We start from the raw sequence: 144,179 nt of genomic DNA on the forward strand, positions 1-144,179 counted from the left end.
ATATAAAAGTGCACCAAATGGATACGAACGTGCAAAGGGGTGTTAAGACTACATGTATGTGCTTCCATGAGATTTATTTTTCAGCAGAGCAATGTGTTACTTAAACTACTTTCAGATATCAGCTTTAAACAATGATCCAGGGCCATTCCAGGGAATCTGTTTGTCCTCAACCATCGATTCAAACGATGGGCAAGATCTTGGGTTCTCGGGTGGAAGCGACGGCAAGACGTATTGCACCATTCTCCAGTCCATTCCATTCCGCAGGTGAGGGAGGATATCGATCAGAACCTCGCTCAAAGGGAAGGCGATGCAATGCATGACCAGAGAAGGAACAGACATTGCTGGGCTGGACAAACAACGAGCCATCTCAAGCAAGGTGATGGATCGTTCATGGTAACACTGAAAACTGGCTCAATTTGGCAAATTCTTTAAATATGTAAAATAAGTAGCAATAAACAATTCCCATTCCAATTCCTCCAATAATTTAATTTATTATACTTTGTCCATTATTATGTAAACAGTATGAAAGCAACAATCCCTATGTATTCTGCCCTTCCTCCATATGTGGCATGTGATTGGGGGGATGGTGGCACCTCTGATGCAGTTGCCCTCTTTATTTTCGGGCAGGAACTTGTAATTTGTCCTCTCTCCTACTCTGCGCGAAAGACACAACGGTGAGATGTTTAACGTCCATCAACTAATGTTGGCAGACTGGATGCCCACTTTAACATCCATCCTATGGACAGTACACACATTGATGGATTGCCCTGCAGATGAAAGACCAGGATGGAAGTTTATAGTAGGCCTTCCAGGAACTTGTTTTGTGCATAGGACACAACTTTGATAACAGTAAATAACCATGATAGATCAATAGGGCATGGGATTCCAAACATGGGATGTTTATAGGGCTCTGGATTTGATGTTGAAGGTCCCTTTCTGGATTGAAAGGGTCAAATGAGGTCAGGTTTGTTTGGGCTTTTAATGGAAGTCAGTGATATTAATGGGGTAGTGGGTAGCAGTGTGGGTAGTGGGTAGCAGTGTGGGTAGTGGGTAGCAGTGTGGGTAGTGGGTGGCAGTGTGGGTAGTGGGTAGCAGTGTGGGTAGTGGGTAGCAGTGTGGATCGTGGGTAGCAGTGTGGGTAGTAGGTAGCAGTGTGGGTAGTGGGTGGCAGTGTGGGTAGTGAGTGGCAGTGTGGGTAGTGGGTAGAAGTGTGGGTAGTGGGTAGCAGTGTGAGTAGTGGGTATCAGTGTGGGTAGTGGGTAGCAGTGTGGGTAGTGGGTAGCAGTGTGGGTAGTGGGTAGCAGTGTGGGTAATGGGTAGCCGTGTGGGTAGTGGGTAGCAGTGTGGGTAGTGGGTAGCAGTGTGGGTAGTGGGTAGCAGTGTGGGTAGTGGGTGGCAGTGTGGGTAGTGGGTAGCAGTGTGGGTAGTGGGTAGCAGTGTGGATCGTGGGTAGCAGTGTGGGTAGTAGGTAGCAGTGTGGGTAGTGGGTGGCAGTGTGGGTAGTGAGTGGCAGTGTGGGTAGTGGGTAGAAGTGTGGGTAGTGGGTAGCAGTGTGAGTAGTGGGTATCAGTGTGGGTAGTGGGTAGCAGTGTGGGTAGTGGGTAGCAGTGTGGGTAGTGGGTAGCAGTGTGGGTAGTAGGTAGCAGTGTGGGTAGTGGGTGGCAGTGTGGGTAGTGAGTGGCAGTGTGGGTAGTGGGTAGCAGTGTGGGTAGTGGGTAGCAGTGTGGGTAGTGGGTAGCAGTGTGGGTAATGGGTAGCAGTGTGGGTAGTGGGTAGGTAGTGGGTAGCAGTGTGGGTAGTGGGTAGCCGTGTGGGTAGTGGGTAGCAGTGTGGGTAGTGGGTAGCGGGTAGCAGTGTGGGTAGTGGGTAGAGATGTGGGTAGTGGGTAGCAGTGTGGGTAATGGGTAGCAGTGTGGGTAGTGGGTGGCAGTGTGGGTAGTGGGTAGCAGTGTGGGTAGTGGGTAACAGTGTGGATCGTGGGTAGCAGTGTGGGTAGTGGGTAGCAGTGTGGGTAGTGGGTGGCCGTGTGGGTAGTGAGTGGCAGTGTGGGTAGTGGGTAGCAGTGTGGGTAGTGGGTAGCAGTGTGGATCGTGGGTAGCAGTGTGGGTAGTGGGGGGCAGTGTGGGTAGTGGGTGGCAGTGTGGGTAGTGGGAAGCAGTGTGGGTAGTGGGTAGCAGTGTCGATCGTGGGTAGCAGTGTGGGTAGTGGGTAGCAGTGTGGGTAGTGGATAGCAGTGTGGGTAGTGGGTAGCAATGTGGGTAGTGGGTAGCAATGTGGGTAGTGGGTAGCAGTGTGGGTAGTGGGTAGCAGTGTGGGTAGTGGGTAGCAGTGTGGGTAGTGGGTAGCAGTGTGGGTAGTGGGTAGCAGTGTGGGTAGTGGATAGCAGTGTGGGTAGTGGGTAGCAGTGTGGGTAGTGGATAGCAGTATGGGTAGTGGATAGCAGTGTGGGTAGTGGATAGCAGTGTGGGTAGTGGGTAGCAATGTGGGTAGTGGGTAGCAATGTGGGTAGTGGGTAGCAGTGTGGGTAGTGGGTAGCAGTGTGGGTAGTGGGTAGCAGTGTGGGTAGTGGGTAGCAGTGTGGGTAGTGGGTAGCAGTGTGGGTAGCGGATAGCAGTGTGGGTAGTGGGTAGCAATGTGGGTAGTGGGTAGCAATGTGGGTAGTGGGTAGCAGTGTGGGTAGTGGGTAGCAGTGTGGGTAGTGGGTAGCAGTGTGGGTAGTGGATAGCAGTGTGGGTAGTACGTAGCAGTGTGGATAGTGGGTGGCAGTGTGGGTAGTGGGTAGCAGTGTGGGTAGTGGGTAGCAGTGTGGGTAGTGGATAGCAGTGTGGGTAGTGGATAGCAGTGTGGGTAGTGGGTAGCAGTGTGGGTAGTGGATAGCAGTGTGGGTAGTGGGTAGCAATGTGGGTAGTGGGTAGCAGTGTGGGTAGCGGATAGCAGTGTGGGTAGTGGGTAGCAATGTGGGTAGTGGGTAGCAATGTGGGTAGTGGGTAGCAGTGTGGGTAGTGGGTAGCAGTGTGGGTAGTGGGTAGCAGTGTGGGTAGTGGATAGCAGTGTGGGTAGTACGTAGCAGTGTGGATAGTGGGTGGCAGTGTGGGTAGTGGGTAGCAGTGTGGGTAGTGGGTAGCAGTGTGGGTAGTGGATAGCAGTGTGGGTAGTGGATAGCAGTGTGGGTAGTGGGTAGCAGTGTGGGTAGTGGATAGCAGTGTGGGTAGTGGGTAGCAATGTGGGTAGTGGGTAGCAATGTGGGTAGTGGGTAGCAGTGTGGGTAGTGGGTAGCAGTGTGGGTAGTGGGTAGCAGTGTGGGTAGTGGGTAGCAGTGTGGGTAGTGGGTAGCAGTGTGGGTAGTGGATAGCAGTGTGGGTAGTGGGTAGCAATGTGGGTAGTGGGTAGCAATGTGGGTAGTGGGTAGCAGTGTGGGTAGTGGGTAGCAGTGTGGGTAGTGGGTAGCAGTGTGGGTAGTGGATAGCAGTGTGGGTAGTACGTAGCAGTGTGGATAGTGGGTGGCAGTGTGGGTAGTGGGTAGCAGTGTGGGTAGTGGGTAGCAGTGTGGATCGTGGGTAGCAGTGTGGGTAGTGGGTAGCAGTGTGGGTAGTGGGTAGCAGTGTGGACTCTGCAGTTGTCTGCTGAGTTGCTCTCTTTGTTTAACCTTGAAAGTTTGATAGGGGTTTGTTGTTGAACTTTGGTTATTGTTTTGTCATCATTTATCATGACGTGAGCTTTATTTATGATTCATTCTTGTTTGACAGTGCAATTTTCAATTTTCTGTGGATAATAAACATATTATTATTAAATTTGACATTTTATCAAATATGCATTGACAGACACATAAGATATGATATTGTTACAGATACGACTTTGATGGTATGGTGGGCCGAGCGGGATGGCCGCCGTATCCGTACAAGTTACCCGATTGTACTCGAACGTCGACGAAGCCGCGCTATGCTGGCTCAATAAGGAAAAGAAGACACCCGGCTGGATTATAATCACACAATACGACACCAGGGGTTCAGTTCTCAAGACCTCCGGAGGAGGTTATATTAAGGCGGAAAAGGTTAGATTACAGGGACAAGAGGGAAACATAGGAAGGTGGGCACTTAGACACAACCTTATATTAACCCTAGACAGACCACAGAGAAACAGGACAAAACTGACTCACACGGGATTTGATGGCAAGGAAAGCGGCAGTCGATGGCTCAGGTGCACCTGGCTCAGGGACAGAATCACGTACGGTGGTGTCCAGCAGATGCGGGGAGGTCGCTCAGCGCTCGTGGGTCGCGACTTTGGTGGAGATGCCGGGGAGGTCGCTCAGCGCTCGGGAGGGTGGCGTCTTGTCCTTCCAAGCTCGGGGCGCATCTTACGTCACGTCCGGCGCGGGGCCGCGTATATCCGGCGGGGAGTCACGCCCTCGCTCGTTAGCTCCGCCCCATATGGCATCGGCCCATGGCTTCTCATTGGGTGCGGGGGTTACCGGCTCCGCCCTTGACGAGGGGCCGACAGGGAGCCCCCTTCTGGGTAACCCCGTCGAGCACATGTTCAATGGCGGCCAACCGAGCCGGAGTGAGGACGCAAAGCCGCTGTTGTTGTGGTTGTTGTTGGAGCTTCTTCATGGGGAAGAGATGCGGAGAGGTATGGGGAGGTCCTAAACTTCCTAACAGGTGCCATATAATCACATTCTGGTGCAACGAAGAGTCATAATTAATGGAAACAAGTCCTTAACTGACATAGATTAAGAATAACTAGCAAGATGTCCTATAATTGTCTACGTGTGGTGCGGGGGACCTGGGCACGACATTTAATGGGGGGATGAAGGGGAAGATCGGCTCTAATGGGTGTTGTTTACAGACAATGGGACTAGGGAATGGGGTAAGGGAGAGTTGGGGAGTATCGGAGAAAATAGGGGAATATTTACAAGCGGATATGGAGGCCAAATTCCATATTCGCAACAATATTTTAAATAAAAAGTTCTTGGAATATGAGCATCTAAGGGCCTAAGCATTAATAAAGTTATTACACACATGGTGAAAATCCAACAAATTCCTGAAAATAAATAAAAAATGACGTCATCACAAGTCAAACTAGAACGGTACTCCGTGTAGCGCACACCTCCGCCAGGCTGAACAGGTCACATTTTGTATCCCACTGAGAGGCCGGATCTGCATCCGGACCAAAACCAAAATGTATTCGGCTTGTTCTCGTCACCTACCCAACTCATCCACCAAATTCTGTCATAATCTGTCCACAACTTTTTGACATTGTGACATACTGCGTTGGGCTTCGATTGTAACGCCCGAGCCTGTCGAGGGTACAACAACAGCCTCAATCCACTTTGAGTGAGCACCAACGACGACAAGGAACAACTTACCGAAGAAAGGTCCAGCATGATCAATATGTAACCTCGACCAAGGTTTACCTGGCCATGACCACATTTCAAGTGGTGCTCCCGGTGGTGACTTAGCATTAACCTGACATGTGAGACAATGACGTACGCAGGTTTCTATGTCATCATCTAACTTTGGCCACCACCGTGAGCTCTGGCTACAGTTTTCATGATGTCCATCCCAGAGTGAGCATCATGTAGTTCTGACAATATTGTCTCACGTAGTTTAGGTGGGATGATGATACACTCCCCCAAAGGAGGCAATCCATGTCAACTGACAACTCGTCCTTCCTGTTTAGATACGGTTTACCTTCACCTGTACAAGATGACCAATCACCCGACAGGACACAGCGTCTGACATGCGACAATGTAGGATCGTCGCTCGTACCTCTTGCAATTTGCTTTGCAGTGACAGGTGCTTCCTCATGAACAACGGGAGACAGTAGAATGAGTAGATGAACAACATTACCGGGTATAGGTGGTTCCTCAATGGTTTGCGGAAGCGGTAGACGACTCGATGCGTCTGCACAATACATTTCATGTCCTGGCCTGTACACAAGCTTGTAGTCATAACCAGCAATGGTTAGAGCCCAACGTTGCACACGACCATATGAAGTCGGTGATACTACCTTATCCTCCTCCAACAGACCGAGGAGGGATTTGTGGTCAGTTTCTAATATGAAATGTCGGCCATAAAGGTACCGGTGCATTTTACCTACTCCAAAAATGCAAGAAAGTGCCTCGCGGTCAACCTGCCCGTACCGACGTTCCGTACTTGAGTTTCCTCGATGCATGTGCAACAGGTTGCAAAAGACCAGCATCGTTTGTTTGCAATATTACACAACCTATTCCGCAATATGAACTGTCACAGCTCAACGTGAGCTCTTTCGTAGGGTCGTAATGTACAAGCAATGGTGACGTACATAACAGGGTTTGTGCATCCCTGAAAGCCTTTCCTTGAGCAGAACCCCATTTCCAATGAACACCTTTGCGCAACAAAATGTTCAACGGTTCCAAGACAGTACTCAGGTTTTGTAGGAAATTACCAAAGTAGGTTAACATTCCGAGAAAAACCCGAAGCTCAGACACCTTGGTGGGAGTGGGAGCTCTCTTGAGAACTTCCACTTTAGCCGGTGAGGGCAAAATGCCTTTCCGCGTAATGCGATGACCCAAGTACTCAACCTCAGGGGCCATGAAGACACATTTCTCACGACGGAGACGAAGACCTGCACTGGAGAGACGGCTTAGCACTTCATTCAGGTTCTGGAGGTGTTCCTGGGCTGACCAACCGGTCACCAATACATGCTCCTGAAACACAACCGTGCGGGGTACAGTTCTTCATAAGCTTCTCCATTTTTTGCTGGAAAATGGGCGCGGTGGACTGAATGCCAAAAGGGCATCGATTGTACACGAACAGTCCACGGTGTGTATTGGTACAGGTGAAAGTTTGAGATTCGTCTGAAAGTTCCATTTGTGCATAAGCATTAGTCAGGTCTAACCTTGTGAATGTCTCACCTCCCATGAGAGACGTGAACAGGTCCTCAGCTTTGGGCAGAGGATATCCATCCAGTTTTGAATGATGATTTATGGTAGTCTTGTAGTCCCCACAGATACGTAAGCTCCCATCAGCTTTCAGCACCGGTACAATTGGAGCAGCCCAGTCGGAGTATTGAACTGGGGCGATGATTCCTTCATCGAGAAGATGATCGAGCTCCTGCTCAATCTTTGCTCGCATCATGTACGGTACAGGTCTTGCCCTTTGGAAAATAGGCCTAGCCTCGGCATCCACATGAATCTTAACCTTGGTGCCTTAAAAAGTGCTCACACCATCACAAAATAGATCAGGATACTTGTCGACAATCGATGCGCATCCAGCACTGGTGGACACACGGTTCACATTATGCCAGTTGAGTCTTTTGACCTTTAACCAGTCTCTGCCTAACAAAGCCGGACCCTTGCCCTTTGTGACAAGTCACCGTAAATCGTAATCGACGGACACAATGGCTGAGCCAATCAGAGGCACAATTTCGCTGGTATACGTCTTCAGTTTAGTCGACACAGGTGTGATCTCCGGAACCCCACCCTGTGGATACAGCGAGGTGAACATGCCTTCACACATGATTGATCTTGAAGCACCAGTATCGATCTTCATTTCCACAGGGGAATGATCTATTGTCACCGCCACAACAAACGGAGGTTCAGTATTCCTGGTGTCCACAGAGAAAACGGAATAATTCTCACCTTCGACTATGGCAGCGCCTGATGTGCTGTTGTTACGTGAAGCATGCGATCAGTTGGCTTTGCGTTGTCAGTGTCGACATTGACATGGTGAGTGAAAGAGGTGGGTCTGGGACATCGGGCTTACAGATGCCTCCTCTTCCCACAGCCATGGCACATGAATTGTTTATAACGACCTTGGAATGCACCATGTCCACCACCTCAACGCCAGCAGGTCATGCCGCCAGTCTTCTTGGGATGGTACATCTCGTGAGCAGATGGAGGTGGAGAAATCCGACTTTCTTGCTCTTGCTCATGCTCCTGCTCAAGCTCTTTCTCTTGCTCTTGCTCTTTCTCTTTCTCTTGCTCTTGCTCTTGCTCTTTCTCTTGCTCTTGCTCTTGCTCTTTCTCTTGCTCTTTCTCTTGCTCTTGCTCTTTCTCTTGCTCTCTCTTGCTCTTTCTCTTGCTCTTTCTCTTGCTCTTTCTCTTGCCCTTTCTCTTCATCTTTCTCTCTCTTTCTCTCTCTCTCTCTGTCTCTGTGTTCTATGCACAGCCACATCTTTTAAGTTACAAACTCCAAACTCGGGGTAAAAATACAACTTTGTGGGGTAAGGGGGTGGTGGGTAACTATACTATAACATAGGCTATATGGCTGCAGCCTCACATGGTATGTGGGGGAGGGTGGGAGTGGCATAAATTATCTAGGTAAATATACACCGTGTGGTGCCACCCGGTGGTGTATGTATACCAACAACACAATGTATTGTATTTTAAAAAATAAAACGTGCATGTAATATGATCACTTTAGGGTTTGCAAAGATGCGATAACAAATGCCTGAAAATTCAAAAATGACATCATCATAAGTCAAAAATGTTGCTGACTTGCTTATTATTCAATCATGTGACCTTGCATATGAACATTCACCACTTTTGAAGGTCTTGGGCCCACGTGCCGATTTTATTCTAGATGTCCCTTCATTCCTTTCATTTCCTTCTCGAGGTCTCTGTTGGTCGTCCAACCCTTGACATCCCATCAGGTGCCCAGCATATTGCTCTTTTCGGATGTTTGGCAAATGTAGGGAAAAAACGATTTTTCCTCCATTTGACAAACATCGTGTTCCACATCCCATGCGATTATCGCACTCTATTAACATGGAAAAGGTATCCTCACTTTTCTGGAGCATTTCTGAAAATCTGCTCATTGTAGAGCATTGCAAGATCTTCCATCACAGCATGGTTGAGATTGGCACCCAGGCGAGACAGCTAAGAGGCGAATGCACATATGTCTACGGTACCATGCCAGCCCTAGTCTTTCACTGCATCCTTTTCATTGCTATTTTGCAATCTCGCTCTGATTCGTAAATCATTCTTATTAAAACCGTCATATGTGGATTATCTTGATGTAGTCAATGCTATATCCCATCGAGAACATTGGAAAATATCTCATCATGTCATACGAGAACATCATGTTAAGTGGATGACATAAAAAAGGAAGGATATGGATTATTGATGTCTGATGTTATAAAAAATAAAAGCCTCATTATTTATATCTATTGGATACCCTGTAGTTATTAGATTTCTGTCTGCGACTCATTTGTTGACTTACATTCATGTCTAATATTACATCAAATATTGTTATTACCTTCGCTGATACTTCGTTGTTGAGACACTTGCAAATCATATGAAATGCAAAGGGATTTTTCAAAGCTTTTCATTTGCATTTTAACATAGTCTCACAGTTGGTCAATTTTTTTTCCAGGTTATCAAGGAAAGCCTCTCCCAAGACTGTTTGTGAGTGATGACATAATCGATGCCCGAATTCAACCATGACCGATGGAGAATATTGGTTGAATGAATAGGTTGAACTTCCAATGTTTGGTTTTGTATTTTTAAAATAATATTTAGGAAAACGTTCCACATTGTACGAGCATTTAAACTGATTACAAAATAGCACCTCTAGCTTCACTTTCTTCTGTTGTTACTTTGCTGCTATGTATGTGTATGTACACTACATGACCAAAAGTATGAGGACACCCGAACATCGAACATCTCTTTCCAAAATCATGGGCATTAATATGGAGTTAGTCCCCCCCCCCCCCCTCTTTGCTGCTATAACAGCCTCCAATCTTCTGGGAAGGCTTCCACTAGATGTTGGAACATTGCTGCGGGGATTTGCTTCCATTCAGCCACAAGAGCATTAGTGAGACCGGGCACTGATGTTGGGCGATTAGGCCTGGCTCACAGTCGGCGTTCCAATTCATCCCAAAGGTGTTCGATGGGGTTGAGGTCAGGCCTCTGTGCAGGCCAGTCAAGTTCTTCCACACTGATCTCGACAAACCATTTCTGTATGGACCTCGCTTTGTGCACGGTGCCATTGTCATGCTGAAACAGGAAAGGGCTTTCCCCCAAACTGTTGCCACAAAGTTGGAAGCACACAATCGTCTGGAATGCAATTGTATGCTGTAGCGTTAAGATTTCCCTTCACTGGAACGAAGGGGTCTGGCCTGAACCATGAAAAACAGCCACAGACCATTATTTTTCCTCCACCAAACTTTACAATTGGCACTATGCATTCAGGTAGGTAGCGTTCCCCTAGCATCCGCCATACCCAGATTAGTCCGTGAGACTGCCAGATGGTGAAGCATGATTCATCACTCCAGAGAACGTGTTTCCACTGCTCCAGAGTCCAATGGTGGTGAGCTTTACACCACTCCAGCCAACGCTTGGCATTGAGCATGGTGATCTTAGGCTTGTGTGTGGTTGCTTGGCCAATGGCCATGGAAACCCATTTCATGAATATCCCGACGAACAATTGTTGTGCTGACGTTGCTTCCAGAGGCAGTTTGGAACTCAGTAGTGAGTGTTGCAACCAAGGACAGACGATTTTTACGTGCTTCGGCGGTCCTGTGTGTGGCTGCATTCTGTGAGCTTGTGTCGCCTAACACTTCGCGGCTGAGCTGTTGTTGCTCCTAGACGTTTCTTGGTGGTTGAATTCAGTGCCCTGGTATGCAAATCCTGCTAAAATTGAAAGTCAATCAAATGAAAATTGAGGATTTTAGAAATCTGGCCTATGTTGACCTTTTGGCCTATGTTGACCTCAAAAATACTTGGTTGAATTTATTGACCAGATATGCAAATCATCTTAAAATTTCAAGTCAATCGGATGAAAATTCAGGCTTTTAGAAATCTGGCCTATGTTGACCTTTTTTGCCTATGTTGACTTCAAAAATACTTGGTTGAATTTATTGACCAGATATGCAAATCCTCTTAAAATTTCAAGTCAATCAGATGAAAATTGAGGATTTTAGAAACATGGCCTATGTTGACCTTTTGGCCTATGTTGACCTCAAAAATACTTGATGGTTGAATTCAATGGCCAGATATGGAAATCTTCTTCAAATTTCAAGTTAATTGGACGAAAATTGAGGAATTTTAGAAACTTGGCCTATGTTAACCTTTTGGCCTATGTTGACCTTTTAGTCTGTTAACCTCAAAAATACTTGGTGGTTGAATTCAGTGACTATATATGCAAATCCTCTTAAAATTTCAAATCAATCGGATGAAAATTGAGGATTTTAGAAATCTGGCCTATGTTGACCTTTTGGCCTATGTTGACCTCAAAAATACTTGGTTGAATTTATTGACCAGATATGCAAATCATCTTAAAATTTCAAGTCAATCGGATGAAAATTCAGGCTTTTAGAAATCTGGCCTATGTTGACCTTTTTTGCCTATGTTGACTTCAAAAATACTTGGTTGAATTTATTGACCAGATATGCAAATCCTCTTAAAATTTCAAGTCAATCAGATGAAAATTGAGGATTTTAGAAACATGGCCTATGTTGACCTTTTGGCCTATGTTGACCTCAAAAATACTTGATGGTTGAATTCAATGGCCAGATATGGAAATCTTCTTCAAATTTCAAGTTCATTGGACGAAAATTGAGGAATTTTAGAAACTTGGCCTATGTTAACCTTTTGGCCTATGTTGACCTTTTAGTCTGTTAACCTCAAAAATACTTGGTGGTTGAATTCAGTGACTATATATGCAAATCCTCTTAAAATTTCAAATCAATCGGATGAAAATTGAGGATTTTAGAAATTTGGCCTATGTTGACCTTTAGGCCTATGTTGACCCCAAAAATAGCTGGTGGTTGAATTCAGTGTCCTGATATGAAAATCCTCTTAAAATTTCAAGTTAATTGGATGAAAATTAAGGATTTTAAAAATTTGACAATGTTGGTGACCTTTGTCCTATATTGACCTTTTGACCCCAAAAACAATAGGCTTCTTGCTTATGACCAACTCCACCATTTGGTGAAGTTTGGTGAAGTCCGATGAAAATTGTGACCTGTAGGCGACTGACATACAGACAGACAAACAGGTAGAATAACGCAAAAGACCAACCAATATACTTGAAAAATCTTCGATTTTCGCAAGTACTAAATACAACAGTATTAAGGATTTGAAAGTGGAGTGAAGAATGTTGAGGAAGCATACAGAAGAGGGCAACAACAAAACATGGTCAAAAAGAAAGTTGGGAGGGTCTGGGGGAGGCCGGAACCTGAAGATTGATTGCATGTTCAATGTATAGGTTATGTCCAAAAAATAAAATGATTTTTCTGATCATCCCTACGTTTGTTAAGTGACATATAATCAATATTTTCTGTTTTATAGCAGCTTGCATATTTATTGGCGCTGAGGAAGCGCCTCTAGCGATTGACTTCCAGCCAGTGTAACGCTAATTCCTGTCACAGGAATTCTGAGATCATATAAGTGGGCGTGGCAGTTCCTGATTGGTTCGTGTTGGGGGACTTCTGGGAGAGGCTTCATAAACAAATATCCACCATTTTATTAACTCGCATAGCTTTGAGGCCTGCTTAGTTAGGCCCGTGCTGTCTTTCTCCCTCACACAGGTTTATTTCAATTCTAATTCGATATATCATTTCATTTTTAACAGCCGCTAACATAGTTTTAGACTCGGTTGAAAAAATTGCCAAGATATATTTTTTTTAAATCGCTGCACGGTCGGTCATACACCGCCTAAAATAACAGACGGGAAAATGGCGAGATATATTAAAAATTCGTGGCGGACTTTCCAATTCCTTTGCATTAATTAAATAAAATAATTCTGTATACTGATTTTTATTGTCATATTCTTCATTATGCCTATGTACTCTGAAATAATGAGGAATCGGGAATAACAAAAGTGGATATGTCAAATCTTACTCGATCCCATATTACATGTACTTTCATTGCATACAAATTATACTTCCTCCTAGAAATTCCATGCCCGAACCTCAGCGCAATCCAAGAGGATTCACTTGTTACTTCAACAAAACGAAAAGGCAATGGGAACGAAAGAAGAAGAAGAAGAAGAAGAAGAAGAAGCAGAAGAAGAAGAAAGAAAAAAAAAAAGTACAATGCATTCCCCGTATCGTGGTTTCATTGCATACTTAACGCTGTGGCTTTGTTTTGCAAATAATGCCATTTTGTGAGGTCGCTTTGATGTTTGTCAAATGCTTTGAAGCAAATTTCATCCAAGCAAAGTTTTTCATGATCTGGATAATTTCAGAACTCAAAGTGAGGCTTTTCAAGTTTGAATTGTCGGTGTTGGTAATGGTGAAGACAAAATGATGCATTTAACATTTCACAAAAGGCAAGTGGTATGATTAATACAAGGCTAAATCAAAGTTATCTTCTTCCCACAGCTGTTACCATCTATTTTACTCCCGTGCTTTCACAAGAGCAATGCTGTCATTACATTAAAATATACAACGGAACTGTTTTAAAAACAGCCAATTACTAAGCTGCTTGCACTTCATGAAAGTGACTTTTAAACAGGGAGCTATGGAAGCACAATTCCCTGCGTCTCCCCTGTGCAACTGCTACTTCAGCTCATTACTACAATGTCATAAATCATAATAATATACAAATTATATGTCGCAAAGATTTGCGATCCCAAAAGTGCTCTTGTTCGGATTGAAAAAAAAATGGTCATACTGTACACAGTAAGAACGGAGATGTGGAGTGCCAGTACTTTGGGCCTACAAATCGGTATAAATGCTTTTGATTTTTTTCAGCAATTAGATTATATATATTAGCAACGGTACCCTAACCCTACGGGCGGGGCTCCAATTGGGAAGCCCAAATTAAAAGGTAAAATATCAGAAATTTAAGGCTTTTTTATTTTAAACGATTTATATAAACATCCGTTAAATCATATCACACGCAAAACATCAAAATCTAAACAGTATTTGAAGAATTTCAATAAAAGCCACATCACTGTTCACATCGGTAAATATTGTTACGCAACTGTGATTAACACCACAGTTACGGATGGCCGATTTGCGAGACTTTAACTCCCGAGGCGAAAACTCAATTGCGGATTCAAGTTCAACACAAACGCGCGGAATGGCGGGACACAGCGAAGGCTCCGCAACCTTACCTATTAAAATCAAACACCCAGGAAAACTGCGTTCAGATATATATACAGAAAATAATATAAGGATTTATTATCGAATAGTAATACAGTGAAAAAGCCGCGCCGGTAAATCTAATAACTCTAAATCGGGACGTCCCCACACGACTGACAGCAAACACGATACGAGGGAGATTATGAATACAAAAATAACACGTCACGTCGTTCAAATGTACGCGGATGCGGCTTATCTGTCTTTCGTCGTCTTGATGGCGGCCGTCCACACCGCTCCTTTTGGCCCGATCGCACACCACCAGGTCCTTCGCTCCAAGCTCCACGAGGCCCCGCTCCAAGCACCACGCGTCCGACGCGTGGCCAGCAGCTTCACACGAGGACGATCTCCACAAGGCCCGTGCACCAATGGTTCAACGGAGGGCTCGACTTGCAACGAACTGCTGCGAACTGCCGCGTGCTCTGTGGGCTTGGTGTGTGAACGAACTCTCCACCAACTGCCTTCGGGGAGCTTTTCCACCAACTGCCTTCGGGGAGCTTTTCCACCAACTGTGTCTCTGCGTCGACTGTGTGCTCCAACCAACTCCTACGAACTCTCTGGTGTCTGCCTGCGTCTGCCACGAAATGGCGATGGCGTCCGACCGTCGCATATATTGGTGGCCGATGACGTCACATTGGCGCACTCCTCAGCCAATCACAGCCTCCCAACTCGCCCAGGTCACGCCCTCTGCGGCATGCGACTCCTGACATCTCCCGTCCGCGACCCCCCCCCCGCGGTCGTTTTGTAACACGTAACACGCGAGGTTGGTAGGCCTTTGAGGTGCGAACGGCGGCGGCCAACCGTGGCGGTGTTTTTGGCCTGGTTTCCTGTCTATTTATTACGAAGTCAATGTCAGGGAAAGGGAATTATTTAATGTTGCGCTAAGGACCTAACTAATGTTTATGTGGTTTGCAGTGCCATAATGGACAAAGGTTTGACTACCAGGTGAGACTCACAGGGGCGTTACCTTTAATCCCTCACTATTTAACACTCGGACCTCCAGGTAGATCCACAATCATACATCTTACCCCGACAAACGCCTAAACATCAAGAACTTATTACATGTAGAGTCCCTGTCACGACAGCCGAATACCTACCTATTCAGATCTACCTAGCTCTAGATATTGCTCTACCAAATTCATAACAATATTATTCCATCGTGTTTGGAAAAACTGGAAAATTGGAAAAATTGGAAATTGGAAAAATTGGAAAAACAATATAGCCTATTTTACTCAAGGGGTCCCAGGATTATCCACACAAAATTTCGTTGCGATCGGTTCAGCCGTTTTTGCGGTACCTGGGAACAGACAGACAGACAGGCATTTGGTGAATTATAGCAAGATATATACTAGCAGAAGTACCCGGTGTTGCCGGGCAGGCAATGGGGAGGAAAGGGGGGGGGGAGGCAGGAGAGGGAGGGGTGAGGAAGGGAGTGGGGGGAGGGGGAGGGATGTGAGGGGAGAGGGAGTGGAAATATATACTACATTACTACATATACATATTTGGGGGGGGGGGGGGCTTTGGCAGGCTCCTCCGTTTTGGGGGAGGGAGGATGAGAAGGAGAAATAAATTACCCGTGCAAAGAGTGCTTTAACCTCAGTGTTGCCCAGGTAAAAATAGGAAATTGTAATACCCTCTGCCACCATCACCAGGTGGCGCTATACGGTACACATTTACATAGAGAATTTACGCCCCTCTAGTGGTCCCCCACACCCCCGAATGAGGCCACGGCCACATAGCCTATGTTACCCCCCCCCCCCTCCCAGACAAAGTTGTATTTGTATTTGCGAATGTGTACTTGTATATAACTGTCATTAATTTAAAAAGGCTTAGGCACAATCAAGCGATTTTATTTTTAAAACTCCAAAAAAACGAATTTTTTTGGGGCCTAAAACACTCGCAGGCACTCACTGATGAACCTCTGAAAGTTTGAGGAAGATCCGTTCAGCCAACTCTGAGAAAAATGGCGACACACAGACCAACATCTCTCTTATATACTGTAGTAAGAAGACTAGCAGAAGTACGCGGCGTTGCCGGGCGGGGGGGGGGGGGGGGGGGAGGGGAAAGGGGAAGGGGGGAAGGGGGAGGGGGAAAGGGAGGGAGGGGGAAAGGGAGGGGGGTAGGAGGGGATTGGGGGGAAGGGGAGGGGATGGAGGAGGAAGGGGAGAAGAGGGGGGAAGGGGAAGGGAGGGGGGAAGCAGGAGAGGTCGGGGGTTCATATATATGCTGGTGGGTGATGCCAATCAGGAAGGAGAAGAAGCCATACTACCAACATCGTACACTTCCGGAATAGTTTGATTTATTTGTATTCAAATGTCTGGTGATTGTTTTGTATTTATTTATGCGAATGTGTACTTGTATATAACTGTCATTAATTAAAAAGGTGTAGGCACTATTGAGCGATTTTTATTTTAAAACTCAAAAAAACCAATCTTTTTTTTTTTCATAATTTTTTTTTGTCTTAAAACACTCCCATGCACTCACTGAAGAACTTCTGAAAGTTTGACGAAGATCCGTTTTGCCATCTCTGAGAAAAATGGCAAAACACATGCAGACAGACAGACAGACATCTCTATTAGGCAAGATAAAAAAAAAGAGTTGGTGATCGTCCCCGCCCGACCCTACGAAACACACCCGACCCGAAACTTTTTTTATTTTTTATTTTGAAAAAAATCATTCAAAAACGATCTTTTCACAGTCAAATTTGGCGCCGTCTGCACCGCATGCTGCGCAGTGCGTGCTGCGCAGAGCGTCGCAAGTGCCTCAGGCAACTTCACCCATTTTACGTTTGCCATTCATGGCGGCTATTGTGTGAGCTTTTTCCCGCTGAAATCTGTATCGATTCGTGCTAGAATCGGCTTGAAATGCCTATTGTGATCGCATCAATAGCCCGTGAGGGCTCTTCCAAGACGGTGAAGGACTGGTTTTTTTTTTTGTATACAAGATCGAGGCTCGTGAAAGAGCGAACATTAATCACACAGAAAGACAGACACATAAAACAAATAACATCGGGAGCGGTAGACAAGATGGGGAGAGAGGGGGAAGGACACAAACACAACATTTGAGAGCAGGGACCGAGAGACATGGAGACATCGAGAGATCTGAGAGAGGGCGAGGGCTTTGGGGGGGGGGGGCATGGGAAGGGGGCGGTGGGAGAGGTATAAAACATATGGACACTGCCAGGACTTCCAGGAAAGAAGTTGGAATTTCAAACAAGGTGGATCTGGGGTGAATTAGCGGGGGTAGAAAAGATCAAGGTTTTGGATGGGGGAAGATAAGAGATGGTGGTGAACAGCTGTTTTAAAGACCTGGAGGGAGGAGTGGGATTGAAGGGAGTGAGGGAGTTTGTTCCAGAGGCGGGAGAAAAGAGGAATGAAAGAGTGAAGGTGAACGGAGAGCCGAGATTTCGGCAGTTTAACCATCAGAGGGTTGCTGGCAGATCTTGTGCGACCTGTAGGAATATTTGGGGGACAGAGCACAGAGAGAGCTGGGGGTGCAAGGCCGGAGAGGAGTCGGTAGAAGACAGAAAGACCACCTACCTGCCTGCGGTGAGTGAGTGAAAGGCCCTCAGAGATAGCTTCATCGCGGGAGATTCCAATAATTCTGAAAGCTTTGGTTTCAACAGCGTGAAGCCGAGCTAGGTGTGAGGCAGGAGCACCGGCCCATAGGGGAGAACAGTATTCCATTGAGCTGCGGATGAAAGCCTTGTATGTGGTGAGGAGCTCAGGTGTGCCGAGGAAGGACTTCGCACGACGGAGGATGCCCAGTCGGCGACTGGCTTTGGAGGCCAGATTTGAAATGTGGTTTTCCCAGGAAAGATCATGGCAGATAGTGAGACCCAAAAGCTTGAGTGACAGAACTTCTTGGAGAGGATTGTTGAGAAAGTAGATGGGAGGGTTGTCCAGTCGATCTTTTCGGAGAGACATAGTAAGAGTGTGAGATCCATTTAATTAAGACAAAAACTGATGAGCTTAATCAAAGCTCGTCAATCGGATGAAAATTGATTATTTTAAGAGTTTGACCTTGAGTTGACCTTTTGACCACGAAAATAGTTGGATTCCCAATTCAGTGAGACACTGTGCAATTGCTGTTTAATTTTCAAGTCAATCAGATGAAAACACGAAAAGTCAATCAGATGAGAACACGATTTTTCAGATAAAAATAATTGATGATTTTAGAAGTTTGACCTTGAATTGACCTTTGACCTTTTGACCTCAAAAATAGTTGTTTTCCCAATGTCCTGACTCAATATGCAAATGCTGTTCAACTTTCAGGTCAATCAGATGAAAAATGACAATTTTAGAAATTTGACCTCAAGATGACCTTTACCTCAAAATCAATAGGCTTCTTCCAAATGACCAACTCTACCATGTGGTGAAGTTACGTGAAGATCAGTTTAAAATTGTGACCTGTAGGCGACTGACAGACAAACAGACAGAATGACACACAAGATCAACCAATTTCCTTGGAAAATCTTAGATTGTTGTTTTGCTTCAGGGTGCAAGTGCAGCAAAGTCATAGGTCAGTCTATAGATAGTCGTAGATCATAGATCCTCCCTCCAGGTCTTTAAAACAGATGTTCACCACCATCTCTTATCTTCCCCCATCCAAAACCTTGATCTTTTCAACCCCGTTAATACACCCCAAATCCACTTTTTTTTGAAATACCGACTTCTTTCCTGGAAGTTCTCACAGTGTCCATGTGTTTTATATACCTCTCCACCGCCCCCCCCCCCCCCCACACCCCGCATTCCAATGCCCCTCTCCCCAAGCCCTCTCCCTCCCACAGATCTCCCGATGTCCATGTTCTCTGCTGTTGTACGTGTGTGCTTCCCTCTCTCTCCCCATCTTGTCTCCCGCTCCCTTTATTGTACGTTTTGTGTCCGTTTGTTGTCCCCCCGTCGCACCACGGAGCGAAAGGGGGACTATGGTTTTCCCCCTCCGTCCGTGTGTGCGCCCGTCCGTGCGTAAGTGCGTGCGTCCGTCCGTGCGTGCGTGCGTCCGTTCGTCCATGCGTGCGTGCGTGTGGGGCGTGCGTACGTGCGTGCGTAAGCAAAGGACCGAATTCTAATTTGGTGTGGGTGCAACCCACGTCAAAATCCAAGATGGCCGCCGCCATGTATGTCTGAACCTTGTGAGCGGAATATCTTGAAAAATAAGCGAAGTACCAACTACTAATCTGGTGTGTGGGTGTATCGAGACATAAGGGAGAACGCTATTGAAAATTGGATCGCCACGTCAAAATCCAAGATGGCCGCCTTATGTCTTCCACTTTGTCAACTCACATCACTTCACCGACGGTAGGACCTAGGTGTAACGCTTGTTTTATTTGTCATTGATGTTAGCTCTTACACGAGCCTCGATCTTGTATACAAAAATATTAAAAAGGAAATATTCTGATTTTGTTTCTGAGTACCTTACTCTTACAGAGTGGCTGTGCTGACGAAGCAGTTTCTTGGCAAGGGGTTTACTGGGTGGTTTGCCATTGCCTTCCAAGCAGTAGTCAGGGCAGGAATTTGGTCTTTTCAATAAATCACCGACTCTATGCGAAGGACACTGTGGATCTTTAACGTCCATCAACTAATGCCGACAGATGGGACACGCAGTTGAACATCTGTGGAACACCGGGATGACCGTTTATGGCTCGGTCGGGATTCAAACCCAGGCTAGACAGCTTATAGGAAAGTGTGTGTACCTCTCGGCCATCCTGCCCGCCCAAGGAGATAGTAGAATGAGGAATTAAGGAGATAACCAATATACAGCAAGATAGTAAAACTGTCACCCTGGATTGTATTGTCGTGGAACTGATAATGAGCTGCTTTGCAGAATTACAAAGAGTGTACTGAATTGTGCAGATAGTGAAGCAATGACAAGGTGTAAATTAGAGCAGTTGGAATAAATAATCTCACTCTGTGTTTACACTTCCAAACAACAATCAATTCCTTTACAAGGGATGTCATGGAATGCCAGAGCAGAGTGCTGCATTAGCATACACGTGATATGTTGTTTACAGGAGGAAACTGCACTTACATGGATAATGAGGGAGTCAAATGATTTATCTTCTTCTTTTCTTTTTTTTACTGTCAAGTGTGCGAGGCTCCTTTGATACACGTACTGAAAATCGCCCTGAAAATTGCCCGACACGTCAAAGTGCGCTTCGTACAAACAAAGCCGTCGCCATTTCCCACCCAACTGGAGGGATTTCATCGCAAAAACGACATTGACATGTTGCACAAATACAGGCCGCTCCTAACAAATGCAAACAGCCAATCACCAGGCAGCTCCAAAGCTGTGCCACCGCTGACCAATCACAGTCGAGGATGCGTCATTAAAAACGATATGAAGCCGTGAGGCTTCAAAAGTAACCGGGTGGATGGAACGGCGAAGTGTTGCCCTGACGAGCCCCAATAAGAGCGAAACTGGTCGGTCGGCAGCTCCGCTTTTCATCTGCTTGGTGACAGCATTTGACTTTGCCATTCTTGCACGACTACAGGCCCTTCTGGGTTTGTAGTTGTGATGTCGTTGTGATGGTATCACCACGGCATTTTTCCAGGTCGGAGAATAATAGTACTAAAGCGCGGTGTTACGCGCGCTGTTTGTAAACAAGGAGGAAGCGGACAACGCGGTAATTTGTAAGAGTCTTTATTCAAGAGCTCACTGTAACACTGAACTCTCAGGGCTGCGCGCCCCATGTATATCGTGAGGCCACGCCTCTCTCCCGGGCGTGGCCCACCCCCACTTGGTGTGCGGGGTGATGTCACCACGTCAGTGCTTTCGTGTCCGCCACACGTGCCCCCCCAGAATCCCCGTGCACCTGAAGGGCCAGTTTGCGGGGCAAACGGATGACCCGGCCGAAGCGCCCCCTGGCGACTGGGATGCAGGGATGCCATCTGGGATGCCTCCGGCTGCCCCTGGGATGGGTGCAGGACTGGGGGGCGGCGTGGCGGCGGGGCTGGGTGGTGCCGGGGGTCCGCCCGCAAGGGGGCGGCCCCGACGTGGGGGTCGGGCCACTGGCGGTGGATGGTCCACGTCGAGGTGGGCCGGCTTGAGGCGGTCCACAGAAACGCGGTCAGGAGTACCGCCGATGTCCAGGGTGAAGTGCTTCACCCCGGTCTCCAGCACGCGGAAAGGCCCGTCGTACGGGGGCCGCAGTGGTGTCCGGTGGGCATCGTGGCGGACGAAGACGTACTCCGCCGTGCGAAGCTCCGGGGCGACGTGCGTCGGTGGGTGCCCGTGGCATGCCGTTGGCACCGGGGCGAACCTCTGGGCGGTCTCCTGCAGAGCGGAGCGCTGCTGTGCCGCGGACCATGGTGCCATGGAGTCGGGGAGGAACTCGCCCGGCACCCGCAGCGGTTGCCCAAAGACCAACTCCGCCGCGGATGCGCGCAGGTCCTCCTTGGGCGCCGTCCGGAGGCCCGGCAGGACCCAGGGGAGCCTGTCGATCCAGCCGCCGTCACGGAAGGTGGCCCGGAGCGCGGCCTTCAATGAGCGGTGAAATCGCTCACACAGGCCATTAGCCTGGGGGTGGTAGGCCGTGGTTCGGTGCAGCCGGACCCCGAGCCCCTGCGCGACCACCCCCCAGAGCTCCGAGGTGAACTGGGGGCCGCGGTCGGACGAGATGTCTGAGGGGGCGCCGAACCGGGCGACCCAGGTGGCGATGAAAGCCTGCGCGACGTCCGCCGCCGTCGTCGACGGCAAGGGCACGGCCTCCGGCCACCGGGTGGTGCGGTCCACCATGGTGAGGACGTGGGTGAAACCCCGCGAGAGGGGCAGAGGTCCCACCAGGTCCACGTGGACGTGGTCAAACCGGCGTTCCGGCACCGTAAACGGGGCCAACGGGGCCTGGGTGTGCCGGTGCACCTTGGCGCGCTGGCACGCGAGGCACGTCCTGGCCCAGCCGCGGACGGCCTTCCGGAGGCCATGCCAGACGAATTTGTCGGCGATCAACCTTTGGGAGGCCCTCACGCCCGGGTGGGACAGGCCGTGGATGGCGTCAAACACCTGGCGCTGCCAGTCCGCAGGCACGATGGGGCGAGGCCGCCCTAGGAAGACGTCGCACAAGAGGGCCGCGCCCGTGCCGTCGAACGGCACCTCAGTGACGCGGAGGCCCATGACGGCGATCCGCAAGGCCTGGACGTCGGGGTCAGCGGCCTGGTCCGCTGCCATCCGGGCATAGTCGATGCCGAGGTGGACTGCGTGGGCGACAGCCCGGGTAAGGCAATCCGCCACCGGGTTGTCCTTCCCCGCGACGTGCCGGATGTCCGTCGTGTACTCGGATACGGCCGAGAGGTGACGCTGCTGCCGGGCCGACCACGGCTCGGTGACCTTGCCCATCGCGAAGACCAGCGGCTTGTGGTCGACGAAGGCCGTGAATTCACGGCCCTCAAGCAGATGGCGGAAGTGCCTGACCGCCAAGTGAAGCCCGAGCAACTCGCGGTCGAAGGTACTGTAATGGCGTTCGGGCGGGCAAAGCTGCCGGCTAAAGAACGCCAGCGGTTGCCAAGCTCCACGCACCCATTGCTCGTGCACCACGCCCACCGCGTAGTCCGAGGCGTCGGTGGTGAGGGCGATCGGCGCATCGGGCGCCGGGTGCGCGAGCATGGTGGTGTTAGCCAAGGCGAGCTTCGCGCCCGTGAACGCCGCGTCCATCTGCTCGGTGCAGGTGACGTCGCCTTTGCCCGGCTTACCTCGGAGAGCTTCGTGCAGGGGGCGCAGGAGCTGGGCGATACGGGGCAGGAACCGATGGTAAAAGTTCACCATGCCCAGGAACTCCTGCAGCCCCCTGATCGTGCGGGGGCGCAGAAACCCCTTCACCGCCTCCACCTTGGCCGGCAGGGGGACGGCTCCGTGCCTGGTGACGCGGTGCCCCAGAAAATCGAGTTTGGCGACGCCGAACCGGCACGTTGCGGGGTTCACAATCAGGCCATGCTGGCCCAGGCGTTCAAAGAGCGTGCGGGGGCGGTGTAGGTGCTCTTCGCGGGATGCGCTGGCGACGAGGATATCGTCCAGGTAGACGTATACAAAATCCAAGTCGCGCAGGACGCTGTCCATCAGCCGCTGGAACGCCTGAGCCGCATTCTTCAGACCGAAGGGCATCCGCAGGAATTCGAAGAGTCCGAACGGCGTGATGACCGCCATCTTCGGGACGTCCTCCGGCCTGACGGGGACCTGATGGTAACCACGTATGAGGTCCACCTTCGAGAAGAAGGACATGCCCGCCAAACAGGCGGAAAAGTCCTGAATGTGGGGGACAGGGTAGCGGTCGGGGGTGGTGGCGTCATTGAGACGGCGATAGTCCCCGCACGGTCGCCATCCCCCGCCGGGCTTCGGCACGATGTGCAGCGGCGACGCCCAAGCACTCTCCGAGCGCCGAACGATTCCGAGTCGCTCCAGGGTAGCGAACTCCACTTTTTCTACCGCCAGCTTCGTCGGCTCGAGGTGGTGTGCCCGGGCGTAGACCGGTGGCCCGACGGTGGGGATGTGATGGGCCACCCCGTGCTTGACGGCCCCCGCCGAGAAGGTGGGCTGCGTGAGGGCCGGGAAGCCGGCGAGGAGGCGGGTGAATTCGTCCGCTGCCGGAAGCGTTCAGATCAACGTGACCGGAACCGAACCGTTCAGCAAGCCACTTGGCAAGCCGCTCGGTGAGCCGCTCAGTGGGCTGCTCGACGAGCTGGGTAGCGCACAAGCGAGCGAGCTGAACGTCTCGGCCTGGACAAGACGTCTGTGCTTTACGTCGACCAGGAGCCCATTTGTGCACAGGAAGTCCGCGCCAAGCAATGCCATGGGCACGTCGGCGGTGACGAACGACCATCGGAAAACATGCCCTCCGAACCGCAGAGAGAGGCAGCGTTTTCCGTACGTACGGATGGGCGTCCCGTTTGCGGCAAGCAGCACGGGGCCCCCGCCCGCGGCGTGCTTGTCCGACGTACCGGCAGGAACGACACTCACCTGCACTCCTGTGTCGCACAGGTAACGGCGCCCGGATAAGGTGTCCATGATGAACAGCAGGCTGTTCGAACGGCCGGCGCTCATTGCCACTATCGAGCGCCGGCCCGGGCGTTTCCCGACCTGTTGAAGGAGCATGGCGGATGACACTGTCGAGCCTCGTGGCCGAACTTGGCGTGGAACCAGCACCAGGTGGTGGAGCTGGAGGAGTGCGGCTGGCTCCGCCAGGCCGGCGGAGTTGGTGGTGTTCCCCGCGGTGGCGGTTTTCACCGCGGCGATGGGCGGAGCGTGGCAGCGGCCACGAGGTGCGTATCAGCATGCTGCGTATGCTGTGTAAGCTGATGCTGTGGATCAGCATCATCAGCAGCATCAGCCTCGAGGTCCGTGACGGCCGCACCGACTCTCGCCCGCGTGTCCGAAGCCGCGAAGTACCTGTCCGCCGCAGCGGCCAATGCTCGGGGTTCCGTTAGCACGGTCCCGGCCAACGCGAGGCGTACCTGTGCTGGAAGTTGGCGACGGAAAAGCACCCGGAATAGAGAACCAGGGGCTTCATTGCCCAACAGTGACAGCATATGGTCCATTTGGACCGACGGGCGTGTGTCGCCGAGCTCGGGGAGATCCAGGAGGCAGTCGGCCCGTGCGTCCTCCGTGAGGCCGAACGTGGCTAGGAGCAGCCGCTTGAGTGCCTCGTACTTGTGGCCGTCCGGTGGGTGGCGAAGGACGGACACAACTCGAGCGGCCGTGCCGGGCCCGAGGGAGGCGACAACGTGGCAGTAGCGCGTGTCGTTGTGGGTGAGGCGCCGAAGCTGAAACTGGGCTTCGGCTTGGACGAACCAAACTTCGGCCTGGGCCTCCCAAAATTCGGGAAGTTTAATCGACATCGCGTTGTTGGCCATGGCAATGGCGTCGTGTTTGGAAGGATCGCTACGGCAGATCCAACGTCGAGGGTCACCAGTAAAGCGCGGTGTTACGCGCGCCGTTTGTAAACAAGGAGGAAGCGGACAACGCGGTAATTTGTAAGAGTCTTTATTCAAGAGCTCACTGTAACACTGAACTCTCAGGGCTGCGCGCCCCGTGTATATCGTGAGGCCACGCCTCTCTCCCGGGCGTGGCCCACCCCCACTCGGTGTGCGGGGTGATGTCACCACGTCAGTGCTTTCGTATCCGCCACAGTACCATATATATAGATATATATATAAAGTGTAAATATTTTCAAGTGTTTGTGTGTTTCTACGTTATTCTTTCACGGTCGAACCGTAGCACCCAGAGGCTCCAAATTTTATGTGTCGGTACTTCAGACTGTGGGCAAGGTTTTCAGCTACCAGGCGTTGGTGCTGACGTCCGTTTTGAGGCCACGATAACGTGTATATTGGGATGTGGGGACCGTGTTTTTCGTTTTTTTCAACACAACAAAATGTGAAAAAGTCAAGGGGTGTGAATACTTTCTGAAAGCACTGTATGCGCACTACCGAGTGCTGTTGTATTTTTCACATTGTTTCGCAGAGATTTTTGAAACAACACACTGACACAAATCATCATCTAAGTTTTCAGGCTAATATACACTTTAATCACTTTAAGCCTGGTGTTGGCTTAGCGGTTAGGGTGCCGACTTGGGATGCTGAGTTTGAATCTCGGTCGATCGCTGAATTAACACCAGGGGGGTTGACTCAACCTGTCATCCTTCCGAGGTCGGCAAATTGAGTACCAGCTCACTGGTAATTCCCTGTGTGTCGCAAGGCGATTAACATGGTTGGCGGCAGGAAGGGCATCCGGCCATAAAACATTGCTTCAAAAGGGGACCACGGGGCCCGAAAAAGGCCAACCCCTGCTCTGAGGGGGAAAATGGCCTCTAAAGGTGGTTCTATACACTTTAATCTCTTTCCATATTGACTTGCAGATATGCCGAGAACATCAGGTATGCCCATATCTTGGGTGAAGCCATTTTTTTTTTTTTTTTTTTTTCTATACTGAATCGAGGCTCGTGAAAGAGCTAACATTTACTTCACAAACAAATCAACCAGACAAACAAAATATATAAAAAGAGGGAGCGGAAAACAAGATGGGGAGAGAAGGGGAAGCACACAAACACAACATTTGAGAGCAGGGAGATGTGTGGAAGGGAGAGGGCTTGGGGGGAGGAGGTGTGGGAAGGGGGGGGGGGGGGAGGGAGAAGTATAAAACACAAGGACACCAAGGACTTCCAGGACAGAAGTTGGTATTCCAAAAAAGTGGATTTGGGGTGAAATTAGCGGGGGTAGAAAAGATCAAGGTTTTGGATGGGGGAAGATAAGAGATGGTGGTGAACAGCTGTTTTAAAGACCTGGAGGGTGGAGTGGGATTGAAGAGAGTGAGGGAGTTTGTTCCACACGTGGGAGAAAAGAGGAATGAAGGAGTGAAGGTGAGCAGAGAGTCTTGATTTTGGCAGTTTGACCATAAGAGGGTTGCAGGCAGATCTTGTGCGACCTGTAGGAATATTTGCGGGACAGAGCCCAGAGAGAGCTGGGGGGGCAAGGCCAGAGAGGAGTCGGTAGAAGACGGAAAGACCACCAACCTGCCTGCGGTGAGTGAGTGAGAGGCCCTTGGAGTTAGCTTCATCGCGGGAGATTCCAATGATTCTGAATGCTTTGGTTTCAACAGCGTGAAGATGAGCTAGGTGTGAGGCAGGAGCACCAGCCCAGAGGGGAGAGCACTATTCCATTGAGCTGCGGATGAAAGCCTTGTATGTCGTGAGGAGCTCAGGTGTGCCAAGGAAGGACTTCGCACGACGGAGGATGCCCATACCAGTCGGCGACTGGCTTTGGAGGCCAGATTTGAAATGTGGTTTTCCCAGGAAAGATCATGGCAGATAGTGAGACCCAAAAGCTTGAGTGACAGAACTTCTTGGAGAGGATTTTTCAGAAAGTGGATGGGAGGGTTGTCCAGTCGGTCTTTTCGGAGAGACATCGTAAGAGTGTGAGATTTGTCAGGATTGAAATACATGTTCCACTTGTTTGCCCAGTCTGTGATTTTGTCCAGGTCTGCAGAGAGTGAGGAGGCTGCAGACTGCCGATCTGAGGGATGAAGAATGGAGCGACAGAGAGCAGAGTCATCAGCAAAGAGATACAGAGGATTTTCAAGAGAGTCAGAGAGATCATTGATGAAGACCAGAAAAAGCACAGGGCCCAGAACACTGCCTTGTGGAACTCCAGCCTGAACAGGAAGAGGAGATAAGAGAAACCCATTCAGGGCCACACTTTGACTATGACTAGAGAGGAAGTCCGCCAGCCATGCGTGGAGATTTCCATGGATACCAAAAGAGGAGAGTTTGGTGAGCAGAGCGGGGTGCCAGACCGTATCGAAGGCACGTGATATGTCAAGGGAGACTGCTCTAATTTCCTGTATGGCATTGAGGACCTCCATCCATTGTTGACAAAGCAGAAGCAGCATGTCCAGAGTAGAGTGTCCAGGTCTGAAACCAAATTGATGATCAGAGATCAAGCCATTGGAGAAGAGGAAAGATTTCATATCTGAAGCAATGATGGATTCCATGACTTTGCTGATAATTGGGAGAAGGCTGATTGGTCTGTAGTTGCTGGGATCTGTTTTTGCACCTTTTTTGTGCAAAGCGGTGATGTTGGCAGATTTCCAAGCAGATGGAAGATGACCTTGAGCAAAAGAGAGGGTGAAGAGAACAGAGAGAGGGAGTGAAAGAGCGGAAGAACAGGATTTTAGGACCCGTGGGCTGATGCCGTCAGGTCCAGTTGCAGAATCCGAGTCGAGGGTTGACAGAAACTTTTCCACCTTGTCAGGAGGAAAGGACACAGAGTCCAGGAGCAGCTGGGTACGACTGGGTATGGTGGGTACAGAGAGGGATGGGTTTGGGATACAAGATTTAGAGGCAAACACAGAGTTGAGGCATTCAGCTTTTTCACGTGCGGAGTCAGCCGTGTGGCCATTTGAGGTGAGGGAGGGGATGGAGGGGGAACAAACACCAGAAACAGATTTGACCAGACGCCACCAGGATTTGGAAGAGGGAGACAGATAAGAGAGTTCGGTCCTGAGAACGGAGAGATATTGTTTCCTGGCTCTCCTGAGGGTGGACACACACTTGTTTCGGGCTTTGTGAAAGGAAATGAGATTTCCTTCCATTGGATTTGCTTTCCAGGAGACGAAAGCAAGTTGTTTCTGGGCAACAGCCTCACCACAAGATTCCGTGTACCATGGACGGGAGGAAGGATTAGACAACTGAAGACAAGACGGGATAAATCTGTGCATGAGAGAGAGCAGTTTGCTTTGGAAGAATTCCCAGGAAGAATTTATGTCAGAGGCAGTAGAGATGGGAGACCAGTCCAGATGATTGATGGCTGCTTGAAGACCGTGCCAGTTGGCCTGAGTGAAATGCCAGACTCGTCGACGCTGAGGAGGCTCTCTGAGAATGGTCAGAGAGATGTCCACTTTAACAAGCACATGATCAGAAGAGCCGATTGGAGCAGAAGAAGAGCAGCAGACATTTTCAGGGAAGTTAGTCATAACCAAGTCCAGAAGAGAAGATGCTCCGTTGACTGAAATCCGGGTCGGGAAATTGACAGATTGTGTCAGTCCCAGTGAGTCACAGAAGTCCTTTGCTGAAGAGCCATGGCTGGTGAGAGAGGTACCCACACCCAGCCAACTGGCATGGTGACAGTTGAAATCACCACATATGAGGAAGATAGAGTTGGGATGGGTAGATAGAAGTTGGTCCATATTCTCAGACAGCGAGATGTAGATGGAGTCATCACTGTTTGGTGGACGGTACAACACACATATGAACAAAAGGTGGGAGCGAAGGGGAAGCCGTAGCCAAAGGTATTCCTGGGGGTGAGGTGGAGAGAGGGCAGTGCAGGGCGAGTGAGGTAGAGAGTTTTTTTCTAAAGATAGCAACCCCACCTCCTTGACGAGGCTCAGGTCTATCATACCGGAGGAGGGAGTAACCCGGGAGAGATACCAAGGAATCAGAGACATCATGAAGGAGGAAAGTTTCTGTTAAGCAGATCACGTCTGGTTTGTCAGAAGCAACCTGTATGGAGAGATCAGACAAGTTTGAGCGAAGGCCCCGGATGTTTGAGGTCCATACTGTTAAGGAAGAGGAAGGGGGAGCATCGGATACAGAACAGGGGGGGGGGGGGGGGAGCGGTAGGGTAAGATGCGGAAGAGGAGGAAGAGGTAGGGAGAGCTGTTGAAGGTGTGTCAGAGATTACAGAATAGCTTGGAGAAAGGGAAGAATGGGGCAGACAAAAGGTTTGATGGTGATTGGGAGAGGCGCAGTGAGGTGTTATTTGACGAGGGGGAAGAGCGAGGCAGAAGGTTGAGGGAGATGAAGGTGAAAGTTGGAAGGGGGAAGAAGCGGGGAGGACGCTTTGAGGAGGAGGGGTGAGAGGGGAGTCTAGGAGGGTTGGAGCGAGGGAGAGTCTCGGAGGGGAGGGGTGTGGGGGGAGATTTGAAAGGAATGGGTGATTGGGAAGATTTGGAGGGGAGGGGCAAGGGGGAAGATTTGAAAGAGATGGGTGATGGGGATGATTTGGAGGGGAGGGGCAAGGGGTAGATTTAGAGGGGAGGGGTGATGGGAAATGGGATTTTGGGGTGATGGGATTTTGAAAAATGTACGATTAATGGGAAACGAATATTTATTGCAAAATGAGTTTCTTGAGACATTCGAGTCTAAAAATACGTTTGAGGACGCTGGAGGGAGGATGGAGTGCTGGAGAGTTTAGGGAATGGATGAAAGATGCACTGTAACTGTAAGAGATGGAATTTTTTTTTGGAATGAATAGATTTGGTGAGCAAGTCGAAAGCATCCTTTTATAGAAGAAGAAGAAAAAGGTGTTATAGAATATGACAGAATACAGGTCTTCAGGGGTCAGATGAGACCTCTAAAGGTGGTTTGAATTGCATTTTGCATCATAGGGCACAAATATAAGAACTGTTTCTTCTTAACATGATAATCCCTTCTTCTGGCCATCTCAAGGCAGGATAAGGCTAATTAGCTTCATTGGATAAATTTAACACCTTTCATTGAAGCTGGGCAACTTTGAGTCGGCCTTCAACCAGAATGAATGAAAAACCTTTAAAGATCAGTGAGGCAGACAGTGAGAACTGGCTGCCGGTTCGTTAAAAAAGGGTGGCCTGCTTGCTTTTGCTTGTTTTCTGTCATGTTGCCTTCAAAGCGGGGGTGGAGTACCGCTTCAGTGCTTGAATGATCATCCAAATAATGGAACGCCCCAAAAGTGGATTAGTTCAGGGATCAATGAGAAATTCCTTAGGAATCAGAAGATGCATATAAAGCATATGGAACGAGAACGGCACTCAGTAGAGAGCATACCTCCACCTGGTTGGCCATATCACTCAATGGTGAAGAATCACTTTAAAAATTATACTAGCTGGATCCAGATCGGGATCTTCACCAAAATTGAATCGATTCTTCCTTGTCACACACCCAACCTGTCCAACAGGTTTCGTCCAAATCCATGCATAACCTTTTGAGATATCCTGCTGTGTATCATTTTTGGCCCTTTCTCCCAATGGTGAAGAATCACCGAAAAAATAAATAATTATCATATCCGAATACATCTTCAGATCCTCACCAAAATTGAATATATTTCTCCTTGTCAGACACACAACCGGTCCACCAAGTTTCGTCCAAATCCGTCCCCAACTTTTTGAGATATCCTGCTATGTATCGTTTTTGGCCCCATTCTCCCAATGGTGAAGAATCACTGGAAAAATTCTAGTAGCCGGATCCGAATCGGGATCCTCACCAAAATCTAATCAATTTGTCCTTGCCATATACGCTGGAGAAAGCATTCGATAGGGTTCCACGTAAAGTATTGACATGGGCAATGAAGAAATTAGGAGTGGAGGAATGGTTGATCAGAGTAGTGATGGCAATGTACAAAAGAGCACGCACAGCTGTAAGCACGAAGGACGGGAACAGTGGTGAGTTTGAGGTGAAGGTGGGAGTGCATCAGGGGTCGGTACTAAGTCCACTACTATTTGTAGCTGTGATGGAGGTGCTGGCTCAGAATGTAAAGGAGGGTTTACCGTGGGAGTTGTTGTATGCAGATGATCTGGTGTTGATTGCGGAAAGTATGGATGGACTGAAGGAAAAGATGAACAAGTGGAAGGAATGTATGGAGACAAAATGTCTGAAGGTGAATATCGGAAAGACGAACGTGATGGCAAGTGGTAAAGCATGTGGTGAGGTGGAAAGAACTGGGAAGTGGCCGTGTGCTGTGTGCAGGAAGGGTGTCGGGGGTGAACTCCATTCAATGTACAATGTGTGCTGAGTGGGTTCATCAAAAATGTGGTGGTCTGAGAGGGTCATTAACCAGTGTGGCAGCTACATTCAAATGTAAGGTGTGCACAGAGGGAGCTGCAGATGGAGGAAATGTTGAGTTGGATCTTGGAGACGGCGTGAAGCTGGAAGGTGTGAAAACATTTTGTTACCTAGGGGACATGCTGAATGGAGAGGGTGGATCAGACTCGGCAACGGTTGCTCGAGTGAGATGTGCATGGAAGTAGATTCGGGAACTGAGTGGCGTGCTGATGATGAGGGGAGTGTCATTGAAGCTGAAGGGAAAGGTGTATGCTGCATGTGAGAAGTGTTATGATTTATGGGAGCGAGACATGGGTAATGAACGTAGAGCAGCAACGAAGGCTGGAAAGGCGAATGGTTAGATGGTTGTGCGGAGTATCGTTGAGAGAGAGGAAGACAAATGATGAATTGCGAAAGATGATGGGAATAGAGCCTGTGATTGATGCTGTGAAGAGAAACAGGTTGAGATGGTTTGGCAATGTGTTGAGGAAGGATGAAAATGACTAGTTGAGAAGAGTGATGGAAATGAATGTAGAAGGAAGTAGAGGATAGGGAAGAGCGAGAAAGACTTGGCTAAAGATGGTGGAAGAAGAAATGCGGGCAAGGGGGTTAACAAGGGGAGATGCAGAAAATAGGGCAAAATGGAGAAGATTGTCATGGGGACCGCAAGGCTAACCCCCGCTCTAGCAGGGAAAATGGCCTTAAAATGCATGTTGTTGTATATACGTTACCTCTCTACCAAATTTCGTCCCAATCTGTCCACAACATTTTGAGATAATTTGTTCACAAACGGACAGACAGACATGGGTGAAAACATAACCTCCATCCACTTTTGGTGGCGGAGGTAACAAGCTTAATCTCAGTTGACGGATAGAAAGATTTAAATAAAAACAGAAGAGTGAAGGAGAACCTTTGAGAGGTCAGGGTGGTGAAGGTAGCTGAACGAACACGACAAGTTGCTTTTACTTCTCGATTCTTAACAAACTTCCCTCGCAATTATTGCAGACCGAGAATCCGCAAAGCATCAAACGAACTGCACTTATCGCCGCCATACGTCCCCCTCCTCACTTCCTCAGCTTCACGCTGACAATCCCTGCTCTTAGGAGGACATCTTTGAACAGACTTCCCTTTTGTCCTTGTGATGTGAAAAGCATTCAGTCGTAATCCATTGAGTGTACACAATGAGTGTGCTTACCGTCACATTTAACGACTACTAAGATGCAGTCATTTTCCTGTTTTGTCCTGTGACAATGATTACGGTTATTATTGTTCATGGCCAATAAATTCACATTCAGTTTGTGTAGCTAATGCCCTGGTTTGGTGAAGACTCTCCATTTTACAAGGCATTCAAAGCACTAATGGGTTGGCCTTCTCCTCTGACCTTTTGAAAGTTTGATTAGTGGTAATTTTGGTACTTCCTGTAACTTCTGATGAGTCAAACTGTCGTGCAAAGTTCTTCCTTGGCACAAATGAACTCTTGTCCACCGACGAGGCCTTCATCCACAGCCTGATGGAGTACTGCTCTACCCTTGAGGCTTGCTCCTCTGCCTCACACCTTGCTCAGCTTGACGCCGTGGAGACATCAAAGGCTTTCGAGATATTCAGGTGGCTATTTACCCTGCGCTCGCCAAGCGAGAAGCGGGGTTAAGCATCCACGTGCTGCCGTGTGCCGTACGTGTCTGCATTTTAAAAATTCATTTTCTCGGCAACCGTTGGTCCGATTGACACGAAATTTTACCATCGAAGCGCCTCTGCCTGTATAATTTTTTTATTCATAATTATGACGTCATAGGTCACGTGGTACGGACGCCATCTTGGATAAACGTTACATCTCATTTCCAAGCTGGCCTCCAAAGCCAGTCGCCGACTGGGCATCCTCCATCGTGCGAAGTCCTTCCTTGGCACACCTGAGCTCCTCACCACATACAAGGCTTTCATCCGCAGCTCAATGGAATACTGCTCTCCCCTCTGGGCCGGTGCTCCTGCCTCACACCTAGCTCGTCTTCACGCTGTTGAAACCAAAGCGTTCAGAATCATTGGAATCTCCCGCGATGACGCTATCTCCGAGGGCCTTTCACTTCATCACCGCAGGCAGGTTGCTGGTCTTTCCGTCTTCTACCGACTCCTCTCCGGCCTTGCTCCCCCAGCTCTTTCTGGGCTCTGTCCCCCAAATATTCCTGCAGATCGCACAAGATCTGCCTGCAACCCTCTTATGGTTAAACTGCCAAAATCAAGACTCTCTGCTCACCTTCACTCCTTCATTCCTCTTTTCTCCCACCTCTGGAACAAACTCCCTCACTCTCTTCAATCCCACTCCTCCCTCCAGGTCTTTAAAACGGCTGTTCACCACCATCTCTTATCTTCCCCCATCCAAAACCTTGATCTTTTCTACCCCCGCTAATTTCACCCCAAATCCACTTTTTTGAGGTGACTTTTGACTTCTTTCCTGGAAGTCCTTGGTGTCCTTGCGTTTTATACCTATCCTGCCTCCCCCCAGGCCCTCTCCCTCCAAAAACATCTCCCGATGTCCCTGCTCTCAAATGTTGTGTTTGTGTGCTTCCTCCCCTTCTCTCCCCATCTTGTCGACCGCTCCCCTTTTTATATACTTTGTTTGCTTGTTTGTTTGATAAATGTTAGCCCTTTCACGAGCCTCGACTCTGAATACAAAAAAAAAAAAAAAAAAAAAAAATCTCTATATCTCCCAAACCGCTAAGTGGGAAAAAAATTAAACATGGCCCATTGTCAAGTACACACCATGGGGAATAAGATATGTTGATGGTGATGTCATTGTTGCCTTAATTATGACGTCATAATTCGACAAGTACAACGCTTGATCTGATCAGTATGAATAAAACAAAAATTCCTCTGCAACTGTCAGACCGATGGACAAAAAATTTTCAGAATATGTGTGGCTACTCGTATAATTTTTTAATGATAATTATAACGTCATAGGTCACCTGGTACAGACACCATTTTGGAAAAAATCGAAAAAGGTTGCACCGCTATATCTCCAAAACCGCTCCATGGAAAAAATTGAAACATGGCTCATTGTTAAGTACTGCCCTTGGGGAACAAGCATTCTGTGCATTGCGCTGCAATACATGTCCCCTACCGGAAGTCTGTCGTCTGGAAAACTGTTGGGGAAATTACCAAGGGTTATGTACCCACAGGTTCTGAATCGTTCCCAATCGCTAATTACCTCAGGACGGGCTCACCTGTGATTCGCACTCGGGACTTCGATTTATACACCTTGCAGACAGGACAGCAGAAGCACGAGAAAATACGTTGTTGATAAAGAACCTTTCGAGTCGCTAAATATCAGTAATTTATTATATTTTCCAGTTCACGATCAATGATCGATGTGTATATATATGTTGCTCGGCTTGGCTCCGCCCCTCCCGAAAGCGCACGCTGTGTCACGCTTTTGACGTTCGCAGACGAGGCTGAGGGCGCGCGGAGCGGCTTGAGGAGAACTCTAGAATAAACAAGAAATATCCATTTTTAAAATATTTTCGTTTAATTAACGATATCTGCCAAACCACGTGCCCTATCGCAAATTCCAAAAGGGCATTTTAGTACACTGTTATGCTGAACAGATGTGTGAAGTTTCCCCTCGATTGGATCAAAAATGAGGGAGGAGCTCGGTTTTAAAGGTTCATGCTTAAAAACGTCATAACTCTGAAACCATGTGACGCATGACGTCATGCTCACTGAATTTTTTGTTCGTCATGGGAATGCGATTCTGCCTGCAAAGATTGGCCTCGATCTGTTCAGCCGTTTCAGAGAAAAAGGTGTTTTCGTGTTATCACGAAAAACAATATGGCGGCCGAACCACGTGACCTGTGACGTCATAATTACCATTACAATATTCTACAGACGGAGTCCCCCCTACGGTGAAAATTTGATCTCAATCGGTCCTATTAGTGCAGAGAAAATCTTTTTTAAAGGAAATTAAAACTTAAAATGGCACTGAGTTAAGGATCATCAGAATTATCAGAATTCCCAAAGTTCAAAGTGCCATAACTTTGTCAAAAATGATCGAAACGTCGTGAAGTTCGAACTTGATCTGTAACCTATCATAAGGAAACCATTTGCCAAGTTTGAAATCATTAGCATTAAGTGTTTAGAAAAAAAGTCTGGAAAACTGTTCTTTGCGTGACGGACTGACGGACTGACGGACTGACAGACGGAGGGACGGAGTGCAAACCTATAGTCCCCTCTGGTGTACACCGGTAGGGGACTAATAAGATATGTTAATGATGATGTCATCGGTGCCTTCTTTATGACGTCATAATTTGAAAAGTACAACACTTATCTGATCATTGTGAATTTTTTTTCCCAGCAACTGTTGGTCTGATGGACACGAAATTTTCACCATAGGATCGCCTCCTCCTTCAGAATATTTTAATGATAATCATGACGTCATAGATCATTTTGTTACAGACACCATCTTGGAAAAACCGAAAAACGTTGCACCTCTATATCTCCAAAACCGCTCTATGGAAAAAATTGAAACGTGGCTCATTGTAAACAAGCATTCTGAGTATTGCGCTGCAATACATGTCCCCTACCGGCAGTCTGTCGTCTGGAAAACTGTTGGGGAAATTACCAAGGTGTGGAGCTATGCTCGCACGATAAAGCCAGACAAAATGGACGACACCAGGAACGAAGTTTCACTGAGCTATTTATTCTCGCTCAACTCGAAAGAACTCAAAAGCACTGAATAGCCCGTTAACACGGGCGGCAATTTATATCAAAAGTTCACCACACAAAAGCCACGCCTCTCAGGCGGGGCGTGGTATGCAAATAAGTCAGCCACGCCTCTCAACGGGGCGTGGTATGCAAATCGAGAGTCCGCCCGGGCAAGGCAAGTCCGGACACGTCCGGGCAAGTAACCGCCCGCCAGTTACGTCATCGGCCGGTGCAAGGTGATTGTGTCATGCTTCCGATAACCGCTACATGCGCCTCCCCCCCCCCCCCCCCCCCAGAATTAACTTGCACCGGGAGAGTCAGTTTGAGGGGGGCCTTAATGACCGGCCAAAACGACCCCTGGCGATTCGTGTGGGGGTGGTAGGTGGCGTGGCGGTGGATGGTCGGGTGGGGGGCTTAGTTGACGGGGGACGGCCCCGTCGTGGAGGAAGGGCCAACCGTGGAGGTTGGTCGAGGTCCAAATGGGCCGGCTTGAGGCGGTCCACGGAGATGCGGTCCGGTTTGCCACCGATGTCAATGATGAACGACTTGTCGTCCCTCTTCAGGACCCGGAAAGGTCCATTGTACGGCAGCCGGAGTGGTCCCTGGTGTGTGTCGTTCCGGATAAAAATGTACTCCGCAGTGCTGGGGGGACATGGGGTTGGGGGCAGCCGTGGTGGGACGTGGGCACGGGGGCAAATCTCCTGGCGGCCTCCTGGAGGACCGAGCGTTGGCGAGCCGCGGACCAGGGGCCGGTGGCATCAGGCATGCACTCGCCCGGCACGCGCAGTGGCTGGCCGTAGACCAGATCGGCGGTGCAAGCCTGGAGGTCCTCTTTAGGGGCCATTCGGAGGCCCAATAGGACCCACGGGAGCCTGTCGGCCCAACCGTCGTCCTGGAGGCTGGCCCTGAGAGCGGCCTTCATCGAGCGGTGGAACCGCTCGCACAAGCCATTGGCTTGGGGGTGGTAGGCCGTGGTGCGGTGTAGCTTGACCCCCAAGGCCTGGGCGACCGCGCCCCAAAGCTCGGAGGTGAATTGCGGGCCTCTGTCGGAGGAGATGTCCGAGGGGGTGCCGAAACGGGCAATCCAGGTGCCAATGAAGGCCTGTGCCACGTCGGCGGATGTTGTTGATGCCAGCGGGACGGCCTCCGGCCACCTGGTGGTCCTGTCCACCATCGTGAGGAGGTGGGTGAAGCCCCGTGAGGAGGGAAGGGGTCCCACCAGGTCCACATTGACGTGGTCGAAGCGCGGCGCGGGTACGTCGAATGGTGCCAACGGGGCCTGGGTGTGCCGGTGGACCTTCGCGCATTGGCAGGTGACACAGGCATTGGCCCAGTCGCGGACGTCCTTACAGAGCCCGTGCCAGACGAACTTTGCTGCCACGAGCTTCTGCGACGCTTTCCAGCCCAGGTGGGAAAGGCCGTGGAGGGCGTCAAAAATGTGCCGCTGCCATCTGGTGGGTACGATGGGGCGAGGTTGGCCCAGGGAAACGTCGCACGGGAGAACTGTGCCTGTGTCCTCGAAGGGGACGTCGGCCAACCGTAGGCCTGTGTCTGCTGTCCGGACGGCTTGCACCGTGGGGTCGGCGTTCTGGTCGGCCGCCATGCGGGCGAAGTCCACACCGAGGTGGACGGCGTTCGCGCCGGACCGGGAGAGGCAATCGGCCACAGCGTTGTCCTTGCCCGCGACGTGCCGGATGTCCGTCATAAATTCGGACACGGCGGAGAGGTGGCGCTGCTGGCGGGCCGACCACGGCTCTGCAACCTTGGCCATGACGAAGACCAGGGGTTTGTGGTCCACGAACGCCGTGAACGGGCGGCCCTCTAAAAGATGGAGGAAGTGGCGAATGGCCAGGTAAAGGCCGAGGAGCTCGCGGTCGAAAGCACTATACTTGCGCTCGTTAGGGTGAAGCTGCCGGCTGAAGAAGGCCAGCAGTTGCCAAGCCCCATTCACCCACTGTTCATGCACGGCGCCCACTGCGTAGTCGGAAGCATCTGTGGTGAGGGCGATGGGTGCGTCGAGCCCGGGTGCGCCAGCATGGTCGCGTTGGCGAGGGCCAGCTTAGCGCCCGTGAACGCCGCGTCCATCTCTTTGGTCCAGGCGACGTCGTGCTTGGCCGGCTTGCCCCGGAGGGTTTCGTACAGGGGGCGCATGAGTTGGGCGGCGCGAGGCACAAACCGGTGCTAGAAATTTACCATCCCCAAAAATTCCTGTAGGGCCTTGATGGAGTGGGGGCGCGAGAAACTTGTGACTGCCTCCACCTTGGTAGGCAGCGGGACGGCCCCGCGCTTCGTGATGCGGTGCCCCAGGAAGTCGACGGCCGTTACGCCAAACTGGCATTTTGCCGGGTTGATGATGAGGCCATGCTGGCCGAGGTGCTGAAAAAGCGTGCGCAGGTGCATGAGGTGCTCCACCCGGGAAGTGCTGGCGACGAGAATGTCGTCCAAGTAGACGAAAAGGAAGGTGAGGTCGCGCAGCACGCTGTGCATCAGCTGCTGGAAGGCCTGTGCCGCGTTCTTAAGGCCGAACGGCATGCGAAGGAACTCAAAGAGGCCAAAAGGTGTAATTACCGCCGTCTTCAGCACGTCGGCCGGCCGGACCAGTACCTGGTGGTAGCCCCGAATGAGGTCGACCTTGGAAAAGATCACCCGCCCCGCCAAACTGGGGAAAAGTCCTGTATGTGTGGTATCGGGTACTGGTCGGGGGTGGTGGCGTCGTTGAGGCGGCGGTAATCGCCGCATGGTTGCCATCCGCCACCCGGTTTGGGCACGATGTGCAGGGGCGAGGCCCACGCGCTATTCGAGCGCCGCACAATGCCCAATCGCTCCAGCGCGTCGAATTCCGCCTTCGCCACGGCGAGTTTGGTCGGGTCGAGGCGACGAGCCCTGGCGTAGACCGGTGGCCCTGTGGTCGGGATGTGGTGTTCGACGCTGTGTTTGATGGCGACAGCCAAAAACGTCGGTTGCGTGAGGGCGGGAAACTCGGCGAGCAGGCGGGTGAAATCATCCGCGGCCGGGAGCGCGCAGGCTAGCTTGGTTGGTGCGGAGCCGCTCAATGAGCAAGCGAGCGAGCTGAAGGATCCGCGTTGATGAGCCGACGCCGTTTGACGTCCACCAAAAGCCCATGCGCGCACAGAAAATCTGCACCCAGCAAGGCCATGGGTACGTTCGCCGTGATGACGTCCCACCTGAAGCGCTGGCCCCCGAAGCAGAATGCGACGCTGCGGGAACCGATGGTGCAGATGGAGGAGCTGTTTGCGACGACCAAGGCGGGGCCGCAAAGCGCGGCCTGTTTGTCCTGCACCGAGGTGGGTATCACGCTCAGCTGAGCGCCGGTCCTTCTGGGCCTCATGACGGCGCCCAAGGACGATCTGCGCACGTCCTCAGCAGAGCTGGTCTTCGGACAACCGCTGCGGGTACCGGGCGAATTCATCCCCGACTCCACGGCACCTTGGTCCGTGACGCAACAGTGCTCCACCCTTCAGGAGACCGCCAGGAGGTTCGCCCCGGTGCCGACGGCACACCACGGTTGCCCGTCCTCACACGTCACCCTGGAGCTTCGCACGGCAGAGTACGTTTTTGTCTGGCACGACGCCCACCGGGCACCGCTGCGGCCCCCGTACGACCGGCCCTTCGGCGTGCTGGTGACCAGGGACAAGCACTTCACCGTGACATCGGCGTACTCCAGATCGCATCTCTGTGGACCGCCTCAAGCTGGCCCACCTTGACCTGGACCACCCCCCGCAAGCAGCTCTGCCTCCGCGTCGAGGCCGTCCCCCGGCGGGCAGACCCCCGGCACCCCCCACCCCCGCCACCCCCCAGCCCTGCACGCATCGCCAGAGGGCGTTTCGGCCGGGTCATCTGGCCTCCCCGCAAGCTCACCCTTCAGGTGCGCGGGAATTCTGGGGGGGCGCGTGTGGCGGACACAATGCCAGTGGGTCATAATTCCGTGCACCAGTGGGTGATGCGAGCGACGGACGTGGAAGCAAGGCTCGGGCCACGCCCGGAGCAAAGGAGTCATGAGGCTCAGGGTTGAACTGGAATACATGCCCCGCCTTTCGGCCGACCGGCCACGCCCGAGGGCAAGGCGTGGCCTCGGGATATATACGCGGGCTCGAAAGTCGAGCCCGCCCAGTGTGCTTACGTGCGAGCATGGAATAAAGTGTTTGGTTTTGTTCAACGCGTGGTGGCCTACCTTCTTGGCAAACGAGTTGTGTGTGCATAGCACCACAACGGTATACATATGCAACTCATTTTATTTTGCAATCTGATCAAAAATGGCCGACTGGCAGACTGGCGGGCCATTTTAGTTGTAAAAAAAACCCGGTATTGAACACGTCCTCAACATTTTCTCAGACATGTATTTACCAATCTTGTTCAATCTTGGCACACAGATAATGAATGAAGGCTTGCATATGCGCGTCATTTTATTTCGAGATCAGATCCAATATGGCCGACTGGCGGCCATTTTGTTCCTTAAAAGTGTCCCCAAACATTTATTGAACATGCGTCGTCCAATTTTGTTCAAACGTGGCACAAGCACAGGACATGATGGCAAACACATGCACCTCGCTTTATTTTGTGATTGATGAAAGATGGCTGACTGATAAACTGGTGGTCATTTTAGTTGTAAAAAAAAAACCCGATATTGACCACGTCCTTAACCATTTCTTGGACATGAATTTACTGATCTTGTTCAAATTTGGCACACAGCTAATGAATGATGGTTTACATATGTACGTCATTTTTTCGAGATCAAATCTAAGATGTCTGACTGGTGGCCATTTTGTTACTTAAACGTGTCCCCATCCATTTCTCGGAATGCATGAACCGATTTTCTTCAAACTCGGCACAAAGACAATACGTGAGTATACACTATGTAGTGAAAATGCATTAAAGTTGAACCCAGGTGTGATGCTCGCTTAAACCACTGAGAGGCATCTATAAGACCTCGGACGTCCGCGACTTCGGGCCACTCCTGCGACATTATTCTATGACATGTAGACTCGGATGGTATGTACCCTTTTATATTCTAGGCTTGCTTGCTTTGACTAATATTATCGATCCTCCCTATATGATGCCACGATCCTGATATATATATTGCATGATTGTATTTTACAGGATGATGCCAGAGATCTGATTGTTATTAAACCTACCTATGGGACAAAGTTGTGGACTTGGTTGATTTTCACGACACTTAATAACAATCAGTCTACCGTCCACTCGAGGACACGAGGCGGACATGGCGGGACACAAGATGATCCAGGTGCCGCAATTTTCCGCCGACCCACAAGCCACGGATTCGGCCTCGGGGCTGACGCATTGGCTAAAGTCCCTGGACAATCAGTTCAATGCCCAGGACACCGATGTCACTGAAGAAACAAAAGTACAGGTACTGCAAACTAAAGTACACCACACTGTCTACAGGGGAATCGAACAGTGTACGACATTCAATGCAGCGGTGACGGAGCTAAAGCGGCTTTACATTAAAAAGCGAAGCGTGGTCTATTCCCGGCATCTGCTCGCCAAGCGGACTCAACAGCCCACAGAGTCGCTAGACCACTACGCACAAGAGCTGCGACGTCTGCTCGCTGAGAGTGCCCAGGAGGTGCGGACACACGAGCAAGTCCAGGACGACCTTGTACGTGATTCTTTTGTCTCAGGAATTGGGTCTTCTACCGTTAGACAGAGGCTTCTTGAGGTTGAGGACTTGACGTTCACGGAGGCTTTACAGCTGGCTCACGTCTACACTACAGCTCGTGAACAATCTGACGCTTACGATCACACGCGCGTCACTGTGGGGATTTCTCATCAAGCCCGACCGGAGAGAGCTACCGCCGACAACCCGGAAGCCGACACGGCATCCCTGCCGAAACCCCTGGCTTCCCCGGAGGAGGACCCTGATTCCGGCTTGGCTGCAGCTGCAGCTGCGGGTCCAAAGCCCAGACGAAACGCTACGTGCTATTTCTGCGGGAATCGGCAACATCCCCGGTCGGCGTGCCCGGCTCGGGAGGCAATATGTCATCTGTGTTCAACAAAAGGGCATTTCGCAAAAGTGTGCCGAAAAGCTGCGCGGGGCTAACGAACACGCGCGACAATGAATGTGCTTATTGCCGGGCCAAAGGGCCGAGCACAGAGCGGGGCGCATCACCCGCCTTTGATGAGCGGCGTACCTCCTCGTGGGCCCCTGGCTGCGCGCTCGACCTTGGTGAGATTCAACGGGCCGCCAAAACAAATGGCGAAAATACGCTCGAACGTGGAGCGACTGTCCTTGGCTGGTATCCGAAAGTCTCATGATGGCTATGAGACTCACCGCGCTACTCTAGCGCCATCCGAAGGCTGCTTGTACGAACTACAAGCTCCTGTTTTGGCACGGAAGACTGCAGATGGCTTTCAAACTACGCGCATGACACGAGCGCCCTCCGGAGGCTGCTCGAACAAACGGAGAACTGCAGCTGGCGTCGGATCTACACGCGAGGCGTGATCGTCTCGTTCTGATGGCTCGGCGTCTGCCGGACCACCTGGCCTGGCTCAGGCCATCATCCCACTTATGATTGAGGGAATTTTTGCACGGGCTCTCATCGATACAGGGTCCACAGATAGTTATATTGATCATCGACTGGTGCAAAAACATGGATGGCCGATTCTCGGGACATGCCGTCGGATCTTTATGGCCTCCCAAGGGCTTAGGCTCAACACAAAAGGGGAATGTCGATTGAAGCTTGTGATAAAGGGACGAATGTTTCCAGATGTACATCTCATGGTCTTGACTGCTCTATGTGCTGATATCTTGTTAGGACACGACTTTCTTAAGCGACACGGACGATTGGAAATGGAATTTGGTGGTACTGATACGCTGGCTGTTTGTGCACTCGCAGGGATGGAGATTGAGCCTCTGTCGCTGTTCCCCAATATGACCACGGACTGCACACCGGTAGCGGTAAAATCACGGCGCTACTCCCGAGCTGACGCGCAATTCATTGCAGAAGAGACAGCCCAGCTCTTAAAGGAAGGTATCATAGAACCTAGCCGGTCGCCGTGGCGGGCACAGGTCCTAGTGGTGCGAAGTGAGGCGCATCGCAAACGAATGGTAATCGACTATTCGCAGACGATTAATCGATTTACACAGCTGGACGCCTACCGCTCCCGGGAATGGATGCCTTGGTTCGACAGGTTGCCCAGTACTCGGTCTACAGCACTCTCGATCTACGCAGTGCGTATCATCAGATCCCCATCATTCAGGCAGACCGCATCTATACCGCGTTTGAATCAGGTCAAAGGTTATACCATTTCACCCGACTACCTTTTGGGGTGACGAACGGGGTTTCCTGTTTTCAGAGGGCTATGGACGACCTCATCGCTAAGGAGAACTTGACCGATGTCTTTGTATATCTGGACAATCTTACGGTTTGCGGGCATGACCAGGGGCATCATGATGCGAATCTGAAGCACTTCCTAGAGGTCGCGCAGAGGTATCGTTTAACCATGAATGAGGCTAAATGTCGTTACTCCATGCGCAAGATAGATCTTCTGGGGTACACCATGACCCACGGCTCTGTTGCTCCTGATAAGGAGCGTCTGCGACCCTTGCTCGATATGGCCCCGCCCTGCGATCGAGCTTCGCTGAAGCGTGCTCTCGGGCTGTTCGCCCATTATTCTAAGTGGGTGCAAAATTTGTCTGCGAAACTCCACCCACTTGTGGCCTGCGACGCGTTCCCCATGAGCCCAGCCGCCTTGGCTGCCTTTAGGGGCCTTAAGGACGACATCGCTGGCGCCGCTGTGGCGACGATCGACGAGAGCAAATCTTTCGTCTTAGAAAGTGATGCCTCGGATCATGCGATAGCGGCGACTCTCCCCCAGGGGGGGGGGGGGCGCCCTGTGGCTTTCTTTTCGCGGACTCTCACCTCCGCTGAGCGGAGGCATTCGTCTGTCGAAAAGGAAGCGTACGCGATCGTCGAGTCGATTCGGCGATGGCGTTCCTTCTTGCTCGGGCGATGCTTCCAAATCATCACAGACCAACAAAGCGTGGCGTTTATGTACGACACCTTACATGCCCAACGCATAAAGAATGAGAAAATCACTCGCTGGCGTATCGAACTCGCCGACTTCTGCTACACCATCAAATATCGCCCGGGGAAGGATAACCTGGTCGCCGACACCTTATCAAGGCCGGCTACGTGTGCGGGTCTCATAACTTTGGAGGGTCTGCGCGCTTTGCATGACACTATGTGTCATCCTTTGGTGACGCGTTTTGCTCATTTTGTGCGTCGTGGTAATCTGCCGTACTCGATTGAGGACATCCACTGACTCTGCCGCGACTGCGCTGTATGTGCGGAACTCAAACCGCGTTTTTACAACCCTCCCATGGGGACGCTGGTCAGGGCTACTAGACCGTGGGAGAGATTGGCGATGGATTTCAAAGGCCCGCTGCCGGTGTCGAGTAACTCTCGTTATCTGCTCACTATCGTTGATGAGTACTCGCGATTCCCTTTCGCTTATACGTGCGCATATATGACGGCTCCCACAGTCATACGGTGCCTGCAGAATTTGTTTTCTATGTTTGGGTATCCGGCCTACGTGCATACAGATCGGGGTGCGGTGTTTTTGTCTCAGGAAGTGAGGTGCTTCTTGCTCCAGAATAATGTCGCTTCGAGTTACACCACACCGTACAGGCCGCAGGCGAATGGGCAGGTCGAACGCTTTAATGGGATCATATGGAGGGCCGTTATGCTAAGCCTCAGGACCCTCGGCCGCGGCCTAGATAAATGGGCTTGGTCGCTACCTGCGGCGCTGAACTCGATCAGGGCTCTACTATCTATGGCCACCAACCAGACTCCTCACGAAAGACTGTTCCACCACCCTAGAAGCTCGGGTAGTATCTGATCTTTACCCAGTTGGCCCCGCTGAGCCGGGGCCGGCTTATCTCAAACGTGCAGTTCACACGAGCAAGTACGATCCCTTAGTGGATAAGGTGCAGGTACTCCAGGCTAATCCCGAGCATGCTCGTGTGATGACGGCAGATGGACGTGAGTCCACTGTCTCCGTACGCCATCTCGCCCCTTGTGGGGTCATCGACCCTTATAGGGATATCGACGAACCGGTTTACGAGTCTATGGACTCTCCCGAAGCTCCCACTATGGAGCATCTGCCGTCCCTCCCCTCGCCAGATACACCCCTGCCTGAAGGCACTGAGGTGCCCCCTCCGACACCTGCCTCCAGCAGCTACTCCGATGCAGGGGACTCTGGGCTTGGGGATGTCATACCCGGTAGTTTCCATACCCATGCTGGCAGGATAATTCGCCGCCCTGACCGCTACGGATGGACCGACTGACTTGGATTGACATTCCTAATCAATTAATGCTGACGCACGCTTGATTCCTGCCTAGTGGCAGTGTAGTTCTAACGGCGGGGAGAATGTAGTGAAAATGCATTAAAGTTGAACCCAGGTGTGATGCTCGCTTAAACCACTGAGAGGCGTCTATAAGACCTCGGACGTCCGCGACTTCGGGCCACTCCTGCGACATTATTCTATGACATGTAGACTCGGATGGTATGTACCCTTTTATATTCTAGGCTTGCTTGCTTTGACTAATATTATCGATCCTCCCTATATGATGCCACGATCCTGATATATATTGCATGATTGTATTTTACAGGATGATGCCAGAGATCTGATTGTTATTAAACCTACCTATGGGACAAAGTTGTGGACTTGGTTGATTTTCACGACACACTATACATATGCAGAGGATTTGGGAGCAGAGCAGTTAGGTGCATGTCTTCATCTCGTTGCAATTCGTGTGCCTCTCTCCAGGACTCACAAACTCTCTCGAGGATCCACTGAAGCTCCTGCCAAACTCATATGCACACCTTGTGCCACCCATATGCACAGGTTGTCTGCACTTTTTTTTTATAGTCCCCACCGAGCCTCTACTAGAACCTTTGACTCACGCTCATTGGCTGACTCTCAACCAGATCGCCATTTATGGGCTGGTTTTTGAGCCAGCTCAGCAGCCTCACGCCAGATATTGCAATCACGCCATGGGTGGTACTCATTGGCTGTCATGGTTGGGGGGGGGGGGGGGGAGCGAGGTATGACTGCGATAAAGACATGGGGAAAATAGAACTTTCTGAATGCATGCTTTGGTATTAGAGAATAACTTTTATTTATTTGGTATTAGACAAGGGGATTACACTACACTTATGCAAATACGGATTATGAAATACTATTCTCAAATATCCCTAATTTTACCCCCAAGAACATATCTGTAAATAATATATAGTATCATCTGGCTAATGCATCTTATTTGCCTTTTTAATTGCTCAACTATATTCACAATTATTACCAAGTCTTATTCCCACAGAATATAATCCAAAGTCATCCCATTAAAAAAGTGATTCATTAATCTTATTGAGAGATATATTATTGCCTATTCCCCAAACCACAGTGGTTCCTCAAAATTAACACTAATTTGCCACCTTTTGGGCAATTCCCTCTATACTACTGAAAATGAATTCCCATCCACACAAATATATATATATATATAATCAGTAGATTAAAAATATATTCAGTCACGTGAAAAAGTAAGTACACCACATGTAAAGTTTTGACTTTTTCAACATATTTCAACATACAGCTATTTGATCTTCATTTCAACAATATTGATAGATAAAGGTGATATAATATAACAAATATCATGAAACATTTACATTTTGTAGTCCATTGTATAATTTAAATAAACATAAAATGCAAATTTCGCATGTGGAAAAAGTAAGTACACCCCGACATTTATCACTACTTCAAATACCTAAAATTAGAATCAGGTGCACCAGCTCAGGTGCAAATGATTAGAACTTCGTTAGAGAGGATCTTGGAGGAACCTGTCTTATTTAAACCTCAGACATTTAGTTTGGTTTGCTCTTTGTTGTCGAAGTGTGCGGCGTCACCACGCCTAGATCAAAAGAGCTTTCTGGGGCCTTCAGAAAGAAGGTTACAGATGCCCACGAGTCTGGGAAGTGATTTAAAAAGATCTCCAAACAATTTGAAATCAATCGTTTGACTGTCCGGAAGATCATCTACAAGTGGAGAAGATTCCAAACAACTGCCAATTTGTTCAGGCCAGGCCGCCCCAGCAAGTTCAGCCCGAGAGCAGACCGCAAGATGCTGAAAGAAGTCTCGAAGAACCCTAGAATGTCATCACGGGACCTACAGGTAGGTCTTGCCACTGTTGATGTCAAAGTGCACGAGTCTACCATTAGAAAGAGGCTGTTCCCGAACTATTCCCGAATATGTGCTCTGTGCTCCCAGAAAGAAATGTGCTCTGGAAAGCCCACAGAATCTTGTTTCTCACAGTCTGAGAGTCCTTTCGGTGCTTTTTTGCAACTCCAAGGGGGCTTTCATGTGTCTTTCACTGAGGAGAGGCTTCCGTCTGGCCACTCTGCCATAAAGCCCAGATCGGTGGAGTGCTGCAGTGATGGTTGTCCTTCTGGAAGTTTCTCCCATCTCCACACAGGACCTCTGGAGCTCAGCCAGAGTGACCATCGGGTTCTTGGTCACCTCTCTTACCAAGGCCCTTCTCCCCCGATTGCTCAGTTTGGCCGGGCGGCCAGCTCTTGGAAGAGTCCTGGTTGTTCCAAACTTCTTCCATTTAAGAATTACTAGGGCATGCCCGTACTATATATATATCTAAAATTATATCCCCCCCCTCTATTTACATGAAATGGTTTGGTCCATTCGCAAAGCCAAAGCGAACGGCTTGCGAGTACGGTGACAATCCCCCCCCCCCCTCTATTTACATGAAATGGTTTGGTCCAAAGCGAACGGCTTGCGAGTACGGTGACAATCCCCCCCCCCCCTCTATTTACATGAAATGGTTTGGTCCAAAGCGAACGGCTTGCGAGTACGGTGACAATCCCCCCCCCCCCTCTATTTACATGAAATGGTTTGGTCCAAAGCGAACGGCTTGCGGAGTTTGGTAAAGAAATCGCCATAGCTCGGTAACTACTTCTCCGATTAATATGAAACCTTGAAAAGGCACATCCTCGGGTCCCCAGTAATATACCTGGCAAGTTTCAAGTATATCGGACCCGTGGTTGTCGAGAAACAGCGGTCACAGACAAACACACAAACACACAAACACACAGACACACAGACACACAGAGATTACTGGAATTATAGATAGATGGAGGCCACTGTGCTCTTGGGAACCTTCAATGCAGCAGAATTTTTTTGTCGGCTTCCCCAGATCTGTGCCTCGACACAATCCTGTCTCTGAGCTCTGCAGGCAGTTCCTTCGACATCATGGCTTGGTTTTTGCTCTGATATGCATTGTCAGCTGTGAGACCTTATATAGACAGGTGTGTGCCTTTCCAAATCATGTCCAATCAATTGAATTTACCACAGGTGGACTCCAACCAAGGTGTAGAAACATCTCAAAGATGATCAAGAGAAATGGGAGGCACTTGAGCTAAATTTCAAGTGTCAAAGCAAAGGGTCTGAATATTGTCTGAATACAGATTCAGATGGAATACAGATGGTCTGAATACAGATTTATCCCATCTCGTCTTCAGTTGTCATACCCTTCCTCCTGTCCATGGTACACGGAATCTTGTGGTGAGGCTGTTGCCCAGAAACAACTTGCCTTCATCTCCTGGAAAGCAAATCCAACGGAAGGAAATCTCATTTCCTTTCACAAAGCCCGAAACAAGTGTGTGTCCACCCTCAGGAGAGCCAGGAAAACAATATCTCTCCGTTCTCAAGACCGAACTCTCTTATCTGTCTCCCTCTTCCAAATCCTGGTGGCGTCTGGTCAAATCTGTTTCTGGTGTTTGTTCCCCCTCCATCCCCTCCCTCACCTCAAACGGCTACACAGCTGACTCCGCACGTGAAAAAGCTGAATGCCTCAACTCTGTGTTTGCCTCTAAATCTTGTGTCCCAAACCCATCCCTCTCTGTACCCACCGTACCCAGTCGTACCCAGCTTCTCCTGGACTCCGTGTCCTTTCCTCCTGACAAGGTGGAAAAGTTTCTGTCAACCCTCGACTCTGATTCTGCAACTGGTCCTGACGGCATCAGCCCACGGGTCCTAAAATCCTGTTCTTCCGCTCTTTCACTCCCTCTCTCTGTTCTCTTCACCCTCTCTTTTGCTCAAAGTCAACTGCCATCTGCTTGGAAATCAGCCAACATCACCGCTTTGCACAAAAAAGGTGCAAAAACAGATCCTAGCAACTACAGACCAATCAGCCTTCTCCCAATTATCAGCAAAGTCATGGAATCCATCATTGCTTCGGATATGAAATCTTTCCTCTTCTCCAATGGCTTGATCTCTGATCATCAATTTGGTTTCAGACCAGGTCACTCTACTCTGGACATGCTGCTTCTGCTGTCTCAACAATGGATGGAGGTCCTCAATGCCAAACAGGAAATTAGAGCTGTCTCCCTCGACATATCACGTGCCTTCGATACAGTCTGGCACCCCGCTCTGCTCACCACACTCTCCTCCTTTGGTATCCATGGAAATCTCCACGCATGGCTGGCGGACTTCCTCTCTCGTCGTAGTCAATGTGTGGCCCTGAATGGGTTTCTCTCATCTCCTCTTCCTGTTCAGGCTGGAGTTCCCCAAGGCAGTGTTCTGGGCCCTGTGCTTTTCTGGTCTTCATCAATGATCTGTCTGACTCTCTTGAAAATCCTCTCTATCTCTTTGCTGATGACTCCACTCTCTGCCGCTCCATTCCTCATCCCTCAGATCGGCAGTCTGCAGCCTCCTCGCTCTCTGCAGACATGGACAAAATCACAGACTGGGCAAACAAGTGGAACATGTCTTTCAATCCTGACAAATCTCATGATGTCTCTCCGAAAAGACCGACTGGACAACCCTCCCATCTACTTTCTGAATAATCCTCTCCAAGAAGTTCTGTCACTCAAGCTTTTGGGTCTCACTATCTGCCATAGATGTGTGTGTTTCCTGGGAAAACCACATTTCCAAGCTGGCCTCCAAAGCCAGTCGCCGACTGGGCATCCTCCGTCGTGCGAAGTCCTTCCTTGGCACACCTGAGCTCCTCACCACATACAAAGCTTTCATCCGCAGCTCAATGGAATACTGCTCTCCCCTCTGGGCTGGTGCTCCTGCCTCACACCTAGCTCGTCTTCACGCTGTTGAAACCAAAGCGTTCAGAATCATTGGAATCTCCTGCGATGACGCTATCTCCGAGGGCCTTTCACTTACTCACCGCAGGCAGGTTGGTGGTCTTTCCGTCTTCTACCGACTCCTCTCCGGCCTTGCTCCCCCAGCTCTCTCTGGGCTCTGTCCCCCAAATATTCCTGCAGGTCGCACAAGATCTGCCTGCAACCCTCTTATGGTCAAACTGCCAAAATCAAGACTCTCTGCTCACCTTCACTGCTTCATTCCTCTTTTCTCCCGCCTCTGGAACAAACTCCCTCACTCTCTTCAATCCCACTCCCCCCTCCAGGTCTTTAAAACGGCTGTTCACCACCATCTCTTATCTTCCCCAATCCAAAACCTTGATCTTTTCTACCCCCTGCTAATTTCACCCCAAATCCACTTTTTTGAGGTGACTTTTGTCCTCTTTCCTGGAAGTCCTTGGTGTCCTTGCGTTTAATACCTATCCTGCCTCCCCCCAGGCCCTCTCCCTCCCACACATCTCCCGATGTTCCTGCTCTCAAATGTTGTGTTTGTGTGCTTCCTCCCGTTCTCTCCCCATCTTGTCGACCGCTCCCCTTTTTATATACTTTGTTTGCTTGTTTGTTTGATTTGTTGTTTGATAAATGTTAGCTCTTTCACGAGCCTCGACTCTGTATACAAAAAAACAAAAAAAAAACAAAAAAAGTCAATGTGATATTTCAGTTTTTTCTTTTTAATAAATTTGCAAAACTTTCTAAAATTCTGTTTTGTCTTTGTCATTATGGGGTATTGAGTGTAAATTGCTGAGGGAAACAATGAATTTAAACGATTTCAGCATAAGGCTGCAACATAACAAAATGTGAAAAAAGTGAAGGGGTCTGAATACTTTCTGAATGCACTGTATAGTGTATACTAGAGTCCCTGTATATAGAGGACTCTTTATACAGGGACTCTAGTGCATACATGTGTAAACGTGTTTATATGTATAAACGTTATTTCAAAAAGTTACGGACGAGTTATGACAAAACTTGGGTTGGTGACAAGAACAAGCCGATGAGCCTTTGGTTCAGGTCCGAATCCAGATCTGGCCGATCAGTGGGATACAAAACGGAAACTGTTTAGCCTGGCGGAGGTATGTGCTCTACCCAGTGTTGTTCCAGTTAACCCATCCCCTGCACAGCAGGAAACGAGGTTTTGTAGTCGTGTGTGTGTGTGTGTGTGTGTGTGTGTGTGTGTATGTAGGTGTGTATGTGTGTGTGTGTGTGTATGTGGGTGTGTCTGTGTGTGTATGTGTGTGTGTGTATGTGTGTGTGTGTGTGTGTGTGTGTGTGTGTGTGTGTGTGTGTGTGTGTGTGTGTGTGTGTGTGTGTGTCCGGCCCATAATTTTTTTACCATTTGAGCTATTTTTGTCAAATTTTCACCAAAGCGTTATTAATTATTATAATACGAAGGCAAATTAATCATTTTGTCAAAAGGTCAAAGGTCAACATCACATAAAATCATCAATTTCCATCTAATTGACCTGAAATTTCAATTTACCATTTCATTTTGTCATCAAATTTTCAACAAAGCTTTAATATGAGAATATGGAGAAGGCAAAGTAATAATTTGGTCAAAAGGTCAAAGATCAGCGACACATAAAATTTGATAATTTTTGTCTGATTGACCTGAAATTTAAAGAATTTGCATATTGTTTCACTGAATTGGTTCACCAATCAAAAGTTACAAGCCAATTGTTTTTTTTAGATTAAAAGGTCAAAGGCCAAGGTTGCGTAAAATCACCAATTTTCATTTGATTGACCTGAAATTTAAATAATTTACATATCGGGTCACTTAATTGGTTCATTAATCAGAAGATAGGAGTCAATTTTTTTTTTTTTTTAGATCAAAAGGTCAAAGTTGCATAAGGCTGCATAAAATCATCAATTTTCATTTTGTATTTGTTTTTGTATTTTTACCCTCGCCTGAGGAGGGGGTTTTGCATTTGCGTCCATTTGTCTGTTTTGTCCGCACAGAATAAATGTGATTTTCTCTGCAACCTTTGGTCCGATCGACACGAAAATTTCACCATAGGTGCAAATTCACATGTATAATTTTTAAAATAATTATGACGTCATGTCACGTGGTTCGGCCGCCATCTTGGGAAACCCGAAAAACTTTGCACCTCTATATCTCCGAAAGCGCTGAATAGAAAAAATCTAGAAATCGCTCATTGTAAAGAACTCTCCATGGGGAATAAAATATGTTGATGATGATGATGTCATAGGTGCCTCCATTATGACGTCATAATTCGACAAGTACAAAACTTCATCCAATCAAGATGAAATTTCTTGAGCGTCATGCAGGCATAAATTGGTGGAGAAAAAAATAATAATGATGACGTCATCGGTCACGTGGTTCGGCCGCCGTATTTGTTTTAATACAAAAGCCTTAAAAACCCCTGAAAATACATCCTGGCGAGGGTTTGCAATCTCTGATTGCTCTTTTTCTTGTTTATTATTGTTTTCGTTATTTTGAGTGTATGGACGAAGAAGAAGATGAAGAAGTCTGAATACAAAAGGATGCGGATGGGCTTTGCATTTTCAGATGCTTTCTAGTTACGCCTCCTTTTCTTTATATTTTGACAAAATTGTTTCATTCAGATTCAAAGATCTTGGGTTTACGCCTTATCATTCTTATTCACTTAAAACGTTCAGTATTGTGGTGAAGTTCCCTTATGCTGCTCTGCTGCCTCCTGGTGATTTTCTGGAATATATACATGGAAGAAAAACAGAGAAAAAGTATTACCACTCTCCCATTCGCCATCCCTTCCCTCCACACTCTACCCCCCTCCCCACTCTTCCAATTACCACAAAACATACACCACTATACCCCATTATACTCCACTACCTCCCATTCCTCCCCCCTCCAGGTGGCACCAATAATGTCCTCACCAACAAAAAGCAGTAAATGCGCTCTATCATTACATAACCGTTGGTATTACAATAAAACAAGAGGAAGCTGAGCGCGTCAAAATTAACAAAAAGATTTAGTATAATCTTTCCTATATTATTGTATTTTCCATATCGATGTCGAATATTTAATGACAGTGTTAAAATTTACTAATTTATTCAAACCTGCCTTATATGGTCATTATACATTTACCGAGAAAAATTGCCCAAGTATGCAACAAGAAAAGTTTACCTGACTGCGCCTTTTCCATCACCTGCACCAGGTGTGACGTGAATGGTAGTCTGATTGGCTATGAAAAAGCTTTTTATCAATGCACCAACCAATCACACTGAATCCACTCATTGCACCTCTCATCCACCTGTCTCCCCATCAACCAATCATCTCATCCCATTCACCCTTACATCAATCCAACCACCCACTGAATCTCCCTCCAATCCATCCTCCCATCCGTCCTGCATCAACCAAAGCATTCCATTCACACGTTATCAAATCTTCTCATCCTTTCATCTACACATCCACTGACTAACCATTCATCCAGAAATCCATTGCATCCACCCATCCATGATCGAGAAACAACTTATTTTAATTCAATGTTAGATTTTGAACACGAATCGGAACATGAATAGGAAGACAATTTCCTCGTTTTTCCGTACTGAATTTGTCCCAATTGCGCATGTGCAGAGAGGAGTGAGATAATATTTTTTACTGTCTGCCTGTCGGGAAGTCAAATAAAATTGAAAATTATTCCAAACAGGAAAAAATTATGTTTTGGAGGATGTTATAAAGGACACAAACAACAGGCACAAATGACGAATGCAAAGTGTTACATAAGGTGATGTAATAGATGCTGGATAAAAGGGCGGTAAAACACGGAATCATTTTATTTATGTCTTTAAACCTCTTTAAATCGTGAATTAAATTTAATTACATGCTAGAACAATGTATAACACAAATCGCCTTCATAATACAGGGTGTTCCAAAACAGTTCCATAATTAACAACCAAAGTTGTCCAGGTCTTTTTGGAAAACTCTGTACTCCCAAGAACCATGCTATAGATCGATATGTATTGATTGAATGATTCACGCTGCATTCTATGGTGATCAAATAAGCCTTCATCTCCTAAACTGTGACTCAACGTCATCTTATTACATTGTATCTATATATATAAAAGTAAAACACAGTTTGTGTGTGTGTGTGTGTAATGTTACCGATAGACTCCTAAACGGAGAGGCTTACGTGCTTGATATTTGGCATAGACATGGCCATTGAGCCTGGGACGAACATGGCCGAACTCAAAATATTTGACGATCCATATTTTTTATTCATATTTACCTCAGCGCATTTCAGCGCACGGAATCAACGGATTCAGAGCAGGTGGGCGCTGATTCGCTCAGAGCGATCACGTGATGACGCTATGAACGCTATGAACAAAAAAATCGCTATGACGCTATGACGCTATGAAAAAAAAAATCGCTATGACGCTATGAAACGCTATGACGCTATGAACGCTATGAAAAAAAAAATCGCTATGACGCTATGAAACGCTATGACGCTATGAACGCTATGACACTATGAAAAAAAAAATCGCTCGCTTTGCCAAGGGGCTCGCTCCCCCCCCCCCCGTTCCCCTCCCCTCCCCCTTCCCCTCCCCTCCCCCACCCAGCAATGCCGGGTACTTCTGCTAGTAAGGTCATAAAGGGTGAGGTATAAGACTGCTTCAGTCGCACTAAACGTCAGGATTTTAACGATATTTAATATCACTGTGTTATTAACATTGAATTATAACACCTGAACACTTAGTGAGGCCCAATGTAGAATATTGTGTGTAGTTTTGGTCACCACAACTCAGGAAGGACGTAGCTGCCATAGAGAGATTTCAGTACAGGGCTACTACATCAATTCAGGGCCTAGCTAGACTAGGGCTACTAGATCAATTCAGGGCCTAGCTAGACTAGGGCTACTAGATCAATTCAGGGCCTAACTAGACGAGGACTAATAGATCAATTCAGGGCCAAGCTAGAATAGGACTACTAGATCAATTGAGGGCCTAACTAGACTAGGGCTAGTAGATCAATTCAGGGCCTAGCTAGACTAGGGCTACTACATCAATTCAGGGCCTAGCTAGACTAGGGCTACTACATCAATTCAGGGCCTAGCTAGACTAGGGCTACTACATCAATTCAGGGCCTAGCTAGACTAGGGCTAGTAGATCAATTCAGGGCCCAGCTAGACTAGGGCTACTAGATCAATCCCGGACCTAGCTAGACTAGGACTACTAGATCAAATGAGGGCCTAACTAGACTAGGGCTAGTAGATCAATTCAGTGCCTAGCTAGACTAGGGCTACTAGATCAATTCAGGGCCTAGCTAAACTAGGGCTACTAGATAAATTCCAGGTCTAGCTATACAAGGGCTACTAGATCAATTCCGGAACTAGCTAGACTAGGGCTACTAGATCAATTCCGGACCCAGCTAGACTAGGGCTACTAGATCAATTCCGGAACTAGCTAGGCTAGGGTAGAGTCCCTGTATAAAGAGAGTTGCGCCATGCGCTGACCCGAGATTTCTGGTCACGTGATTTCGTGGCGCCATTTTGTGTCTAACTTCACCGTGCGTGAACGTCAGCTTGGTACGGGAATGTTGTTTATTGCCAATCAAAATGACTGGTTGTTCTGCTTTTGGTTGTTCAAACCAATCTGGGAAATATAAGATGTACCTCTTCTTCCTAGCTGATGTGCCACATCTCTTGAAAAACATTAAATCTGCCCTCGTCAATGGACAGTCATTTGTCTTGCCTGTGGAAACAGTACAAGAGAACACTTTGTCATCTTCTAAAGCAGGTGTTGAGCCTATTCGCGACTTTGCTGAATTCCAGAATGATCAAGATCTGAAACTGGCGCCAGCTATTAAGTAATTAAGTCGCCAGCTATGAAACATATTAATCGATCAGGCAATATCCATCAGAGTTCTGGGCAAGGGTGTAGTAATAAATGAACGTTTCAATCTAACTAGATGCCGATGACGTTTTCCTTATGTCAGAGACAGAAGCTGACTTGCAGCTTGTTAAATCATTACAATGGAAATTGAATATAAATGTCGATAAAACTAAAGTTGTACACTATAGAAATATGGCAATACCACGTACAGAATTTGTTTTAAGTGTGTTAGACTATATGTCGGCTGGAAGTCCTACACCGGAATTGCTCTCGGCACCCTTTAAAAAATATTGGATATGCCCACACTCCTTTCTAAAAGTTATTAAAATTCAGAGAACGACAGCATTGGTTTGTCTTACTTATAATGTTAGCTCTTATATGCAGTGTTGGCTTGTAATATGCATTGCCATACCACTTTTAATATCACCACACAGCTCTTTTTCACGGCAATAGCTGAGTTTTTGACAAAACAAATATCACCTGTATGTAATAATAAGACTAAATATGTGTAGTAAATTTTTTTTTAGCAGGTTTAGAATATATCACCCCATATCGCGAATGTACATGTATATCTAATCCGACACACTTAGACACAAAATGGCGTCCAAATTTGAGTTGACACAACTCTCTATATACAGGGACTCTAGGGTAGGGCTACTAGATAAATTCCAGGTCTAGCTATACAAGGGCTACTAGATCAATTCAGGGCCTAGCTAGACTAGGGCTACTAGATCAATTCAGGGCCTAACTAGACTAGGGCTAGTAGATCAATTCAGGGTCTAGCTAGACTAGGACTACTAGATCAATTGAGGGCCTAACTAGACTAGGGCTAGTAGATCAATTCAGGGTCTAGCTAGACTAGGACTAATAGATCAATTCCGGACCTAGCTTGACTAGGACTACTAGATCAATTGAGGGCCTAACTAGACTAGGGCTAGTAGATCAATTCAGTGCCTAGCTAGACTAGGGCTACTAGATCAATTCAGGGCCTAGCTAAACTAGGGCTACTAGATAAATTCCAGGTCTAGCTATACAAGGGCTACTAGATCAATTCAGGGCCTAGCTAGACTAGGGCTACTAGATCAATTCCGGACCCAGCTAGACTAGGGCTACTAGATCAATTCCGGAACTAGCTAGGCTAGGGCTACTAGATCAATTCAGGGCCTAGCTAGACTAGGGCTACTAGATCAATTCTGGACCGAGCTAGACTAGGGCTACTAGATCAATTCAGGGCCTAGCTAGACTAGGGTTACTAGATCAATTCCAGGTCTAGCTATACAAGGGCTACTAGATCAATTCTGGACCTAGCTAGACTAGGACTACTAGATCAATTCTGGACATAGCTAGACTAGGGCTACTAGATCAATTCAGGGCCAAGCTAGAATAGGATGACTAGATCTATTCCGGGCCTAGCTAGAATAGGACGACGAGATCAATTCCAGGCCTAGCTAGACTCGGGCTACTAGATCAATTCCAGGCTTAGCTAGACAAGTGTGAGTAGATCAATTCCGGAACTAGCTAGACTAGGGATACTAGATCAATTCCGGACCTAGCTAGACTAGGACTACTAGATCAATTCAGGGCCTAGCTAGAATATGATGACTAGATCTATTCCGAGCCTAGCTAGAATAGGACGACTAGATCAATTCCGGGCCTAGCTAGACTAGGGTTACTAGATAAATTCCAGGCTTAGCTAGACGAGTGTGAGTAGATCAATTCCGGGCCTAACTAGACTAGGGCTACCAGATCAATTTTGGACCTAGCTAAACTAGGACTACTAGATAAATTCAGGGCCTAGCCCTAGCAAGACAAGGGCTACTAGATCAATTCCAGGCCTAGCTAGACTAGGGCTACTAGATCAATTTCGGACCTAGCTGGACTCAGCTATGAGGAGTGACTGAAGGAGACAGGGCTTTATACATTAAAAAGGAGGCGATTACGAGAGAATTTTGTCAATATGTTTAAGATAATGAAGGGTTTCAACAAAATAAGTACAGAATAATTATTTAGCATCGTAGACAGTGATAGGACGAGGGGCCATAGCCTGAGAGAAAAGCTGGAGAGAGTTTAAGATAATAGCAAGGGATGGGTCTTTCACTCAAGCAGTAGAAAAAGCATGAAATGGACTCCGTAGAAAGGTGGCAGCAGAAACAGTATAATCATACTAAAATACGCAATTTGGTGTCTGTTTGTTTGTCGATTTTTGACCGCAATACATTCGGTCGTTACTTATTCAATCTAAACCAAAATTGATAGGAGAGCTAAGGGTGACATAATGAAGGTTGTAGCAAATTAATTTGCCCCATTCCCCAAAGGGGGTTTCTCCACCAATGGCGTTGCATGTTGAGGTGTATATCCGTGTTAAGATAGCTTTATGGTGGCATTTTTTGAAGGACGCTTCTAATAACACCCCAATGATAATAGCATAATATTAATGTGGGGGTGTATATTCAGACGACACTACAGTAAACTCTTGCTTTCCATGGGCGGTTATGTTTCCTCTCACCAATAAAGTCACGTGTCATTAATAGGGTGGCTATTCGTCTATTTTTATAGAAGACAGTCCTGTTTTTCTGCTCCTTTGTCGTCCTCTTTGATATGAAACCGGATGCCTTTTTGTCTTCTATTTTCCTTTCGACCCACACTTTAACTTTTGAATGTTGGTTTTCATTGGTTAATATTGTTATGTTTGTGGGGGTATGCATGCTTTAGTCCAGGTAGATGTGTATAAGTAGGTGCTTCGAATGTCGTGTAGAAACCTTGATGTAATAAGTACTTGTCTAGACCGTGTGTTCGGATTAAGCTTGTATATTTGTCCAAGTCAGGGAGGGAGGGTGGGGGGGGCATGTTGATTAGCTCAGGGATTATGTTAATTAATTCCTTGTATGTTGGTCCCTCTGTGATTTATCCCTATGTCCCTTGTGACACCGCATTAGACACCAGTTAAAATTGCACGTATTTAAACACACCAATAATATGACCTACCGGAAGCCAGGACATTGAGCGCTGCTGCTAGTGACATTGACTTTGGAAGCGCACAGGATTGGCAGGCCGAGGCTACGCCCTGAGGAGTCGTGATTTGTCGGGGTTTTGAGTGACACGAGCCTGGGGTAAGAAGCGACTCGCTGATTGGCAAAGCACCCCAGATGATGTCAGAGCCTGGGTGATAAAAGAGTGCTCCAGCGGAGATTCACTTTTCTCTTCTCTTCCCTTATCGCTAGAGATTGTGCCTCGTCGTTCTGGCAATAATGGGAAATGGTCGTTATTGCCGCTCTTGTCCCTTCTGATTTCGACACGATCATGAGCGGCCGTGTTTGGGAGATCTTGCTGGTGATCGTGAGGAGGAAGAGCTGTGGTTTTCCAAGCGCGAATGAGCGTTGGTGATCGCTGCAGCGTGACGAGGCCAGGAGTGAACTGACGCACGGGGAGGCTTCATCACAAGCGGCCGCGTTCCGAGACCTGCTGTTGGTTGTGAGGCGGAAGAGCCATGGACGGAGAGTTGCGGTTTTACTGGCGCGGCTGGACGAGCAAGCTGCACACCTGCTGTTCGGGATGCACAGTGAGGCCTGCTACGCGGGAACGGGCAGTTCCCGCCAACGAGCAAGCGGTCCCCGCCAACGCCCCGGACGAGATGAGACCAGCCGATTTGAGTTAAGTCCACCACATAAATCCAACACAATTATTTTCCAGTTTATTGTAACCTTCGTCTGTGTTTGTGTCTGTTTGTGGGGACCGTTTAGGAGTTTTAGCTTTATCGTGTTTTTCTTTGTAACCGGCGTCTCATTAATAAAGCTGGCATTTCTGTACATTTTAATCTTGCCTCGGTTTGAGTTTATTTATTGCAGGGTTTGGAGACTGGCAGTGGGATCCGTGCAGGTAAGTGCTCTTCAGCATCCTTCCTCCCCTTCCCCCTACCCCCGCCCCTCCACCTCCCGCCGCGCGTATTAACTCCGCCACCTTATTGAACCGAGTGCCTCGGAGTAAAGCTTGTTCAGGTATCCTTTCCTTGGAAAGATTTTAATCACCAGGAACGTGACAATATGTTTCTCATTTAATTAATCCCACGTTTTTATTGGTCCTGTGAATGCCAACAGAGATCTTATTTGTCACGTTTCCTAATGACTTTGTGGAAATCAATTGAGGGAATTGTTGCCTTGAACTTCCGGGCGAAGGACCACAAGGCACACAAGTATGAAGTGCAGTTAGCCTTGGTCGAAAATCTCCCCCAAGGAAGTAGTCAAGCATCGGGCCGCTAATCGGTCTCCAACCGTGGTCCTTCAATGAGTTGAATCCCTTCTGCGTGGAGATGCACAAGAGGAACTCGGTGTACAAATATGTCCAGGTCGGCGAAAACAGTCGGCAAAATATGTCAAAGCAAAGGTTCTTGTCCGAGTATCCTCGATGCCAAAAGGCGGAAAAAATCAAGCGGGGGCGGTCGCATGTGTCCACCAAAGCACGCACGTGGCAGGATGTAAATTTGGTTATAATATATAGAACAGAATGGTAAAGCCAAACACATGGTGCCACCTCATTGTTCGATTAATAGGAAGAGCTCAATTACGACCTCAGTTACGACCTACACCACGCATCAGCCCCACTGATTTACAATTATATGTAAAGTCGAAACGCAGTAAGTCAAATATGTTTGGTCTGAATGTGCCGGAGGCCATTAACAAATACTTAGGGGCAGAGAATAGAAGAACATTAGAGGGGGTTAACTCAGGAATCATTTAACTAAATTAGCACCATGTAATAAGGGATTAGCATAGGTGCCATCACCTGGTGTTGGCCTAATGGTTAGGGCGGCGGGCTTGGGATCCTAAGGTCCTGAGTTTGAATCCCGTTGAATTAACGCCAGGTGGGGTTGACTCAGCCTGTCATCCTTCCGAGGTCGGCAAAATGAATACCAGATAACTGGTTATAGAGAGGCATTGCATCAGTGGCAGACGCAACCACAGAAAAATGATGCAACCAGCAGCCGGGTGGCTGCACACGAACCACCCACAGCATAGCTGCCAAGGAAACTGTGTTATGGTGTAAAAACAGACTCCAACAACTTCGGTGAAGTAACTTCGAGAGGACATTTATTTCGTGGCTAACGCATCCTCAACAAGATGGCGCCTCTACTAGTGCTGTAAAGCAACCACTTACGGAAACAAAGTGTCCACACAAAGACATCATCAATTCAAATAAAACTATAACAGCCAAACATAACCCCCCCCCCCCCTCCCCCTTCCTCCTCCTCATCCACAGCACAGAGGTCAGGTGTGGAAGGAAGCGACAAAGTCCCGCAGATAGTCCGGACGCTGTCAAACCCGTGTGGGCCATGCTGCAGGCACAACAGGTTCAGGTCCTCCCCCATCACATCACTATTGTGGTGGCTGGGGTTGATGTTGTTCGTGTTCTCCTTTTGTGTACTGTACTTTTATATTGCTTCGAGACGTAAATTACTATATATTTTTTTGTGTGCTCCTTCCGTGTCCTTCTCAAGGTTTCCTGCTGATACACAACAACAACAACAACATGCATTTTAAGGCCATTTTCCCTGCTAGAGCAGGGGTTAGCCTTGCGGTCCCCATGACAATCTTCTCCATTTTGCCCTATTTTCTGCATCTCTCCTTGTTAACCCCCTTGCCCGCATTTCTTCTTCCACCATCTTTAGCCAAGTCTTTCTCGGTCTTCCCCGTCCTCTACTTCCTTCTACATTCATTTCCATCACTCTTCTCAACCAGTCACTTTCATCCTTCCTCAACACATGACCAAACCATCTCAACCTGTTCCTCTTCACAGCATCAATCACAGGCTCTATTCCCATCATCTTTCGCAATTCATCATTTGTCTTCCTCTCTCTCAACGATACTCCGCACATCCATCGAACCATTCGCATTTCCACCCTTTCCAGCCTTCGTTGCTGCTCTACGTTCATTACCCATGTCTCGCTCCCATAAATCATAACACTTCTCACACATGCAGCATACACCTTTCCCTGCTGATGGCGAACAATAAATGTTACCGTTGGAAGCACTGCATTAAGGTCCTATTCCCACTTCTTTTTCAATCCTGGAAAGAAGGCGTTTAAATGGCCATTCTTATAGTTAAACAGGCAATTATTTTGGTTCCATGCAAATCGTTCATCAAGTTTCGCCGAAGTCTTTCACGAACCACCTGGCCGAGCTATAACGTTGCAGCTGACAGTCGCCAGTTGCAGCTGACTTAGGTAAGACTTTAGAACTTTTCAGGGTACCAGCGATAACTCACCTACTTTTCAAGAACATATAGACATTTTAAACCTTTAACATCCACCAGCTCATGGTCGTAGATGGGAAATCCACTTAACGTCCATCTGAGGGACGGGTGCACTTTGTGACACCACAACCTACCTGCGAATCAAACAGTTGATATTTGAGGTGGAAATTGAGCCTCGACCACTAAAAGTTAAGTGCTTACATCCTGCAACAACATCCTGTTAGTCTCTGCAACATCCTGTTAGATCCAACACTGAATACCTATAACAGACAGACACAATCAATGAGGAATATTGGACTCGTAATACCCGGTCATCTACTGAACACACATTCCACATTCAGGTGTTTTGCTGTGGACTTTAAATATTTGACTTACTGAATTACAAAGTTTGAAGAAATTTACAACAACCCAACCCCTCCATCCCCATTTCCCTCGTGTAACAGAAAATCCAAGGTGCGCCTACACATCGCTTCGTTGATAGTATAAATCAAAAGAGCACGTTTTACTTAACAAAAATATTGCATGTCTATCTGTGAATCTCAATGACGTAAAATGAATCTTTTATAACACGTCATTGTTGTTGTTGCCGTCATGGTGGCTGTGGTTGTTGTTGTTTCATGCGTGCTCCTTTCGTATACTTTGAAAATATTTTTCTATTACTTCAACAAATATCACTATATAAAGATAATTTTGTGTGCCGCCCTTCCTCGTCCTCCTGAAGGGTTCCTGCTTTCGGTGAATAATAAACCTTACCATTGGAACCACTGAATTAAACTCCCATTACCGCTTCTTCTTCGATCACGGAAGGAGGGCTTTTAAAACAGCCATACTTATTGTGTATGCAGTGCAAATATTCACCGTTGTATCCCTACACCGGGACCGGGTTGGATCCCTACGCCAGACCTCGGATGGCGCTGCTGTGTATCGGGCCTTGATCGGCAGAGTGAATAAACGCGTACGACAATTGATCGCAATTTGTCGAGATACCTTACATGGCGACGAGGATGGGATTCGAACCCACGCGTGCACAGCACAATGGATTAGCATCGAGGGGATCATCGATCAGGGGATCATCGAGCAAATCCAGTATGCCGAATGGGCGGCGCCCATCGTTCCGGTCATAAAATCGGACCAGTCCATCCGCATATGTGGAGATTATAAAATGACCGTGAACAGGTGTTCTTCATTGGATAAATATCCAATCCCGAGGATCGAAGACCTCTATGCTCGTCTCACGGGAGGCAAGACTTTTACGAAACTCGATCTCAAATCCGCCTATCTACAGCTCTGCTTGGACGAGAATTCGAAACAGTATCTTACCATCAACACGCATCGTGGGTTGTACAGGTACCACCGACTTAGTTTTGGAGTGAAATCTGCACCTGGAATTTATCAGCGTGTCATGGACAGTTTGTTTGCTGTCGAACGCAACGTCGTTTGTTACCAGGATGATATTCTGGTTACTGGTCGTACGGACGCGGAACATCTACAGAACCTGGAGAGAGTTCTGAAGAAGATTTCGGACTCCGGCCTACGTTTGCGTCGAGACAAGTGCAAGTTTATGGTGCCATCAGTCACGTACCTGGGTCATACGATTGATGCCGAGGGTCTACACCCGACAGATGAGAAAGTCCGAGCTATCAAGGATGCTCCTGCTCCACGAGATGTGACCGAATTGAAGTCATACCTCGGTTTGCTTCAGTTCTATGGTCGTTACATCCCGAATGTGACCGACATTTTGGGCCCCCTTTATCGGCTTTTGAGGAAAGGAGTCTCCTGGAGCTGGGGGTTTACTGAACAATCAGCATTCCAGACCTCTAAGGATCTGCTCAAATCGTCCAATGTTCTCGTTCATTTTGATCCAGAGAAGGATCTTGTGCTGACATGCGATGCCTGTCGGTATGGAGTGGGGAGTGTATTATCACACGTGATGCCTGACGGTACGGAAAGACCGGTTGCATTTGCATCCAGAACGTTGTCCCCGGCAGAGAAAAACTATTCCCAACTTGACAAGGAAGGATTGGGAATCGTTTTCGGCGTCGGCAAATTTCGCCAGTACCTTCTTGGACATCATTTCACGATTCGCACTGATCACAAGCCGCTGATCAGTCTGTTTGGTCCAACTAAGGCGACATCTGACACACTACCGCCCAGGATCATCCACTGGTCCCTGTTTCTCGCTGCTTATGACTACACCATATGTTATAAGCCCGGTTCGTCTATCACAAATGCAGATGCCATGAGTCGGTTACCCCTTCCAGAATCTGTTGATGATTCGCCTACACCAGGATCCATTATCGCACTGATGGATCATCTGGAAGATTGTGCTGTCGATTCCGGCCAGATCCGCACTCATACTCGACGAGACCCCGTTCTGTCCAGAACTGTCCAGACTGTACAGCTTGGATGGCATTTGCTACCTGAGGGTGACCCAGATTTTGCGGCTTTTAAAGCACATAAAAACGAACTCAGCGTGGAAAATGGTTGCCTACTCTGGGGATGTCGTGTCGTGATCCCGGAAAATCTGCGTTCCAGGGTCATGAATGAAATCCATGACTGTCACCCCGGGATTGTGAAGATGAAGTCACTCGCCAGAAACTATGTGTGGTGGCCGAATCTTGATGCTGATATCGAACATCATGTTCGACATTGTTACCCCTGCCAGAGCACCCGGAATACACCTGCGAAAGCACCACTGCATCCCTGGGAATGGCCCAGCGAACCGTGGCATCGCCTACATCTCGATTATGCCGGGCCTATTAACGGCAGCATGATTCTAATAATTACGGACGCGCACACAAAATGGATTGATGCCTATGTGAAGCGTGGTACTACGTCAGCCATTGTCATCGAAAGACTCAGACGCTGTTTCGCCACTCATGGTCTGCCCAGGATGATCGTGAGTGATAACGGTTCGTGTTTTTCCAGTACCGAGTTTGCCGAGTTCACACGTCGGAACGGCATCAAACATAAGTTTGTCAGCCCACATCACCAGGCTTCAAATGGCTTGGCCGAACGATCCGTAGGAATCATCAAATCCGGATTGCAGAAACTTCAGGAGGGAACCCTGGAAACAAAGCTGTCTCGTCTCCTGTTCAAATACCGTATCACGCCACAATCAACAACCAGTGCAGCTCCGTCTGAGTTATTGATGAAACGACACTTGAGATCAACACTTGACAATCTCAAACCAGACATATCATCAAATGTTTATCAGAGCCAGCTTAATCAAAAGTTGGTGCACGATAAGACGTCCAACAGTCAATGTATCAACATTGGAGATCCAGTGTTTGCCCGAAATTTTGGTGCAGGTGCGACGTGGCTACCGGGGGACATCATCAAGAAGCCAGGTCCACTGTCCTGTGTGATTCGCCTGCAGGACGGCCGCGAAATTCGTCGACATCAGGACCACATAACCTACCGTCACTGTGAGTCGATGGAGCCTCTAGCATCGTCACAGTCAGGACAACAGTTCGACCCGCCACTGCCGGAGATCGTCGTGGCCGCTCCAGCCGGCTCGGATGCCCCGAAAACCTCTGCAAACGCTACACCCTTCGTGGAGACCAAAGGAATCACCTCGGACTCTGTATCCACTGGTACACCGCGACCCAAAGGAATCACCTCGGACTCTGTATCCACTGGTACACCGCGACGCTCAATGCGTGAGAGAAAAGCACCCGACCGGTTGAATCTTTGAAGATGTTTTTTTTTCACGTTTACACATATTTTCACATGTTTTGGAAATGTTGCTTTTGAAATGTCAATTCTGGAAATCTAGCACTTATTGCTCGTGGTAATTCGTTGATGATGATTTTTCATTATTTTCATTCACGTTGATTATTCATTATTTTCACGTATTTTCATTATTCTCATAACCGTTTACACACATATTTTCACATGTTTTGGAAATGTTGCTTTTGAAATGTCAATTCTGGAAATCTAGCACGTATTGCTCGTGGTAATTTTGGACTTAAAGGGGAGGATGTCATGTATGCAGTGCAAATATTCACCGTTGTATCCCTACACCGGGACCGGGTTGGATCCCTACGCCAGACCTCGGATGGCGCTGCTGTGAATCGGGCCTTGATCGGCAGAGTGAATAAACGCGTACGACAATTGATCGCAGTTTGTCGAGATACCTTACACTTATGATAAAACGGACACCAATTTTTGTTCTAAAAAAAAATCCATTATTAGCTTTCCAACTGAGTAAATAGATTATTAGCTTTCCAATGGTACCTTTTTATTCTTATTATTATAACGCGGCAGGAACGGCTACGTAAAAGCTTGAGGGTCTGCTTCTTCTTCTTCCATAGTAGGAAAGACAGGCTTTTAAAACAGGCATCTTTAAACGAACACTAATTTTGGTTCAAAGTAAATTGATTATTGGCTTTCCAATGGTATCTTTTTATTATTATTATTATTATTATAACGCGGCAGGAACGGCTACGTAAAAGCTTGAGGTTCTGCTTCTTCTTCTTCCATAGTAGGAAAGACAAGCTTTTAAAACAGGCATCTTTAAACGAACACTAATTTTGGTTCAAAGTAAATTGATTATTGGCTTTCCAACTAAGTAAATTGATTACCTGTCCAATGGCACTGTTTGTTATGATTCCACAACAAATGGAACCCTTTAGAATGAAGTGTGACACACGGACGGGCGGATGCTTTTCCTTTTAGTGATACACATTTTAGCAAATCCATCTAATGCATAAAAAAATCTATACGACTGAAAAAACAATACCAGGGTAAGATACAAAGTGATGTACATTTCCCTTTGACCAATGAACGTCTGGTTGTGTTTTCTTTTTTAAAGCAAGCAATTGCTGCCCAAGACAGTGGTGTCCAAACCCGTCAGCTGTCACTTTCATCATCATTTCCACAGAGTTCATGCATTGTTGAAGAGGGTGAAGGTTCATCACATCCATCGCCCAACATCTGCTTCGGGTTTGTGGAAGGCAGGCTTGGTGACATGACGGGTAGAAATGGGTAACTGAGGAAATATCCCAGGCCCGCACCAGCTAAAATGCCTAAAAATACCCAGGCATTGTACGACATCACAGCGAGCATGAGAACGTATCCTGTAAACACCTGAAGCATGTGCAGGCTCGAACAAAATAGTCCTTTGAGAAGGTGATTGCTAAGAAAGTAAAAACAGAGAGAAAAACAGAATATTTGTTTATGAATTTTATGGCTTTCTTCATCAAGTGCACATTAAACTGCAATTCAGATTATACATTTTACTACCTGGGGAATGGTGATTCTGAGGAAACAGATATGCAGTATATTGTATACACTGTTCCAAGGAAGTGGTGATTCTTCAATGTGTTGCTATCCCCCCTGATGGACGTTGGTGGGTCGTTAAAGATCCCAACGGTGTCCTTCGAAGATTAGGCGAGCAATCTTTTTTATGTTTTTTGTATACAGAATCAAGGCTCGTATAAGAGCGCGAACACATTGAACATGAAAACATGCACAGACACATAAAACATACAATTAAGGGAGCGGGAGACAAGAGGTGGAGAGAGGGAAGCACACAAGCACAACAACAGAAGAGAACAGGGACGTCGGTAGATCTGTGGAAGGGGGAGGCCTGGGGGAGGAGGGAGGGGTACACGGTATAAAGCAAATGAACACTACTAGGAATTTCAGGAAAGAAGTTGGAGATTGAAAGAGGCGGATTTGGGGTGTTTTAACGGGGGTAGAAAAGATCAAGGTTTTGGATGGGGGAAGATAAGAGATGGTGGTGAACAGCTGTTTTAAAGAACTGGAGGGAGGAGAGGGATTGAAGAGAGTGAGGGAGTTTGTTCCAGAGCAGGAGAAAAGAGGAATGAAGGAGTGAAGGTGAGCAGAGAGTCTTGATTTTGGCAGTTTCACCAGATGAGGGTTGCTGGCAGATCTTGTGCGTCCTGCAGGAATATTCGTGGGACAGAGCACAGACAGGACAGGGGGAGCAAGGCCATAGAGGAGTCGGTAGAAGACAGAAAGACCACCAACCTGCCTGCGGTGAGTGAGAGAAAGGCCCTCAGAATCATCTTCATCGTGGGAGATTCCAATGGTTCTGAATGCTTTAGTTTCAGCCACGTGAAGCCGAGCTTGTGATTCCTGCCCTATAACCGGCACAATGACCAAATTCCTTCCTGAACTACTGTTAGAAAGGCAAAGACAAACCATCCAGTAGAACTCTTATTCGGGAAGCTGCTTCTGTGACACCGATGTGACAGAGTATGAGGATTATTAAAGTTGAACAAACAATGTCAGCATTGCTAATGACACTAGCATATACTGTAAGTCTTTGGACAAAGGTTGTAGTGCAAGGCCGTCATTTATTTAAAGAAAAACCTCCCTGCATTTAGCATCATGACCTAAAAATAACAGTTCATAATAATCTTCAAATAGTTCCAAAATAAACTTAAATCCAATTCTCAGTGGACCCTATTATGCAATTATTTGAGAGTCAAGGAGTTTGGCATTTCAAACCCCGGCCTATTGACGAGTTATATACTGAACACCAAAAGAAACGTAATCCTGAAGACAAACTGAATATATTTTTTGGCTTGTTTTGGTGTATTCCTGACACAATCGGATGGAATGATAGACATTTCTGGATATAATGTCAGACAATAATGCTGTGGATGTTGAGACACAAGCATTGCATAGTCACTTCTGGCGATGGTAGAGTCTTTGAAGAGTTTGAAGAGATGACCTTCAGAACCTTGTGTGACCACCATTTGCGTCGAAAGCTGCAGTATAACGTCTGTATATGGAATGAATAATTTGGTTGACAACGTTCATAGGGATGCTCCGCCACACCTGTAGAATGGCTGTTCGAAGCTGATCAGCTGTCCTTTTTCTCGGGCACGTTGTTCAAGTGTCTCTGAATGGCATCCCAAACATGCTCTATTAGATTCAGATTGGGACTTAGGGATGGCCAAGGCATTCTATTGATGTTGTGATGGAGCAAGAAGGCTTGGGTTATCCTGGAGGAATGCGGACAGGCGTTATCCTGCTGGAACTGGAAGTTTGGGTGTCATGCAAAAAAGGGGACATGTGTCCCGAGGACTTGGTCAATGTTGCGCTGTGGTGTTACGCCATTCCCCTGCCTTTTTCTGATCGAGTCCAATACCAGCCCAAACCATCACACTAGGACCACCCAGGCTTTCCTCTCAAGGACAGACTAGTCACCATAGTGCTTCCCTCTACATCAACCCACTCTCTCACATCCATCAACGGGATCAATGCAGTAATGACTCTCATCAGTGAAGATGACTCGTCTCCACTTTTGGTGATGCCAGTTCACACGAGCTCTGCGCCATGCAAGTCTGTCCTGACGGTGATGTTGAGTTAGCACTGGACCCCTAGCTGGTCGCCTGCATTGCAGCACTCTTTCACAAGTTCAGAATCTGACAGTTTTGGGGGCCTTCCATCGATTCTAACAGTGTTACGGGCCATTTCACTGGCTGACTGGAAACGTTGTTGCAGGTGATTGCGATGAATGTGTCGATCCTGACATGCTGTTGTCACCCTTGGTCTGCCTGAGTGCTGGTGGTCATTGGTGCTCTTGGTCACATTGAATCCCTCCTAGGGATAATAGAGGTGATAAATGGTGGACACGTGGACGATGAAAAGTTTTGGCAGCCCGCTGTGCACCCTCACCAGCTTGCAGTTGTCCAATGGCTCTCTCCCTCTTAAAACTTTCGTATTCGTGAGATTGCCGTTGCTGACGTTAGTAGACTAATGCAAGAACAGCACGAGGCAGGCCTTTAAGCTGCACACCTCCACGGACAATTTGTGATCCTTGTGGCGCATGTGCAGTAAGTGTGCATACATCCCATTATAACCTTAACTTCAAACACAGCAAACGCTGAAGATCACGTGATACACGACCACTACACACACTGCCAGTGTCATTTACGAGCTTGCAACAAAACTTCATCCAAAAACAACCAGATGTATTACCTGTTGGTGTCGTATTGTAATATAGCAAAAATAAACTAGAGGTTCCAGGGAACCTGAACTCAACTGGTCTATATCAATATGGTTAGAATATGCATAATACAACCACAAACTATATACAGACTTGGCATTTAATATGGAATCTTTTTTTTGTGGGGGTGAACTTACTTTTCAAGATGTCTTAGAACCAAAAGTTCATTGGAATTATGTTGAAATTATTCTAGATTTTGTTAATGTGACCTTTAAAAGAAACAAAAACCACATTTGACATTTCGAAACAAATAAATTGATCCTTGAAAGTGATGTAAACTGATATCGAACTCAATTCATGGACAGTACTGTGTTAAACTTCTGTACGTTTTCCAGAAGTAGCTCTTTATTTTGCACATTAGCCAAAAAATTTTTTTAACAAAAACAAAAGTTAAATTACGACTGGGATTACGGACAGTAAAATTACAGTTCAGTACTTCGTGTAACCCCCACGAGCATTCAGGAGAGCACGTACACGTTGAGGCATGCTGTTCACGAGATTTGCCAAGGTTTGGACAGGAATCGCTTGCCATGCAGTTACAATAGTCTGCTGTAATTCACGCACAGAGGTTGGCTGCTGGTCCAGTGGTCGATTTGACGCGTTAATTCTGCCCACAAATTCTCTATCGGATTCATATCCGGGGACATGGCAGGCCACTCCATATGCTCGACACCACGGTCAGCAAGAAAGTGTTGGATCATGCGAGCACGAGGCCGTGCATTGCCATCTTGGAAGACAAAGTTTCCTCGAAATGCTGCATGAGCAAATGGAAGCAATGTTTCTTCCAGAATGGTCCTGCACTTGAACTGGTTCAGGTTTCCATTTAGAACAACCAGGTCAGTTTTGCCCCCTGCATGAAAAGCAGCCCAAACGGTCACCCCACCACCTCCAGCTTGGACTCTTGGCACTATACAATCTTTGTTGTAGGCTTCATGCACTTGTCTGCACACTCGGACGCGGCCATCTTGACGATAGACCAGAAATCTAGACTCGTCACTGAAGATCACATGATTCCAGTGTCTTGGCTGCCATTGACGGTTCTCTCTGACCCACTGCAATCGGCGCTGGCGGTGTTGTCTGGTCAGGCGTGGCTTTCTCAGGGGACGCCTGGCACGATAGCCTGCTTGAACCAGTCGTTGGTTGACTAGCCTTCTGGATACAGGCACATTTGTCAGTTGCTGCCACTCAGCCCTAAGCCCATTAGCTGACTTGGTACGGCCATTGCGGACTAACCGGTGCAGCTGGCGATCAACCCTCCTTGTGGTTCTGCGGGGACGTCCTGGCCTGGTATTGGAGTAGGGACACCCCTCTGAGCATTTCGTTTCAGGATCTTTGACACCTGATCTTGAGTGATGCCATACTGCCGAGCAATAGCATGCTGTTTCATGCCGTAATTTCGTAAAGCCACCACTCCATGACAAACAGCATTGTCGAGTTAACGGACCATCTCCAGAGGAAGCGGCAATAACTTTTGGAGACGTGCAGCAGTTGTTTTCCACTAATACAGAACGCAACAACCCTTGTATACCCGACTGTGAAGCCAATCATCAAATGCACCTGTCCATACATTTTGCCACGCCACCTGTGATATAATCCTGTTGTTGACTTCTTGCTGCGACAGACAATCAGTGACATGGTTCTTTTAACAAATAAATCACCAAAGTGTAAAAGAAACTCACCAGATTGATATACTGAGTTAAGAAAGTAAACCCAAGTCAAGAAAAAAAAAAAATTCCATATTAAATGCCAAGTCTGTAGTTTATATGTGCTAAAAAATATGACAAAAATTGATTTTCAATATGGCCGCCCTGCCACGCCCATTTTTGGGCATGCAACGCCCAAAAGCAATCCCAAACTACTTTATGTCTTAAAGATGCTGCATAACAGGTTTCATCAAATTTAATCAATATTTGTGACTTTTAGAGCGTAGACGTCGAATTATTTACAGACAGACAGACAGACGACAGACGGACGACGGACACTGGGTGTCGACAAAAACTCAGCTGGACATAGTCCAGTTGAGTTAATAAACCATATTTGATTCGTCCTCAGGATTTGCGTTTCTTTTGGCATTCAGTATATGAAATACTTTAAATATGGTGCGTGTTGCTTCCTTGCTTGACGATCAATGTTTAAAAATGATAGAGCACAGACATATAGTTGTAGGGGGAGAGGTAATGGGGTGAGAGGATAGGGAGGAGATAGGGGAGAGGGGTAGAGAGGAGTGGGGTGGTAGAGAAGAGATAGAGAGGAGGGGGAGAGAAGTGAGGCTGACAGAGAGAACGGGGAGGGGTGAGGAGAGAGAGAAGAGGGGGAGAGCGACAGAAGAGAGAGAAGCACAGAAAAGAGGGGAATTGGAGGGGGAGAAAGAGAGTGGGGAGGGAGAGAGACAGAATGTAAGAGAGACAGGAGGACGGAGAGAGTGTGTAGGCAGAGAGAAGGGATGGGAGAGAGAGGAGGGGTAGGGGGAGGAGGGGGGAGAAGGGATGGGTACTCTAACGAATAGTTCAATATGTTACATCCCTGTTCTTCCTCCCTATCTGCTGTCTGGCATCTAACTACTTTCTGGTAGGTTGCAGTAATATTACTGTGACACGAAGACATTTAAAGTATGTTTTAAGTGTGACAAGTGCATATTATTTCTTTACATTATCAGTTGCAGTTGCAGTAGTTGCATTATAAAAATCAAAACTGAAGAAAAATAAAAGTTAACAGCATAAACCATTAAAATACTCACCAAGACACCGTCACTATTTTCCTGTTCGATCTAAGCAGCCGAGCTTCACTCTCAATACTTTGTTCCGATGCTGTTACACTGCTGTGGGCCTCACGTTGAACCACCTCTCCATCATTCTCAATGTACCTTGTTGTTCGAAACCAAGAATGCTGGACTCGTTGGCAAAATACCTTGAGTGCTTCATATGTAGCGGCCAGAAGGAACAGAAATGCAACGGAGACGACCATTTCTGAAGGGCATGACACATGTTAGAACAAATCTGTGCATTTAATGTCGACACACTAGGACTAGGTCATGGCTTTTCAAACACATATTTGAATAGTGATATCAATAATGTTCTATGAATTTGCTTATGAGAACACAGTGACTGTCTATGTCTAGAGATAACGTCACCAGATTTATCTGCTGTGTCACACTGCTCAAAATGTGACGTAGGACCACTCCCCTCTCTTTTGAACTGCGGAATTATTTCTCAAGCGTACCTGCCAAAGTTTCATGATACTGTCGTGTGAACAGCAGCTTTCAGACAGAATGCAACTCCACCTGATGGCTACTTCCGTGCACTGGAGCCTGCAGCCCAAAGACAGCCAAACTAAAGCTTTTCCTCATAGGCTGCGTCAAGTGGTCACCTCGAGCCTGTGAGCAGGCGAGCCTATTCCTGCATAATTTATCAAATAAAGCTAGAATAATTTAACTATCCAGCGAGCTCAAATTATCCTGATTAATCACATGACAAAATGAATGGTGGAAGCACGAAATATACCGTTAAGTACAAAAAGATGTTTAGGGGCCACACACACAACTAGTCTCATGACCCGGGCAGTGTCCGAAAAGATATGGCAGCGTCATGCGGGCCTGCAGGCTTCAACTAGAGCAGGCCACGTGGCAAGTGAGAGAAGGCTGCTGCAGGCGAAGGTCCCTGGTGGGAGAGGATCTGCAGCTGGAGAATCCATGGTAGACGGATCAAACCTCACCAAGGAAGTGCACCACAGTAAGAAAGGACCATCTCCATCGACTTCTTCCCCCTTTCCTCTGCTATTGCCATCAGAGAGTGGGTTTTTACATTTATTAATCCCCATGGTCAACCAATCTTCACCATATAGACTTCTATCAAGTCTCTGCCTGGGGCATTAAACAAATATCTGCTTCTCACACTTTGACAAAATACCTCTTGAACGTAGGGGAGTTGGGAGATGTCCACTCTCCTAATCCACTCTCCCAGCTGTTTCTGTTGTTTCTATTAGCTCTTTCTAATAGCACAACTTTCTTTCTCTTTCACAAACAACAACTTACATTTACCCCCTTACCTTATATATATAAAAAAATAACACCACCTTTAGAGGCCATTTTTCCCCGCAAGGCGGGGGTTGGCCTTTTTCGGGAACCGTGGTTGTTGTTGTTTTTCGGTCCCCTATTTGAAGCAATGTTTTACGGCCGGATGCCCTTCCTGACGCCAACCCTTTTTGCCGCCTTTAACGACAAACAGGGAATTACCAGTGAACTGGTACTCAATTAGCCGACCTCGGAAGGATGACAGGCTGAGTCAACCCCCCTGGCGTTAATTCAGCGATCGACCGGGATTCGAACCCAGGATCCTTGGATCCTAAGCCGGCACCCTAGCCGCTAGCCCAACACCAGGGATATCACCAGGGATACCTTGTATGATATACTTAATACAAGATGAGAAGTTCCAAAATTACATGTGAATACACATGGCATCTATGGCCTTGATCTAACGATTACTCCCTCCTCTACAAACCAAACAATATGTAGGACAACAATATTAGGAGACAAATATTAGTAAGTGGATTTTACATGAAAAAGAATAGTCATAGAAAATTGATGTAAAATTATATTACTCCGGGTCACAGCTTGATGAGCTACGTGCTCAGATGGGAATGCTAAGCAGGCTGACTCAATGTCTTCAAAAACATGAATTCAGCAAGCAGATAAGCAATAAGCATGTTGAACAAGTCAGCAATTGTTAAATTTTTGGCTTCACAACCTTTGATCCGATTAAAAACAAAGACCATCATTATCCCACTGGCAAGGTTGCTTTCTTTGCGTGAAGTTGGTATTTTTATGGGAATTCGGCATGGGAAGATTGCTTCTTCTTATCCTTTTTGCCTCTATCCTGGAAGACTTCCTAGTTTTGAAATTTTAATGTCATTTAAGTAAGCAGAAAAATGTATAAATGGCTTGGTTTAGACTTTACACGAGACTTTCGAAATGACGTAGTCCACCCCAGAATGCTTGGCGGGCATGTGCAGAACCCCTTAGCAACGATGTTTTTCGGGCATGTTAAGGTGAATTGGGTGTAAAAGACAAGGATTCTTCCATGTAATGCCTCACAAAGCTTCGAAATGAAGTTGAAAATACTTACAAACGTACCAGAAGAAAGGGGTGTTTCTCTGCACAACGAAAGAGTTGGAGAACTTTCTCAGAGTTGGAGAACTTTCTCAACGTACCCAAAATGTTGAGATCTTCAGCTCATACTGCAAACTCCCAATGACGTGGACCTGTGCAAGATCTGGATGGTGGATGGGTGTGTACTACCAAAGCACTCGATCATCACTGCCAGTGAGTGGACTTTGAACCTTTCAGGATTACCTCATGTGAACATGCCATGCATGACGATCTATTTCATGGGCGTTTTTGCGATTGGAGGGACAATGCCGTCATTCTCAAAATTCAGGCAGACATCCCACAAGGAGACATGGTATCTGGTCTGGGTGCTTCTTAACACCGATGGAAGGTCATATCTCGGTCTTATAATGATAAGTGCACAAGGTAAGTTTAAAATGGTAAGTTTGCGATGGTAAGTTTAAGAAGGTAAGTTTACGATGCACAAGGTAAGTTTAGAATGATTATATTAATTGTATAAACAAATGCTCACTAATTGTATAAACAAGAAAAGGTAGGAGGTTCACACATGGCATCAATGAATTTTCTCATTACCCTCGCCAGAGGAGAGGGTATTGCATTTAGGTCCGTTTGTCCATCTGTTTTTGTCTGCACATGTGCCAACTGTTACAGATTCGTGACTTCCGTTATTGTGGTTTTCACCCACTGGACATGTTTCTGATATTATGTATTATTATTAGTTTCACAAGGTTTATTATTCACGAACAGTTATCAAAAGTTAAAAAGGATAACTGTAAGTGAAACAGGAAACCGAAGGAGAAGACAATGAGGTGAAGAGGAAGAAGAAGCGCGCGCAAAGTCGGAGAGGACGGTGACGTCAGCGCTCCGTAACGAGCCAGGTTTACCGACAGCCACGTGGGGATTTTGAGTTCCTGGAAGGGACATCCGGCGATAACAATATTCGCTGGAGTGGAGAAATCTGCGTAGACAGATTTGGGGCGCTGAGATTCCGACGAATCCTTGCCTCGTCGCATCGGCTCAAGCCAGAGCCGTCAGCCATTTTGAACCCCGTGCTTCGGACACCGGTGAGCGTTTGCTTCGTGTCATCTTCACCCCCAACATCCTACCGTCTGTCGGGGATGAGTGGGTGAGACCGCTTCGTCTCCAATTACGTTGCGGTTTGCTGAGGGAGTGGTGAAGGTGCGCCATTGTACAGTTTGGCGGGAAGAGCACCCTTGCCCACTGTACACGCTTCGGATATCGACTGGAGAGCGAGATTCGGGCTTCGACCGGATTTCGTTCCATCGACCGCTGGAGCGAATCCCATTCGCCTTGGGAAAAGTCATAGAGACATTGAGGAGTGTCCATTCATTTGCTGGCAGAGCAGTGAGTCACTTGACTTTATATAAGATATATATAGAGTGCACTCTTAATGGCCATTTGCTGTACCAAATTACCTGTGTGTGATTTATAATACAAGTTTGTTCATTTATAATCATTGGTGTGGTTTCACTATTGATTTTCAACACAGGGTAATATATTTTTCTGCCGGGGTTCCTCTCGGGGTTCGGAGGTTACCGAGACCAGGAGATTGTAGAGGACTCCGCAACAGAAATTGGGGGCTCGTCCAATTGAAACTCGTGGGCTCAAAATTGGGTCTTCGTCCGGGATCTAAAATTCCCTAAATATCGTCCGGGATAGAATTCCCTAGCATTCCCAAATTTTCCAATTTTGGAATTTGTTCAACATTCCCAAATTTTTCAAAAAAAAAAAAATTGTTTTTTTTTTGTAAATTTCTTGTGTGAAGGTTAACAGGTGTTAACGGATAGTCACCATGGAGTTTGATGCAGAGAAGTTTACAGCGACCCCTAGTGAGGCACAGTTCCGAGCGTTACTAAAATCGGAACTCTTGATATTGGGCACACATTTTAGCTTGGAGGTCCGAGCTAAAATGAAGAAAACAGAGATGCAGACAGTGGTGATAGAATCTATGGTGGAACAAGGAACATGGAGAGAGGGAGCCTTGGATTTGTTACCAGAAGAACAAGAAAGTGTGGAGCTCCAAAAAACGGAGATGCAATTGAGAGAGCCAGGAAAGGTTAGAAGAGAAAAAACAGAGGAAAGGAGAGTGGAAAGAGAACTCCAGGAAAGGTCAGAAGACAAAAAAGCAGAGGAAACGAGAGCTGCAAGAGAACTCGAAGCAGAGAAGAGAAGAGCCGAAAGGGAGTTAAAGGACCGTGAATTGGCGCGTCAGCAGGAAATTAAAGTCAAGGAGCTGGAGTTCATGAGAGAACGGGGAGAGGTACCACCCATGCCGACTGGTTCGACAACCAGTCAGAACTCTTGGGATGTTGGTAGGCATGTGAGGCTGGTTCCACCCTTCAATGAAAAGGAGGTAGCCAAGTTTTTTTTACACTTTGAGAAAGTGGTTCAAATGCTAAAATGGCCGGAGGAGTCCTGGACCATATTAGTGCAAAGTGTTCTGGTGGGTAAAGCTCAAGATATTTATTCGGCTTTACCGATTGAGCAATGTGCAGATTATGAGATAGTGAAGAAAACCATTCTCAAGGCCTATGAATTGGTCCCTGAAGCTTACCGGCAAAAATTCCGGAACGCCAGGAAGAGGGAGAATGAGACCCATGTGGAGTTTGCCAGAATGAAAGAAACCGTGTTTGATCGGTGGTGTGATTCAAGAGGAGTTGGGAAAGACTTCAAACTATTGCGACAATTGATCCTGGTGGAGGAATTCCAACAGTGCGTCCACGAGGACATTAAAGTACATCTGGAAGAAAGGAAAGTACCAAAGTTGTATGAGGCAGCAACCATGGCGGATGACTATGCCTTAACACACAGGATGAGGTTCCATAAACCTAACTTCCCACCTAGAGTTCGCACGGAGAGTTATGATACATCTGGTGCGGAGAACGAAGATTCAGGGGGGCGGCCTCGAGATGAAAATGAGGACCACTCTGATACCACGACTTCTAGAAATCAGAAGACTGCGGTTCCAAGACAGACCTATCGTCCGGGGGGCTCGAGGCAGACCGCCACCCCCATGCCTTGGCAGACCACGAGGTTCTCCTCCGGGCCTACTTGTGGTTTTTGCCATAAACCTGGACACTTGATGTCCCACTGTTATGCTCTGGGAAAGGCAAATCAGGAGCGGAGTTCGACTAGTACCACTCCGAATGCAATGGCAAATGTGAGTGGTCGCCCTCAAAAGGGTTACCAACCATTTATTTCAAAGGGGTTTGTGTCACTGGATGGAGACCCGACTACCCGGACACCTGTTAGGGTATTTTTTTTTTTTTTTTTTTTTTTTTTTGTATACAAGATCGAGGCTCGTGAAAGAGCTAACATTAATCACACAAAAAGACAAACCGACACACAAAACACAAAAAACAAGGGGAGCGGCAGACAAGATGGGGAGAGAGGGGGAAGGACACAAAAGAGAGGGGGAAGAGGGGGAAGGACACAAACACAACATTTGAGAGCAGGGACATCGGGAGGACTTGGGGGGAGGTGGGAGAGGATTAAAACATATGAACACTGCAAGGACTCTGGGGTGAATTACCGGGGGTAGAAAAGATCAAGGTTTTCGATGGGGGACGATAAGAGATGGTGGTGAACAGCTGTTTTAAAGACCTGGAGGGAGGAGTGGGATTGAAGGGAGTGGGGGAGTTTGTTCCAGAGGCGGGAGAAAAGGGGAATGAAAGAGTGAAGGTGAGCAGAGAGCCTAGACTTTGGCAGTTTAACCATAAGAGCAGATCTTGTGCGACCTGAAGGAATATTGGGGGGACAGAGCACAGAGAGAGCTGGGGGAGCAAGGCCGGAGAGGAGTCGGTAGAAGACAGAAAGACCACCAACCTGCCTGCGGTGAGTGAGTGAAAGGCCCTCGGCGTTGACTACATCGCAGGAGATTCCAATGATTCTGAAAGCTTTGGCCTCAACAGCGTGAAGCCGAGCAAGGTGTGAGGCAGGAGCACCAGCCCAGAGGGGGGAACAGTATTCCATTGAGCTGCGGATGAAAGCCTTGTATGTGGTGAGGAGCTCAGGTGTGCCAAGGAAGGACTTCGCACGACGGAGGATGCCCAGTCGGCGACTGGCTTTGGAGGCCAGCTTGGAAATGTGGTTTTCCCAAGAAAGATCATGGCAGATAGTGAGACCCAAAAGCTTGAGCGACAGAACTTCTTGGAGAGGATTGTTGAGAAAGTAGATGGGAGGGTTGTCCAGTCGGTCCTTTCGGAGAGACATTGTAAGAGTGTGAGATTTGTCAGGATTGAAAGACATGTTCCACTTGTTTGACCAGTCTGTGATTTTGTCCAGGTCTGCAGAGAGTGAGGAGGCTGCAGACTGCCGATCTGAGGGATGAGGAATGGAGCGACAGAGAGTAGAGTCGTCAGCAAAGAGATAGAGAGGATTTTCAAGAGAGTCAGAGAGATCATTGATGAAGACCAGAAAAAGCACAGGGCCCAGAACACTACCTTGGGGAACTCCAGCCTGAACAGGAAGAGGCGATGAGAGAAACCCATTCAGGGCCACACGTTGACTACGACCAGAGAGGAAGTCCGCCAGCCATGCGTGGAGATTTCCATGGATACCAAAGGAGGAGAGTTTGGAGAGCAGAGCAGGGTGCCAGACCGTATCGAAGGCACGTGAAATGTCAAGGGAGACTGCTCTAATTTCCTGTTTGGCGTTGAGGACCTCCATCCATTGTTGAGAAAGCAGAAGCAGCATGTCCAGAGTAGAGTGACCAAGTCTGAAACCAAATTGATGATCAGAGATCAAGCCATTGGAGAAGAGGAAAGATTTAATATCTGAAGCAATGATGGATTCCATGACTTTGCTGATAATTGGGAGAAGGCTGATTGGTCTGTAGTTGCTGGGATCTGTTTTTGCACCTTTTTTGTGCAAAGCGGTGATGTTGGCTGATTTCCAAGCAGATGGCAGATGACATTGAGCAAAAGAGAGGGTGAAGAGAACAGAAAGAGGGAGTGAAAGAGCAGAAGAACATGATTTTAGGACCCGTGGGCTGATGCCGTCAGGACCAGTTGCAGAATCAGAGTCGAGGGTTGACAGAAACTTTTCCACCTTGTCAGGAGGAAAGGACACAGAGTCCAGGAGCAGCTGGGTACGACTGGGTACGGTGGGTACAGAGAGGGATGGGTTTGGGGCACAAGATTTAGAGGCAAACACAGAGTTGAGGCATTCAGCTTTTTCACGTGCGGAGTCAGCCGTTAAGCCGTTTGAGGTGAGGGAGGGGATGGAGGGGGAACAAACACCAGAAACAGATTTGACCAGACGCCACCAGGATTTGGAAGAGGGAGACAGATAAGAGAGTTCGGTCTTGAGAATGGTGAGATATTGTTTCCTGGCTCTCCTGAGGGTGGACACACACTTGTTTCGGGCTTTGTGAAAGGAAATGAGATTTCCTTCCGTTGGATTTGCTTTCCAGGAGACGAAAGCAAGTTGTTTCAGGGCAACAGCCTCACCACAAGATTCCGTGTACCATGGACGGGAGGAAGGGTATGACAACTGAAGACGAGATGGTATAAATCTGTGCATGAGAGAGAGCAATTTACTTTGAAAGAATTCCCAGGATGAGTTGATGTCAGAGGCGGTAGAGATGGGAGACCAGTCCAGATGATTGATGGCTGCTTGAAGACCGTGCCAGTTGGCCTGAGTGAAATGCCAGACTCGTCGACGCTGAGGAGGCTCTCTGAGAATGGTCAGAGAGATGTCCACTTTGACAAGCACATGATCAGATGAGCCGATTGGAGCAGAAGAAGAGCAGCAGACATTTTCAGGGAAGTTTGTCATAACCAAATCCAGAAGAGAAGATGCTCCGTTGACTGAGATCCGGGTCGGGAAATTGACAGATTGTGTCAGTCCCAGTGAGTCGCAGAAGTCCTTTGCTGAAGAGCCATGGCTGGTGAGAGAGGTACCCACTCCCAGCCAACTGGCATGGTAACAATTGAAATCACCACATATGAGGAAGAGAGAGTTGGGATGGGTAGATAGAAGTTGGTCCATATTATCAGACAGCGAGATGTAGATGGAGTCATCGCTGTTTGGTGGACGGTACAACACACATATGAACAAAAGGTGGGAGCGAAGGGGAAGCCGTAGCCAAAGGTATTCCTGGGGGTGAGGTGGAGAGAGGGCAGTGGAGGGCGAGTGAGGAAGAGAGTTTTTTATAAAGATAGCAACCCCACCTCCAGGACGAGGCTCAGGTCTATCATACCGGAGGAGGGAGTAACCTGGGAGAGATACCAAGGCATCAGAGACATCATGAAGGAGGAAAGTTTCTGTTAAGCAGATCACATCTGGTTTGTCAGAAGCAACCTGTATGGAGAGGTCAGTCAAGTTTGAGCGAAGGCCCCGGATGTTTGAGGTCCATACCGTTAATGAAGAGGAAGGGGGAGCATCGGGTCCAGAACAGGGGGGGGGGAGGGGTAGGGTAAGATGTGGAAGAGGAGGAAGAGGTAGGGAGAGCTGTTGAAGGTGTGTCAGAGATTTCAGAATAGCTTGGAGAAAGGGAAGAATGGGGCGGACAAAAGGTTTGATGGAGATTGGGTGAGGCACAGTGAGGTGTTATTTGAGGAGGGGGAAGAGCAAGGCAGAAGGTTTGGGGAGATGAAGGTGAAAGTTGGAAGGAGGAAGAAGCAGGGAGGATGCTTTGAGGAGGAGGGGTGAGAGGGGAGTCTAGGAGGGGAGGAGCGAGGGAGAGTCTCAGAGGGGAGGGGTGTGGGAGGAGTTTATGAGGGAGGGGAGGGAAGGGGCAAGGGGGGAGATTTGAAAGGGATGGGTGATGGGGAGGATTTGGAGGGGAGGGGTGAGATTGGATTTTGAAAAGTGTACGATTCATGGGAAACGAACATTTTTTGCAAAATGAGTTTGAGACCTTCGAGTCAAAAATACGTTTGAGGACACTGGAGGAGGGATGGAGTTCTGGATAGTTTATGGAATGTAGAAAGGAGGAACTGTAAGAGATGGTATTATATATATTTTTTGGAATGAATAGATTTGGTGAGCAAGACGAAAGCATCCTTTTGTAGGAAAAGAAGAAAAGGGTGTTATAATATATGAGAGAAAATAGTTGTTCAGGGGAGAGATTATACATTTCTAACTGCGTGATCGCGAACGAAGAACGAACGAACAAAAAGAACAACAAATAAACGAATAAGACCTGGGAAGGAAAAAAAAATTTTGGGTTTTTTTTGTTTGTTTTGTGAGTACAGATATTAAACAAGGAGGTACGGGGTGAACGACTGGTATGAAACAGAGAACGAAAATAATTTCAGCGCATTCGACGAATCGCTGAGAGAAAAACAAACCACAAGGTCGGAGACGGTACGGTAGTCTAAGCCTACGAGTACTAGGCCGCAGAATACTCGATACCATTAACCGACGATTGTGTATACATGTACGAAAAATTAGCACCGAAAATTTTCCAAAAGATACGCTATAGGTACATACACCGAAAGATAGATACAGTCTCGACAAAAACAATTGAGAAATATCACTTAGCTTCGAAAGCGTGAGCGCATGGAGCAGCTTAGAAAAGACGTGACCTCGCCGTGATCTCAAATTGCGTGATCCTCGCCATATTGAGGGACACCGGAGCACATCAATCTTTAATGCTTGAAGGCATCTTGCCATTGTCAGAGGAGACAGCAACTGGTGATAGTGTTCGTTTACAGGGGATTGGTGGCTGTGTTAGAGCTCGACTTCATGCCATTCAGTTGGAGTCCGATGTGGTGTCAGGACCGGTCACCGTAGGTTTACAAACCACTCTTCCTGTAGAGGGAGTATCTGTTGTTATCGGGAATGATTTGGCCGGTGGTCAAGTTTATGGTAACCCGATGGTTGTTAAAAAGCCCAGTAGGGAAAATAACACCACACCAGTTAGGGATGGTGACAAAGTTAGCAAGTTATTTGTAGGTGGACTGAACTTCAAAACAAAGGAATATGTTCTGGAGTCTGCCTTCAGCAAATATGGACCGCTTTTGGAAGTAGCGCTGATAAAAGACAGGGAGACACAAAAGCCAAGAGGGTTTGGCTTTGTCACGTTTGAAAACTCAAAGGATGCCAGAGATGCAGAAAAGGATCTGAATAGCAAGAAGTTGGAGGGTCGGACCATAACCGTAGGAAAGGCATTTCGTAGGCGCCTAGGGGTCTACAGAAGAGGACAACTTGGCGGTACTTTTGGTGGTGGACGCAGCCGATATTACCATGGAGGCTCCCAGAGTTACGGCATCTCCCGAAAGAATGATTATCAGGGTAGCGGCCGAGAAGGAGACCGCTATTCCCGTGACCACAGGGACAAGCGGTCCAACCGGGATTATTACGAAAGTTAGAAAGAGTTGAAGCACTGAATGCTGCGGAGCAGCCGAGCAAAAATTCCTACACGGATTAACCGTGAACGCCACGTTCATAAAGGCGTCCATGTAGTGAACTTTCCAACACGGATTAACCGTGAACGCCACGTTCCTAAAGGCGTCCATGTAGTAAACGTTCCTGCACGGACTAATCGTGAACTCCATGTTCCTAAAGGCGTCCATGTACGGAATACTTCCAGGCCTCACCACCCAACCACCATGGAACCTGGCCTTCAGCTCGGCCTCCCGGGAAAAGTGCTATAGATTTGCTGGCCTTGGATTTTTTGATCACCACCCCTTAACCTTCATTCACAAGAAACTGAAAGTAAAAATCAGAGGGTGATGAGATGGAGTTTGGCTTTGCAGGAGTGCAACAGGAAATTGAGCACGTAAAGGGCAGGGACCATGTCGTTGCTGATGCTTTGTCCAGAGTGAATTAACTTTGGAAATCTCTGTGGGTTGTGGGAAATTTTGTTGCTTTATTTTTTGAGATGTTGATAATTGTTGCCCATGGGAATTGATGATTTGGATTGTGAATTTACTCTCGTTTTAAAAAAAAGTTTGCATGCAAAGAAAGTTTTCGCTGTGTTCAAACTTTCTTTCTTGTGGAGGGGAAGTGTTACGGATTCGTGACTTCCGTTATTGTGGTTTTCACCCACTGGACATGTTTCTGATATTATGTATTATTATTAGTTTCACAAGGTTTATTATTCACGAACAGTTATCAAAAGTTAAAAAGGATAACTGTAAGTGAAACAGGAAACCGAAGGAGAAGACAATGAGGTGAAGAGGAAGAAGCAGCACGCGCAAAGTCGGAGAGGACGGCGACGTCAGCGCTCCATAACGAGCCAGGTTTGCCGACAGCCGCGAGGGGATTTTGAGTTCCTGGAAGGGACATCCTGCGATAAGAATATTCGCTGGAGTGGAGAAATCTGCGTAGACAGATTTGGGGCGCTGAGATTCCGACGAATCCTTGCCTCGTCGCATCGGCTCAAGCCAGAGCCGTCAGCCATTTTGAACCTCGTGCTTCGGACACCGGTGAGCGTTTGCTTCGTGTCATCTTCACCCCCAACATCCTACCGTCTGTCGGGGATGAGTGGGTGAGACCGCTTCGTCTCCAATTACGTTGCGGTTTGCTGAGAGAGCGGTGAAGGTGCGCCTCTGGAGGGCGCCGTTGTGCAGTTTGGCGGGAAGAGCACCCTTGCCCACTGGACACGCTTCGGATATCGACTGGAGAGCGAGATTCGGGCTTCGACCGGATTTCGTTCCATCGACCGCTGGAGCGAATCCCATTCGCCTTGGGAAAAGTCATAGAGACATTGAGGAGTGTCCATTCATTTGCTGGCAGAGCAGTGAGTCACTTGACTTTATATAAGATATATATAGAGTGCACTCTTAATGGCCATTTGCTGTACCATATTACCTGTGTGTGATTTATAATACAAGTTTGTTCATTTATAATCATTGGTGTGGTTTCACTATTGATTTTCAACACAGGGTAATATATTTTTCTGCCGGGGTTCCTCCCGGGGTTCGGAGGTTACCGAGACCAGGAGATTGTAGAGGACTCCGTAACACAACATAGACTACAATTTTACACGTTATCTTTTTTCAACCGAGTATCTCTACAAAGTATGTCCAATTAAAATTTGAGTACGTCTATAAAATATGTACTACCAAACCACACAAAACAAGTCCTGGCGAGGCTCTGTCATCTTTGATTGCTCTTTCTCACATTTATGATATTTTACGAGTCCGATTTGCATCCAGGAACTCAACAATTATGGTTAACCACCTTGAATTTGCCTCTCCTTTGTTTAAATGCTGAAAATTATGTTAAAAAGACTATTTGAATTAATGGTTTCACACTAGAAATGGCAAGTTAAAAGTGCCCTATAAAGCAGAAACAAGTCACTGAACACACACCCACAGCACATGCGCAAAAGGCTTTGTTAGCATTCATACGCCATTTTGAAAGCCGCGTATAGTCTCGGAGCTCTTTCTACGTTTTGGTTGTGTTGTCGGGCCCAGGTGCTATTACAAACATGCTGTTGAATATTTGCTTTGCTTATTGAATCAGAAACATCACTCCCTGGCTAGACAGACGTTGCTTTCCAGAAACAATGTATAAGCCTGATGTAGTCGTGTTTAGCAGAATATAAATACCAAACTGGCACCAATTTTAGGCCACTTTCATTTTCGCTACATAGCTTTCATGACACCTGAGTGAATATATGATGAGCAAAAACTGCCTCAAGAGTGCCAACAAATTCCCTGTTCCGACATCATTTTGAACGCCGAATTAATCTCAATCTTAAGATTGTCTGTTGCTCCACTGTAGCCTGTGTGCTTCCCTTGGCCTTTCCATTTTAAGCATACTTTTGTCTTACTAATGATTGCATCAAAACAGAAACACATATACCAGACGTGAGCTTTAAAATGTTGACTTGAGCATTGCTCCTTGAGCACTGCTCCAAAAATGAATTGAACATTGCTCCTTTGGGATTGTTGTTAATTTTTGAAGCATCGATTTATTACTTGCAAAATCGAAGATTTTTCAAGTACAGTATATTGGTCAGTTGCGTTTGTTATTATGTCTGTTTGTCTGTCTGTCTGTCTGTCACTCACCGACAGGTCACAATTCTAAACCGATTGTCATGAAACTTCACCAAGTTGTAGAGGTCGTCACAATTGAGAAGCCTATTGATTTTGAAGTCAAAGATCTAAGGTCATATGGAGGTCAAATTTCTAAAATCGCCACTTTTCAACCGATTGACTTGAGAATTGAACAGTATTTGCACATAGTCAATAAATTGGAAAACCAACTATTTTTGAGGTCAAAGGGTCAAAGGTCAACTCAAGGTCAAACTTCTAAAATCATCCATTTTCATTTGAAAAATCATCAATTTTCATCCTATCGACCCGAGCTTTGATCAAGATCGTCAATTTAAATCTTGATGAAATGGACAATTTTATGGATCAATGGCAACCTTTTTTATGGGGGGGGTTTTGGAGGGGGGGGGGGGGAGTGAGGGATTGGATTTTGCAAGTATCGTGCTCCACATGACGTTTTCTTCTTTATTTATCTCTTATTCCAAATAATTTCCCTCACCTCAACCGATCCAAGTTTCCACCCCCCACTTAATCTGATTCCCTGGGTCTTGTGGTCTATTGCAGGCCTACTGCTCCAAACTCCCCATGGAAAGACATTTAACCATCACGTTATTTATGTAATTTAATCATTGACATTTCCCCCTCAGCCCTCTCCCTTCCACAGATCAACCGACGTCCCTGTTCTCCACTGTAGCCTGTATGCCGTGCCTGTGTCCGTCTCTGTCTCTGTCTCTGTCTCTGTCTCTGTCTCTGTCTCTGTCTCTGTCTCTGTCTCTGTCTCTCTCTCTCTCTCTCTCTCTCTCTCTCTCTCTCTCTCTCTCACATATGTTTTTTGTGTCTGTTTATGTTTTTGTTTTATGTGTTAGCTCTTACACGAGCCTGGACTTTGTATGCAAAAAATATATAGATATATTTAATCCATTTTAAATTCAGGCCATAACACAACAAAATGTGAAAAAGGTCAAGGGGTGCAAATATTTTCGGAAGGCACTCTAGATGGAATGAAAAGTTAAAATCGCAAATACTGTGTTGATTTTTATATTGTCTGTTGCCCTTGTGATCCCTGAAAAAGTGTACGACTCTATCCTCCCATGAGTCTGCATGTGATACATGTACAAGCTCCTCTAAGAAACCACTTCAAAAACAAACTCGGTGTGAAAAAGCTAGAATATGAAAGCCCATTACTGCTGTACCTGCACAAGATGTGACGTGCCATTGTTTGAATAGCAGGGTGGCTTTACAGCTGAAATGAAAGAACATCTGAGGAAGAGAGGAGCAGAAATATAATAATTAACACATACAAGATATGAGGAATGGAATACATATTTTTATGCAATTAAACCATTTGCAACTAGAACGACACGTTTTTGGCCCTATTTCTCAATAGGGAAGAATTACTTTGAAAATTCTAGTATTCGGGTCATCACCAAAATAAAATCATTTCGTCGTTGTCACACACCCAACCTCACCACCAAGTTTTAGCCGAAACAGTCCACAACCATTTGTGATATCCTGCTCACAGACAGACAAGCAGAAAGGAAAACATAACCCCCACCTAGCTTCGGTGGGAAAGGTAACAAGCGTTACGCCTACGTCCCCCGCCGAGGAAGTGATGTGAGTTGACAAAGTGGAAGACGCAGAAAACATGCTATGATATGATATTTCGCTCACAAGGTTCAGACATGCATGGAGGCGGCCATCTTGGATTTTGACGTGGTGACCCAATTTTCAATAGCGTTCTTCCTTATGCCTAGATACACCCACACACCAGATTAGAAGTTGGTACTTTGCTTATTTTTCAAGATATTCCACTCACAAGGTTGAGACATACATGGCATCAGATATACATGGCGGCGGCCATCTTGGATTTTGACGTGGGTTGCACCCACACACCAAATTCGAATGCGGTCCTTCGCTTATGCACGCACGCATGCATGCATGTACACACGCACGCACGCTCGCACGCACGGAAGGACACACGGACAGAGGGGAAAACCATAGTCCCCCTTTCGCTCCACGGTGCGACGGGGTACAACTAGAGAGTTCATAGAACACCTTACCCAGCCCAGTCTTGAGAAAGAAAAAAAACACATGGGAAGAGGACAAGGGAAGGGTATTTTCAACTATTTCTTTGTATGTCCTACGAGTTGCAATTTTGGCTCAATCTCGATATTCACCAACGCTGAGAACGCGAGCGGCAAAGTTGATCGGCCGAGATGGCATAATATTGCATTCAGGTCCTTTTGCCCATATTTTGTCCAAGTACTGCTAAACTGGAGGTTTTTGGAAGTGTCAACAATATATTTCAACCTGATTTTTCTTTATAAACAAGCGTTATGCCAAGGTCCCCCGTCGGGGAAGTGATGTGAGTTGACAAAGTGGAAGACGCAGAAAACATGCTATGATATGATATTTCGCTCACAAGGTTCAGACATACATGGAGCCGGCCATCTTGGATTTTGACGTGGCGACCCAATTTTCAATATCGTTCTTCCTTATGCCTAGATATAGCCACACACCAGATTAGAAGTTGGTACTTCGCTTATTTTTCAAGATATTTCGCTCACAAGGTTCAGACATATATATGGTGGCGGCCATCTTGGATTCTGACGTGGCGACCCAATTTTCAATAGCGTTCTTCCTTATGCCTAGATACACCCACACACCAGATTAGAAGTAGGTACTTCGCTTATTTTTCAAGATATTCAGCTCACAAGGTTCAGACATACATGGCGGTGGCCATCTTGGATTTTGACGTGGCGACCCAATTTTCAATAGGGTTCTTCCTTATGCCTAGATACACCCAATGGTCTCCTCCTGCACCAAAAATCCTTGTAAGGGAACTCGTGCTATTATTGCAAACAGATGAGAGAGTGCAACAAGTTGACAGACAGAAAAAGCAGGGCAAAGGAGAACAAGTGGACAAAATGTAAAGATACATCGCAAAATAGTAGTTGAATGAAAGGAATGGGAAGCAAAAGATTACGAAGCAGCAAAAATAAATAAAGACATAAAAGCCTGGTACAAACCCATCTTGCATTCCTTAATAATGGATGAGCAATCCAATGCTTTTCAAATTCTGCTTCAGAATTTTTTTTTAAACCAGTATCAAAAAAGATGCTAAAAGGGCAGAGAGGGGCAGGTGTATGCGAAATAGAAGAGACATGCAAGTACCGATTCCACAACAGATCCTGCCTCTCCGAAGTAGAGGATGTACTGTTCTGCAAAAGGGTGGAGTCAGCAGCTTAATGGCAAATAGTTGGGTGTGCACAGTCAGGCCCATAGGGCAATGTGCATGTTTTTCTGCACCAGATTATAGTTGTTGTTAGGGTTAGGGTTAGTTGTTGTTAGGGTTAGGGTTAGGGTTAGTTGTTGTTAGGGTTAGGGTTAGGGTTAGTTGTTGTTAGGGTTAGGGTTAGGGTTAGGGTTTGGGTTAGTTGTTGTTAGGGTTAGGGTTAGGGTTAGGGTTAGTTGTTGTTAGGGTTAGGGTTAGTTGTTGTTAGGGTTAGGGTTAGGGTTAGTTGTTGTTAGGGTTAGGGTTAGGGTTAGGTAAATTTGGGTAAATCGTCATTTTTGAGAATTTTCATTTGAGTAATAGTCCGGCAGCTAAGCTAAATATAGCATAACAATTGTGCATTTTGTGAGGAAAGCACCAAATTTGGCACACTAGTAGACTATCATATTATGAAAGATCTGGATGTTGGGCCATCTCAGATTCAGAGATTTGATTTTTGCAAGATTTGCAGATTTTGCAGATTTGCAAGCTGAGATTGCAACGCCAGGGACGGCCGACTCCTTCCTGCGAGCTGCCCACGTCACCCGCACAAGAAGAGCTCATCAAATCACTGCAGCGGCACTGCACATCCTGCAACACCGTGCGTATGAACGCCACTGTATGACATATGCTGATGATGCAGAAGACCTGCCTGAGTTCGAAGACTGGTGTCACCAGAGAGAAGACATTCCCAACTTTCAGTACTGGGCAACTGTGCTGGAACTAGAGATGTTGGTACTGGTCTATGTGCATTCTCTGTGGCAGGCTTCATTCACGATGTACCTTGATGCCCTGACGGAACTGGTCCCATGGTTCCATGCCTTAGACCACACACACTATGCCAGGTGGGTCCATGTTCACCTGAGGGACATGGTTGCACTCCCAATGAAGCACCCAGATGTAGCCAGATAATTCAGGGCTGGCAACTTCACTGTACAGAAGACGAAGAAGGTGTTCTCTTCGATCCCAATCGAATCGAAATCTTGCAAAAATCAAATCTCTGAATCTGAGATGGCCCAATATCCAGATCTTTTCATAATATGATAGTCTACTAGTGTGCCAAATTTGGTGCTTTCCTCACAAAATGCACAATTGTTATGCTAAGTTGCCCCACTATAAATATTCCACATCATTCTGATACAAATAATAAGAAAGTAGGGTGTTACTTTGATAAAATATTGTTGCGGATATGGGATTTGCATCCATCCATATCCGCTTGTAAATATTCCCCTATTTCCTCAATACTTCCCAACTATCCCCAATCCCCCATTCCCTAGTCCCATTTTCTGTAAACAACACTCTGTAGACCCGACCTCCCCCTATTTCCCCCATTAAATGTCGCACCCAGGTTCACCGCATCTCATGTAAGACAACTATAGGACATCTTGCTAGTTATTCTTAGTCTATGTCAGTTAAGGACTCGTTTCCATTAATTCTGACTCTTCGTTGCACCAGAATGTGATTGTATGGCACCGTTAGGAAGTTTAGGACCTCCCAATACCTCCCCGCAGCTCTTCCTCACGGTTCAGCAACAACAACACCAACAACAACAGCCGCGGGGAGTGCGCGTCCTCACTCCGGCTTGGTTGGTAGGAGGTGTTGGGAGGGCACCAGGCCTTTCCAACGAGCCGCCATCGAACATGTGCTCGACGGGGTTACCAAATAGGGGCTCCCCGTCAGCTCCTCGTCAAGGGCGGAGCCCGGTAACCCCCGCACCCAATGGAAGCGGCGGACCGGTCCCATCTGGGGCGGAGCCAACCAGCCGAGGGCGTGTGACTCCCCGCTGAGCATGCGCAGGAAGAGGGAGGTGACGTCAGATGCGCGCTGAGCTTGGAGAAAGAAAGATGCCACCTCCGAGCGCTGTGAGGCCTCCCTGCATCTTTTGGACCGTGCTTGATCCTGTCCCCGAGCCAAGGTGCACCTTGTGCTATCAACCTACCTGTCCTTCCCTGCCATCAATCCCTGTGTAAGTCAGCCTTGTTCCGTTTGTCTGTGGTCTGTCTGGGATAGATAAGATTGTATCTAAGTGCCTATCTCTTCTGTGTCTTTTACCTCACTCTACCTTGTAATCTACCCCATTTCTCCACCACTAATTATATCCTCCTCCGGAGGTCTTGAGAACTGTACCCCTTGCGTCGTTTCATTTATCCCAGTCGTTGTGTCCTTTCCCATCATTGATTTAGCATAGCGCGATTTGGTCAACGTCGGGTGGAATCGGGTGAGTTGGGGAAGAATCGGGGGAACTGTTAGGTAGCGGTGGACCATCTGCTCGGCCCATCATAACATCTAAACCGCGATCCGTAACAATATTTATACTTCATAAATGTCTTGGATCAACCTATGTGGGTAAACTTACCGCCACCTTGGTCGCTTCAGCACGGATTCATTAATCCTGCAGATGTATACCGAGCAATGTCCCCCCTGGACTAAAATGGCTGCCACCAATCGGGCCGGTAAAATTGTAAAATTCTGTTCGCATTCGTTTTCTTGAACATCAAGAAGCACACCGTAACGTTTTACTGCATAAAATAACCTTCCTTTACATAGTACGACTTACATTTGGGTACATTGTGCTTTCATTTGGGTAAATTCACTTACATTTGGGTACATTTGGGTAATTCGTCGGATCCAGTTGCGCAAGCCACATTTCAAAGTTGGCCTCCTGGGGCATCTGGGTGGGTATCCTCCGTCATGAAAAGTCCTTCCTTGGCACACCTGAGCTCCCATCCACCTTCAAGGCTTTCTTCCGCAGCTTATTGGAGAACTGCTCTCCCCTCTGGGCTGGTTTCCCAGCCTCACATCTTGCTCAGCTTGATGCCGTGGAATCCAAAACATTCAAGACCATTGGAATCTCTCACAATGAAGCTGAGCCAATGGGCCCATCACTGACAGATCAGTGGTCTCTGTCTTCTTCAGCCTCATTTCTGGTATTTTACCTCTCTGCCCTCTATCACTATCATGTTTTGTACTCTGCCTTCTCCATGATGCATGCAACCACCCAGTGAAGCTGCTTAAATCCAGAACCACTGCTCACCTCCACTCATTTATTCCTCTTTCCCCCTATCTGTGGAATCACCTTCCACAATCTCTTCAATCTCATTCTTCCCACCGGGTCAAGACAACAGTTCACCACCATCTCTCAAGTCATTCCCCATCCAAAAATATTGGGGGCACGCATTCAAAGAGCAGTATGCATGCGTTAAACGGTATATTGACCAATTTTAATCGCTGTAACACCTCAATATAAACTACATGTTCTTTCGTAACCAAAACAAGTCGCAACTAGAAGGGCACAAGGTAGAGAACATACCTGTTACCAGCAACAGGCTGAACAGTTTATGTTTTGTATCCCACTGATAGTGATAGGCCGTATCTGGATTCGTACCTAAACCAAAATCTAATCGGCTTGTTTTTATCGCCCAATCAACTCAACCACCAAGTTTAGTCATAAGTTGGTCGGGTCGAGATTCCACGCACCATCTCGGCGCGGCACCTTGCGGTCCCCGGCCCGATGGCTCAATCTCGCCCGGTCGGGATCCCGTCCCCGCGAGGGGGCACCGTTCCGCTTCCTCTTACCTGCTCCTGAAAAAAATTTTTTGGCTAATGTGCAAAATAAAGAGATACTTCTGGAAAACGTACAGAAGTTTAACACAGTACTGTCCATGAATCGAGTTCGATATCAGTTTACATCACTTTCAAGGATCAATTTATTTGTTTCGAAATGTCAAATGTGGTTTTTGTTTCTGTTAAAGGTCACATTAACAAAATCTAGAATAATTTCAACATAATTCCAATGAACTTTTGGTTCGAAGTCACCTTGAAAAGTAAGTTCACCCCCACAAAAAAAATATTCCATATTAAATGCCAAGTCTGGGTGTAAATGACGGTGTGTGTCGAGCAGATACAATTGAAATATTGCTTTTATATAACTATGATTCAGATAAATTAAAATATTCCTATTTTCATTTAAATTCTGATGCTTTCACATGCCATACAATTTAGAGGCAGGGTCTTGGGCCCACTTTTAATACCAGTGATTGACACGCAATCTTTCCTTTCTCCTCCGCCTAAATCAAGCGGGGATATCGCGAATGAAAACAAATTCCGAACTCGTACATAACTTTTTTAAATATGTTACATATCGCTTTTCACCTGATCTCCCAATGGTAAAGAATCACATAAAAAGTAAATAATTCTCATATCCGAATCCATATTCAGATCTTCACCAAAATCGAATCGAATCGTCCTTGTCAGACACCCAACATCTCCACCAAGTTTCGTCCAAATACGTCCACAACTTTTTAAGATATCCTGCTATGTATCGTTTTTGGCCCTATCTCCCAATGCAATGGTGAAGAATCACTTCAAAACAGTTTGGTTTCAAGCACCAAAAACTTATATCGTTATAACCTGACTTATGTACCTGCATTTTGGAAGAGCCAATGAGTTGACGTAGAATTGAGGTTGAAAATAAGGAAACCACATCATTAGGTTTACTTTAAGATCCGGTGACGATCTCCGCTCACATGTCATGACACGCTGGCAACAAAGAGGGAGAGGCCACGGATGACAAACACAAAAGTTTTACGACAAGAAAGCGTTTCTTGTTTTTATTATTAAAGCACATAAAGAGACAAATTCAAAAATTTCGACTAAAAAAAATTATGAGAAGGATTATTTATACACTTTACACATTCATGTTCTTGCTTCCGTGTTTTTTTCTAATTTGCGCTGAATAGTCATGGCGGTGTCGTGCGCGATAGTGTCTTTAAACGTTTTTTTCCGCAACTGACCACTGGATAATAAGCTGCGTTGGTTGGGCGAGCGATTGTGAAGCCAAGAGGCGGCCCTCTTGAGACTCCAGAGAGTGACGCAACTTCATTGAAACAAGTGCCTTGAAGCCGTTGCAGCGATCAGGCGGAAGCTGCGACGTACCTCATTGTCATCACAATTATAGTTCTATAAAAATGGCTTTTGGTAGCGTTGTTTGTTGTCGTATTTTTTTTATTTCGGCCACGCTCGCTTTTTCTTCGCATTTATCGATGTGAATAATGATTTTATTCTTATTACAAATAAACATACAGAGGCGCTAAAACCCCGGAACATATGCATTTGGAGGCCCCACCCACAGTGGGTCATTAATGATTGGAGTTTTATTCGGAGCTCACGTAAGGCAAGATAAAAAAAATGAGTTGGTGATCGTCATTTTTTCTCAAAAGTTCGGGTAGGGAGGGAGGTTTTTATTTTTATTTTTTATTTTTTATTTTTTTTTCCTACTTTCCATTGAGTTTTGTTGACATGGAAAAATATGAAATAAAGACTCCTTTCTCCTCAAAATGATTTAATTTCTTCATTCATCTCACAGATTTACAGACATTGCCCAAATCTCTATGAAACACAGTGTTTGTGTGATTTTGGATGATGTTGAATGTCCTAGCTGAGCTCGGTAGCGAAAGGGCAAGACACCTGTACATGTATATCCACCATGACATCGGAAAAACAGATAAACACCATGCCCTTGGCACCTTGGCACCCAAGTACAAAAAGCATCATCACGGGCAGCATTCATGAGGACACTAAAAACAGTTGGTCGACTATCGGGTTCCATCCTGTGATCCGTGGCCGTGTCTGCAGCCAACACAAATTTGAGAAACTAGGGCATGCCCGTACTATATATATATCTAAAATTATATCCCCCCCCTCTATTTACATGAAATGGTTTGGTCCAAAGCGAACGGCTTGCGAGTACGGTGACAATCCCCCCCCTCTATTTACATGAAATGGTTTGGTCCATTCGCAAAGCCAAAGCGAACGGCAGTTACGAATCGCAGTTACGATGAATCGCAAAGTAGTTTTAATTAGTTTTAAAACATAGTTTAACGCCAACATAGTTTGCCAACGTGAAATAAATGAATACGCTCTCAAATGTGCCGTCCGAGGCAGAGTGTGTTCGCCACGTTCGGCACACGCGATAGCTCGCTGCTCTCTGATTGGTCGAATCGTTTTTTGGACATAGCTCGGTAAGTAATTGTCCGATTAATATGAAACCTTGAAAAGGCACATCCTCGGGTCCCCAGCAATATACCTGGCAAGTTTCAAGTATATCGGACCGGTAGTTGTCGAGAAACAGCGGTCGCATACACACACACACACACACACACACACACAGACAGAGATTAGTGGAATTATAGATAGATGAGCCAAGAGTCTTTGTCACATCAGAAACTTTGCAAGCTGGTGAAACTTTCGTCATGTCAGTTTTACTGGGGCCGGCGAATACTTTGACAAAAGTACCGCGTGTATCGTCAGGCAATGGCTCCCTATCCCCATCATACTTGCCGTCTGAGAACTCTGCATAGAAGTCCGAGATTGTAACATCCAACTCGATATTGCACGCAAACCAGTCCTTCACCGTCTTGGAAGAGCCCTCACGGGCTATTGATGCGATCACAATAGGCATTTCAAGCCGATTCTATCACGAATCGATACAGATTTCAGCGGGAAAAATCTCACACAATAGCCGCCATGAATGGCTAACGTAAAATGGGTGAAGTTGCCTGAGGCACTTGCGACGCTCTGCGCAGCACGCACTGCGCATGCGGTGCAGAACGGCGCCAAATTTGACTGAAAAGATCGTTTTTGAATGATTTTTTTCAAAATAAAAAATAAAAAAAGTTTCGGGTCGGGTGTGTTTCGTAGGGTCGGGCGGGGACGATCACCAACTCATTTTTTTAATCTTGCCTAATACACACCGAGTCCAAATAAATGGGCGACGAAGAAGAAGAACATATAAAAACAAAGGCACAACCGAGCATATGCCGGACGGCATCAGATGACGTCACACCTTAAAACAACAACTACTAACACTGGTGTGGACACTTTCCTTGGGAAAAAAACCTCTCTTTGCTAACTAACATTTCTCGTTAACTAGTAATATGACCCGACTGCAAAGCCGCAATGAGCCGGCGAAGCCAAAGCCTCTATTGAACTTTTTCTCAATTGTTTATGCATACTTCCGCATCCGCAATATGGCGGCCTCCATGGAGCGATTGGGTGCGTCAAAGCTTCGAAATTCTCAAATGATCCAGCAAAATCTGGCTTTTCAACATAATACGCGTTCATTCATAACGCCGGCTACTAGTACCGACTGCAAAGCCGCAATGAGCCGGCGAAGCCAAAACCTCTTGTCACTATTTTACCCATCACCATGGCATCAGTAGGTTAGGTAGTTGGTAGTAGGTAGGTAGTTGGTAGTAGGTAGGTAGGTAGTAGGTAGGTGTAGTAGGTACCGTACCTGGTAAGACTTGGTAAAAGAGAAGAGCAGACAGTCCTCCCCAATGGCAATACCTGCATACAATAAATGTCACAAGAAGCTTAAGGAAGTAACTATACGATGTGCTAGCTTAAGGCCTATTTTTAACTGGGCTTAACATACGTTTTCACAGTAAATGTGTACCATTTTTTGTACCATGTACCAGAGGTTGTACCATTTTTCCTTTCATTTCGGTTCTTTTTCTTTCTCCGTAACAGACAACAGTGCCCAAAGCAATGACGATTTAGCTTAGGAAATTTGAGCATATGATGAGAACTATTTCGAGCAGTATATGCTTACGCGTTATTCGGTTGTTTTGCACCAACCTCGTTCCCGGCGTCGCAGACGTGTCGAGGGCGCTGGTAAGATGTCCTGTGTCGAGGGCGCTGATTGGCTGATTCGGTTCTCCGACGGCCACGAGATTTCTAAAAAATAATTTTTCGTCAATGTGAGATTATTTGACGCCGTTTTCACCGTCCGAAACGCGTAATAAGCTTTTAAAAATTTTTTTTCCCAAATGCTCGAATATCATTGGTTCTGGTGTTTGATGACGATTTTCGTTGAAGATAACGAGGTTGGTCTTAACGTATTTTAATTACTAATGAGAGGTTTCATTAGATTGTGAATCAAAGAACGACGGGTGAAACAAACTCCTCTTGAACTTTTTCGCAATTGTTTTATGCAAACTTCCGCATCCGGTCGATGGCGCCCACCATTGAGCGCTTTCATTTTAGAAATATTTTTGCAAATGCTTGACTCTCATTGGGTCCGGTGTTTGGTGACGCATTTTGTTGAAGATAACCAGGCCCGTGCGGGCCGATGTTGGTCTTAAATTATTTTATTAATACATTGGAGGTGCATATGATTGTGAATCAAATGATGACGGGTGAAAGAAACTCCTAATGAACGTTTTAAATTTGTTATGCATACTTCCGCCTCCGCAAGATGGCTGCGCCCACTGCGCTTCGGATTCTCGAGCCAAGGCATAATCAGGTTTTCAACATAATACGTACTCGTTTATTGACAACACCAGCTTCGCCGGCTACTAGTACCGACTGCAAAGCCGCAATGAGCCGGCGAAGCCAAAACCTCTTGCCACTATTTTACCCATCACCATGGCATCAGTAGGTTAGGTAGTTGGTAGTAGGTAGGTAGTTGGTAGTAGGTAGGTAGGTAGTTGGTAGTAGGTAGGTGTAGTAGGTACCGTACCTGGTAAGACTTGGTAAAAGAGAACAGCAGACAGTCCTCCCCAATACCTGCATACCTCTTGCCACTATTTTACCCATCACCATGGCATCAGTAGGTTAGGTAGTTGGTAGTAGGTAGGTAGGTAGTTGGTAGTAGGTAGGTGTAGTAGGTACCGTACATGGTAAGACTTGGTAAAAGAGAAGAGCAGACAGTCCTCCCCAATACCTGCATACCTCTTGCCACTATTTTACCCATCACCATGGCATCAGTAGGTTAGGTAGTTGGTAGTAGGTAGGTTGGTAGTTGGTAGTAGGTAGGTGTAGTAGGTACCGTACCTGGTAAGACTTGGTAAAAGAGAAGAGCAGACAGTCCTCCCCGATGGCAATACCTGCATACAATACAATAAATGTCACAAGAAGCTTAAGGAAGTAACTATACGATGTGCTAGCTTCAGGCCTATTTTTAACTGGGCTTAACATACGTTTTCACAGTAAGTGTGTAGTCTTCTAACTTCAGTCGCTGTCAGGCGCCAAGGCTGGTTCTCTGACTCTCCGGGCACGGCAGCTTCGTCCACCAGAAGACGTTAGCTTGCAGTGATTAATTCGGTGATAGTAAGGGCATTTTATGAGATATTTCACAAATCTGTTAACTAAATTGTTACCAAAAAATTTCTTCACCAATATGTTTGTAAAGGTGTGTAATAACATGCGTTAAAATGTTGAAGTTCAGCTCCCGTGGGAAACCCAGAAAAAAAGCTGTTGAATTCGGGTACCGAAAAATTATTTTCGAGAATTTTTTTTTTTTTTTATCGGCCCTTAAGTAACTTATGAGGGGTCAAATAAGGGTTTTTCATGATTCTGAGTTGATTGTTAACATTTATATTTTCACTTTTACATTTACACACAAAGTAGCTTTTATTTCACATACATATATAATACTCAAGAGTTATTTCTCATTCACAATGTCAGAAGTTTCAACAGTCATTGTCGATGTCTTCTTCAGACTCAACAACATCATGACTGCAGTTTCTGCATGTAATGCCATTACAGACTCCACAGGCCGAGATGCACGTGACCCCATTCTTCTTGCAGCTGCATCGCCGGTTGCTGCAATCTCCATGACAATTACAGCTCGTGAACTGCAATAGCTCCTCAGGAGCCGTGGGGTCCAGTGTTGGAACTGGCTCATACCCATGCACACCTATTGTCCATCCATAGTCACTGGGGTTCAGAGACATGCTCTGTAGAAGGATCCAGTCCCGGGTCTGCAGGTAGGCACGGAGTGAATGTTGTGCAGCTGCACCCTCTGTTGGAGGTAGAGTCTCTGGTTTGATCACTCCTGCCGCTGCCTTCCTTGAGAACATGTTGTACCGAATTTCACCCAATGTAGTATCTCGTCCATGGTAAATGTACTTGAAAATCGCAGTACCAGCCTGAATCACTGTTTCCTTGGTGGCTTCTGTGTCAAGGAAGATGTCGATGTACTCAGCCGCGTCCCCTTCGCAAAACCTTTAAAAAAGCACCAGGTCTATGTCAAGTAAAGTATAATGTAAAACAGAAATAAAATAATTATTATTTTTAACATTTATACTATGATGACAATGATTATAATTATTATTATTATTAGTATTAGTATTATTTGCCGACGTAATAGTAGTATTATCATTATTACCTGGCAAATAGAGTTGTTTTCCCATGACCAGCGATTGCAGAAACCGTATCACACCCCGTGAAGGCGTGACAGAAGAGCAGGTAGCTCTTCTGTGTTTCGGAGAGAGATTCTTTGATCTTTCGGACGTCATAAGAGCCGTTTGATGTGGTTAAGAAGAGTGGATGGTGGCTGTCTGAGCTATGGTGCACCAGCATTACCAGCACGTCTGCATCTTCTGCCCGCACCTGAAAATATAACAACATGTACAAAGCATAATGAACCGTTCAAGAACAGATTTAACTTTTCAACAGTGTGAATTCTCTTATTTTTAAATTACCCCATCAGCACCCGGGCTCCATCCAATAGTTATACTAACTGAAGACACAAATGGTACTGACCTCAACAGAGCCATCTGAAGCAGCAGCCAATGCCTCTCTCACAATTGAAGTGTCAGCATCATTGTCACACTGCTCCACAGTGATGTGATGTTTTCGGAAGGTTGAAGAGAGAAGGTGGATGAGCTCACTCTTGTTATGAGTGTTGTCCAGAAACTTTGCTCTTGGGGTCCAGTTGGACATATCCGGTCGAATCTGGAGATTACAGCAGGAATTCTTGGTACGCCGGATGTGGTCGTGATCTTTTGGTGATCTGCTGTAGCCATCAAAGACCACAATGATCTTCTGGGAGCAGCGGCCCAGATACTGCACGTAGCTCAGGTAACTGTTGGCGATCTCCTGCCAGGTCTGACGTTGTTCCCACTTCACCATGTAGACAAGCCATCCGCCATCAATTACGAGGGTGCAGCAGGGTTGGTTAGTCAAGTCAAGTGGATCAGTTAACGCCTTCAGGCTTGTATTTGAAAAGTCTGCCTTGTTTGCCTTGTTCATCTTCTGATCTTTGTTGCTGAACAGGGACAATGGGAAGGGAGTCAGCTCATACTGTAAGCTTGTCTCAACTGTCATATCCCGCTGGGCGAAAATGATCAGTCGGTTGAACAACTTTAGTGAGTCAAGGTGAATCTTTTTCTCGTTGACCAAGGGAAATTTTCTTCGTGATGACAGGGCTTTTATCTTTGACTTGACATCCATGGTCGACGTCACTGACTGTCCATCCAGCTTGATCTGCATCTCCATCCCAACTTCACCTGCTCTCTCAGCATTGACTGCGTCATCTCCAGTGCTTGTGAATCCTGTTGAGAAAGACACGAGCAACTCCTTGTCTCTATCGTTGTCGAATGGCTTGATCTCCTCAAACCATTTTAGGACAAGTTCAACTGCCTCTGCATCTCGCTTCATCTGTGTCTTGGCAAGGTCTCTGTGGACTGGAACATGTTTACTGACGTCCTCCTCCATCCGCCGGTTGACATCAGACAGGTGACTGAGGGTGAGCACCCAGCATTTGTGGCCAGAAAAACTGTTTCTCATTCTTCCTCTGCTCAGTCCACCTTGTGACTTGGCTGCCTTCATTAATGTCTGCTCAATGCAAATGTCACACCATGTGCCGGACCACTCATGACTTGAGTAACGGACAACGTGGTTCCCGTGGGCAGTGAGACGTTCTAAGGTGTCTTTGTAAGCAGGCAAAGTTTCTAGTTCCTTCATGAGTTGACAGTACAGCCGTGCGCCCTTGGCATACTGATGATGGCCTGCAGCGGCAAAGATGTGAAGCATCTTGGTAACAATGCAGGACAGATGCCCATTGTGGTCTGCAAGTCGCTCGGTTCTGATAAAGACCTTGATCACATCTACCATGTGGTGGTACTCCACCCAGAGTGCAGGTGTTCTTCCTCCTTTTGCGAGTCGTTTGAAGGTTTCTTCAAACCTTTGCTCAAACACTGGCACTACTGGGTCTGAGTGTCTGGCTCCCATCTTCCCATCAGCCACCTTCTCCATGAAGGTCTTCATGTCACCACGCTCCTCCTCAGTGAAGGCAAGTTTCATGATGTGTTGATAGATGGCTGCATCGATGAGGAGGTGAACACGGATTGCCTTGTCAAAACATCCTCCATCCATGATGTGGTTGGCTGTCGTACTTCCAGGATAGATCAACTGGATCACATCTAGTAGTCCAGAATCTTCCATGATGTTACCCATTGATCCAAGATAAGACTTCAGCAGGTGAAAACCACCCAACCTGGGAATGACGGGTAGATTTGCCTGCTTTATTATATTCACAGCCTTCAGCCAAATCGGAAGATCAAAGGTCACTATAGCGACCCCAGCGCGCCGTATGCACTCTTTCAGAGTGGTGAAGATGGTGTTGAGGTCATTAGGGTCTCCTTCAATAACTGGGAGGAACTCGATCTGTGTGCTCTGCTTTGCATCATTAGCATGGATTCTCTTCATCCAGCCATTCCAGTTGGAGTGTGGGAACTCAGTATCGTTGGCTTTGATCACCCACCCCGCTGCCCAGAGTGTGTCACCTGGAGTGAGGAGTGGCTGATCATGAGCCAGGTAGGAGGAAAGCTCAGCGAGGGGGAGAAACATGATCGCGTTCGTTCCTATCTGTTTCCTGTTCGTAAATGGAATAATCTTTACTTCAGTTCCTCTCAGGATCTTAGCTTTGTCGAGTGCCTTCAACTTCACCCGGGGGAAAGCTGCTGTTGTCTGTGGATCTGGCAAAGGTGGTGCCGGAGAGGTGACTTCGATCCAACCCATTGAGTGAAAGGGAGTGTTTCCGTGAATAGAGACAATGTTTAAATCTATATTGTCTCCAACAAACTGAGTGACTGCATTGTTTGTTTCCCCAACCTCCATAAAGACCACCTGATCATTACTTGACAATTCACTTTCACTGGCTGGCACTTTGGCTGTCATCACTGATTGATCCTCAAGCGCAGCATCAACCGCAACCTCATCATTGATCTGTTCATCGGTTTCCTCCACAATGGTGTCAAGAGTGCCAGAAGTATCTGGAACATCATCTCCACTCCTACTATTAAGGAAGCAGTATTTGTAGTTTTGTGTCTCCGTGTAAGACTCAGTGTATCCCAGCCGGTGGAACTTGTTGAGCATCCATTTTGACCCAAATCTATGATCAAGTTGTATGGCAAGCCCCATTTGGTGTGGCAATACTCCAGACCGAGGTCGACAGGCCTTAATAAAATTCTGCCCCCAAACGGCAACTCTTTCGTCTGTCTTGACAATCGGTCTCAAGAACATCTGAAGGCTTGCAGGAACAAGTGTCAGCTGACTATCGATGTCAGTCATACTGTGTGTGGTGGGGTATGACTTTGGACCTAAATCAATCAAGGCAATATCATTGGATATGAACTTGAGTGCCGTCTTTATGATCTGAGTCTTCTCATCTCCATGGTCAAGATTAGCATGATGCTCTCGCAGAATATTGTCGGTGCCATCTTTGAGACAGAGTACATCTTCCCTTCTTTCCTGTGTTGTGAAATACAAGGTGTCTTCGTATTTCTCTAGAAGTTTTATCTTTAGCCAATGCTTTGAATAAGAAAGGCTCTTCTCTGGTGACTGATCAAACTCCTGCAGCTTTTCATGGACTTGGTCCATGTTCATTACCCCATGCTCTAATTCTGAGTCTAACCATTCGCAGAATTCAATAAAAACTGCCTCTCGCTCCTCATCAATACTCCTCTGTCCTCTCTTCCTTTTTCCTTCCTCATCAGTCTTGGACAAACTGTCACCTCTCGCAAACATAAGTTTGCATCGCAAATGGTACAGTGTTTCTTCTGCTACCAAGTCGTTGATCCCTTCCAGGCATCCAGTGACTTCAGTGCCCCAGTCATCCCCGCGACTCCGTGCTGTCTTCAGCAAGCTTGCCTTCAGTGTATCTGCAGTCAAATTATCTGGCACTCTGTATTTCTTTCTAGCTTGTGCTGGATTATTTTTGTAGAGCTGGGCTGGTTGGTTGCAAAGAATGCATACATCCTTATACAGGAGGTCAACTGACTGTGATCTTCTAGAACTGCAGCCAGTTGATGAACTGAACTCACAAGTAGTGCGTCTTCTCTTCAACTTTGATGACTCTTTCTCTGCCTTTGATGCTTGAGCTGACTTCTTGGTGGTTGCAACAAAGTTGTTGTACAGATCATTTTTACACTTCTGGTGGTACCTCAGTTTTCCTTCCTTTTGAGCCTCCTTCATACGTTCCACAACAGTAACATTTTCGACAGTTTCTGCTTGTTTCAATAAAGTTGAGTATCCCTTTGGAGTTGCCTGTATGAGCCTTTCAGCTGGTGTATCCGAGCGTGCACAGATGAAGCAATTGAGCACAGGTGGAGTAACGTCTTCATCCATATTGCTAGACTCCATGTCCTGCAAAGTAGAAAATGAGATATATTTAGAAATTATTTTTCCACAAAGGAGTGTCTGTGGTGAAATATAAATGTTAACAATCAACTCAGAATCATGAAAAACCCTTATTTGACCCCTCATAAGTTACTTAAGGGCCGATTTAAAAAAAAAAAAATTCTCGAAAATAATTTTTCGGTACCCGAATTCAACAGCTTTTTTTCTGGGTTTCCCACGGGAGTTGACCTTCAACATTTTAACACATGTTATTACACACCTTTACAAACATATTGGTGAAGAAATTTTTTGGTAACAATTTAGTTAACAGATTTTCATATGTTTCCCTTACTATGAATTCCATCTCAACTTCGGATATTTCCGGCCGTGAAAAACTATCCGTATTGCTAAACTAAATATGTAAACCGCTTATACCATATTTCTGGCCGTGAAAAACTATCCCGTACGGCCGCGAGATTTCTAAAAAATAATTCTTCGTCAATTTTAGAATATTTGACGCCGTTTTCACTGTCCAAAACGCGTAATAATAATTGGTTCTGGTGTTTGATGACGACTTTCGTTGAAGATAACGAGGTTGGTCTTAACGTATTTTAATTACTAATGAGAGGTTTTATTAGATTATGAATCAAAGAACGACGGGTGAAACAAGCTCCTATTGAACTTTTTCGCATTTGTTTTATGCAAACTTCCGCATCCGGTCGATGGCTGTCTCCAGCACTCCATCCAGTGAGTGATTTCATTTTAGACATATTTTTGCAAATGCTCGACTCTCATTGGGTCCGGTGTTTGGTGACGCGTTTTGTTGAAGATAACCAGGCCCGTGCGGGCCGATGTTGGTCTTAAATTATTTCATTAATACATCGGAGGTGCATAAGATTGTGAATCAAACGACGACGGGTGAAAGAAATTCCTAATGAACGTTTTAAATTTGTTATGCATACTTCCGCCTCCGCAAGATGGCTGTGCCCACTGCGCTTCGGATTCTCGAGCCAAGGCATAATCAGGTTTTCAACATAATACGTACTCGTTTATTGACAACACCGGCTTCGCCGGCTATAAGTCAACATGCACATACGATATATGAAAACGTAGAAGAAATGTAAAAAATTGGGAATAAACGGCAATAAAATTAAGTCAACTATTAAATAACTAGTATAAAGCCCGTCAAATATGATGGGTTGGAACAGTTTATTTGATGGTGCAGCCGCGTGAGCACGCCAAAGTCTGAAGCCTGGGCCTAGTGACAGGTGTGCTTGTATCTTCTTTATTTAATATGACACGACTGCAAAGCCGCAATGAGCCGGCGAAGCCAAAACCTCTTGCCACTATTTTACCCATCACTATGGCATCAGTGGGTTAGGTAGTTGGTAGTAGGTAGGTGTAGTAGGTACCGTACCTCGTTCAAAATGACACCATTTGCATTCTGGATGAGATTAAAATTTATATAATTTACTTCTTGTTTAATTCGGTGAATTCCGTCTCAACTTCGGATATTTCCGGCCGCGAAAAACTATCCCCTACCGCTGCGAGATTTCTAAAAAATAATTCTTCGTCAATTTTAGAATATTTGACGCCGTTTTCAGCCTCCGAAACTGTAATAAGCTTTTTTGAAATATTTTTTGAAATGATCGAATCTCATTGGTTCCGTTGTTTGGTGACGATTTTCGTTGAAGATAACCAGGGCCTGTGCGGGCCCGGGGAACGAGGTTGGTCTTAAACTAATTTAATTACAAATTAGAGGTGCATAAGATTGTGAATCAAAAAAAGATGGGTGAAACAAACTCCTATTGAACTTTTAAAAATTTGTTGTGCATACTTCCGCATCCGCAAGATGGCGGCCTCCATTGAGCGATTTGGTGCGTCAAAGCTTCGAAATTCTCAAAGGATCCAGCAAAATCTGGCTTTTCAACATAATACATACGCGTTCATTCACAACACCGGCTCTGCCGGCTATTAGACATCCTATAGACGTGAATGAACACTCGGTTTACTCTGCGCACTTTGCACATCACGTTCAGCGAATTTCACCTCCCTGTGCCTTGTATTTATTGTGATAAAAAAAAAAATGCTTCCATTCACCGACCTTGACTTTGAGGCTCGGTTCGCAAGCCACCGTCTACATTTCCAATGTAAGAGACATAATTACTCTTCTTTTGGGTCTTTGGAGTCCTCAGGGTCTTTTGGGTCTTTTGGGTGTTCAAGCTCTTTTGCATCCTTGGGATCTTTTGGGTCTTTTGTGTCCTCTGCGTCATTTGGGTCCTCAGGGTCTTTTGGGTCATTTGAGTTTTTTGGGTCCTCTGGATCTTTGGGGTCCTCGGGTCTTTTCGGTCATCTGGGTCTTTGGGGTATTTTGGGTCTTTGGGGTAATTTGGGGCTTCGGGGTCCATTGGGTCCTCAGGGTATTTTTGGTCTTTTGGATTGACATCCTTCAGACGTAAATTAACACTCGGTTTACTCTGCGCACTTTGCACGTCACGTTCAGATAATTTCACCTCCCTACGCTGCCGTGTATTTATTGTAATTAAAAACAAAACCGCTTCCGTATGCCGACCTTGAGGCTCGGTTTGCAAGCCACCGTCTATAATTCCAATGTAAGAGACATGAATACTCTTCTTTGGGGTCTTCAGAGTCCTAAGGGTCTTTTGCGTCCTCTGGTTCATTTAGGTATTTTGGGTGCTCAAGCTCTTTTGCATCCTTGGGATATTCTGGTTCATTTTTGTCTTCGGGATATTTTAGGTCATTTGAGTCTTTTGGGTGCTCCGCATCGTTGGGGTCCTCGGGTCTTTTCAGTCATCTAGGTCTTTGACGTATTTTGGGAATTTGGGGTAATTTGGGTGTTTTGGTTCCACTGGGTCCTTAGGGTCTTTAAGGGTCTTTTGGATTGTTTGGTTATGTGGGGTCATTAAGGGTCTTCAGGGTATTTTGGGTTTTCAGGAACTTTTTGGGCTTCTGGGTCTTTTTGATTTTTTTTGGTCATTGGGGTGTTTTGGGTCTTTAAGGGTCTTTGGGATATTTTGGGTCTCTGGGGTCTTTGTGGTCTTTGATGTATTTTGAGTATTTGTGATTTTTCGGTCTTCTGGGTCTTTTGTGTTTTTGGGTCTTCGGGGTCTGTTCGGTCTTCTGGGTCTTTAAGGGTCTTTGGGATATGTTCAGTCCTTGAGGTATTTAAGGGTCTTTTGGGTCTTTGGGGTATTTTTCGTCTTCATGGTCTTTTGGGTCTTCAAGGATCTTTGGATCCTCAGGGTCTTTTGGGTTTTTGGGTCTTTGGGTTATTTAGGGTACTTGGGGTCTTTGGGTTATTTAGGGTATTTGGGGTCTTTTGGGTCTTCGTCGTCTTTTGGGTCTTTAAGGGTCTTGGGGTCTTTTCAGTGTGTTGGGGCTTCAGGGTCTTTATGGGTCTTATGGGTCTTGGGGTTTTTTCAGTGTTTTGGGTCTTCGGTGTCTTTATGGGTCTTTGGAGAATTTTGGGTCTTCAGGGCCTTTTGGTTTTTTGTGGTATTTTGGGTCTTTAAGGGTCTTGTGGTCTTTGGGGTATTTTGGGTATTTGGGGTATTTTGGGTCTTCTGGATATTTAAGGGTCTTTGGGGTCTTTTAAGTCTTCAGGGTATTTTGGGTCTTCATGGTATTTTGGGTCTTCATGGTATTTTGGGTCTTTAAGGGTATTTGGTGTATTTTGGGTCTTTAGGGTCTTTTGGGTATTTAAGGGTCTTGGGGTCTTTACAGTCTTTTGGGTCTTCGGGGTCTTTATGGGTCTTTGGGGAATTTGGGGTCTTCAGTGTCTTGTTTTTTTTTTTTTTGGTCTTTTGGATATTTAAGAGTCTTTGGGGTCTTTTGGGTCTTCGGGGTCATTAACGGTCTTCAAGGTCAATTGGGTTTTTGGGGTCTTTGGGGTCCATTGGTTCTTCAAGGACTTTTCTGTCTTTGGGGTATTTGGGGACTTTTGTGTCTTGAGAGTCCTTGGGGTCTTCTGATTCTTAGGGGTATTTTGGGTCTTCAGGGTATTTTGGGTCTTGAAAGTCCTTGGAGTCTTTTGGGTCTTAATGGTATTTTGTGTCTTTAACAGTCTACAGGGTATTTTGGGTCTTCGGGTATTTTGGGTGATTGGGGTCCATTGGGTCTTCTGGGTCCTTGAGGTCTTTTGGGTCCTCAGAGTCCTTTTGGGTGTTAGGGTCTTTTGGGTATTTGGGTCTTACCAAAATTTGGGGTCTTAGGGTATTTGGTGTCTTTACAGTCTTCAGGGTATTCAGGGTCTTTTGGGTCTTCAGGGTATTTTGGGTGTTTGGGGTCCATTGGGCTTTTCGGGCTTTTGGATCTTCAGGGTATTTTGGATCTTCAGAGTCCTTGGGGGTCTTCAGAGTCCTTGGGGTCTTTTGGGTCCTCTTTGTCATTTGGGTATGTGGGGTTGTTTGGGTCTTTTGGATCCTTGGGGTCTTTTGCATCTTCAGGGTCTTTGGGGACCATTGGGTCTTCAGGGTCTTTTCAGTCTTTTGGGTATTTGGAGTATTTTGTGTCTTTTGTGTATTTTGGGTCTTTGGGGTATTTTGGGTCTTCCGAGTATTTCGGATGTTCAGAGTCCTTGGGGTCTTCTGGGTCCTTGGAGCCTTCTGGGTCTTCATGATCCTTTGTGTCTTTAACAGTCTAAAGTCTAAAGGGTATTTTGAGTCTAAAGTCTAAAGTCTAAAGGGTCTTTGGGTGTTTTGAGTGTTTGCAGTCCATTGGGTTTTCTGGGTCTTTGGGGTTTTTTGGGTCCTCAGAATATTTTAGGTCTTTTAACCGGTGGACACACAGTCGTGTTCAAAGATTGCCCCTTAACCCCACACTCAAATCCCTCCTAAAGCACTACTCAAAGCATTTGAAACCTAACCTTATGAAGGGGGACAGTCACACACACACACACACACACACACACACACACACACACACACACACACACACACACACACACACACACACACACACACACACTGTTTTATATGGTAGATACTGCATTGCTGGAACATGACAAAAAAACCAGAACAGTACTTGTACCTGTGCCTGAAGATGTACAAGACTGACGATGCCAGGTTAAGTAAGGCGCCATCACTGGATAGACTCTCCTCAGTCATATGGGGATTATTCTGCCCCATTGACACATATGCAACCACTCACCCATCAAGAACGTAGTTATCGAAGTGTTCGGGGAGTGAACGTGCTGACCTCCTAATAGGAGGTGACGTGGTGGCTGTGCTTCCATCACAATGGCATTGAACCTGGATATCACAGGGATGACCAAGCAAAAAGGGGAAAATAGCTGGAGGAGTACTTAATGTAAGAACCCATTCAGCTGGGTTGAGAGAATGGGAGGTATGTAAAGTGGATCAGGGGGAGCAATACGTGGCCCCTCCAAGTCACCTTCATCGCAGAGAGAATCATCACAGGAACCTTTGTGCGGATGCCTGATGGCAGGTATGGTCCACGTGGGTACCTTGTAACACGCAGATTGTCGTACACGGTACGATGAGCATCGAAGTTGAGAGCCAGCAAACTTGCAGACTCGTCCACAGACACAAGCAGGTAACGATCCCATGCTCGAGACTTGGATCTATCGGAGTACAAGTACAGCAGGTCTCCAACAGCATGGCTTCGAACCTCGACAAAGCGATAAATGGGCCCCTTGTCCAGTGTAAAGGATCCCCACTGCCTAATGGGGAAGTCTATTTAGGCTTAGGCTATGAGAAGGACAATCAAATATCAAACCACACCTGTAAGTCAACCTGGGCAGCACGACCTCGTAGATAAATGTGCCCACGAAAGTCAGTGGTGGCACAAATTTAGGCATCACTGCACAGCTTCTGCAGGCAGCTGTGTCCACTCTGGACAAAGTTGCACATTATTTCCACACCAACATAGTTGTACATAGTGGGACTTGGTTGTACATAGTGGGACATAGTGGGACATAGTGGGACATAGTGGGACATAGTGGGTGGGTTGTACATAGTGGGACTTCCACAACAACATAGTGGGGTACAAAGCCAGAAGCAGTGAAATTCCACGATAAAAGCCAAGTATGTACTATATAGACTGTGTATACAGCATACAAATTAAAACAATGCACGTTCAGCTGCAGCTGGCACTTTCCACATAAATAAATAATGAATTATAATGATCCCAAATTTTTGCAGGTGGCAAACAATAAATGGCTTGAAGTAGCAAAAACATAATTAAATACATGTACATTGCATCAAGAATACCGAGGAATGGAATGGGAGTCATTATGTGCTTGTGAACAACTCGGTGGCTCCTAACTGAATTTTACTGGGTTTTTTTTTTTGTGAAATTACCTGCATTTTACTGTTTTTCTTTATCAAATTACCTGCATTTTACTGTTTTCCTTTGTCAAATTACCTGCATTTTACTGTTTTCCTTTGTCAAATTACCTGCATTTTACTGTTTTCCTTTGTCAAATTACCTGCATTTTACTGTTTTTCTTTATCAAATTACCTGCATTTTACTGTTTTCCTTTGTCAAATTACCTGCATTTTACTGTTTTCCTTTGTCAAATTACCTGCATTTTACTGTTTTTCTTTATCAAATTACCTGCATTTTACTGTTTTCCTTTGTCAAATTACCTGCATTTTACTGTTTTCCTTTGTCAAATTACCTGCATTTTACTGTTTTTCTTTATCAAATTACCTGCATTTTACTGTTTTCCTTTGTCAAATTACCTGCATTTTACTGTTTTCCTTTGTCAAATTACCTGCATTTTACTGTTTTTCTTTATCAAATTACCTGCATTTTACTGTTTTCCTTTGTCAAATTACCTGCATTTTACTGTTTTCCTTTGTCAAATTACCTGCATTTTACTGTTTTTCTTTGTCAAATTACCTGAATTATACTGTTTTACTTTGTCAAATTACCTGAATTTTACTGTTTTTCTTTGTCAAATTACCTGAATTATACTGTTTTTTTCCCCCGTCGCACTGCGGGGTGAAAGGGGGACTATGGTTTTCCCCTCCGTCCGTGCGTGCGTGCGTGCATGCGTGCGTACGTGCGTGCGTAAGCGAAGGACCGAATTCTAATTTGGTGTGTGGGTGCAACGCACGTCAAAATCCAAGATGGCCGCCGCCATGTATGTCTGACGCCATGTATGTCTGAACCTTGTGAGCAGAATATCTTGAAAAATAAGCGAAGTACCAACTTCTAATCTGGTGTGTGGGTGTATCTACGCATAAGGAAGAACACTATTGAAAATTGGGTCGCCACATCAAAATCCAAGATGGCCGCCGCCATGTATGTCTGAACCTTGTGAGTGGAATATCTTGAAAAATAAGCGAAGTACCAACTTTTAATAATCTGGTGTGTGGGTAATCTGGTGTGTGGGTGTATCTATGCATAAGGAAGAAAGCTATTGAAATTTGGGTCGCCACGTCAAAATCTAAGATGGCCGCCACCATATATATGTCTGAACCTTGTGAGCAGAATATCTTGAAAAATAAGCGAAGTACCAACTTCTAATCTGGTGTGTGGTTGTATCAAGGCATAAGGAAGAACGCTATTGAAAATTGGGTCGCCAGGTGAAAATCCAAGATGGCCGCCACCATATATATGTCTGAACCTTGTGAGCGAAATATCTTGAAAAATAAACGAACTACTAACTTCTAATCTGGTGTCTGAGTGTATCTACGCATACGGAAGAACACTATTGAAAATTGGGTCGCCACATCAAAATCCAAGATGGCCGCCGCCATGTATGTCTGAACCTTGTGAGTGGAATATCTTGAAAAATAAGCGAAGTACCAACTTTTAATAATCTGGTGTGTGGGTAATCTGGTGTGTGGGTGTATCTATGCATAAGGAAGAAAGCTATTGAAATTTGGGTCGCCACGTCAAAATCTAAGATGGCCGCCACCATATATATGTCTGAACCTTGTGAGCAGAATATCTTGAAAAATAAGCGAAGTACCAACTTCTAATCTGGTGTGTGGTTGTATCAAGGCATAAGGAAGAACGCTATTGAAAATTGGGTCGCCAGGTGAAAATCCAAGATGGCCGCCACCATATATATGTCTGAACCTTGTGAGCGAAATATCTTGAAAAATAAACGAACTACTAACTTCTAATCTGGTTTGTGCATGTATCTACGCATATGGGAGAACGCTATTGAAAATTGGGTCGCCACGTCAAAATCCAAGATGGCCGCCTTGCGTCTTCCACTTTGTCAACTCGCATCACTTCACCGACGGGGGACCTAGGCGTAACGCTTGTTCTTTATCAAATTACCTGCATTTTACTGTTTTCCTTTGTCAAATTACCTGCATTTTACTGTTTTTCTTTGTCAAATTACCTGCATTATACTGTTTTTCTTCATCAAATTACCTGCATTTTACTGTTTTGCTTTGTCAAATTACCTGCATTATACTGTTTTTCTTCATGAAATTACCTGCATTTTTCTGTTTTTCTTTGTCAAATGACCTGCATTTTACTGTTTTTCATTGTCAAATGACCTGCATTTTATTGTCAAGTTGATGAGCTATTCAATAAACTGACTGAATCAGATTTCATCCATGTGCTGCATAGGTGTTATAGTGCATTATGATATGTCATGACGCTCGATTTTTGTGCCAAAAGTGATTTTGTTGCAGTTTTGTCAACTTTTGGGGGTAAAGTAACAGAAAAATTAGGGGTTGAATTTGTTCGCTAACTTTTGTGGTATTGGGGGCCCTTTAGGGGGGGGGGAACCCCCAAAAATTGCAAAATCTATATCTCGGCTCCTAGACATGCTAGCTTCATGATCGTGGTGTCTAGGATAGGGTTGTTTCTGGGGGCGCCGAGTTCAATTATGATGTTTACAAGATGATCTGAGGTCAAGGTCATAGGCTCAAGGTCACCACAGGGTCATAAATGACCCCAAAAAGTTTAATCAGCCAAAATAACTGAACTATGTCATATAGTACCACTTCATGTGGGTTTTGTTGGGTGAGAAATTCAGTGGTGACATCTTTTTTTACATTCGAGGTCATGATAAGGTTATAAACTAGGTCATGGTCAATGTCATTTGGGTGGGTGAAAATGTGGCGAAAACAAAAAAATGTCACATCTCATGATATACCGTGCAACTACAAAACATTAGTTTTGACACATAAATGCTGAGCCAGCAATCCATCTTCGTGGGTGGATACCATTTCTGGATCACGCTCATGGAGGGTTCTACGCAATGCTACACACAGTCCCTTGAGCGCACTTGGAGGTAGTTCTCCGATGACGACGTCCAGTTTAAGCAGGAGGATGGCGAGAGCATTCATGATGTGGTATTCCACACCTCGCTTGTAGCTCTTGCCGCTGTATATCCCTCTCAGCGCTGCTGAAGAATAGATACCTGCGTCTACTGCTACGGTGTCTTGGCCACTCCCCTCTGATGTTTTGCCAAGTCCATGAAGTACAGCAAAAATGACGTGGAGAAGTCCAGCCCTCAGGACCCAGTTCTTGTTCTTGACAGACTCCTTCAGCTGAAGTGCCCTTTGATAGAGGTCGAGATCAAGAGTGATCAGAGTTCTTCTTTCAGGACCAACAACCACTGCCAATATGTCTTGTGCCAAACAAAGAACATTGTAAAGAGTACCATAATCAGTGGGTTTTTTTTTTTTTTTTTTTTGTATACTGAATCGAGGCTCGTGAAAGAGCTGACATTTACTTCACAAACAAATCAACCAGACAAACAAAATATAAAAAAGAGGGAGCGGAAGACAAGAGAATGGGAAGCACACAAACACTTGAGAGCACACAACATTTGAGAGTAGGGAGATGTGTGGGAGGGAGAGGGCTCGGGGGGAGGAGGCGTGGGAAGGGGTGGCGGGGTGGGGGGTGGGAGAAGTATAAAACACAAGGACACCAAGGACTTCCAGGTCAGAAGTTGGTATTTCAAAAAGTGGAATTGGGGTGAAATTATCGGGGATAGAAAAGATCAAGGTTTTGGATGGGGGAAGATAAGAGATGGTGGTGAACAGCTGTTTTAAAGACCTGGAGGGTGGAGTGGGATTGAAGAGAGTGAGGGCGTTTGTTCCAGAGGCGGGAGAAAAGAGGAATGAAGGAGCGAAGGTGAGCAGATGTTCGAAACAGCGGTGCCACAACTTCCACATTGGTTTTTGTCGGTAGCTGGTAGCCATTCTGATTTTTTATGAGGAGGTGCTGCGTGGCTGCCCAAGTTGGCATCACGTCTTCTTTCTTCAATCTTTTCTTCCCCTTTCTTTCTGTTACTTCTAAAATCATCTCGGTTTTGTCTCCAACATCTGCAGCATCACTGACATCTCCAACATCTGCAACATATCTGGAATCTCCAACATCTGCAGCAGCTCTGGAATCTCCAACATCTGTAGCATCTCTGGAATCTCCAACATCTGCAACATCTCTGGAATCTCCAACATCTGCAGCATCTCTGGAATCTCCAACATCTGCAGCATCTGTGGCATCTCCAGCATCTGCAGCATTTCTGGAATCTCCAACATCTGCAGCATCTGTGGCATCTCCAGCATCTCCTCCACCATCATCAGTGTCAGGTGCCTTAGGCAGGGGTGTATTGGCGAGTAGGTTGGCTAATGCCCACGTGTGGGTGAACTTCGAGTACTTTTTTAGTAGGTCCACTCGCCGGCTGAAAGGGTAACTGGGGAACCTGATTGGAGTCAGTTTGATCTCAAGCTCGTCTCGGTAATTGATTTGCATTTGGAGGGGTTTCTGAGGGGGCTTGGCAGGGATCTGCAGTGGTTGATTGATGAGTTCTCCATCTTCATCCCGCTGGAAGAGCACCAGCAACGTCCCGTGAAAGGTGTTCTGTCCATATGCTGTGTTTTCTAGAAAGTCAATGTTGTCTATAGCAAACCAGAGAGGGACATTTCGTTTGACAAAGTCTGGGAAGCAGTACCCTCCAGTTGACAACATCCGCTGCTGCACTGCGAACTCCACCCTCTTCTGAAGATTGAGTATGTGTTGGTAGTCACTTCCTATGTACACCGTGGACAACGTAGAGACAAGGTTTTGATCACGTACACGGGAATGAATTGCCAGGGGAAGGCCAATTGAGAGCGGGGTTTCCACTGTTTTTTTGAACCCATGAGAAGTCTTCATCTTGACTTGTCTGTGACTTCTTGAGCTCTGCACTATCAGCTGGCACACAACATCCACATTCTTCTTCACTTCTGCTTCACGCTGTCCTGAGATTATTCTAGCTTCAGAGCCATACATGATATGCATTATTAAAAACTCTAGCATAGGGGGATTTTCAAAGTTATTGCAGTCGCCTGTGAATTTCCAGTCTCTTGCGCGGAGAACCTCCTTCCTCAGGGCACGAGATAGATCAATGAGAACCCATGCATCTGTGTCTGCAGTTGCAAACTCAACGGCTTGCCCCACTGACTTCTTCCTCATAACTCTGTGGCTGTGAGTAGGATTGGGAGGCTCAACAAATTCAACCTCTGGCACATGCTGTTCAATCAATTCCTTCAGGTGCTTCTTGTGATTGTCACTTCTCTCCTCATAAATTTTCTACTCCTTCAACAGGTTGATGTAAAAGTTGTTTAATTGATTCATGCTAAGGACACAGTCATCTATACTAAGGGAATCTCTCACATACACAACAAACTCAGCATCACACACATTTCTCACATGTCTATATGCATCGCTATCTCCCCGTTCCTTGCCATGTCTGTCTGCAACCCTGATACAGTCTCGATGGTAGTACTTTTCTAATGCTGATGCATCTCCAGAGTCCGACAGTTCAGCTAGACTCGATCTGACTAAGTCATCCTCGGTAGCCTCTTTGATTGCTAGAAGTCGTTGACCCATAGAATCCGATACTACTCTATGCAGCCCTTGTGATGATTTTGGACAAAATGAACATGTGGAGAACATACATTTCTTTTCCTTCGGAAGCACCTTACAACCTTTCTGTCTTAGAGGCCTAATTGCTGCGTCAGATTTCTCTGTCTTGGGTGGCCGTCCACGTTTTGGAGCCATTGGCACAACATCGGAGGTAGAGGATGCATGAGAAGACGTTGGTGTTTGGGAATGAGCGCGTTTTCTACACATCTCTAAGTTGGCCTTATTTGCAAGAGGTTTGCGACACTTGCTGTGATAAGAGACATTACGTAAATCTGACTCCGACAAGCTACTTAAATGATCTGCCAGCGATTTGAGGTTCACATCACCTAGACTAGCCCGCTCTACAACCCTTTCTTTTAGATCTCGCACGAGTGATATATCATGTTTATCAACAAGTTTGTTATTCACAGAGTCTCCCTCTTTGCAAATGATGCAAATCCTTATTTCTTCAGATTTTCGTTTCGACATTGCAGAAGGCAGGTTGAAATGCTCAGAGCTTCACTTCATGGACACGTTCGCAGCAATACAGCGACACACCTGGAAATAAAGAAGAAAAAGATAAGCAAAATATGGCTACATCAACGTTTTGGCATTTAGCCAGGATATAGTGCATTATGATATGTAAGAAAAAGGCCTGTTGGATGATTTTTTTCCCCCCAAACTGATTTTTGTGGTTTTGGCAGACTTATGGGGTGAACCAACCGAAAAAGTAGGGGTTGACCGCGAATGTCGAAAAGGATGTCACGACTGAATTCCTCACCCAATAAAACCTATATAAAGTGGTACTATATGATATAATTCAGTTATTTTGGCTAATTTTACCTTTTGGAGCCATTTATGACCCTGTGGTGACCTTGAGCCTATGACCTTGACCTCAGATCACCTCATAAACGACATAATTGAACTCGGCGCACCCAGAAACCCTATCCTAGACACCAAGATCATGAAGCTAGCATGTCTAGGAGCCGAGATATAGATTGTGCAATTTTTGGGTGTCACCCCCCTAAAAGGCCCCCCAAAATACCCGAAAAGTTCGCGAAAAATTCCAACCCCTAATTTTCCTTTTAATTTACCCCCTAAAGTTGACAAAACTGCAAAAAAAATCACTTTTGGCACAAAAATCGAGCGCCAGCCCTTTTTCTTACATATCATAATGCACTATTATGTGTAGCAATGCATGAAGCTGCGCCCATGCAGCACATGTATGCTGTACATGCAGTACCATGTACATTCATGCATGTACCCATGCAGCACATGCTACCTGTGTCCATAGGCTACCATGTACATGCATGTATGTACCCATGCAGAACATGCTACCTGTGTCCATGGGCGGTCATAGTGATTCTGGGGCATGGGCAAAAGCGAAGGATGGGGCTCCCACACACACACCCTTTATTCCCACCCAACTCACTCTGAACAAGAAGAAGAGGAAAAAGACATAAAAGCTCATAGCCACCGCCATGGTTTTTAGTAATTTTGCTGTACGGAGTTAAAGGCTGTCAGTCGGCCATCTTTTATCAGATGACAAAACAAAATCTTCTGCATACATATTCTCATGTATCGTCTTTGTGCCAAGTTTGAAGAAAATCGGTCCTTGCATGTCCGAGAAATGGATGGGGACACGTCTAAGTAACTAAGATGGCCAGTCGGCCATCTCGGATCTGATGTCGTAAAAAATGACATGCATTTGTAACCCGTCATTCATTATCTGTGTGCCAAATTCAACAAGATCGGTAAATCCAAGTCCGAGAAATGGTTGAGGGTGTGTTTAACATCGGATTTTTTACAACTAAAATGGCCGCCTGTCGGCCATCTTTGATCGCATCGAGAAACCGAACGATGTGCATATGTATACCGTAATGTGTTGTCTTTGTGCCAAGTATGAACAAAATCGGTCAATACAGCTCCACGATATGGTTGCGGATGCACGAACGGACGAGACCAAATCAATAAGCCCCCGTTTCGGACTATAAGTCAACGGGGGCTCATAATGCGCCCAATTTTCACAATCCATGTCCGTTCAGTAAAGCACCGCAGTTTGCGATTTGACTTGACTCTATTCTCCAATATTCACCAAACAATACAGAAAACGTAGAGCTTTCACTTATGTTACGTGCTCCTCCCCAAACCCCGGTCACGGTGTACCTCCGAGCCCCGAAAGGAGTCATGGCAGAAAGATGTGTTACTATGTGTGTCAATGACCAAGGGTGAAACCACACCAACCGATTGTTACCAAAAAACAAGTATTGTATTAATGCCACACAAGAATAACAGCACAAGTACAATATACTTTCAATTGCACAACCAAAATACCATATAATTCCTATGATGGTACCATCAGTTTCTTACTCAATAACTCACTGTGCTCCAAGTGAGCAAAAATAACATTCCCCAAAGTCTCTGTCCCGGCACCAAGCCAAAGTCGATCCACGCTCCGGTGATCGCAAAAAAAAGGTCGTATCGAGACCAGAATCCAGGTCGGCTGACAGTCAACGCTGCCAAAGAGGCGCAAAGGTGCACCCAAAAGGCGACTGGGAAATCATACCCTCGGGTATGAACGTTCAATGGCTCCCAAACGGGACCGCAAATTCCCAATCGAAATCCACGTTACACACACAAACCAGGCTAACGGCTGGGTGCGGTGAAATGGCTGGAGCGAGGTGAAAAGGCTGGAGCGATGCGAAATGGCGGGAGCGAGGCGAAATGGTGGGCGAGCCCGTAATTGAGGCGTACCTGCTCTCCAACAACAATTCTCTTCGGAATCAACCGCAAAACCCATCACGCAGGTTTATCTGTCACAGCGATCACAACTCTGTCGCAGGAATCCCTTTCCCGGGAAAACCAAATGTTCGCTTGTGACCCACGTTCGCCAGCGTCGGCTCAAGACCTCAAAGCAGCTTAGCTTCTTCTCGCCGACCTCTCTTGCTCTGATTTTTTCTTCCTCCTCTTCTTCCTCCGGTTCCTCCCGATCCGGTTTCCGGTTTCTTTTAAAACACTAATTTTTCACCTTTTGAAAAAAGCTATCTCCATTTCACTTAAACGATAACAATAATAGTACATGGAACTAAAAATGTTTACAGTGGATGAAAACCACAACGACGGAAGTGACAAATCCGTAACACTCCCCACCCTCAAGAAAGAAAGTTTGAACATAGTGAAAACTTTCTTTTCATGCAAAAACCCTTTTTAACAAACAAAAGTAAAACTTACACCCAAATGATCAATTCACGTGAGCAACAATAATTAATATTCCCCAGAAAAAAGCAACAAAACTTCCAAACACCCTACAGGAATTTTCAAAGTGAGTTCACTCTGGATAAAGCATCAGCAACGACATTGTCCCTGCCCTTTACATGCTCAATTTCCAAGTTGAACTCCTGCAAAGCCAAACTCCATCTCATCAATCTCTGATTTTTATTTTTCATTTTTTGAATGAAGGTTAAGGGGTTGTGATCAATGAAGACTTTTTTAGGAAAGGTAGTAGTTCCCAGATACACCTCATAATGCTGAAGCGCTAGCAGGAGAGCAAGGGTCTCTTTTTCCACAGTGGCATAATTTGCCTGATGTTTGTTAAACTTTTTGGAATAGTAGCACACCGGGTGATCCACGCCATCCTCATCTTCCTGTAATAGAACTGCCCCAGCCCCCACATCACTTGCATCAATGGCCAACTCGAATGGTTCTTGAAAATACGGCGCTGATAGGACAGGAGAGCTCATTAATATCGCTTTGACGTGGGCAAAGGCAGCCTGGCATTTGTCATCCCAAACAAACTTGGTCTCTTTCCTCAGCAAATTCGTTAAAGGGGCTACCACCTCAGAAAAATTCCTGCAGAACCGCAGGTACCAACCAGCCATACCCAAGAATCTCATAAGCTCCTTCTTCCCTTTTGGGTCTTGGAAGTGATCAATGGCTTCTATCTTGGCTGTCACCGGTTGCACCTGACCCTTTTTTTCTTCTTCTTTTTTTGTATACTGAATCGAGGCTCGTGAAAGAGCTAAAACTGACCTACTACATGGCCTAGGAACACCACCTGTGCTTTTACAAACTCACTCTTAGATAAGTTGATGGTCAACCCTGCCTCGGTCAGTTTCTTGAAAAATGCATGAATTTGTTTAAGATGATCTTCCATGGTCATGGTGTGGATGATGACATCATCCAGATAAGCCTCCACCCCCTCAAGTTCTACAATGAGCTTTTAATCAGCCATTGGAATGTCGCAGGCCCGTTTTTCAATCCAAATGGGAAGAACCTTGTACTGATACAACCCATTTGGTGTGACTAAAGCCGAGATTTCCTTGGCTCTATCAGTAAGAGGAATCTGCCAATACCCTTTCAGCAAGTCAAATTTAGTTACAAATTTAGCTGGGCCTATTCTATCAATACAGTCATCAATCCTCGGGATGGGATATGAGTCGGTCTTGGTCACTGCATTAACCCGTTTTAAGTCCGTACAACAGCGAAAACTGCAATCGGGTTTTGGAACCAACACACATGGTGAGCTCCATTCACTGCTGCTTGGTTCGATGATGTCATTCTCCAACATATACTGAACCTCCTTCCGAAGATACTCCATCTTCACAGGGGTCATCCGATATGGGTGTTGCTTCACAGGAGTGGCATCCCCCACCTCAATATCATGATATACCAAGTCAGTACGACCAGGTACATCTGTGAACAAATGTGCAAACTCAAAAATTAGGCTGGATAGTTGTCCTTGTTGTTCCCTCGTCAATGACCTAATTTCTCATCTAAATTACTCAACACCTCCGTGTTCATCAATCTCGGACAAGCCTGGTCAATGGTCATCAATGTTATCAAACTTCACACCGGCCTCAACCTCTGGATTCTCTTGCACCCCGACTACAGGCACGACAGGTGAGAGAGGAACCATTTTTTCCACAGGCTTCCTCTCATAATATTTCTTCAGTCGGTTGACATGACACAGCTGCCGCTTTTTCCGTCGGTCGGGAGTTGTCACCACGTAATCTGTTTCATTAACCCTCCTTTCGATTGCATAGGGACCAAAATACCTAGCCTGTAGTGGCTGACCTGGAACAGGAAGCAACACTAACACCCGGTCCTCAGGACTGAAATTTCTTATCTGAGATTTCTTGTCATGTCTCACTTTCATTTTATCCTGTGTCACTTTCAAGTTTCTTCTCGCAACTTCACAAGCCTTTGTTTGTGTCGACTAACCGTTGACACATACTCTACCACTGTTGACTGCGACTCCTCCTGTAGCCACTGTTCTTTCACCAATTTCAATGGTCCTCGAACTGCGTGTCCAAACACAAGTTCAAAAGGACTGAATCCCAATGACTCCTGAACAGATTCCCTCGTAGCAAACAACAATAAGGGTATTCCTTCATCCCAATCCTTGTCACATTCAAAACAGTACGTTCTGATCATATTCTTCAATGCCTGGTGAAACCTTTCCAAGGCCCCTTGGCTCTCAGGATGGTGAGTACTTGATCTTACTTGTTCCACTCCCAACAGATGTACCACTTGCTGAAAAAGCGTTGACATGAAATTGGAACCCTGATCAGACTGGATGACCTTAGGTAGGCCAACCAAAGTGAAAATTTAATCAAGGCCTTCGCAATAACTGCCGCAGTAATTTTTCTAAGAGGCACTGCTTCTGGGAACCTTGTGGAAGCACACATGATGGTCAGCAAATACTGATGTCCAGCCTTAGTTTTAGGTAAAGGGCCTACACAGTCAATAATGACTCGGCTGAATGGCTCTTCAAAAGATGGAATTGGTTTTAAAGGTGCGGATGGGTTTTCCCACCAGCTGGCAAGAATGGCAAGATTTACAGAACTACGCCACATCACGTCACAATCCTGGCCAGAAAAAATGTACCAATATTCTGTCACAGGTCTTGTTCACTCCAAGGTGCCCGGCCAAAGGTGTCTCATGTGCCAAACTCAATATCTCCTTCCGGTACGGCGGTGGCACCACAATTTGGTAATGAACTTTCCACTCGTCATTTGCTGGCACCTCCGGTGGTCTCCATCTTCTCATGAGTATTTCCCCTTTCATGAAGTAACCCACAGGTATCTTCATAGCCTCTTCCTCTGTAACGGCTTTACCAATTAAACTCCCCAGCTCCAAATCTCTGTGTTGTTCTTCAACAAGTCTCTTTCAGACAAGCACCGATTGTTCAGCCTCGTTCCCAGATGTCTCCGACGGACACTCCATTTCCTCTTTTGGTTCAGATGCCACCTTTTCCTTAGGTTCCTTGATGTCACTCCCTTTCCTATTACCTCTTCCAGAATTTTCCTCCAATACTTCTAAGGAACCCAAATCCACATCACCTTCCTTCTCCTTCTCTTCAGAGCACTTCCTACCCATAGCACGAGTCACGGCACAGGATGGAAAGATACCCGGAATCTCCTGCTCTAATGCAGGATGGAAAGATACCCGGAAACTGTGCTGTGTTATTTTCCATGCTGGGCTTTTCAACCAACATCGGATTACCAGAAACTCGACCCCCGGCCAAATCATTCCCGATAATGAAAGAGATTCCCTCTACAGGAAGAGTGGCTTGTAACCCCACAGTGACCGGTCCTGATACCAAATCAGACTTTAAATGGATGACATGAAGAGGAGCTTTAACATAGCCACCAACCCTCTGTAAAAGAACACTAACCCCCATTGCCGTCTTCTCCGACAATGGCAAAATGCCCTCAAGCATCAAAGATTGATGTGCTCCTGTGTCCCTCAATACCCTAACAGGTCTCTGGTTCGTTAAGTCCCCATCCAGTGACACAAACCCCTCGGAAATAAAAGGTTTGTAACCCTCTTGGACAAGGTCGTTCTGTGATGCCATAACTTTGGCATGGGAACCTTCACAAGGCACTGTCCTCCAAGGACGATTTATCGCATTGGCCAACGCATTCGGAGTTGCACCAGTTTGACTCCGCTCCTGATTTTTCCTTTTCGGGGCGTAACATTGGGACATCAAATGCCCAGGTTTCTTGCAAAAGGCACAAGTCGGCCCGGAGGAAAAACTCGTGGTCTGCATCGGGCCCCCCGGAAGATAGGTATGTCTTGGAACTGCAGTCTTCTGATCCATAAAAGTTGCGGTATCAGATTTGTCCCCATAGTCCTCTCTAGGCCACCTCCATGAAAATTTGTTCTCCGAACCTGATTTACCATAACTCCCCTGGCTAACTCTAAGCGGGAAGTTAGGTTTGTGGAACCCCATCCTGTGTGTCAAGGCATAGTCATCTGCCACTGTTGCTGCCTCATACAACTCTGGTACCTTTTTTTCATCCAGATGTACTTTAATGTCCACGTGGACACACTGTTTGAATTCCTCCACCAAGATCAATTGTCGTAAAAGGTTGAAGTCTTTCCCAATCTCCTTTGAGTCACACCACCTATCAAACATAGTTTCCTTCATTCTGGCAAACTCCACATGGGTCTCACTCTCCCTCTTCCTGGCATTCCTGAATTTTTGTCGGTAAGCTTCAGGGACCAATTCATAGGCTTTGAGAATGGCTTTCTTCACTATCTCGTAATCTGCATATTGGTCAATCGGTAAAGCCGAATAGATATCTCGAGCTTTACCCACCAGAACACTTTGTACTAACATAGTCCAGGACCCCACAGGCCATTTTAACATTTGAGCCACCTTCTCAAAGTGTAAAAAAAACTTGGCTACCTCCTTTTCATTGAAGGGTGGAACCAGCCTCACATGCCTACCAACATCCCAAGAGTTCTGACTGGTTGTCGAACTAGCCGGCATGGATACTACTTCTCTCCGTTCCCCCAGTAATTCCAGCTCCTTGAGTTTAGGTTCCTTCTGATACTCCATGTTCCATTCCTTTAACTCCCTTTCGGCTCTCCTTTCCTCTGCTCTTTCCTCTGCTCTTCTTTCCTCGAGTTCTCATTCCTGTTCTGCCCTTTTCTCTGCTCTCCTTTCCTCGAGTTCTCGTCCTGTTCTGTTCTTTCCTTTTCAGCTCTCCTTTCCTCTGCTCTTTCCTCGGCTCTTTCCTCTGCTCTTCTTTCCTCGAGTTCTCGTTCCTGTTCTGCTCTTTTCTCTGCTCTCCTTTCCTCGAGTTCTCATTCCTGTTCTGTTCTTTCCTTTTCAGCTCTCCTTTCCTCTGCTCTTTTCCTCTGCTCTTCTCTCCTCGAGTTCTCATTCCCGTTCTGCTCTTTCCTTTTCCGCTTTCCATTCCAACTCTTTTAACCTTTCCTGGCTCTGCAGTTGCATCTCCATTTTCCTGAGCTCCACATTTCCTTTTTCCTCTGGTAACCAATCCAAGGCTACCTCTTCCCATGTTCCTTATCCCACTAGAGATTCTACCACCAATGTCTGAATCTCTGCTTTCTTTATACATGTATACAAAATATACAAAATACATGTATAAAAATCGTCGGTTAATTCATGTCACGTATTCTGAGGCCTAGTAGGCTACCGTGTCCGACCTTGAGGCTTTGTTTTTCTCTCAGCGGTTCGTCGATTGCACTGCAATTACTTCCGTTCTCTGTTTTTTGTCCCAGTCTTTCACCCCATACTTCCTTGTTTAAAATCTCAACTAAAAAAAAATAAATTCCTTCTCTGTTCTTATTCGTTTATTCGTTGTTCTTATTTGTTCGTTCGTTCTTTGATCACGTTGTTCGTGATCACGTTGTTAAAAATGTTTAAACTTTCCCCTGAAGAACTGTATTCTGTCGTATATTATAACACCTTTTTCTTCTTCTTCTATAAAAGGATGCTTTTGACTTGCTCACCAAATCTATTCATTCCAAAAAAAATTTCCATCACTTACAGTTCCTTTTTTCTACATTCCCGAAACTCTCCTGCACTCCACCCCCCCCCCCCCCCCCCCCTTCAGCGTCCTCAAACGTATTTTTGACTCGAAGGTCTCAAGAAACTCATTTTGCAATAAATGTTCGTTTCCCATTAATCGTACCCTTTTCAAAATCCAATCTCACCCCTCCCCTCCAAATCTTCCCCATCACCCCTTCCCTCCAAAATTTCCCCATCACCCCTCCCCTCCAAATCTTCCCCATCACCCATCTCTTTCAAATATTCCCCCTTGCCCCTCCCCTCCAAATCTTCCCCATCACCCCTTCCCTCCAAAACTTCCCCATCACCCCATCACTTCCCCATCACCAAAGTTCGCTCATGACCCACGCTCGCCAACGTCGGCTCAAGACCTCAAAGCAGCTCGGCCTCTTCTCCCCGACCTCTCTTGCTCCACTTTTCGCTTCCTCCTCTTCTTCCTCCGGTTCCTCCCGATCCGGTTTCCGGTTTCTTTTAAAGCACTAATTTTTCACCTTTTGAAAACAGCTATCTCCATTTCACTTAAACGATAACAATAATAGTACATGGAACTAAAAATGTTTACAGTGGATGGAAACCACAACGACGGAAGTGATGAATCCATAACACTTATTATAAAATAATTCACCAAATGTCCGTCCATCTGTCTGTCTGTCCATCCGTCCGTTCCCAGGTAGCGCAAAAATGGCTGAACCGATCGCAACAAAATTTTGGGTGGGTAATCCTGGGACCACCTGGAGTAAAATAGTGTTATGTCGGTGGGGTAGGAGGATATATAGATTTAGGTAGATCTGCATAGGTAGATGCTTTGTCTGTCGAGATGGGAATCTCGATGTAATAAGTTCTGTAGCCCGAATGTCGAATTAAGTGTGTACCTGTGATCATACGAGGATGATCGGGTGATAGGTAGAATCGGGATTAGGCTAACTCCCCGGTATGTCAAACCTCTGTGATTTATCCATTGTCCCTTATGGCAACACATCACATACATGAGTTAGCCCCATTAGCGCACACATTAATTAAATCCCCCCTCTGCCACAAGATGATAAAACTGACCAGAAGAACAAACAGGAGGCAATCACGCACTATGGTGCCATAGCAGGCAAAAATCGATCAGGCAGGCTAAGGCCACGCCCACCTCAGGATCTAGATTGACACCGAGGGTTTTTAATGGGTGGATCACACGACTGGTAAGAAGGGACTCGTGGATTGGTAAAAGGCCCGGATGACGTCAGAGCGGCCCGGACAAGATACTTGGAGCGGCGGACATTTTGTCTCTTTGGTCCGGACTTTGGTGGTGAATGGTTGTGTGCCGACATTTCCAGCTTCTCGTCCCTGGATCGATCCTGCCCGGACCTCTGTCTCGACTCTTCTTCTTGCCTTTGTTCTCCTGCCGTTGCCTCGTCCCTGCTCGTTAAAGAGACCTGAGTGCCTGGACCTCATTCGCTCCTGCCCTTACGCTTTCCTTCACCTCGACTCTCTCCTTTGCGACCCAAACGTTGAGTGCATCGCAGCTTCGTGCCAAATCCAGGAGGAGATTGCCCGGTTGTGGAGACGGGTTGCACGCCGCTCGCTCACTTGGCACGAGAGGTTGTATCGAGGTCTGGTGAACGGGGGCGCATCGATCGAGGCCTTTCTTCCCGCCAACATTGGAGCCGCGGCGGGCTTGTGAGCTTGGAGCTGACCATCCCTGACGATCCCGGACACACAACAGACAAAGCTAAGCCAACACAAACTCGCACATAACGGTTATTTTTCATATATCCTCCCCATCTGTACGTGTGTGTGTCTGTAATAGGAGCGCTCCAGTTAGAGGGATTATACCGGCGCGTTTTATTTTGTATTATCGGCATCCGTATAATAAATTGTTCTTTTTTTTGTACATAAATTCCGTTTTGCGTGAGTTTAATTTCCTGCAGGTTGAAGACTGCCCGGCGAGATCGCGTCCGGTAAATCTCGCCGCTTCTTCCTCTTTCCTTCTTACCCCATGCATATGTATAGCGAAATCCGCCATTGAACGTCGCCTCGGAGTTAAAGCTCGTTTTGGCCATCCGCGATTTCCCCAGTCTTAACCGAGGGGCAATCGCACGACAATAGGCTATATTGTTTTTCCAATTTCAGCTTTGGTCTCCAGCATTTTCAGGTTTGGTCTCCCACATAACGTTATTGTCCCGGGTACCGCAAAAACGGTTGCAACGATCGCAACGATACACCTCCATGCCCGTGGGATTCCCACGGGGGACCCCACTAGTCACTATTAAACGAAAATTAATATTCATTTGCCATCACAGTGTGAGTGCATTGTATTGGAGTCAAAAAACAACATAATCTAGTGAAAACTAAGAAAAATGACGTTGGTAAGGTAGAAATGTTTTTACCTGTTAGTTCTAATGTTGCTGCTGCTGCTTCATTCTCCATTTTCCTTTTGAAGAAATTACTAACTTTTTGTAAACGTTCATGTAATTTCTTCTCCGCTTTTATTTTTTTCATTCTGCTGCCCCACTCGGATAGTTTAGTTTCATTCCCTTTGCCTACGAAGGGGATAAAATAACGTCAGCTCGATTGATGACGTGTGTGCGTCATTTTTCAAAAAAGTTACGACAGATGAATAGCTAGATCAATCACGTGTCAACGTGGGAGCATCATTAAAAAAAATACAAACTACTAACCAGAGTGGAATGGCTCATTTGCGAAGAGAATTTAGACATCTGGAGCTAGGTGTTGTTGCAATTTTTTGCTCTCACAGGAAATTGAAATACAGGCAGTCCCCGGGTTATGAACGAGTTCCGTTTTTAAGTCTGTCTGTAAGTCGAATTTGTATGTAAGTCGAAACAGTTACGTACGGTTCACATCTAGTGTCAATTAGTCAAATGTTTGTCTTAGTATATCGTATATATTTTACCTAAAACATCTATAGGTATAAAAAAAACATGAAAGAAACATTTCTTAAACTGTTTAGACAGAAAAGAAAAGATAATGATTAACGGTTAACACTTACTATCGTTCCAATTGATGTCTTGCAAACCTTGAAACGATCATACCTTGATATATCTCTCTGAGATGATGGGCCTGGTGTTGGAGAGGATGGACCTGGTGGTGGAGAGGATGGACCTAGTGCTGGTCAATTTTCTTAAAGTAAACATCAAGGGTGGCTTGAACAGAGCTTTTCTCATATTTCTCTTGTCTACCGCTCCCCTTATTATAGACTATGTGTGTCTGTTTGATTTTTTTTTTCTGTGTGATAAATGTTAGCTCTTTCACGAGCCTCGATTCTGTATACAATAACAACAACAAAAAACAACAAAAAAAAACACCTCTATTCTTTAAATAATAGGCTTTACGGAGGTCGGTTCGTAAGTACGGGCGTTCGTAAGTCGGGCGTTCATAACCCGGGGACTGCCTGTACAGCAGATGTAAACACTATCAGATTTTTCATTCTATACACTGAGTAATGTAATTGATTGGTTCAACAGTAGGTCAGATAGTATATCACCCCCAATAGCGTCGGGGTCTCCCAGCACTCATGGGCCTTGGACAACTGGCCAGGCTGCCCTATAGTTAAGACCACCCCCACCTGTGTCGCAATGCAGCAGGTATATTATGCCGTGCAAGTGCAGTAGGGATATCATGCGGCATATGTACAACAGCTATGTAACACAGCACATGTGCAGCACATATACCATGCTACCTGCATGCATGTGCAGCAGATAAATCACGTCTTACACCAGGGCCTGATTTAGCAGGCTACCTACTGTACATGCAACAGCTCTCATAACCCTATCTCTCACAGGCTTATCTCTTATAACACAATCTTGCAAAACCCCAACCACACTCTGAAATTGAGCTCTCATAACTCGAACAGCTCTCTAAAACCAAACATATCTCACAGCCCTAATTCACATAACCCCAACAACCCTCTAAAACCTAAAACTCTCTAAAATCGAACAGCTCTCAAAACCCGAAAAGCACTCATGACCCAAGGTCTTGTAATCCAAACTCACGTATCCCTAACAACTCACACTACAATTGCCAAGGCAGTAATTACCTCTGCCAACCAAGATGGACGGAGATTATGTTTTCACCCCTGTCTGTCTGTCTGCTTGTTTGCCTGTCTGTAAGAAGGATTTCTCAAAAAGTTATGGACGGATTCGGCTGAGATCTGGTGGACAGGTTGAGTGTGTGACATGGTGTGCGAATTGATTAGATTTTGGTGAAGATCCGATCCAGATACGATAATTTTAAAAGTAAATCTTCACCAATGAGAGATGAGGCCAAAAATAATATATAGTATATTTCAAGAAGTTGTGGACGAGTTATGATTAAAAAGGTGCAAAAACGGATCCCCTCAACTACAGACCAATCAGCTTACTATCAATCATCAGCAAGGTCATGGAATCCATCATCGCAGTTGATATGAAATCTTTCATTCTCTCCAACAGCCTCATCTCAGGTCATCAATTTGGTTTCAGACAAGGGGACTTCACCTTGCACATGCTGTTTCTACTCTTCCAACACTGGATGGAGGCCCTCAATGTCAGACATGAGTTGAGGACCATCTCTCTGGACAGGTCGCCTGCTTTTGATAGTTTGGCAACCTGCCTTGCCCTCCAAATTCATTGCCTAGGGTATCCAAGGCCAACACCACACATGGTTTACTAACTTTCTCTACTCTCGCAGCCACGTGTGGCTCTCAATGGAATCCCTTCCTCTCCTCTCCTGGTCAAGGCTTGAGTGCCCTAAAGCAGTTTTCTGGGCCCAGTCCTGATAATCATCTTCATTAATGACCTCTCTGACTCTTAGGAAAATCCTCTTTATCTACTTACTGATGACTCCACCTCTGACTCCGTATTTGCTAATGCCCTGACATCCCTCATCCTTCAGACAGGAAGGCTGCACCCTCTTCTCTCTCTTCAGACCTTGAAAAAGATCACAAGCTAATCAAACACTTGGAATTTTTTTTTCAATCCTGACAAGTCTCACACTCTCACAATATATCTCTGACAATACCGTCTGGCAAACCTTCCTATCTATTTTCTTAATAATCCTCTTCAGGAAGTTCAGTCATTCAAACTCCTGAGTCTCACTGTCAGCCATGATCTTTCTTGAGAAAACCACATTTCAAAGTTGGCCTCCAAATCTAGATGCTGACTGGGCATCCTCCATCATGCAAAGTCCTTCCTTAGCACACCTGAACTCCTATCCACCTATAAGGCCTTCATCTGCCGCTTGATGTAGTACTGCTCTCCCCTCTAGGATGACCCCTGCCTCACATCTTGATCAGATTGATGGTGTGGAAACCAAGGCCGACAAGATCATTGGAAGCTGAGTCTATGGGTCTATCACTTTGCCAACGCAGACAGGTCGGTGGTCTCTCTGTCTTCTACCGCCTCCTTTCTGGTCTTGAACCCTCTGCTCTTTCCGTGCTTCGTCCGACCTTCCCCGATGTTTATACAGGGCTCACGTGGTCGACCATAAACCCCCTTCTAGTAAAACTGTCTAAATCCAGGATCACTGCTCACCTTCACTCATTTGTTCCTCTTTTTCCCCATTTTTAGAATCAACCTCCACATCCTCTTCAATCTCATTCATCCCTTCAGGACTTCACGACAGCTGTTCACCACCATCTAAAATCATCACCAATCCAAATTCAATTCAAACTGCCAAAATCAAGACTCTCTGCTCACCTTCACTCCTTCATTCCTCTTTTCTCCCATCTCTGGAACAAACTCCCTCACTCTCTTCAATCCCACTCCTCCCTCCAGGTTTTTAAAACAGCTGTTCACCTCCATCTCTTATCTTCCCCCATCCAAAACCTTGATCTTTTCTACTCCCGCTAATACACCCCAAATCCACATCTTTCAATCTCCGACTTCATTCTTGAAATTCCTTGTAGTGTCAATTTGTTTTGTACAGTGTACCCCTTCCCTCCCCCTCCCCCCAAGCCCTTTCCCTCCCACAGATCTCCCGATGTCCCTGTTCTCTACTGTTGTGCTTGTGTGCTTCCCTCTCTCCCCCCCCCCATCTTGTCTCCCGCTCCCTTTATTATATGTTTTATGTGTCCGTTTATATTTTTTGTGTTTGATGTGCTAGCTCTTAAACGAGCCTCGATCTTGTATACAGAAAATAATAATAATAAATAAATAAAAATCCAAAACTTTATCTTTATAACCTCGATAACTCACACAAATCCATCTTTCTTCAAATTTTCCAGTTTCCCCTCTTTAAAGTTTCCTTCAATGTCCAATTTGTCCACTCCATGCATGCGTGTTTTGGGTCCTGTTTTTGCCTGTTACGTCCTGATCCATTCAGTGTAGTTTCGACAATTGATACAAAAAAAGTACATTGTGAATGCTCTCCCTTACCTGGGTAAAGGTGCAAGTCGCCCTCCTAATCAAAGACTAACAGACAGCGTTGTGCTTACACTTACAGCCCCATACTTAGGGAAAAGGAAGAAATGTCACTGCAGATGATTTCGAACATCCCTGGAATTGGCAAAATGATCCAAGAGGAAAAAGACCAGTCTCAAAGGAACAATGAACAAAGCAAGAAGAAAGCTTCCACCATCTGCACTGAACTTGCAGCCACCGCAGTACCCCAGTGCAATTTTTAAAGCACAGTGACTGCGTTGCTCTGACGGTTTACAAGTGCATGCCGAGGAGGAATGTGTGCATTCTCAGTTCCCTTCACATGTCTGTTGGTGTGAACAGTACAGAAGAGGAAAGAAAACAGACACAGTGATGTTTCTATAATCGGACAAAGTGCGGAGTGGCTGGTGCGGATCAGATGGCACTCCGGTATTCAGTGAAAGCTGGCTCTTGCTGGCGGCCATATCATGTACTGGATTTTACAACATACTTGACCTGGCTGCCATCAATTCCTTTGTTTTGTACAAGGAATGCACTGGTGATAATATCAGGAGAAGGGAGTTTAGCTTGAAGCTGGCCACAGAGCATCGACACGTGTTCCTGGATGTGGAGGCTTCATAGCAAAAGGCAACTCAACCTGGAACTGGCGCTGTTTCCAGTAGTACGCCAAAAAAGAAAGCAATGTCAGATGGGTCAGTGTGATGACAATAAAACTTCTGACAAATGTGATGTGTGTGAAAAACTTGTTTGTGGCAAATGCACGGCCAAATTGAAAAAAAAAAGCAGGTTTCACCTGTGTGAATTGCATTGACATTGCAAAAATCGACTCGCTCGCTACATTATACCTTTTCCTTTTTTATCTAAATAGAAAAAGTATTAAGTCAATGAGCATTGTTCATACATGTTTTGTGCATTATTTGGCTGTTTCCTTATCTCTTAAGATTTTCTTATTTTATCTGTTTGTTTTTTTAGTTATGTGGAAAACCATTTCATCGCAAATTGTTCATTTCTGCATTTTGCCTTTCAAATTGTTTTGTTTCTTTGATGTATGTTCATCAATAAAAGTTTCAAGTTAACAGTCAACATGACTAGTGTGATGGTTCTTGTCTAGCATTCAAGCTCTCAAAACTCGAACTACTCTTGAAAACCTTAACTCACGTAACCCTAACAACTAGCATGACCTGAACAACCTTCTTAACCTGAAGAAATCTTAAAATAAAAGCGACTTGTAAACTTAAGTGCTCTCATAACTCCAAAATCTCTTGTAACCCAAACAGCCCCCCCCCCCCCCCCATAACTCTGCTCTCTCAATCCTGGCTTTCATAACCCTAACTTCATTCTTAACTTTCGCTCTTACAACTCCAGCTCTCGCAACTCCAGCTCTCACAACTCCAGCTTTCACAACTCCAGCTCTCTCAACGTCAGCTCTCTCAACTGCAGCTCTCGCAACTCCAGCTCTCTCGACTGCAGCTCTCTCGACTGCAGCTCTCTCAACTGCAGCTCTCGCAACTCCAGCTCTCGTAACTCCAGCTCTAGTAACTCCAGCTCTCGTAACTCCAGCTCTCTCGACTGCAGCTCTCACAACTCCAGCTCTCTCGACTGCAGCTCTCACAACTCCAGCTCTCTCAACTGCAGCTCTCGCAACTCCAGCTCTCGCAACTCCAGCTCTCTCGACCGCAGCTCTCACAACTCCAGCTCTCTCAACTCCAGCTCTCTCAACTTCAGCCCTCTCAACTGCAGCTCTCGCAACTCCAGCTCTCTCGGCTGCGGCTCTCACAACTCCAGCTCTCTCAACTACAGCTCTCGCAACTCCAGCTCTCGCAACTCCAGCTCCCGTAACTCCAGCTCTCTCAACTCCAGTTCTAACTTCAGCCCTCTCAACTGCAGCTCTCTCAACTGCAGCTCTCTCAACTCCCGCTCTCACAACTCCAGCTCTCGCAACTCCAGCTCTCGCAACTCCAGCTCTCGTAACTCCAGCTCTCGTAACTCCAGCTCTCTCAACTTCAGCTCTCTCAACTCCAATTCTAACTTCAGCCCTCTCAACTGCAGCTCTCTCAACTGCAGCTCTCTCAACTGCAGCTCTCTCAACTGCAGCTCTCGCAACTTCAGCTCTCGTAACTCTAGCTCTCGCAACTCTTAACTCTAGCTTTCATAACCCTAGCAGCTCTCATAACCCTAGCAGCTCTCGTAACAGTAACAACTATCTTCAACCAGAATGTTCTCACAACACAAACAATTATCATAACCTTAACAACTCTCTTAACAATAAAGCTTTTTATAACATATTAAGAGCCCTCATGAGTCTAACAGCTCTCATAACCCTAGTTCTCACAACTCTCGCTGTGATAACCTCAACAATTCTCATAACTCCAGCGCAGCAAGTATATCAGGTTGCCTGTGAACATATTTTTATTGTGAGGAAATAAATGAAATGCTATGCTTACTGTATGTTTACCAACACGTTTACTGCACTTTGCTAATCATTATCTCAGTTTCTGAAATTACTTTATGGTTTCGTACAGTCTTGACTCGAGGTGGTGCGCAGTCCTCTAGGTTTCTGGTGCAGGTTATCAATGAGGAATGCAAATAGGTGGTTATGGTAATGTCAACATTGAATGACAAACACCTGAATGCTCATGGTTAACAGCTTGATCCCTACAGACATGTGAAAAGATATGCTAATTCATGAAAATGGGTTACTCCATGGGTGGCTCGCAATTGGGGGGGGGGGGGGGCGGAATGAGGGTGGGAAGGAACATTTCAGTGAATAAATAAGCCTGACAACTGCAACCCTCGGTCTCTGGAGGGAATTAAATACAAATACAGGTACTTATTTATATTTCACCACTTAGGTCAAAGTCGTGAATACCATTCGGATCTTTTTAAAGAACCAATCACATCAAAGGTGAACCAGAGGCGCCAGCAAAAGCGCCTCGTGTTGGAATGTGCAGATTCACACATTCTTCTGCCTAATTTACACAAACAATTGTGTTACATAATAAGGACTACTTTTCCTCAAAGTGAACAAATCTGATCCCTTGTTAAGCAGAAACATTTCCCTGCACTAAAGAGAGATGACGTCATCGGTGTCCAAAACTGAAAAACGGTTAGACAGGGAGACATCTACTTTAGTTGTTAATGATAATGGGAGCACAGACAGCTGGCACACAATATTGTAATTTCTAGTAAAATGCTTATCTGAACTTTAGTCTGTGTGGGGCGACCACTAAGCCAATGATTGGTTGTTTTTAAATAAATTCCAGACCTATCAACCAATTACGTCACAGTGTGGCATATATACCCTCGTCAATTTGCAGCAAGCAAAAAAAAGAAATTCCCAATTTTTTGGCTATTTTAAATCTATTTTTGGTATTTCAGCGCAATTTAAAAACAATTTTTCTCCCAAAAAATCATAAAAATAGGTTAAAGTGGCTGGCGTGAAACCTTAGTTTAAGCCCTTGTTGTGCCATTGAAATAACACCAGTTGGGTTGACTCAACCTGTTCATCCCTCCAAGGTCAGCCAAATGAATACCAGCCCTACCAGCCCACCACACAGCCATGCTTCCAGAGAATAATGCAACTAGCATCCAACTATTTTCGTGATCTGTTTTTTTTCCACCAAATATTTGCTTTTTTTGTTCCAAAACTGGCTATTTAAAATATATTGTCTCCTATTTTTTCCTACTTTTTTTGTTCCAAAACTGGCTATTTAAAATATATTTTCTCCTATTTTTTCCTACTTTTTTGTTCCAAAACTGGCTATTTAAAATATATTTTCTCCTATTTTTTCCTACTTTTTTTGTTCCAAAACTGGCTATTTAAAATATCTTTTCTCCTATTTTTTCCTACTTTTTTTGTTCCAAATCTGGCTATTTAAAATATATTTTCTCCTATTTTTACCTTCGCAAAAGCGGAAGGTTATGTTTTGATCGCTGTGTATTTATTTGTATGTCTGTGTGTGTGTATGTTAATCGCATAACTCAAAAAGTATTCAACCGAATTGCATGAAATTTGGTGGGATGATTGGTTATTATACGGGACACATTTGATTAGATTTTGGGAAACAGATTTGCTCAAATTCTGACTATTTTTAACTCGATCGTATTTCACTCAAAGTTATGCGCGACTGAAGAAGAAGATGTCCATCCAGGACGTCATCACTATAACGCAATCTCCCGCGATCATTTCAACCTCAAAAAAAATTATAATTGCAGATTTGTCAAGAGATGAGGCATATTAACAAACGAATGAAACAGATTTGCTCAAATTCTGACTATTTTTAACTCGATCGTATTTCACTCAAAGTTATGAGCGACTGAAGAAGAGGATGTCCATCCAAGACGTCATCCCTATAACGCGATCTCCCGCAATCATTTCAACCTCAAATGAAATTCAAATTGCAGATTTGTCAATCGGGGAGGCATATTAACAGACGAATGAAACAGATTTGCTCAAATTCTGATTTTTAAAAATCGATCGCATTTCACATAAAGTTTCACATCGCATACACTCCCATGCCAAGTACAGAACAGTAGCTGCGGCGAAGGTATGCGCTCTACCGAGTGCCCGGATTCTAGTTTCCTACTTTTTTTGTTCCAAAACTGGCTTTTTAAAATTTTTTTTTTCCTATTTTTTTCTATTTTTTTTGTTCCAAAACTGGCTATTTAAAATATATTTTCTCCTATTTTTTCCTACTTTTTTTGTTCCAAAACTGGCTATTTAAAATATATTTTCTCCTATTTTTTCCTACTTTTTTTGTTCCAAAACTGGCTTTTTAAAATATTTTTTTCCTATTTTTTTTGTTCCAAAACTGGCTATTAAAAATATATTTTCTCCTATTTTTTGTTCCAAAACTGGCTATTTAAAATATATTTTCTCCTATTTTTTCCTACTTTTTTTGTTCCAAAACTGGCTATTTAAAATATATTTTCTCCTGTTTTTTCCTACTTTTTTTGTTCCAAAACTGGCTAGTTAAAATATATTTTCTCCTATTTTTTCCTACTTTTTTTGTTCCAAAACTTGCTATTTAAAATATATTTTCTCCTGTTTTTTCCTAGATTTTTTATTCCAAAACTGGCTATTTAAAATATATTTTCTCCTATTTTTTCCTACTTTTTTTGTTCCAAAACTGGCTATTTAAAATATATTTTCTCCTATTTTTTCCTACTTTTTTTGTTCCAAAACTGGCTTTTTAAAATATTTTTTTCCTATTTTTTCTAATTTTTTGTTCCAAAACTGGCTATTTAAAATATATTTTTTCCTATTTTTTCTATTTTTTTGTTCCAAAACTGGCTATTTCAAATATATTTTCTCCTATTTTTTTTGTTCCAAAACTGGCTATTTCAAATATATTTTCTCCTATTTTTTCCTATTTTTTGTTCCAAAACTGGCTATTTAAAATGTAATTTCTCCTATTTCTTCCTATTTTTTGTTCCAAAACTGGCTATTTAAAATGTATTTTCTCCTATTTCTTCCTATTTTTTGTTCCAAAACTCGCTATTTAAAATGCATTGTTTTTTTAATGTGCAGAAAAATAGGAAAAAAATATGTGTCCGTCTGTATTTTCCCATATTTTTCCCAATTTTTCTGACTAGGGATAGCTGCTTGTGTAACTTTGATATTTTGTTTGAGGAGGCAAAATGTCAAAATATTATTTGAATTGTTTTGTTTATACCACAAAAACAATTTTCCTTAGACAATCGAGAAAAAGGAAAATCATAAGAAAGGATTTGCCCCCCAAAGGCCTAAGTGGTGGTGTATTGTAATCACAAAGTTAAGGGATCACAGATGTTACAAACAACCACTCTACTCAGATGAGAACACAAACTACAAGCAAAGTACCAGCATGAAGGGTTCTAACGAATTCACTCTTGCAAAAATGCAATATTCAGACAATACTATCATTAATTAATCCTTGCAGTGTCCTTGTGTTGTATACTTCTCCCACCCATCCCCCCCCCCCCACCCCCCTCCCTCTGCCGCCCCTTCCCATGCCCCCTCCCCCCCACAGATCTCCCGATGTCCCTGGTCTCAAATGTTGTGTTTGTGCTTCCCCTTCTCTCTCCATCTTGCCAACCACTACCCTTATTATATGTTTTGTGTGTCTGTTTGATTTTTTGTGTGATAAATGTTGTAAATGTTGTGATAAATGTGATAAATGCCAATAAATGTCACAATCGGACCCTGGTGTTGGGCTAGCGGTTAGGGTGCCGGCTTAGGAACCTAGGATCCTGGGTTCGAATCCCGGTCGATCGCTGAATTAACGCCAGGGGGGTTGACTCAGCCTGTCATACCTTCCGAGGTCGGCAAATTGAGTACCAGTTCACTGGTAATTCTCTGTTTGTCGTAAAAAGGCGACAAAAAGGGTTGGCGGCAGGAAGGGCATCCGGCCGTAAAACATTGCTTCAAAAAGGGGACCAAAAAACAACAACAACCACGGTCCCCGAAAAAGGCCAACCCCCGCTCGCGGGGAAAAATGGCCTCCAAAGGTGTTTGTTTTTTTGTTTTTTTACTATCATTAATCGCTTTATATATTCCTTTTTTTAACAGCCCCAATGATTCCCACTGTATTGTGGGGTCAGCTGGGTAACGTTTTGGACCAGTCTTTCACGAACCGGCCAGTCATGCCTGACTTTCGACGGAAGGTGGCAGCAGTACAGAATTTGTTCAGCGTTCTGACGATAATTCACCGGCACCCAGAGTACAACCTGAAGTTACATTACTTTGTCCAAGGATTCAAGAAGGCGTCTGGAAATCAGTCTTTGTTCTTTCCTTCAAATGTCAGTTACTGCAAGCTGTGACTCACACTTTGGACTTGTCCATGATGCCATCTATCAGCCTTTCATGTGAATAATACGGAAGTAACGATAGGTTTGCAGAGTCTATAGATTTGTATCTGCAGCACACATGTACTACCTCATAATAACAGACATTGCTTGTCGTGTAACCTTGTACATGGATTACTCACAGGTTGATTTCAACAGAAACCATTTTTGCAAATAATCCAATGTCACAATTTCTTTTGCAGATCAGCACCAGCAGGATCTCCGGAGAATTAACCAACAGCAAAGCAAAAAAAAAAAACCTTGGCCTGGCTGACAATATCTCCTTTGCACTATTTCCTCGACACATTTTAAACGCACGTTACAAATCCTTGAGAGCGAGCCAATAGAATGAGGCAAACAAGGAGGTAAGTGCTGGAATGTTCTTGCATTTATGCAGTTTCTGCACAGCACAGCTGTTGCTTTGACCTTTCGCCTTTCAGGGCAGGAAGCCAGTGGTCTGAAGCTTTGTAGCTTCGGCTTAACCATGCCGTGGCCTGCGAGATTTACACTTGCCTTCAGAAGGTGTTATTAAAGGCCTTGCGTAGCCTTCTTGGAGGCCAAAAGCCTGGACATAAATACTTAGTCAGTGTCCAGCTGCTGGATAATGTCGGGGGATAGGTAAGCCAGACCTCACATTGCCCGACGTATTGCTGGAAAGAAGACGTGTTTTTTTTAGATGTGTTAAGCAAGAGCCTTTGCCTTACATAAAGTTTTTGGAAACCTCAAGTAGAAAGCATTACATCAATTTATTTATCTGACATATATTTCTAATAAAATTTTTTTTTTTTTTTTTTTTTTTTTTGTATACTGAATCGAGGCTCATGAAAGAGCTAACATTTATTTCACAAACAAATCAACCAGACAAACAAAATATACAAAAAGAGGGAGCGGAAGACAAGATGGGGAGAGAAGGGGAAGCACACAACCACAACATTTGAGAGCAGGGAGAAGTGTGGGAGGGAGAGGGCTTGGGGGGCAGGAGGCGTGGGAAGGGGGGGGGGGGGGGTGGGAGAAGTATAAAACACAAGGGGACCGAAATTAGCGGGGGTAGAAAAGATCAAGGTTTTGGATGGGGGAGGATAAGAGATGGTGGTGAACAGCTGTTTTAAAGACCTGGAGGGTGGAGTGGGATTGAAGAGAGTGAGGGAGTTTGTTCCAGAGGTGGGAGAAAAGAGGAATGAAGGAGTGAAGGTGAGCAGAAAGTCTTGATTTTGGCAGTTTAACCATAAGAGGGTTGCAGGCAGATCTTGTGCGACCTGTAGGAATATTTGGGGGACAGAGCCCAGAGAGGGCTGGGGAGGCAAGGCCAGAGAGGAGTCGGTAGAAGACGGAAAGACCACCAACCTGCCTGCGGTGAGTGAGTGAAAGGCCTTTGGAGTTAGCTTCATCGCAGGAGATTCCAATGATTCTGAACGCTTTGGTTTCAACAGCGTGAAGACGGGCTAGGTGTGAGGCAGGAGCACCAGACCAGAGGGGAGAGCAGTATTCCATAGAGCTGCGGATGAAAGCCTTGTATGTGGTGAGGAGCTCAGGTGTGCCAAGGAAGGACTTCGCACGACGGAGGATGCCCAGTCGGCGACTGGCTTTGGAGGCCAGATTTGAAATGTGGTTTTCCCAGGAAAGATCATGGCAAATAGTGAGACCCAAAAGCTTGAGTGACAGAACTTCTTGGAGAGGATTATTCAGAAAGTGGATGGGAGGGTTTTCCAGTCGGTCTTTTCGGAGAGACATCGTAAGAGTGTGAGATTTGTCAGGATTGAAAGACATGTTCCATTTGTTTGCCCAGTCTGTGATTTTGTCCAGGTCTGCAGAGAGTGAGGAGGCTGCAGACTGCCGATCTGAGGGATGAGGAATGGAGCGACAGAGAGTAGACTCGTCAGCAAAGAGATAGAGAGGATTTTCAAGAGAGTCAGAGAGATCATTGATGAAGACCAGAAAAAGCACAGGGCCCAGAACACTACCTTGGGGAACTCCAGCCTGAACAGGAGGAGGAGATGAGAGAAACCCATTCAGGACCACACGTTGACTACGACCAGAGAGGAAGTCCGCCAGCCATGCGTGGAGATTTCCATGGATACCAAAGGAGGAGAGTTTGGTGAGCAGAGCAGGGTGCCAGACCGTATCGAAGGCACGTGAAATGTCAAGGGAGACGGCTCTAATTTCCTGTTTGGCGTTGAGGACCTCCATCCATTGTTGAGAAAGCAGAAGCAGCATGTCCAGAGTAGAGTGACCAGGTCTGAAACCAAATTGATGATCAGAGATCAAGCCATTGGAGAAGAGGAAAGATTTCATATCTGAAGCAATGATGGATTCCATGACTTTGCTGATAATTGGGAGAAGGCTGATTGGTCTGTAGTTGCTGGGATCTGTTTTTGCACCTTTTTTGTGCAAAGCGGTGATGTTGGCTGATTTCCAAGCAGATGGCAGATGACCTTGAGCAAAGGAGAGGGTGAAGAGAACAGAAAGAGGGAGTGAAAGAGCGGAAGCACATGATTTTAGGATCCGTGGGCTGATGCCGTCAGGACCAGTTGCAGAATCAGAGTCGAGGGTTGACAGAAACTTTTCCACCTTGTCAGGAGGAAAGGACACAGAGTCCAGGAGCAGCTGGGTACGACTGGGTACGGTGGGTACAGAGAGGGATGGGTTTGGGACACAAGATTTAGAGGCAAACACAGAGTTGAGGCATTCAGCTTTTTCACGTGCGGAGTCAGCCGTTAAGCCGTTTGAGGTGAGGGAGGGGATGGAGGGGGAACAAACACCAGAAACAGATTTGACCAGACGCCACCAGGATTTGGAAGAGGGAGACAGATAAGAGAGTTCGGTCTTGAGAACAGTGAGATATTGTTTCCTGGCTCTCCTGAGGGTGGACACACACTTGTTTCGGGCTTTGTGAAAGGAAATGAGATTTCCTTCCGTTGGATTTGCTTTCCAGGAGACGAAAGCAAGTTGTTTCAGGGCAACAGCCTCACCACAAGATTCCGTGTACCATGGACGGGAGGAAGGGTATGACAACTGAAGACGAGATGGGATAAATCTGTGCATGAGAGAGAGCAATTTACTTTGAAAGAATTCCCAGGATGAGTTGATGTCAGAGGCGGTAGAGATGGGAGACCAGTCCAGATGATTGATGGCTGCTTGAAGACCGTGCCAGTTGGCCTGAGTGAAATGCCAGACTCGTCGATGCTGAGGAGGCTCTCTGAGAATGGTCAGAGAGATGTCCACTTTGCCAAGCACATGATAAGATGAGCCGATTGGAGCAGAAGAGCAGCAGCCATTTTCAGGGAAGTTTGTCATAACCAAATCCAGAAGAGAAGATGCTCCGTTGACTGAGATCCGGGTCGGGAAATTGACAGATTGTGTCAGTCCCAGTGAGTCGCAGAAGTCCTTTGCTGAAGAGCCATGGCTGGTGAGAGAGGTACCCACACCCAGCCAACTGGCATGGTGACAATTGAAATCACCACATATGAGGAAGAGAGAGTTGGGATGGGTAGATAGAAGTTGGTCCATATTATCAGACAGCGAGATGTAGATGGAGTCATCGCTGTTTGGTGGACGGTACAACACACATATGAACAAAAGGTGGGAGCGAAGGGGAAGCCGTAGCCAAAGGTATTCCTGGGGGTGAGGTGGAGAGAGGGCAGTGGAGGGCGAGTGAGGAAGAGAGTTTTTTATAAAGATAGCAACCCCACCTCCAGGACGAGGCTCAGGTCTATCATACCGGAAGAGGGAGTAACCTGGGAGAGATACCAAGGCATCAGAGACATCATGAAGGAGGAAAGTTTCTGTTAAGCAGATCACATCTGGTTTGTCAGAAGCAACCTGTATGGAGAGATCAGTCAAGTTTGAGCGAAGGCCCCGGATGTTTGAGGTCCATACCGTTAATGAAGAGGAAGGGGGAGCATCGGGTCCAGAACAGGGGGGGGGGAGGGGTAGGGTAAGATGTGGAAGAGGAGGAAGAGGTAGGGAGAGCTGTTGAAGGTGTGTCAGAGATTTCAGAGATTTCAGAATAGCTTGGAGAAAGGGAAGAATGGGGCGGACAAAAGGTTTGATGGAGATTGGGTGAGGCACAGTGAGGTGTTATTTGAGGAGGAGGAAGAGCGAGGCAGAAGGTTGGGGGAGATGAAGGTGAAAGTTGGAAGGGGGAAGAAGCAGGGAGGATGCTTTGAGGAGGAGGGGTGAGAGGGGAGTCTAGGAGGGGAGGAGCGAGGGAGAGTCTCGGAGGGGAGGGGTGTGGGGGGAGTTTAGGAGGGAGGGGAGGGAAGGGGCAAGGGGGGAGATTTGAAAGGGATGGGTGATGGGGAGGATTTGGAGGGGAGGGGTGAGATTGGATTTTGAAAAGTGAACGATTCATGGGAAACGAACATTTTTTGCAAAATGAGTTTGAGACCTTTGAGTCAAAAATATGTTTGAGGACACTGAAGGAGGGGTGGAGTTCTGGATAGTTTAGGGAATGTAGAAAGGAGGAACTGTAAGAGATGGTATTATATATATATTTTTGGAATGAATAGATTTGGTGAGCAAGACGAAAGCATCCTTTTGTAGGAAAAGAAGAAAAGGGTGTTATAATATATGAGAGAAAATAGTTGTTCACAGGAGAGATTATACATTTCTAATCACGTGATCGCGTGATCGCGAACGAAGAATGAACTAGAATCCGGGCACTCGGTAGAGCGCATACCTTCGCCGCAGCTACTGTTCTGTACTTGGCATGGGAGTGTATGCGATGTGAAACTTTATGTGAAATGCGATCGATTTTTAAAAATCAGAATTTGAGCAAATCTGTTTCATTCGTCTGTTAATATGCCTCCCCGATTGACAAATCTGCAATTTGAATTTCATTTGAGGTTGAAATGATTGCGGGAGATCGCGTTATAGGGATGACGTCTTGGATGGACATCCTCTTCTTCAGTCGCTCATAACTTTGAGTGAAATACGATCGAGTTAAAAATAGTCAGAATTTGAGCAAATCTGTTTCATTCGTCTGTTAATATGCCTCCCCGATTGACAAATCTGCAATTTGAATTTCATTTGAGGTTGAAATGATTGCGGGAGATCGCGTTATAGGGATGACGTCCTGGATGGACATCTTCTTCTTCAGTCGCGCATAACTTTGAGTGAAATACGATCGAGTTAAAAATAGTCAGAATTTGAGCAAATCTGTTTCATTCGTTTGTTAATATGCCTCATCTATTGTCAAATCTGCAATTATAATTTTTTTTGAGGTTGAAATGATCGCGGGAGATCGCGTTATAGTGATGACGTCCTGGATGGACATCTTCTTCTTCAGTCGCTCATAACTTTGAGTGAAATACGATCGAGTTAAAAATAGTCAGAATTTGAGCAAATCTGTTTCCCAAAATCTAATCAAATGTGTCCCGTATAATAACCAATCATCCCACCAAATTTCATGCAATTCGGTTGAATACTTTTTGAGTTATGCGATTAACATACACACACACAGACATACAAATAAATACACAGCGATCAAAACATAACCTTCCGCTTTTGCGAAGGTAATGAACAAAAAAGAACAACAAATAAACGAATAAGACCTGGGAAGGAAATATTTTTTGGGGTTTTTTTTTTTTGAGTAGAGATATTAAACAAGGAGGTATGGGGTGAACGACTGGGACGAAACAGAGAACGAAAATAAATGCAGCGCATTCGACGAATCGCTGAGAGAAAAACAAAACCACAAGGTCGGAGACGGTACGGTAGCCAAGTCTACGAGTACTAGGCCGCAGAATACTCGATACGCATTAACCGACGATTGTGTATACATGTACGAAAAATTAGCACCGAAAATTTTCCAAAAGATACGCTATAGGTACATACACCGAAAGATAGATACAGTCTCGACAAAAACACAATTGAGAAGGATCACTTAGCTTCGAAAGCGTGAGCGCATGGAACAGCTTCGAAAAGACGTGACCTCGCCGTGACCTATATATATACAGACTTGGCATTTAATATGGAATTTTTTTTTTCTTGACTTGGGTTTACTTTCTGAACTCGGTATATCAATCTGGTGAGTTTATTTTACGCTTCGGTCATTTCTTTGTCAAAAGAACCATGTCACTGATTGTCTTTCGCAGCAAGAAGTCAATAACAGGATTATATCACAGGTGGTGTGACAAAATGTAGGGACAGGTACATTTGACGATTGGCTTCACAATCGGGTATATAAGGGTTGTTGGTTCTATATTAGTGGAAAACAACTGCTGCACGTCTGCAAAAGTTATTGCCGAATC

At 46.1% G+C, this 144,179-nt stretch overlaps 2 protein-coding genes and 1 long non-coding RNA gene across 7 annotated transcripts; 1 reads left to right on the top strand and 2 right to left on the bottom strand.

Annotated features, from left to right (window-relative positions):
- Window positions 1-4,510: 4,510 nt before the first annotated feature.
- LOC144890873 (uncharacterized) lies at window positions 4,511-12,736 on the top strand. Its single transcript, XR_013622546.1, has 2 exons — window positions 4,511-4,626; window positions 9,354-12,736. It is a non-coding gene; the product is annotated as an uncharacterized LOC144890873 (long non-coding RNA).
- Window positions 12,737-61,121: 48,385 nt separating this feature from the next.
- On the bottom strand, window positions 61,122-94,225 carry LOC137421983 (protein SLC31A2). Of its 5 annotated transcripts, none has more exons than XM_068108624.2 (5): window positions 92,260-92,551; window positions 87,581-87,647; window positions 73,030-73,258; window positions 67,386-67,445; window positions 61,122-61,558 (listed from the first exon to the last, which is right to left on the bottom strand). In XM_068108624.2, the coding sequence occupies exons 1-5, from the start codon at window positions 92,386-92,388 to the stop codon at window positions 61,546-61,548; spliced, it is 498 nt and encodes a 165-aa protein (XP_067964725.2). In that variant the 5' UTR covers window positions 92,389-92,551; the 3' UTR covers window positions 61,122-61,545. The 5 variants fall into 5 exon arrangements, with proteins under 5 accessions (XP_067964725.2, XP_067964726.2, XP_067964723.2 ...); XM_068108625.2 differs by having other exon boundaries at window positions 61,122-61,555; window positions 92,260-92,550; XM_068108622.2 differs by lacking the exon at window positions 92,260-92,551 and adding an exon at window positions 94,085-94,225 and having other exon boundaries at window positions 61,122-67,445.
- A 4,800-nt stretch (window positions 94,226-99,025) lies between these two features.
- On the bottom strand, window positions 99,026-115,902 carry LOC144890764 (uncharacterized). The gene is made up of 8 exons (XM_078772574.1): window positions 115,723-115,902; window positions 114,182-115,602; window positions 113,247-113,583; window positions 109,553-109,764; window positions 109,237-109,337; window positions 100,210-103,679; window positions 99,833-100,056; window positions 99,026-99,669 (listed from the first exon to the last, which is right to left on the bottom strand). The coding sequence occupies exons 1-8, from the start codon at window positions 115,900-115,902 to the stop codon at window positions 99,135-99,137; spliced, it is 6,480 nt and encodes a 2,159-aa protein (XP_078628700.1). The 3' UTR covers window positions 99,026-99,134.
- Between the last annotated feature and the right edge of the window lie 28,277 nt (window positions 115,903-144,179).

Source organism: Myxine glutinosa, chromosome 2, assembly GCF_964187855.1.
Source record: "Myxine glutinosa chromosome 2, kmMyxGlut1.1, whole genome shotgun sequence".
NCBI lineage: Eukaryota > Metazoa > Chordata > Myxini > Myxiniformes > Myxinidae > Myxine > Myxine glutinosa.

Bases quoted from the DNA above. Each gene is read 5' to 3' on its own strand.
- LOC137421983 (XM_068108621.2), bottom strand. From the start codon at position 92,388: ATGGGAGCTCAGGTGTGCCAAGGAAGGACTTTTCATGACGGAGGATAC. The intron at 87,648-92,259 runs GTAAGTGAATTT...TCTCTTCCTCAG, and splicing joins TTACCCAAATGTACCCAAAT to ATGTTCTTTCATTTCAGCTG. The intron at 73,259-87,580 runs GTACAGCAGTAA...CATGCCCTTCAG, and splicing joins GCACGTCACATCTTGTGCAG to AAATGGTCGTCTCCGTTGCA.
- LOC144890764 (XM_078772574.1), bottom strand. From the start codon at position 115,902: ATGGGTCAACGACTTCTAGCAATCAAAGAGGCTACCGAGGATGACTTA. The intron at 103,680-109,236 runs GTGAGTGGTTGC...GCAACCAACCAG, and splicing joins GATAACTACGTTCTTGATGG to CCCAGCTCTACAAAAATAAT. The intron at 99,670-99,832 runs GTAATAATGATA...GCTTTTTTAAAG, and splicing joins AAAACAACTCTATTTGCCAG to GTTTTGCGAAGGGGACGCGG.